General features: G+C 36.9%; 1 protein-coding gene across 2 annotated transcripts; it reads right to left on the bottom strand.

Annotated features, from left to right (window-relative positions):
* Positions 1–51,643: 51,643 nt before the first annotated feature.
* Positions 51,644–110,588, bottom strand: TMEM144 (transmembrane protein 144). 2 transcript variants are annotated; one of them, XM_043971809.1, is made up of 12 exons: positions 110,525–110,588; positions 105,835–106,026; positions 96,829–96,951; positions 92,476–92,575; positions 89,487–89,567; positions 75,387–75,468; positions 70,160–70,236; positions 67,652–67,770; positions 65,813–65,932; positions 62,104–62,201; positions 58,564–58,617; positions 51,644–52,086 (listed from the first exon to the last, which is right to left on the bottom strand). In XM_043971809.1, exons 2-12 carry the CDS (start codon positions 105,947–105,949, stop codon positions 52,003–52,005), a joined length of 1,053 nt encoding a protein of 350 aa, XP_043827744.1. In that variant the 5' UTR covers positions 105,950–106,026; positions 110,525–110,588; the 3' UTR covers positions 51,644–52,002. The 2 variants fall into 2 exon arrangements, with proteins under 2 accessions (XP_043827744.1, XP_043827745.1); XM_043971810.1 differs by lacking the exon at positions 110,525–110,588 and adding an exon at positions 110,386–110,524.
* Between the last annotated feature and the right edge of the window lie 33,591 nt (positions 110,589–144,179).

Genomic DNA, 144,179 nt, shown 5'->3' with positions numbered 1-144,179 from the left:
GAACAATTGGTAAGCTATTGCAATAGTCCAGGTAAGAGATCATAAGGCCCTGAACTAGGGTATTGGCTATGAATGGAAAGAAGAGGGAAGATACAAAGAATGACCATGTCACATGGCTAGGAAGTGCTAGAGCGGAAATTTGAATACTAGGTTTCAGATCCTTAATTTGGTCTTTTTGATACTATGTCAAACCATCAAATTCTACTTAAACTTTTACTGAGTTCTTGCTATTTGCAAAGGAATGTTTTAGGTGCTGGAGATAAAAATTCAAAATTAGAAGTCTTTACCTTCAAGGAGCATGCAAACTTACCTGGGGATAGAGGGAGAATAGAACATGTACATGGATACGTTTAATGATACAAAGTAGGTAACAAAGGGAGGAAATGAAAATAGTCAAAATATTATAGAAACATTTGAAAAGATAGAAATAGCAACTTGAGAAAATGGGCAGGTGTGGGGCAGGGGGAGAGATCAAAGGAGGCTGAAAGGCAGATAATCATAAAAGGCAGATGTAAAGAGGAATGTAGTGTCTGTGAGTACAAGGTGAGATTTGGAATGGCATATTTGGGAAACTTTTAGATTGGCTGAAAGACAGAGGATATGAAGGAAAATAGTGTGAAATTAGGATGGATATATAGACTACAAATGGTCTTAAATGCAAGCTAAGGAGTTTGCATTTGATATTGAAGGCAATAATAGGATGGCACTGAAGATCTTTGGACAAAGGGGTAACATAATCAAATTTGTTCCTTATTTTGGCAGTTAGGTGAAGGATAGATTGAAGAGGATTAGAAGGAAGCCAGTTAGGAAGCTATTTATATAGTGTAGGTGAGAGGTGATGAGGACCTAAGAAAATGTAGTATTCACATGAGTGAAGAAAAAAAATAGAGATGTGAGAAATGATGCAATAGGATTTGGCACCTGATTGGATATGGAAAGTGACTAGAATCATTTGCATGACTAGGAGGATGCTGGTGCCATCAACATAAAGTAGGAAACAAAAACCATATGCTTTCCATTTTGAATGTTTATTTTCTATAATAATAACAATAACAACTAGCATTTATAGTGTACCTACTATGTGCTGGGCTAAATGCTTTACAAATATCATTTCATCTGATCTTCAGAATACCTCTGGGTAGTAGGGTGCTATTATTATCTCCACTTTTTACAACTGCGGAAACTGAGACAAAGGTTAAGGTGACTTGACCAAGGTCACACAGCTAGTAAGTGTCTAAGGTTGGATTTTAACTCAGATCGTCCCAACTCTAGATCTAGCACTCTATCCACTGTGCCACCTATATGCCTTAAATACAAGATATATAAATATAACACTTTATTAAAATAATGTTATGACTATAGTTAAGTGGAAAGAGTACAGTATCTTGGGGTCAAAATAACTGGTTTGGGGTTGTGGTTGAAGTAATCATGAGGAAGCCAGTCACCCTTCTTTTGTTTTTGTTCAGTTGTTTCAGCTGTGTCCGACCTTCCATGATCCCATTTGGAGTTTATTTGGCCAAGATGCTGGAGTGGCTCGCCATCTCCTTCTCCAACTCATTTTGCCTTTCTGGCCCTATCTATTTAATGGGAACAATAATATTTGCCCTACCCATCCCATTGAATAATTGTGAGTATCAAATGAGATAATATATAAAACCTCAAAGTTGTATGAATGAAATCTATTATTATACAATATTAGATTATCTTTTGAATGACTGCATTAAATATTAATTGCCTCAATTTACGTATAGTCTGGAGAAAATATCCTTTCAAGACCTGATGACCAGTTTAAAGTGCTATTTAACTAAACATCTGGCAACCTTCCAGACATTTGATTTTAAACCATATTGGCTTAAAGTTTAAAAAATCCTTAATTATGTATCCCCTTAGGTAACCACTAATGATTTATTATCTCTTCCCCTCCCACTCCATCTAACCATTATTTATTTATCCCTCTTAGTACTGCCACATATGATGCATTATAAAGAGGCCTAGTCTTAGAACACTAGAATTACAGTGTTACATTTTAATACTTGTATTATCTACCTTACTGGGTTATTGTGAAGATTCAAGGAGAGAAAATCTTTGAAGCAAAGGCAATGAGTGCTATGTCAATATCAGTGCTTATAATGATCTACTTACCCTCATCAGAGCTAACCTTAGACCTGTACCTAGATCTGCTGACTCTGAGACTAGATCTGGCACTTACCACCATGGGGACTTGGTTGCAGGATGATCTGATTGGTCATAATGGGCTCACGATTGCTGCTGCTTCCTTGGACCCAGTTCTTCTGGGCAATGATGACTACTTTTTGCATTTATGCCATATGATCCACCTCTGAGAGAACCATGGCATTTTTGCTTTTTGCCCTTGGGGTCCTTGAAAGGATTTTGAAATGTAATATACATAAAGGTCTCCCTTCTGTTACTCACTAGTGTTTCCATCTTTTCATGTTCTCCAGATGGCTTAAATTTTGGGGGGGGGGCAGGCAATGGGGGTTAAGCGACTTGCCCAAGGTCACACAGCTAGTAAGTGTCAAGTGTCTGAGGCCAGATTTGAACTCAGGTACTCCTGAATCCAGGGCCGGTGCTTTAACCACTGCACCATCTAGCTGCCCCAGAATGGGTTAAATTTTAAGTTCTTTATTTCATATCTTTCAATTTATGAACACAATTGAAATATCTTTCATTTAAATTTGAACCTTACTTGTGATTTCATTGATATAGGGAATAACCTGTGAGGAAACTTCTGGGCGGGTACTGAGTGGTTAAATGATTTTTCCTGAGTCCCAAATATATGACATAGACGAAATTCGAGCTCAAGTCTTCTTGCCTCCAAGGGCAAGGGTTATAGGGGAAAATTCTACTTATTTAATTTCTCAGACTTTATTTTTTTCTTTTTGCAGGGCAATGAGTGTTGAGTGACTTGCCCAGGGTCACACAGCTAGTGTGTCAAGTGTCTGAGGCCAGATTTGAACTCAGGTCCTCCTGAATCCAGGACCAGTGCTTTATCCACTGTGCTACCTAGCTGCCCCAAATCTCTCAAACTTTAAATTTAATTTCATGAATTTGAAAAAAAGGAATTGCAAAATAGAAGGGATCTAAAATGCATCTCATTTTACAGATGAGGTGATTGAAGTTCAGAGAGTTAGTGACCTGACCAATATTGCAGTTTATTAAGTAACACAGGCAATAAACACCATATGTCATCCCAAGAGAAAATAGGAAATAGTACTAAGTAGTTGTAGCCTAATGATTTAATAAATTTTGTATGGAGGTTAAAAGGAGTCATTTATTAAGTATCTACTAGGTGTCGGGCACTGTAGTAAGTGATGGACATTCAAATATAAGGACTGAAACAGTGCCTACTTTCAAAGAGGTTATATTGTTTCATTTATATCTATATCTATTATCTATTATCTATATCTATACCTATACCTATATCTAATCTCTGTCTCTGTCTCTATCTCTATCTTTATCTCTATCTCTATTCAATGTTTAGAAAGTCCATCCCTTACAACCAACTCTCAGATTATAGATTTAGAGTTGGAAGGGTCTTTAAAGACTGTTGACCATAACCCTTTCATTTTACAGATGAGAAAATAGGCTGACAGAAATCACATACCTTGCTCTGGGTCATATACCTGGTAATGTCTGGGCCAGTATTTGAACTTGGGTCTTAAACCCAAGACTGGCACTCAATCCACTGCATCACCCAAGATGTTAGTTACTGAAAAAATATGGAAGTCAAGAAAATATTGTCGAAATTATTTTAAAATGGGGAAATCATTATTATACAATGTTATATTGAGAAAACTGATAGATACTAAGCCATTACAAAAATGATTTAAGGTACTTGTTCTGGGTATATTGACAATATTTTAGGCAAAATGGGATACTATGCTTCAATAGTTAGAAACAGAAGAAATTAAAATGGTGATTTTTGACAATGTTAAGGGGAAAGTATAGGTTTACTTCTGAGTTTTTTCTTATAAAATAATAATCAGTGTGTACACATCTCTGAGTTGAGGTACCAAATTTTCTACCTAGAGGATAATCCTTTAATGTCAAACTTCACTTCTGGCAATAGCCCATGCAGCAACCTAATCATTACTAAGTAGAAATAGAAAGTCTGCTCCCTATCCATTTTGTGCTCCATTACAGTAAAGCACAATTGCATTTGGTATTGATGACTCCCTGGGCCTAAGTAAATGTGCATGCACAACTTGTTTTCGCCCAATTTGCTGAGAATCAAATGAAAAATACATGGCTGTTTCTCCCACAATGACCTCTCTACAAACATTAGAACTACTTCTTCCTTGCAGCCTTTAGCATTTGTCTTCCATTATATTTTTGGAGAAGAAAATATGAGTGGGTTGGTTGTAGCCATGGAAATTTTGTTGCAAAAGGAATTGTCAATATCAGACTCAAAGAAAGCACAGTAACTTTTTTTCCTTTGTCAAAATATTCACTGCCCAGGGCAGCTAGGTGGCTCAGTGGATAGAGCACCGGCCCTGGAGTCAGGAGTACCTGAGTTAAAATCCGGCCTCAGACACTTAACACTTACTAGCTGTGTGACCCTGGGCAAGTCACTTGACCCCAATTGCCTCACTTAAAAAAAATATTCACTGCCCACAGGAATGAGTAAAAGATTAAAAAGACACATTTAATTTAATTGAACTAGAAAAATAATAACAAAATTAATTTGGAAGAATATCAAAGGAATTAATGAAAAAAATGTAAAGGAAAGAGGTCTAGATGTACCAGATCTTAAACTGTATTATATTGTAGCAATTTTCAAAACTATTGGGTGCTGGCTAAGAAATAGAATGGTGGATCAGTGGAATAGAATAGATACACAATATGCAGTAATAAATGATTATATTAACATTATGTTTCATAAATATGAAGATGTAATCTTTTTTATAAGAATTCACTATTTGCTAAAAATCCAGAAAACTGGAAAGCAGTATAGCAGGAACTAGGTATAGAACATTATTTTATACTCCTTACCAAGACAAGGTCAAAATGAAGCCATGTCCCAGAAAAAAGAGAAGATATAAGTAAATTAGAGGAACATTTTACTTATCAGATTTATGGTTGAGAAGAATTTATGGAGAAATAAGAGATAGAAAGCATTGTGAGATATAAAATGGGTAAATTTGATATATTAAAAAGCTTTTGTACAAATAAAACTATTGTAGCTGATATTAGAAGGAAATCAGAAAATCAGCAGGGGGAAGGCAGGGGAATTTATTAAGACAATTTCTCAAATAAAGGTTTCATATCTCAAATATATAGAAAGAACCTAGTCAAATTTACAAGAATATGAGTCATTCCCCAATTGATAAATGAATGAAAAAATAGGAACAGGCAGTTTTTGGAAGAAGAAATCAAAGCTATGTAAAGTCATGAAAAAAATGCTCTAAATTAGTCTTTTTTCAATCTTAATGGTATTTTATTAAAGATAGTTTTCAGCATTTGTTTTTATAAGATTTTGAGTTTCAGTTTTTTCTCCCTCCCTTCATCCCTCCTCCCCAAGATGGAAAGCAATCTGATATAGGTTATATATGTACAATCACATTAAACATATTTCCACATCTAAATTATTCTTGAGAGAGAAATGCAAGTTAATAATACTTTGAGGTACTGTCTCATGCCTATCACATTGGTTAACATGATAGAATGGGAAAATCACAATTGTTAGAGGGGATATCAAAGAATTGATACACTAAAACACTGTTGGTGGAATTGTGAACTAATCAGCCATTTTGGAGAACACTTTGGAATTATGCCCAAAGAGTTATAAAACTGTATATACCCTTTGACCCAGCAGTACCACTCTTTGGTCTGTTTCCTGAGGTGATAAGGGCAAAAGGAAAATAACCTATATGTTCTAAAATATTTATATTAGCTCTCTTTGTGGTGGCAAACAAACAAACAAACAAAAAACAAAACCTGGGAAGTGAGGGGAATTCCATCATTTGGAGAATGGCTGAACAAGTTGTGGTGTATTATTATGATAGAACACTATTGTATTATAAGAAACAATGAGCAGGTTTGTTTTATTTTTTCCAATTACATGTAAAGATAGTTTTTAACATTCATTTTTGTAAGATTTTGAGTTCCAAATTTTTTCCCTCCCTCCCTTCCTTTCCCCCAACACCAAGCAACATAAAATAGGTTATACATGTACAGTCACGTTAAACATATTTTCAAATTAGTCATATTGTAAAAGAAGAATCAGAAAAAAGGGGAAAGCTATGAGAAAGAAAAAGCAAAAAACAAAAAAAAGTGGAAAAAAGTATGCTTCTATATGCATTCAGACTCCATGATTCTTTCTCTGGATATGGATAGCATTTTCCATCATGAGTCTTGGAATTCTCTTAGATCATTGTATGAGCAGGTTGATATTAGTAAAACATGGAAAGAATTGTGTGAAATAATGCAGAGTAAAATGAGCAGAACAAGAGAACATTGTATACAGTAGCAGCAATTTTTTTCAAAGAGTAACTATGATTGACTAAAACTATTCTGAGTATATGAAGATTCAAATCAACCACTCTCCCACTCCAGAGAAAGAACTGATATATGGAACTATGTACTGTGTGGTTCCACACATATGAAATGTTGGCCTTCTCTAATGTGGAGCTGGGATGGAGGAAAACAACTAGAAACTCAAAAGGTAACAAAAATTAAAAAGGAAATGTAGATTTGCATTGAACTACATGGAAAGATGTAGTATGACACAATAATGGATAATAAATTTCAGGTCATAATATCTAAATCCCTAAATGGTAGTTAATTAGAAATTAACATTTTGTGAACACCAAAAGCACACAGAATCTATGATTCACTTGACAAACCCTTAATTTTAACAGATAAGAGTCCTATGGTTCTATGATGAGATAACTTCTACAAACTGACAACAACCATCTATAGATGTGCTCAGAATTTCTAATAACCAGATAAATGTCAATTAAAATAACTCTGAGGTATAAACTTATACTTACCAAATTGGTAAAGATGGAATAAGCTAGACAAATTGTAATGTGTGGAGGAGTATCAGAAAACTATGCCCAGTGCATAGCCTGGCCCCTAGAATACAATAGGCACTTAATGCTTGTTGATTGGTTGATGCTTTGTCCCATATTTCCTTAATAGTATTTTAGATACACAATATTTGAAGAAGATATTTTTACATGGTAAAATATAAATATCATTTTTAATGAAGTGTGAACTTCAACCATTTATATGATCTTCATTTCAGTCTTGCCCTGATGCTCTGGATTATCTGTAAAGTTCCTCAATAATGGATGCTTACATCTGTAGTGGCATTCGAACTCCTTCCACTTTATCTGTGTTGGTGGAGATGTGAATTGGTAGGATCATTTCAGAAAATACTTTCAAATATACAGGAAAAATAGCAAAATTTTTCATACCCATCAGTTTCACTATTAAGTTTATAGCAGAAGGAGGTTATTGACAACAAGAAAAGACCATCCTGCATTAAAATATTCATAGAAGACCTATTTGTAATAGGAAAAAGTTGGAAATAAGTCATGTGCCTAAAATGGAGAATTGGTTAAACAAATTATGCTGTATGAATGTAATGGGACATTGCCTAACCATAAGGAATGGCAGATAATAGAAATTCAAGGAAATAGGGGAAAACTTGTTAAAGGATGCAGAGAGAACAAAGTAGGAACAAAAGAATAAGACAGACAATTGCTCCAACTCCATAATTGAAGACAACTTTAAGTGGCAACAAAATTCAGATAAAGAAATTGCACAGTGTTGGTATGAACTTTTAAGGTATATCATCAGTCTTTTCTTTTTAGCAAATGGAAAATAACTCAGGTGAAGACGTCTATGTATTATCAATCATAGCCATTCTTCTATGTTGTTTTTTCTTAACTGCTTGGAGTGAGAGGGAGATTATACATTAGTGGGATTCGGTTGTCAGTGTCAGTTGGAGTTTTATATGATGTGCTGAAACAAAATTTATCAATTACAAAGATTAAGTTCACCATATTTTAGGTTATAGCACTCATCCTCCTCTTCCCTGGCACAGTGGGAGAGATGAGCCTGTAGTGTACCCTCTGCAGGATGGAACAGATAAGTGGTAGAGTTGGGATTTGAACCCAGGAATTCTGGCTCTACAACTAGATTGTACAGTTGATAAAGTGCTGGGCCTGGAGTCAGGAAGACTCGAATTTGCTCTAAGGCACTTACAAGCTGTGTGACCCTGGATAAGTCACTTAACTATTTTCCTCAGTTTCCTCACCTGTAAAATGATCTGGAGGAGGAAATGGAAAAACCACTCATATATTTGCCAAGAAAACCCCACATTTGATCACAAAGAATTGGATAGAACTAAAAATGCCTTAACAAAAACAATTTTGACATGGTAAACCCCAAGAATCATAGATCTATAGTAGGAAGGCTCCTTCAGAGAACATCTTAACAATCACCTCCATTTTACAGATGAAGAAACTAAGGCCTAAAGAGTAGAAATAACTCCATGTCACATAAGTAATAAATGGTGGAAACAGTATCTAAATCCAAGTCTTCTTATTACAAATTTACCACTATTTCCTTGTACTAAAATTCTGTGCCTATATATTTACTTATGTTAATGTCCATGTCTAGTAACCTGAGAGTTAATGCACTATCTTAGTTACAACATTTTTCAAGGGAATAGTGCACCTGATTCAAGTTGTGAAAATGGTTATATTTGTGATATTTTCTATAGGAGCCTTTGATAACTCATTTGAACATGTAGAATTTGATTTATTCCTAAATAAATACCTATTCATCATGGAGAGTGAAATTTTCTGGATTTAAAAGTGTGTACAGGGGCAGCTAGGTAGCACAGTGGATAGAGCACAAGCCCTGGAGTCAGGAGGACCTGAGTTCAAATCCGGCCTCAGACACTTGACACTTACTAGCTGGGTGACCCTGGGCAAGTCACTTAACCACAATTGCCTCACCAAAAAACAAAACAAAAAACAACAACAACAAAAACTAAAAGTGCGTCCATTTATAAAAGCAACATTAAAAGTTTTCCTCATTGTGCTCTTGTATGTTGTACTTAGGGAGTTGCTTGCTGACCTATGATGTAATGTATGTTCTTTAAGAGCACAGATTATTTAATTTTTTGACTTTTATACCCAGTGAATAGCCTGGTACCTCAAACAGAGTAGGCAATTAATGCTTGTTGATTGGTTTATGCTTTGTCTCAAATCTCCTTTGGAAAGCCTTAGAATTTTTCCTCTTTCTTTGATGCTCTGGATTATTTCTAAAGTTGTTCAATGTTGCATATTTGTATATATGGTAATTTTGGGACTTTCTCCACTTTGTAGATAACATCCTGTCTATAACTTAATGTCTTATCAAATTGCCTGAGTCCCAGAGAAGTTAAGTGATGAATCACACAGCTAGTAGGTTTCAGAGGCAAATTTTGAATGCATATATTCTTAATTCTAAGTCTGGGACTCTACCATTCCACTAAATAAGGACACTTAATAGGGCACAGAAAGTCTCAAAAGAAAATTCTTTATTGCTAAGGAATGAAATTCTTTCAAGAAGAGAATCTCTTTTCCCCTAGGTGGCACAGTTCTAGGTCTGGGGTCAGGAAGACCTAGTTCAAATCCAGAGTCAGACACTTACTAGCTATCTGATACTGGGCAAATGAATTAACTTCAGTTTGAATTAGTTTCTTCAACTGAAAAATGAGGATCATAATAGCACCTACCTCTCAGGATTCTTGGAAGGATCAAATGAAATAATATTTGTAGAGCACTTAGTATATGCTTAATAAATCCTTCCTTCTGGTTAAAGCACCGGCCCTGGATTCAGGAGTACCTGAGTTCAAATCCGGCCTCAGACGCTTGACAATTATGAGCTATGTGACCCTGGGCAAGTCACTTAACCCCCGTTGCCTGCAAAAACAAAAAAAAATACAAAACAAAACAAAAAAATAAATCCTTCCTTCTTTCCTTTCCTCTTTTTTTACAAAAAAGTAGACTTGTTATGGAATTTATATTCTTCTTAGGCATGACCAAGAAGGGATGAGACTAAAGATGGAATATGACCAGAGTATTTATAATGTTTGAGATTCTATTTTCTCTCTAGTTGGTCAGCCAAATAATACTTTTCTAGGAAGAGTTTTCTCTTTGTTCCCTTGTATTTCAGTAGAATAGTACTTCTCTCCCAAATGTTTTTGTTTTGTTTATTTATTTATTTATGGTATATTTTGAAGTCCAAGTTGTCTCCACCCCTCTCATAGTCCTCCATTACAGAACGCCAACATTTTATTATCATCCATCCATCATCTATCTAATCTATCTATCTATCTTTATATCAGTAGATGTATATTATAATTACATATATTGACCCTTTCTCTGGAGGTGGATAGCAGTTTCCTTCCTAAGTCCTTTGTAGTTAATTTGAATGCATTATTTAACTCAAGTCGTTCCATGATTTTCTAAAATCAACCTGCTTGTTATTTTTTTACAACGCAGTAGTATTCTATCACAATCATATATATAATCATATAACTTGTTCAGTTATTCCCCAATTGGTGGGCATCTACTCACTTTCTAATTCTTTGCTCCATAAAGAGAGTTAATATAAATATTTTAGAACATATAGGTTCTTTTCCTTTTTCCTTGACCACCTTGGGAAACAGACCAAATAGTTAGTATTGCTGGGTCAAAAGTGTATTCGCAATTTTAGAACTCTTTGGGCATAATTCCAAATTGCTCTCCAAAATGGTTGGATTACTTCAGAATTCCACCAACAGTGCATTAGTGTACCAGTTTTTCCACATTTTTTCCAACATTTGCTATTTTCCCCTTCTATAATTTTAGCCAGTCTGAGAGATGTGAAATGGTACCTCAAAGTTGCTTTAATTTGCATTTCTCTAATCAAAAATAATTTAGAACATAAAATTCCCCCTGTCATTTTCTGCTTTCCTTCTCATCTTGCCTACCTTAATTTTATTTGTACAAGACTTTTTAAATTTAATGTAATCAAAATTATTCATTTTATATCCTGTAATACTCTCTATCTCTTATTCATACATTCTTCTCTTTTCTATAAATCTGATAGGCAATGTTTCACTTAAATTATTAAATTCATTGGCATTTAATTGGGCAAAATAATTCCTAATAATTGCTTTAATTTCATCTTCATTAGTGAAGTATTTTCCCTCCTCATTTTTATACTAAGTAATTTTATGTTCTTTTCTACAAAACAATATTAACCCATGGTTTATCTACTTTATTGGGTTTTTCTTAAAATGAACTCCTAGTTTTTAATCTATTAATTCAATAGCCTTCTTATATTCAATACAGGAAGCCTTTACCAATTCCTCTTAATTCTAGTGCCTTCCCTCTGTTAATTATTTTCAATTCATCTTGTATATAGGTTGTTTGTACATAGTTGTTTTTATATTTCCTCACCATTAGATTGTGAGCTCCTTAATAGCAAAGACTATAGTTTGCTTTTCTTTGTATTCCCTGTGCTTAGTGTAGTGTCTGGCAACCAGTAGGTGCTGATAAGTGTTTATTGACTGACTTAGAGAAAGATGCCCTTGTGGTTTGGGCACATAAAAACCAGCAAAAGAAGCTGGAAATCACAGAGAGAGATCTGGCCATTCACTGAAATCATCAGCCTCAGGACTATCTTTCTTGAAGCTTCAAAGAAAAACTGAGTCTGCACCTCTATTTCTAGAGGTGTTAATTTGGAGTGGCTTGGGTTCTAAACTGCTTTGATTGGGTGGAGTTAAAAAATGGACCCTACAATTAAGGAATGTGTGCATACTGTTTTTTGTTACTTTAATAGTTGTTTCTGTCCTGATTAGGTGTTGACTGTTTCAATGCTATGCTTTGTTAACATTGTGAGCAACCTGAAAACCAAGGCCCCAGTTAGCTGAAGAAGTTATTGGTTTGGGGCTAGGTAGAGGCAAATGAGTCATTATAAGTAAACGTAACCAGATCTCCAAAGTCCATTTTTATGGGATTAGTGGAGATGAGTAAATCAATGTCCTACTGGTGTAAGGGGTGGGCAGAGTTGGTAAAAGGTGAGAGAAGAAAGATACTGTGTTGTCAGTCTCTTAAGTTTCTTCTGGGTTCTACCTTTGAAAGAGAAGTTGGGTGATGCCAGCTTCTTTACAAGTCACTGAAAGGAGAGAAAAGCTCTGGGAAGAAGCTAAAGTGAGAGGAGCTAGCAGTGACTATCATATCCTTATTCATAGCTTGCTACACTAGCATCTTTGGGAAACTTTTCCTTAGTGAGATATGAGACCCTCTTTTGGTTGAACTGAGCTAACTCACTTCCAAAGGAAGCATTCAAATGCATACATGTATGCATGTATATACACATGTGAATGTATAAATGGATATATGATGAAATATAATGTATTACACACATATATGATCATATATAATATGATTATATATGCATGTGTATATATACATTATATGTGTGTGTATATACACACAAATATATATTTTCTCAGATTTCTGTTTTATTGACTTGGATAAATGGATCTTCTTGCTATTTGCTATGTATATTCATTGTGATAAGGGAGTCAAGTCTTGGATAAAGCTTGAGGTTGCCTTTCCTCATTAAAGAATAGTGACCAAGAATTTGGCTTGAACCTTAAAGTTCCATTCCCTAGATCAATAACATTTAAGGGATCCAATAGATATTATTCTTGCCCATGACCCTCTATCACTGAGGAAAGCAGAGTGGCCAACCCTTGGGCTCACCCTTCAGCTTCCCTTTTAAAAGGGTGGGAAGGGGCAGCTAGGTGGCACAGTAGATAAAGTACTGGTCCTGGATTCAGGAGGACCTGAGTTCAAATCTGGCCTCATACACTTAACAGTTACTAGCTGTGTGACCCTGGGCAAGTCAATTAACCCTCATTGCCCCACAACATTTTTTTTAATTTAAAAAATAAAATAAAAAGGGTGGGAGAAGAGATGCAAGAAATATCTCTTCTTGGCTGTTTGGGAGCCATACATGGTACTCCTTATTACATAAATTGCTATGAAAATTCCTTGTGTTCTCAGAGGCAGCATGGCATAGTGGATAGATAACTGTCTTAGGAGTTAGAAACTTCCTTTAACATGTACTAGCTGTGTGATCTTGGGGAAATTACTTAACATATTAGTGCAACTCTTCATTGTCTAGTATGTACCAGACCCTGAACTAAGTTCTGGGAATATGAAGAAAGACAAAAGACAATCCCTGCCTCAAGAAGTTCATGATCTAATGAAGGAGGCTACATGGAAGTAAATCTGTACAAATAAGCAATATGTAGGACAAGTTTGAAATAATTCATAAGAGGAAGGCATTGGAATTATGAGGGAATTAGAACAGGGGGAATGTTAGCAGGGACATGAAGGAAGCCAGTGAAGCCAGGAGGTGGAGATGAGCATGGGAAGTATTCTCTCAATGGTGGAAAGCTGGTGGAAGGGCAAGGCTTCAGGAGATGGAATGTCTTATTTGAGGAACAGCAAGGAGGCCACTGTCACTGGATCAAGAACAAGGCAGGGTACATGGAAAGTATAAGAAACCTGGAAAGTTAGGGGTGGGAGAACAGGTTATACAGGACTTTTAAATGGAAAATAGAATCATATATTTGATATTGGAAATGATGGAAAGCCACTGGAGTTTACTGAATAAGGTGGTAGATCACTTTGATAGGGTGAACTGAAATGGGGAGAGACTTGTGGCACACAGACTGAGCATTAGGCTACTGTAATAGTCCAAGTGTGAGATATTAAGGGCCTGTATCAAGGTAATAGCAGTGTCAGAAGAGAGAAGGAACATATTCAGGGGATGATTTGAAGGTAAAATTGACAAGCCTTGGCAACAGAGTGGATATTGGGATGAAAGAGGAGTAAGAATAAAGGAAAACATCCGGATTGCAAGCCTGTGGGACTGGGAAAATGGTGGTGCACTAAACAGTAATGTGGAAGTTTAGAAGGGGAAAGTTTGGAGAGGAAAGATAATAACTTCAGATTTGGACATCTTGGATTTCAGATATCTATAGGGCATTAATTTTGAAATGTCTAATAGACTGTTGGTTAAATGAGACTGAAGGTTAACAAAGAGGTTAAGGCAAGATAAGTAGAGTTGAGATTCATCCAAATAGATGATAATTGAATCCATGGAAGCTAATGAAATTACAAAGTGAAATAATATAGCAGGAGAAAAGGGCTCATGATAGAGTCCTGGGTTAGGGGGAAAGATCTGGTTGAGGATTCAGAAAAGTACAGTGAGAAGGAGTAGGAAGAGAGGTAATGAGGAAAACCAGGAAAAAAAAGTAGTATCATGAAAACCTAAAGAGAAGAGAGCAATAAAGAGAAAAGGGTGGTTTACAATGTCGAAGGATACAGAGAGGTCAAGTAGGATAAGGATTGAGAAAAGGCTACTAGATTTGGCAATTAAGAGATAGTATGTTTGGAGAGAGTGTGGTTGAATTATGAGTTTGGAAGCTAGATTAAGAGGAGAGTGAAAGGAAATGAAGTGCAAGTCCTTATTGGAGACAACCTTCTTAGGGACTTCTGCCACAAAAGGCAAGAGAGATGTGGGACAATAGTTAGTAGGGATGGAGGGACATGAACATATAAAATCTTAAGTTGCAGAGACAGTTGCTTGAGGGAGTTTCCTTACCAGAAGTTCCTTGCATAAATGAAATCAAAGGTCTGAATAAAACAAGCAAATAAAAACTAGGTCCCCATGATTCCAACCCAAGTCTCCTCACATACTGGACTACATCGGGTTTATTTTTGCTGTTCTACCGACCACATTTAAAGAAGGACATTGATAAACCAGAAGCTATTAATCATCCTTTCCCCTTGATGCTCACTTCTCTCTAGTTTTCAAGATACTACCTTCTCCTGGTTCTCCTATCTCTTTGACTACTCTTCAGTCTACTTTGCTAGCTCCTTATCCGAGTCTCTCCTCTTTACCATCCTGGGCCTTCTTGTCCATATATACTATTTCACTTGGTGTTCAGATGGGTAACTTGAATGTTGAAGGACCTTGAATTTATACCATATGAAGATCAGTTGAAGGAATTAAAACTGTTTAGCCTGAAGGAAAGAGAACTTGGGGGGATATATTAGTTTTCTTCAAGTATTTGAAAGTTTTTATGTGGAAGAAGTATCAGACTTATTTTACTCCAGAGAATAAAACCAAGAGTAGTAGGTAAAAATAGCAAAGAGGCAAATTTAAGGCTGATTAGGGATAATTTCCTTATAATTCTATACATACATACACATATACATACATACATATATGTGAGTGTATATATATATAATATATATATTCCAAATTTTGTGCATCTCACCTCCAGTTGATGGACACTTTTTATAGTTCTTTGCTATTAATATTTTTTGATATATAGGTTAATACCCTTTGTCTTTGACCTCATTGGCTCTAGTACTGATCAGTCAAAGGTTATATGCAATGTAGTGACTTTTGTGACTGTAGTTCCAAATTGCTTTCCAGAATCATGGGACCAACTTAGAATATACATTTCAAAATTAATGTCCTATGGACATTTAAAACCCAAGATGTTCTAAACTGAACTCATTAATTTTGCTCTCAAATCCTTCCTCCTTCCAAATATCTATGATGCTATTGAGGATACCATTGTCCTCTCATTCCCCCAGATTTGCAGCCTGGCTATTATCCTTGACACCTAACTCTTTTCCACCCCGCCCCCTCCATTTCCAACTTGTTGTCAAGGTCTGTCAATTTTATTTCTAAAGTATATAGTAGTATGGTCATGCAACAGCACATTACTCTGTTTGTTCTCCCATAGCCCCTCCAATAATTGCCATTTTCTCTGTTTCTTTCTACATCTTTGTCAGTCTTATACATGTGAGATGTTATCCCAGAATTGCCTTTATTCACATTTTTCTTCTTATTAGTAATTTGAAGCATTCTTTTACGTGATTAGGGGTGGCTTACCTTCTTCTTTTGAGAACTGCCTGATCATGATTTTGACCAATTATGTATTGAAGCCCAATTTATTTTCCTTAGGTACAAGAGATCACCTTTGTCAGTCAGGTGAGAAGAACAAATCATACTTGACTCCCTGCCCCCACCCCTACCTTCCATTCCTAGTGAAACTGACTTCTCAGTACCTGTTGAAAGTATGTATGTTTTAAGGGACATGTTTCTCGGAAAGGGGAGGGAATTCCATTTAGGTTTTGGATTCCTTAATCTAGTTGATCAGGGCTACATGATATATTAGCTATTACCCAACAGTGCATTCAAATATTTTTGTTCTAGCATAAGCTTAAGGACAATAAACACACTGTTTTTCTTGGATATAATCAATCAGTGTGACTAGTTTACAATACTCACCATAAAATATTTTGACCTTTTATTGTTTGTTTCATTTCAAAGTGAAAGAAAGCAGAAAGGAATTTATATAGGGGGACCAAAAGGAATGAGAACTTTTCCACTTTAGCACTGATCAGTTTCAGGTTAACCATGTGTAAGAGCTGTGAATGAAAACACAGTTGAGGTTTCTAACTTGCCTTGGAGTTCTATAGTAAATGTTTCCCAGACTTAGCCAAATGGAAAACAATAAAACCTTCTTTCCTCCTTTCCTCTTCCCTCCTCTTTTCCTTTCTTCTCTTCTAGATCTGTCTTTTCACATTCATAAAGAAGGTTTTTGAACTGACTGACATTGAAATGCTTCCTTCATAAAGTCATCCCTGATTTCTTCAGATGGAGTTGATTTCTCTGAATTCCCTTAAGACCTTGTACCTCTCCTGCACACTTAACATATTCTATTTTGTGTAATAGTTCTTTGTGTTATTGATACATATGTAAATGATAGATGTCTTTTTTTTCTAATATACTCTGGGCTACTTAAAGGAAGGGAAAACATTGGTCAGGATTGCTTGCTATCCATGCTCTGAATCCTCTTTGATGACCACACTTGTATAGCCATAATTTTTCAGGTAGTTGTGATAAGTACTGACCAACTTCATATTTGCTTAAATTCCATCTTTAACATAACTCTAACTAGATAATAGCCTGAATGATGAGATGGTTCTTGCTAATATCATCCATCTATCTTATATGAGTTTTTTTTAAGGGTAACTAAGACTAATTCAGAGATTAGAAAACACTTAGCCCCAGAGTCTTCCAGGAACATTAAAACTCCTTTTAGTAAATTGAACACATAAGGAAACTATTATAATTTTTCCATGTAATTAAGGGGTAGAGGATGGTATTACTATTTTAGCAAATTATCAATTCAGTGTTCTAAAATTGTCCCAGTATCACTTCTACTCTTTTTATTATTATTATTATTATTATTATTATTATTATTATTATTATTATTATTATTATTATTATTATTAGTGAGGCAATTGGGGTTTTGTTACTTGCCCAGGGTCATACAGCTAGTAAGTGTTAAGTGTCTGAGGCCGGATTTGAACTCAGGTCCTCCTGACTCCAGGGCCAGTGCTTATCCACTGCGCCATCTAGCCGCCCCACTTCTATCAATTATTTCTCATGACTTTTGAATATCCTTACAGAGCAGACATCAAGTTTTGTTTTTATAGTTTCTCTTGGAACAGTTCATAGGATCATTGATTATGGCTGGAATGTACCTGCAAGGTAACTGCTACAGAGGAAGTAAGTGTCTGGGCTAGGACTTGAACCCAGGTCTTCTGAATTTAAATCCATTGCTACTTCCAGAATGCCAAAACCACTTTCATATCCAAAACATTCTGTTTACCAAGAGCAGATTATAATAATGTTAACATACAATTCATATTTGTATTGTATTTTAAGGCTTACTTACAGTGTGAGTCCCTCACAATTGTGTAGGACCAAATAAACGCAATTGAATGTTGTACTTGTTTAGGATTGAAGCCACATCTATGACTTTATATGTATAGTGAACAGTCAATGTGTAAATTCTTTCCATTGATGTAAAGAAATTACTCATCTCTCATGGCTCCGTATAACTTTTACCCTTGAATCCATTATCCTCATTGGTAACTGCTTTAGGTGATTCAGTACTTCAAGCAGAGCCCAGCCATATTTCATTTCACTTCTTATTTCTTGTTCATACTTTTACCATTTGTCTTGTCACTATAAGTACTCTGGGAAGGGGTATCTCAGTCCATATCCCTAAACTCCTACTGACCATTGCTGTAATTTTTGAGAACAAATACCCTTCCCTGGCCATCAACCTCCAATATGCTCATTTCCTGTTGAATCTAAGCTTCAGGGCCAGGGACTGGATTTTTTGTTTGTTTCCCCAGTGCTTGGCACAAAGTAAATGGTTAATAAGTGCTTTTTCAGTCAGTCAGTCAAAGAACATTTATTAAGTGACTAAGCTGTGTCAGACACTTTGCTAAGTGCTGAAGCCAGAAAAAGAGATAAAAGACAATCCTCCCCCCCATCAAGGAGCTTATAACCTAATAGAAAAAACAATAAACAAAAATTATATATATACACAGACAAGTTATATAGAAGGAAAATAAAAATAATTAAAATAGGGAAAACATTAGAATCAAGAGGAATTGGGAAAGGTACAAGGTAGAAGATGTGATTTTAGTTAGAACTTGAAGCAAGCCAGGGAAATCAGTAGGTGAAGATGTGGGGTGGGGAACATTCCAGGTATGGGGAATGTATAGCTAGAAAAAAATGCCCAGATCCAAGAGATGGAGTGTCTTGTTTGAAGAACAGTAAGGAGGCCAATGTCACTGGCTTGAAGAGTATGTGTGGAGGAGTAAGGTATAAGAAAACTAGATAGAGGAGAGGTAGGTTATAATGTGTTTTGAATTTCAAACTGAATATTTTATATTTAAGTCTGGAGGTGATAGGAAGCAACTAGAGTTTTTTGAGGTAATGGGGTAGGGGGAGGGATGGCTGGACTTGTGTGTTAGGAAAATGACATTAGGGGTGAATAGAGGATGGTTTGCAGTGGGGAGAGATTTGAGGCAGGCAGACCCATTGAAAGGCTATTTCAACAGTCTAAGGGTGAGTTGGTGAGGGTCTGCACCAGGGTGATCTGAGGAGAGATGGGAAATATTTGAGAGATGCTACAAAGGTAAAATCAATAGGTCTTGAAAACAGGGAGGTGAAAAATGGTGTGGAGTCAAGAATGACACCCAGATTGTGAGCCTGAGGGACTAGGAGAATGGTGGTGCCCTCAATAGTAATTGGGAAAATAGGAGGAGATGAGGGTTTGGGGGAAAGATAATAAGTTTAGTTTTGGACATGATGAGTTAAGATGTCTGCTTGACATTCGGTTTGAGATGTCTGACAAGCAGTTGGAAATACAAGATTCAAAGTCTATAAGAGAGGTTAGGGCAAGATGGGTAGTTTTGAGAATCATCAATATAGAGATAATAATGAGTGGTAGTTAATGAGATTGTCAAGAAAAGTGGTATAGAGGGAGAAGAAAAAAGAACCTAGGATAGAACCCTGTGCGAAACCTATGGTTGGACAGCATGAGTGTCCAGCAAAGAAAAACTGAGAAGGAACAGTCTGATGGTTAAGAGGCGAATGTGGAGACAGTGGTATTCTGAAAACCTAGAGAGAGAAGAGTACCAAAGAGAAGAGGGTGATCAACAATGTCCAAGGTAATGGAGAGGTCAAGAAGAATGAGGACTGAGAAAAGACCATTGAATGTAGCAATGAGATCATTAGTAACTTTGGAGAGAGCAGTTTTGGTGGAATGATGAGGTCAGAAGCTAGGTTACAAGGGGTTAAGAAATGAGTAAGAGGAGGGAGCAAGTGGAGGCACCTATTGTAGACAGCCTTTCAAGGAGTTTAGCTACAAAGGGCAGAAGAGATATAGAACTATAGTTAGCAGAGATGGAAGGATGATATGAGGATTTTTTTGGTGGACAGGAGAAACAAAAGCATGTTTATAGGCAGTGGGAAAGGAGCCACTAAATTTGGAGAGATTAGAAATAAGTGTGAGGACGACATAGGCAGCAATTTGTGAGAGAAGATGGGATGGAATGAGATCGATTTTGCTGGAGGAGGGGTACACCTTGACAGGGCCCACCCCTTTGTAAGTAAGACTGTGTCTTTGTGTGAAACAAGGGTGAAGGAGGAGATAGTGGTGGAAGGCATTTGAGTAATATGAGATGAGGAAGTGTGGAGAAGAGGGAGCTCATAGTGAATGGCCTTGTTTTTCCCACTGTAAAAAATGAAGAAAGGTTCTCAGCCAAAAGGGTGGCAGGAGAGGGAATGGTGGGGAATTGAAAATGAACCTACCCAGCAGGAGAGTCTGTCTTTCTTCCCAGATTTCCTTCTTCTTTTCCCTCAGGGGGCAGTTGCATCAGGAGATGGAAAATAGATGGTAGAAGATGAAGATGGAAGGCCCAAGGGGAAAGGGAAGTGTGCTCTTCTCTGCACTCCATGGAGGCTCTCCATCCTGGGGACAGGAGATAAGACTGGAAACAGAAAGGGGAAGCTGTCTTGAAGTGGCACAGATGGAAGTCAGGCCACCGGCCTTTAGTAACTTTCCCTTGAGAGATCCCTCCAGTTGGAGCCAAACGCCACTTGGTTAGTGGAAGGTCTGACTCCTCTTCTTACCAGAGGCTGAGATTAGGTTGGTGCAGCAGGACAGAAAAGTCTCCTACTTGGGGCCTTGGGGCAGATAGAGGCCTAATGGTCCCTGGTCTCTGTCCCTTGGAGGACATACACAGTAGGAGATGAAAGGTATATGGTCAGAGGAAGTTTTTGCTCCTCTTCTTACCTGAGGCTGGAGATACTTGATTCATTCATTCATCACTTAAAGGTTTGGGGCGGGAGTGATCACTAGGAGATAAGTGACATGCCCAAGGTCAAATGGCCAGTATTTGTCAGAGGTAGGCTTGAAGCTCGGTCTTCCTGGCTTCAACACCAAATCTTGAATTACTGCCATATTAATTTTTGTCCTTAGTTAAGGCTATGCCAGGTAAAAGGAGTAAGCCATTGGTCTCCAAATGTATGGTTGACACACACAGTGATATCTTGTTTAAAGAATCTCCTGAGAATGAAGAGAATTAAGCTCCCTTAACCCAAAATCTTTTATATTTTAGCAAACTATGCCAAGTGACGGTGTGTTTATTTGAAACTAAATGACAGAAGAAACCTTAGTGAGCAGATTCTATTTGTGCCACTTCAGTTGAAGGTAAGTAGAATTCATAGGTAACATCACTCTAAAGTCTGAGAAGTTTTTCTTGCCATCTCTTGTTATTTTTCTAAATTTTCCCTCCCTAGTTTTCCCAGCCCAACCCTTTTAAAAGTAGCAATCCCAAGGATTCTCCCATCACCCCCTTTCATTTCTTGTCAGAAGTTACTGCATTTATTATTTCATTTTGTAGACACAAAATCTCCACTAAAGGCAAAATGTTAGGAAATATGATGCCTCAATATAGTGTACCCTTGACCCTGGGTTCTTGAAGGTTAATCTTTTTTTCCATAACATAGTACAACAAAAAGATGACAGTACATGAAACTGCAAATCTACTATCCACAACTTGCTATTCCTTTCAAATATACAACAAAATTATCATGGAATTTCTTTCCTTCCCTCACCTTCCTACCTATTTATTTTTAAAAGGAGCACACTAAACAGTCTTATATAAAAAATCAGATCGATGAAATATTTTTCTTTTTAAAAGAAATATCTAATTGATACTTTTTAATATTTTTCTCATTGCCTACTGACTCCCTCTTCCCATCCTGGCTCCAAAAGAGACATTTTGCGTAATGAAGAAGTATGTTTAAACAAAACAAACCAATTTGTTGACCATGGCTGTCAATTGCAGGCCTTTTTCTTCACCTATAATCTATCATCTCTCTGCCAAGAAGAGATATGTTTATTATGATTTTCTCTTTCTTTCAAAATAATAATGAATACTCTTCTTCACCTCTTGACCCTATACCTCCTCTCCCCCATAATTCCCAGCTACTGGCCTGAGAGGAAAAATGATAGATTAGTCCAGTGTTCCCATAATCAAAACATCAAAGAGGAAGGATTGGAGATATTATTTAAACCTGGCAAAATGGAAGCAATTTATTAGAACATTTCTGGAGTAGGGTGAACTAGAGTCTCAGTTCCCATTATCTCTCCTGTCATGGTGGTCTTAAGACCACTAGGCCTTATCTTACTAAAGGTACAATTCCTTTCACTTTTGTTTTGAATTCAAGTCAGTGTAGATGGCAGTTTATGCTCATGCACTTTCTTCCTAGGGCTTAAGAAGACTGTGCAAAAAATATGAAATAATGACAGGCAACCCAGATGCCAAACACTTTGGAAGAGCAGGACCATTTTGCCCCTGGTGGGTTAGATGGAATCTCTTTTGTAAATGCTTATTTAAGTCCATCACGAATGAAGCAGCTTGTGCCATCGATCCTAGGGACACAACACAAAAGCTGAAGGAAAATTGGCTGCATTTTCTTTCTTTTGATTTATGATTTTGAGATATCTTTTCAGAAAGCTGAATGTACCTTATGTAATATTTCAATAAGCTTTTTTCTCCAGTCAGGAAAATGAGAGTGAAGTGTATATAAGATCACTTTGCAGATAAAAAGCCAGGTGGGTGGTGTGGGTGTGATAGGAGATCATAAATATCACCACATTGTATTAGAGTGACAAAAAAGTCAAAATAACTTTGTTGGGCAGAATATTTTGACCAAGGCTTATATATTTTCTTTGGTCAAGTTAAAAAAATGTGTGAATCTCACTAACTTTGTTGGCTGATTATATTACCTGTTTCACATGAAATGCAATTTTGAATTTTGTCCTTGATATTCTTCTAGACACATGAACATTAAGAAGCTGGCAGGAGGCAGGGCACCTAAATTGCATCAGTGCATATATGAGGATAAATAATGAGCAAGGTTTTGTCTTGTTTTGTCTGTACCTTCAGTGCCTACCACATGGTATGGTCGTTAGTAAATGTGGCATTGAAGATAGTCACTGACTTGTGGTTTACTGATTATCCTTCTGGAAAATATGTGAGTGTGTGTGTCTATTATTATTTGTGCCTTTTAGATGTGAACAGCTAAGGTTGATGTTCACCTTTTTTTTCTAGTGATATTCTGTTTGTACCATTGTAGACTTTCTTTGTGTATGTTAAAGGTACACTTGGAGGGGCAGCTCGATAGAGCACTGGCCCTGGAGTCAGGAGTACCTGAGTTCAAATCTGGCCTCACACACTTAACACTTACTAGCTGTGTGACCCTGGGCAAGTCACTTAACCCCAATTGCCTCACTAAAAAAGAGAGAGAGAGAAAGGTACACTTGGAGAGGCAAACTTTAAGACTGGGTGGTTGCCAAATAGTTAATAATACATATTGGTAGTAGTGGTCCTCAGCAGGAGTTCTCAATACCAGTGAAATCATATGTAGAGAAAAAAGCAACAGACAGAAGCGTAAAGAAAGAAGAAAATAGGGTCTATGAAATAATCAATGGTTTCTTTATAGTCATATATTTGATTTGGGTTCTCTTGTATGATCAATAAGGAGAAAGGACCAAATGATTTCTAAGGTCTTTTCCAGATAAGAATCTCTGGTGCTAAAATATTAAAAACTATACATATTCAGCAACTTTTTACTGATATGAATTTAGTGTAAGTTCTTTGTAATTCACTGCATTAGGTTTCCTATCTGAAATCCAGGGGGAAAAGAATATAAGAAATGTGTTGGTGTTGTTTGGTCATTTCCAACTCTTCATGAAGCCATTTGGAGTTTTCTTGGCAAAGATAATGGAGTGGTTTGCCATTTTCTTCTCCAGCTCCTTTTACAGATGAGGAAATGGAGGCCAACAGAGTTAAGTGACTTGCCTAGGGTCACACAGCTAGTAAGTGTCTGAGGCCAAATTTTAACTAACGTGAAGATGACGTCTTCCTGACTCTAGGCCTAGCACTCTGTCCACTGTGTTATCTAGCTGTCATGAGAAAACTTCTTTATCATTCAGTTTCTCCTAGGAGTAGAATATGAAATATGAAATCACCTAGAAAAAATATTTAGAGGAAGTTCTTTTTTTACTTTAAATGATGTAATGACTTATCAAAAACCAAATCTTGAGTACAATACGGCTTTTAAAAGTGATAGGGCTGGGGCAGCTAGGTGGCTCAGTGGATAGAGCACTGGCCCTGGAGTCAGGAGTACCTGAGTTCAAATCCGGTCTCAGACACTTAACACTTACTAGCTGTGTGACCTTAGGCAAGTCACTTAACCCCAATTGCCTCACTTAAAAAAAAAAAGTGATAGGGCAAAAAACTCCAGGTCTTTGTGATACAAAGATTTTGGAAAAGTAGAATTATTGAAGTATATATGATGGCTGCTAACCTGTTACTTATTTTTTCTTCTTTTTAAAAAAGAAATTTTCTCAGCATTTTTTATTTTATATCACTTATATTTCCCTGTACTCCTCCTTTCTTCTTTATCTTATTTTTTCCAGTGATCTAACATTCATTTCCACCCCCCTCCTTCTCCTACCAACTGAAAGAGAAAAAAGAGTCTTTGTATCACATAAGCAAAGTCAAGCAAAACAAATTATGATAATGGTCAGATCCAAAAATGCATTTCCAGGGGAAGCTAGGTGGCACAATGGATAGAGTAGTGACCATGGAGTCAAAAGGACCCGAGTTAAAATCTGACCTCATACACTTAACACTTACTAGCTGTGTGACCCTGGGCAAGTCACTTAACCCCAATTGCCTCACCAAAAAACCAACCAAACAAACAAAAATGCATTTCCTATTCTGTGTATTAGTCCACCATCTGTCACTTATAACCAAGAATAAAATCGAGCTGGGGGGGAACACATTAGTAAAACCTATACATTGGAAATGTCTGATGTTCTCTCCTGTGAGTGATCTATCCTATAGTCTCCTACCATTCTTAGTAAGAGAGGGAGATACCTTATATCTTTTATTTGAGGCTAAACTTGGCCATTATAATTTCACAACATTTAGTTTAAATTGTTGTACTTCCACTTATGTTGCTAAAGTCATTGTGTGGATTATTTTCCTGGTTCTGCTTGCTTCATATTGCATCAATTCACCTTTCTTTCCATGCTTTTCTATCTTCCTTATAACTGATTAAAACTCCATTATGTTCATGTACAATAGACTTTTTTTAACCATTCCCATAAGCTCTGGGCATCTATTTACTTTGTTCACAACTCCTGGCTTCTACAAAATCTTCTATAAATATCTTGGAGTATATAACGCTTTTCTTTCGATCATTGACCCCAGCAGTGGAATCTCTGGGGTAAGTGTCAGGGACATTTTAGTAGTTGCTCTCACCTTTAATGGTTAATAGGCTTAGTAAGCCAGTCTTTTCTATTGATTTAGGGAACAATAACACTTTTTCCTTTGGAGATTTCTGATTTTCTTACTGCCACTAACTTCACTGAATTGCTGAAGGTGATGAGGGTCTTTGCCCTTCTAGAAACCAACCATACAGTGGCAGCTTCATACTGTTTTTCTTTCTCATAGGATCAAGTCAAAGATGCTAGATCATTGTTCAGTCATTTTTTAATTGTATCCAACTCTTTGTGACCCCATTTGGGATTTTTTTGGCCAAGATAATGAAGTGGTTTGCCATTTCCTTCTCCAGCTCATTTTACAGATGAGAAAACTGAGACAAACAGGGTTAAGTGACTTGCCCAGGGTCACATAGGTAGCAAATTGTCTGAGGCCAGATTTGAATTCAGGAAGATGTATCTTCCTAGCTCCAGGCCCAGGTGCTCTATCCACTGCACCAACTAGCTGCCCAAGATGCTAGATAGTTTATCTTTGGTACATTTATAAAGAAAATGAAAGGACTTTACTAAATGGTAAAACCCAAAGAACCAAGTTTCATGAGAGGAAGGATTCTTAACCTGGGGTCTGTGACCTTTATTAGAAAAATATAGTTTTGATAACTATATTCACAGATGATAGAGCATTTCTATTAATTATACGTAGTCCTCTGTACTTTATCATATGTAGTTTTAAACATTATTCTGATAAGGGATCCATAGGCTTCACCAGCCTGGCAAATGACAAAAGAAAAATATTGAAAACTCTGGTATAGATGATGGAATAAACTATCTAAAAAGTAAAAACAAACAAAACTTGGGAAAAGAAATTGTAAATATAAGAAAGTTAGAAACCCGACTTTTTTTTGTCTCACAATTCTTTAGATGAAATTTGCAAATGTAGTGATTTTGGAAGAGGAAAAACTAAAAAAAGAAAGGGATCCACTAAGTTAAACATGTGTTAAAAAAAGGGGGGGGAATTGTGGTGAACAAACCTTTACTGCACTCTAGTGGTCAAACTTGGGAATTTTAAAATGTCAATACATACCTATAGCTACACATACATTTTACACACATTCATATATGATATAATAACATAATACCAACTGACAAGAGTCAGAACAACTTGGATAGATCTGCAGTCTAAGTTCCATCCTATGCGTGTACTGGCTTTATGTGACCCTGGGCAGGAACTTTCAATGCCCTGGGGGCAATTAAAATTCTAGATTGATAGGGAGTTCACTCATCTGTACTGATGGAAGAAATTCATCACTTTGATTTTGTCACACCTATAAAATCACAGGTCTGCATTTAAAAAGTTTGTTAAGTGTTTTACGTAGGATCATAGATGTAGAGCTAAAAGGGACTCCTGTTTAGTCCAACTCCATCTTTTCACAGTCTAACTCCATAATTTTATTCATTTTATATGAATTCAAATCCAGATGCTTACTATGTGAGCAAGTCACATGACCTCTGTTTATTTCAGTTTCCTCATCTGTAAAATAGAAAATTATATAGCACCTACTTCTCAGGGTTGTTGTGAAGATTAAATGAGATATTTGAAAAACACTTAGTCCATTGCCTGGCACATAGTAGGTGCTATATAAATATTAGCTATTCTATTAATATTACAGTTGAGGAAAATGAGGTTCCGAGGTTAAATTATTTGAAATGGGGTTTAAACTTGAGTCTTCCTTCTAAAATCTGGAAGTCTCACATTCTATTCACTATGCTATTCAGTCCCTTCTACGACCTACTTCTTTCTTATTGCTTCACTTGCTCAAACATTAAGGACATAGTTAAATTAATAGTAAAGTGTGGGAGAATTAAGAAACATCAGCTACTTGTTTCATAAAATGAAATCTTATAAATGCTTCCAAGTTCTGATAGTTGGAGTTGTGTGGAGTGAATCAGAATGAGAAGTCAAGGATGCCACCAAAGTTGAAAACATGGGTGAGTGGAAAGAAAATGGAGTACTTGATAATAATGAGGAAGTTCACAAGAAGGGTGGATTTGTGAGGGAAGATAATGAGTTTATTCTGGACATATTGAGTTAAAATGTATATGAGACACCTGGTTCTAAAAGGCTGATAAACAATGATTATTACAGGACTGAACATCTGGAGAGAGTCTAGGGATTTATATATAGGTCTGATAGTATAAAGCATAGCAGAAAGATGGTGGTTGAATACATGGAAGTTAATAAGGTCAGCAAATGAGAGAATATATAGAGAAAAGAGAAGAGGGGATAGGGCAGAAAATTGGGTTACGTGCAAAAAAAGATGAATGCCAAAGCATGATGTAGTCATTTAAAAATAGCATCAGGAGTACTAAAGCTCAGAATGGACTGAGGTTGGCTCTTTCTATATTGGAAAAAAGAGGAGAATCAAAGAAGCAGTAAAATTGATGGTGGATTGGGGTAAATGGGATGATGGCAGCAGAAGACAGAGGGAAGGCAAAACTATACAACTTTTATTTTACTTCTCTTTTCTTTTGCAAGGAGAACAGCATTTGGACTGGAAAAGCACAGAACAGAAAAGCTAATATAGAGTTAAAACCCAAAATAAGTAGTTATAAGACAGCTTCTAGCTTTCCTTGATGAGGTCAAATCAACAAGCATAGAGGAAGTACATCCTGGGGTAACAAGAGAACTGTAAGGGTAAGGTAATGGAGAATGGGATGGGTAGTGAAGTATTGGAAGAAGGAATCTGTTGGTCTAATTTTCAAGAGAGGGAAGAGAATCTTTAAACCATAGGCCAGTGAGCTTCATTCCAATTCCTGGCAGAATTCTAGAGCATACATAAGTGGCTGGTTAGTGACCATTTAGAAATGAAAGTGGTGGTGACTTAGAGCTAGCATAGCTTTATCAAGGATAGCTCATATCACTTAACCTCAATTCTTTTTTTATTTTTGACTCACTTGCTAGACCATTATCCTAATCAAGGCAATGTTGTGGATTTGACTTACCTAGATTTTTACAATCCCTTATGATCTTCTTGTCAATAATATAGACAGATGTGGGCTAGACAACAAGACAGATCAGTGGATTTTGAACAGGAAAAATGGCTGGATCTAAAGAAGGGTTATTAATGATCTGGCAAGATATCAGAAGGAGGTATATATCGTTGTGTAGCTTTGGATTATTTTAACATTTTATATGGACTTGGATAAGAGCATAGATATCATGCTTATCAAATATGTAGATAACAAAAAGCTAAGGATAGGGGGCAGTTAGGTGGCGAGGTGGATAGAGCATTGTTCCTGGAATCAGGAGTACCTGAGTTCAAATCTGACCTCAGAACATTGACACTTACTAGCTGTGTGACCCTGGGCAAGTCACTTAACCCTAATTGCTTCACCAAAAAAAAAAAAAAAAAAAAAAAAAAAAGCTAAGAATAGCCGAATGGCAGAGACAAGATCTAGAAGAGATAGAAAGGGTAGAATATTGGGCCAAATAGAATAAGATGAAATTTAGTAGGGAGAGAATAGTCATATACTTGGATTCCAAAAGTCATCTTCAGAAGTAAAAGATAGGAAGGTTCATGAACAACAGTTCATCTGAAGAATACTGCCATCCCATTATGGGTCAACAGTATGTTATGACAGCCCAGAAGATTTATGTGAAATTTCATTATGAGAAGTGAATTGTGTAGGGTTAGGGAAGTGACAGTTCTGTTGTGGTCTGTATGGGTTAAACCTCATCTAAAACATTGTGTTCCATTATGGGTGCCACATTTTTGTAAGAACATTGATTAGCTACAGATTAGTACAGAGGAGGGTGGCCAAGATGATGAAAGTCCTCAAATCATGTGAAATGAGTATTAGTTGAAGGTATGTTAACTTGGAAGAGAGAAATGTTAGGGAGAAGATGGGAAATGTGAAGGATTTGAAAGACATATCTAAGAAGGCCTCAGAAGGCAGAATGATGGGTGGAAGTTGGACTGAGGGGGATTTAATCTTTAGTTAGAATTTTGTAATGTGTAATGGAATTTCCTTGAGAAGTTCCTCTTCACTAGAGGTCTTCAAACAAAGGCTAAATACTTATATTAAATACTTATTCAGGTATATATCAAACCAAATGGTCCCTGAAGTCCCTTCCTACTCAGATTCTGATTATGTGACACAGAACATGGTCATCCAATTAATTTTTTTCCATTAAAAAGCATTTAGCTGATCTCCCTCCTTCCCCTACCAAAAAGAGGAGAAAAGCAAAATGCTTGCAACAAATATGCATAATGAAGAAAAACAAATCCATGGAACTCCCAGATCATGCACTTATAGCATCATCATCATCATCATCATCATCATCATCATCATCGTGTTCGCTGTGTTCTAAGCACTAAACTAGACTCTCAATTATTGTTTCATTTGGTACTCAGTACAATCCCCAAAGGTAGGTACATTTTACAGATGAGGAAACTGAAGGAAACAGAGTTTAAGACATAGAGCTATAACATATTGAAGAGGTCACTGATTCCAATCCCCACATTTTACAGAGGAGGAAATCAAAGATGAAGGAAGTTAGATGGATTGCCCAAGGTCACAAAGGTATAATTGTCAGAAGTAAAATTTGAACCTAAGTCCTCAGACTCTAGAGTTAATGCTCTTTCCAGTGTACTAGTCTGTCTCCAAGATCATTTTAGCCCCTTGGGAAAACTCTCAATTATACATTCCCTCCCAATATGAGCCCAGAAACAGAAAAGCAGTACAATCCAGTGAAGGGAACTTAGTAGATCCTTGCACCACGTTGGCACCATTCTGAATGGCATCCATGAGTTCCCTGAATCAGGTGTAGGGAATCCTTATATTCTAGTCCCTTCAGTACCTTTGATGAAATTGGAGATCTGATTGGATGGGTGAAGATCTTCCTGAGTGCCATGGTACTTATCCTTCATTCTCCTGGCTATCCTGGCTGTTCAGTGGGAGTTTAATTCAATTCAACAAAGATTTATTAAATATTCACTCTGAGCCAAGCAAGGATTGTGCAAGGTGCTACAGAAGATACAAAGAGTAGCTATGGCATGGGAAGAAGAATGTTTTCTCAGAATTTCACTGAAGCTTGATGAATACTACAAATTGGAAAAAAATGATGGAATCATCTCAGAAACATGGACTAATTTAACCTTAAGTGGATGATGGATGCTTAATCATAAAGCCATAAAATAATTTTAAAATATATTTTTCTACCAATCATGTCACTTTGACATGAAATAAGGACAAAGTGTTTTGCTCACATGTCTTAGCCAATGCTAAAAGTGAGGAATACAGATTAGCCTTTCTCTGCTCTAAAGGATACACTTGATATGCATTGCATTTCTGTGAGCCTGCAGTTTAATGATTTTCTTTCAGTCAATTGTCTTCCTCAAATTGAAGGCCTTTTTTTGGTTGTTGTTGCCTAGGGACTTTCCACTAGGGACTTCATCTGGATGAAACAGAATTTCGGTAAGGGTGTGTAAGAGGGGATTTGTGCTATTTCAAAAAGCCAGCCTGTAAGTAATAATGCAGCCTGAGGATATGGAGAAATTTTTCACGATTACTCCAACCACAAACTTTAGATGAGATATTCTTTATTTAGCTCAAAAGCTCAAATTTTAATGTGTCCTACTCTTCGTGACCCAGTTCTAACACCCCAAATTACTTTCCATGACAATTACTGAAAAGAAGAGAAAAACACTGTTTAATTGTTCCTAAAATTGCCCATTAAAGAAAAAGTAAGGAAAAACACCTCATCTTAATTTAGCAAAGGCAAAACAAATAGTATTATTATATAACCTTTCTTGCACTCATTTTCTTGATCTGTAATTAAGGAAATTAGACTAGATGATCTTTGTGATAGGACCAGTGTTTCCCTGATGCATTGTCGTTTTTCATACCCCAATAGGGTGCATATAAATGTTAAATTTAACTTAATGTTTTTTAATGAAAAAATATTTATTTTTCTTCCTCCTACCTTTTCCCCTCCCCCAAATGAAAAAGAGAAAAGGGAAAATAAAACCCTTCTAGCAAATATGCCTTATCAAACCATACAAATCCCTTCATTGTGTGGGGACCAATTTTTAATTGGGGAGTGTTAGCTAAGCAGCTTGCCGCAATATTGGGGCAAGGAAGGAGACTGGCAGCCACCCTCGAAACAGAACAGGATTTATTTTAACAAGAACGAACTTAAAAAAAAAAACCACAAACAGAATCAGTAGGATCAAGGGAAAGGAAATAAAATGGGGAAAGGGAAATTATACAACCTGAAAAGATACCACTGTCCAAGAATCAGCTGAGAATACGTAGCAGAACTCCTGTCACCTTCCAGGGTCCAGCTAGAATGCCCAATTCTCCTCCCCCAATCCCAGAAAAACCCCACACAGCCCTAGCCAATGGGATGACCGCTCTGACAGTCACATGACTGCCCTCACTAGGCTTCCAAACATTATAATTTTTCCAGGTCCATGTTGGCATTGGCAAGTGGTGATGATGTGAGGTGCCAGTGTCATGACAACGGCTACAACCAATGGGTGGAGCACCTTGCTGTTTTTGGAGCCCCAGGCCAGTGTGCACTGAGGCATAAAAACCTCAAATAACAATTCTTTACAAATGGTAATGTCCAAAAAATGTCTCAAGCTATTATCTTTAAAAAATTCTGCCTTCCACTATCACTGTTTTTTTTTTTTTGGTGGGACAATGAGGGTTAAGTGACTTGCCCATGGTCACACAGCTAGTAAGTGTCAAGTGTCTGAGGCCAGATTTGAACTCAGGTCCTCCTGAATCTAGGACTGGTACTTTATCCACCACACCACCTAGCTGCCCGCCCCCCCCCATCACTGTTCTTTTCCTCAGACAACTATCTATTCCTAGAACACAGTTTATACTATTCACTGAAATATGCTTTACTTAAAAGAAGACAAAGTTTCCCCTGAGACCTGATTAACCTTACCTTGCCTAATATTAGCTTCCTGGTAATTGAAAGGCATAAAAAGTCTGAGCTATGTGGAGTCCAGGCCTCTTGGACTTGACAATTTTCTGAAGACTACTTGAGTCACCATTTTCCTTCACCATGTCCTTCCCTGGTGATCAGAAGAGTTTCAATACTAAGGGATGGGGAAGGAGGAAGGGACTTGTCCAGAGGAGCTAAATAACAATGTATTATTGGGTATCCTTGATTTATTAGGGCTAATCAAACCTCCTTTTGTTTAACTGTTAGCTTATAAATGAACCTGAATTAACAGGGTACTCGTCTGAGGTTGGCTCCTGATAGGAAGAGTCATATGTCTCTACCATAATGCTAAGGGAGTCCATGACAAAAAAAAAAGGGCAAGAATCCTTGATATTAAGGTTCTGCCAAAGTCCTATCCTGATGGTGAATCATGATAGGTCTGTAATCCTGGATCCCTGAAAGGAAAACCAATAAAGCCAACCAACCTGGAAAGACCTTGAGTATAACCTGACAGATGTTATCTGAAGACCAGTCTAAATAAAGAGCAGCTCATCACAAGAAAGTTGGCTTCCAAGTGATTTTTTAAAATTATCTTCTCTTTCATTATATTAACTCATGAAAACCATCAACTAAATGATGAAGGGACTATGATGAATAAATGGAAAAATATTTATTAAGTGTTAATATATAGAAATCCCTAATAGGCATCAAAGAGCTCACATTCTAACTGGGGGAGACATTGTGATTTGCATTGGTGGGGGGGATTTATCCTCTGATTAAATCATTCAATCATTCACTTACCAAATTTCATTAAGTCTATTTTGTAAAAAGCAAAATAGATGGCAGACTTGGAGATGGCGGACTTTGTGCTCAGGGGAAAATATATATACAAATAACTGTGAGAAAGGGACAGCAATGCAGAGTAGAGAGAATTGACAGATTTGGAGCCAGGAAGATTTGGGCACAAATGCTATCTCTGACACATATGGACTATAGGACCCTTAACCTTTCACTAAAAGTGGAAGGAAAGATACAGAATATAGCTAATATATGGGAAGAAAAATATTTTCCAACAATTTCACTGAAGCCTTGTGGGACCTACCAATTGGAAAAATATAATAGAATCATTTCAGAAACATGGAGCAATTTAATACCAAGCAGATAATGAATGCTTAACTACAAAGCAGTAAAATAATTGTTTTATATATATATATATATACGTATATATATATATATTTTTTTTCTACCAGATGTGTCACTTTGACATGAAACAAAGGCAAAGTATTTTGGATACATGCCAACTAACTTCTTGTAGCTTTCTAGACAACTCTCTAAGGCTGGACGTGGCAGAGAAGTTGCTAACCTTCTTTGATAGAAGGCATTTTCTATGTGTAAAGAATTAATTGTTATTTGAGGTTTTTATGCCTCTGCGGGCACTGGCCTGGGGCTCCACAAACCGCATGGTGCTCCACCCACTGGTTGTAGCCATTGCCAGGGCTCTGGCACCTCACGTCATCAACACTTGTCAATGCCTACATGGGCCTGTCAAAATTATAATGATTGGAAGCCTACTGAGGGCAGTCATGTGACTGTCAGAGCGGCCATCCCATTGACTGGGGCTGTTGTGGGGTGTTTCTAGGTTTGGGGGAGGAGAATCTGGCATTCTAGGTGGAAGCTGGAAAGCAACAGGCGTTCTGCTGTGTATTTTCAGCTGATTCCTGGGTGGTGATATTTTTTTCAGGTATTATAATTTCCCTTTCCCCATTTTATTTCCTTTCCCTTGATCCTACTGATCCTGTTTGTGTTGGTTTTTTTTAAGTTCATTCTTGTTAAAATAAATCCTGCTCTGTTTTGAGGGAGGCTGCCAGTCTCCTTCCTTGCCCCCCAATATTGCGGCGAGCTGCTTAGCTAGCACTCCCCAATTAAAAATTGGTCCCCACAGGGGGCGGGTAGGTGGTGCAGTGGATAAAGCACCGGCCCTGGATTCAGGAGGACCTGAGTTCAAATCCGACCTCAGACACTTGACACTTGCTAGCTGTGTGACCCTGGGCAAGTCACTTGACCACCATTGCCTCACCAAAAAAAAAAAAAAAGTTCAAAAATTGGTTCCCACATATGCCAAAGAAATAATAGGTCTAATATCTTTCTCTTATAAAGGTGAATTAGATTACTACAAAGAATAGGTCCAGGCAAAGTGGGAAAGAAGGTTTGAAGACTGGTTTCCCCTTGGTGGTGGTGGTGGATGCTCAAGGGAGGATTCATGGAGGAAGAAAGCTTCATACTGGAAGGGAGGGCCTTGATCAGACAACATTTCAGTGAGTAGTATAGAATGAGTCCTAGGTAGTCTAAGGAAAGAATAGAGATAGAAGGAGGCAGAATTTTTAAAGGATATACATAATAGCTTGAGACAATTTTTATTTTACATGACCAATGAAGGTATGTGCATGGCTTGACTAGGCATATTTGCTATGAGTTTACTTTTCCCTTTTCTCTTTTTTCAGTTGGGGGAAAAGTAAAGATGTCAGGAAGAAAAACAAATATTTGTTATTTTTTTTACTCTTAAAAATAATCTTTTATTGGGGGGGGCAACTAGGTGGCACAGTGGATAAAGCACTGGCCCTGGATTCAGGAGGACCTGAGTTCAAATTCAGCCTCAGACATTTGACATTTACTAGCTGTGTGACCCTCGGCAAGTTACTTAACCCTCATTGCCCCCTCCCAAATTAAAATGAAATAAAATAAAACAAATATTTTATTTTCCCCTCAATTATGTTAAAACAATTTTTACATTATTTTGTTTTAGGTTTTGAGTTCCAAATTCTATCCCTTCTTCTCTCCCCTCCCTCCTCCCTGAGATGGCAAGCAATCCAATACAGGTTATACATGTGCAATCATGTAAAACATTTCCATATTAGTCATTTTGTACAATGATATTCAAACAAACAAAAAGGAAGAAAGAAAGAAAGAAGTGAAAAAGAGTATGCTTCAATCTGTATTCAGACAATATCAGCTCTTTCTTTGAAGGCACAAAGTATGTTTCATCATGAGTCCTTTGAAATTGTATTGGGTCATTGTACTGCTACGAAGAGCTAAGTCATTCACAGATCTTCATTGTACAATACTGTTGTTACTTTGTGCAATGTTCTCATGGTTCTGCTCATTTCACTTTGTATCAATCCATGTAAGTCTTTACAGGTTTTTTATGATAAATTTTTTTTTTAAAGTTTTGACTTCCAAATTTTATCCTTCTTTCTCTCCCTTCCATCCCCCTCCCTGAGGCAGTAAGCAGTCAGATATAGGTTATACATGTGCAATTATGTATAAAATTACCATATTTGTCATTTTGTACAAGAAAACTCAAAAGAAAAAAATGAAAGAAATAAAGTGAAAAATAGCATGCTTTAGTCTGTGTTCAATCAATATCACTTCTTTCTCTGGAGGTGGATGGTATACTTCATCATTAGTACTTTGGATTTTCTCGGATCATTTTATTGCTGAGAATAGCTAAGTCATTCATAGTTCTTCATCAAACCATATTACTGTCACTGTGCACAATTTCTCCTGGTTCTTCTCACTTCAATATATATCAGTTCACATAAGTCTTTTCAGGCCTTTGTGAAATCAACCTGCTTGTTATTTCTTATAGCACAATAATATTTCATCACCATTATATACCACAGCTTGTTTAGCCATTTCCCAATTGATGGGTATCCCTCAGATTTCCAGTTCTTAGCCACCACAAAAAGAGCTGCTATAAACAAATATTTGTTAACTGAAAAACATTAGATTACATTTTACAAACATAGACACTGGGGCACCTAGGTGACGCAGTGGATAGAGCACCGGCCCTGGAGTCAGGAGTACCTGAGTTCAAATCTGGCCTCAGACACTTAACACTTACTAGCTGTGTGACCCTGGGCAAGTCACTTAACCCCAATTGCCTCACTAAAACAAAACAACAGAAAAAACAAAACATACACATATCCATATAGATATATAACATAAGGTTAGGAATGGATTTATTTCATTGGTAGAGTGAACTCTTATTGTATGAAGAAACCAAAGAAGATTGGTACCTGCTTTGCAACTTTGAGTTGTCTAGAAAACTGGGCCACGTGGACAATTGGGAGAAGCAAGACCTGAGATCAATCAGGTCTGCCTGTTTTTAGGCTAATTCTTTATTTACTATGCCAGGCTACCTCATAAATCATACACATATTCATAAATATATGTATGTACAGAGTAACAGAGGCTAACAAAAAAAATCATTCCGTCACTCCCTCTCCCTTGATCAATATACTCTTTTTTTAACAGACAAAAAAAATTTAGAAAGAGGAACCAACAAAAACCAAGAAAAAAAATTATAATTCAATCTGCATTCAAATACCATCAGCTTTTTCTCTATAGATGGATTGCATTTTTCATAAGTCCTTTCGATAGCATCCTGCTCCTCATTTCTTCCAACACAATAGTGTTCCATCCTAATCTCTGCTTCAAATATTTTTCAGTTATTATTGCTAACTGTATTTCCCTCCATCCTATTCCCTCACCTTGATATTTATTCTATTTTCTATCTTCTTTCACCCCATCCCTCCTCAAAATATTTTACTTCTGACTGCCTCCTCTCCCAATCTACCTCCCTTCCTTCACTCCTCTCCCCCCCAACCCTTATCCCCTTCCCCTCCCACTTTCCTGCAGGGCAAGATATATTACTATATCCAATTGAGTGTGTATGTTATTCCCTCTTTAGTATACTCTTTAATCGGTGTTTTCCAATCATAGATTCAAGAGGTTGAATATCAACATATAAATTGATTTTGTGTGATATCTTCTATTCTTAACCCCAACCTAAAATGGGTGAAAAATGAAATTACAAGATCTATTTCTATGTATTGCTGCTTATAACTAGCTTTTAAAAATGGAATTGGCATTTATTATTTAACAAGAATTTTCTTTAACAAGAGTGTTCAGAGAGCTGGCAAACGGTATGGAGTATAAAAATTAGATGAGTTTAACAAAATGGTTACTTCTGGGGGGGATGGGAGTTAAAGAGAATTGTGTGCAGGATTACAGGGTAACCCAGAATTTTCATTATCCATTGTTTTCCTGCCTACTCCACCCCATCCCTCAATTCTAAGTAGTGTGATTGACAACATAGAACTTTGTCTTGTTCTTTACTGTTTTTTTAATTACAAGCCATTATTATTGTTATTGTTGTTGTTTTTGCAGGGCAATGAGGGTTAAGTGACTTGCCCAGGGTCACACAGCTAGTAAGTGTCAAGTGTCTGAGGCAAGATTTGAACTCAGGTCCTCTTGAATCCAGGGCTGGTGCTTTATCCACTGTACCACCTAGCTGCCCCCACAAGCCATTATTGTTAAAATATTTTTTGCCACTTTACAACGTACATATATTTACTTCTTTATAAATTGTATCTTTGTACTATTATGTAGCAAGTATGCTTTAATCCATTTTCCCAGACTCAGGCTAGATAAATCTCCCTCTCAAGGTTCTAGAAGTATTCTGGGAATTGGGATTTTTCTACTCTTATATAATCAGTTTATACCCCCATAATTTGTACCCCCCCAACATCAGCCACTAGTAAGTGGTCAGCACTCCCAACCCTTCCATTTAACCACTTAATCAATTAGATGTTTTTAGGTCCTATATATGCAATCACATTAAACATATTTCTGCATTAGTCATATTGTGAAAGCAGAATCATAGCACAAGGGAAAAACCTCAAAAAAGAAGGGGAAAAAAGAGCCCAAAAGTAAAAACAGTATGGTTCAATCTGCATTCATAAACCACAGTTCTTTTTTCTGTCTGTTGAGAACATTTTCTATCATGAAGTTCTTGGAAATTGTTTTGGACCATTGCATTGCTAAAAAGAGCCAAGTCTATCACCATTGTTCATCACACAATGTTACTGTTACTGTATACAATGTTTTCCTGGTTCTGTTCCTCTCGGGTTAGCATCAGTTCATGTAAGTCCTTCCAGGTTTCTCTGAACTCCTCCTGCTCATCTTTCCTTTTCACATTGATTTTTTAAAAAATGACAACAACTTTGTGTTCTAAGTTTTCTTCCTCCCTCCCTCCTCATCCCTCCCTATGAAATCTAGCAATAAGTCATACATGTACAGTTATGCAAGACATCTTCTCATTGGTCAGGTTGTGAAAGAAAATAGACAAAATACCTTTAGAAAGAGGAGCTAACAAAATTATAATTCAATCTGTATTCAGATATGATCAGTTCTTCCTCTGTTGATGGTTTGCATTTTTTCATACATCCTTCTGGAATCATCTTGCTCATCATTTATTTCACAGTTACTATTGCTAACCGTATTACCCTCCATCTTATTCCCTCTCCTTGATATTTACTCTATTTTCTATCTTCCTTTACCTTATCCCTCCTCAAAAATGTTTTGCTTTTTACTGCCCCCTCCCCCAATCTGTCCTTCCTTCCTTTCTTTGCCTCTCCCCACCCCCCACCTTCTTCCCCTCCCACTTTCCCTCAGGGCATAATATATATATATATATACATATATATATATATATATATAATATATATACTTGAGTGTATATGTAATTCCCTCTTTGAGCCAGTTCTGATAAGAATAAGGTTCATGGGGCAGCTAGGTGGTGCAGTGGATAGAGCACCAGCCCTGGAGTCAGGAGTACCCGAGTTCAAATCCAGCCTCAGACACTTGACACTTCCTAACTGTGTGACCCTGGGCAAGTCACTTAACCCCACTTGCCTCACTAAAAAAAAAAAAAAAAAGAAGAAGGTTCATTCACTCGCCTGCTTCTTCCCCATCTTCCACTCTACTCCATAAGCTTTTTCTTGTTTATTTTATGTAAGCTACTTTTCCCCAGTCCACCTCTCCTTTTCCCTTTCTTCCAGTGCATTCCTCTTACCCTTTAACTGTTTTATGAAGATGTCATCATGGATCAGCTAGGTGACACAGTGGACAAAGCACCAGCCCTGAACCCAGGAGGCCCTGAGCCCAAATTCAGCCCCAGACCTAAGCCACCCCAACCTGCCTGCCCCACAATAAACAAGGATAAACAAAAAATAAATGCCTTATAGATATCATCCCTTCATATTAAATTCACACCTGTGCCCTCTAAGTATATTCCTTTCAGCTGACCTAAGACTGAGAAAGATCTTATGAGTTAGAAGTATTATCTTCCCATGTAGGAATTTGTGTATTTTAAAATTCTAAATGTGGGTTCTAATCTTTCCCCCCAGTTTTGCGGGGAAACTGGCTAAAATCACTGATAAATGTGTTTAGGTTTTTTAAGGGTTTATTAAAACATATAAGGTAGTAAAGAAAGAGAAAGATCAAGAACAGATTTCTTATACCATGGAAATCCTAGCCTTCCTAAACCTCCCACTTGAAGTCCTGCCACCAAACTGATGCCTTGAACCAAGAGTCAGAAATTCCCTGCCAGTATCCACTTTCTCCTTCATGTTCTCCTCCCAGAAATGGAAGGTTCTTCAAGCTGATTGGCTAGCATCATTCAAATTCATTGGTTTAGTGGACCCGAACGTGGTCTTGAGTTAAGTTCAAAGTTTTTAAGCTTCTGAGAACAATACCCTTTTAAGGGCCAGCCAGATATGCTTACAATCTAGTTAACAGGAAGTAGGCTAATCAGCAGTCAATCACTCTCCCTTAATACAATCAGTTTAGATTAATCTCCAGGTGGGCCTTTGAGTATCTGCTAAATCCCCTTATCTACCACATTCCATTATCTTGACACAAATATAAACAGTTTAATCTTTTAGTATCTCTAATTATTTCTTTTTCCTGTTTACCTTTTTATGCTTTTCTAAGGTCTTGTATTTGAAAGTCAAATTTTCTATTCAGTTCAGGTCTTTTCATCACGAATGCCTAAAAGTCTTCTTTTTCATTGAAGTACCATTATTTCCTCTGAAAGATTATAATCAGTTTTTCTGGGTAGGTGATTCTTGGCTGTAGTACCAGTTCCTTCACCCTCTCAAATATCATAGTCCATGCTCTCTGGTCCTTTAATGTAGATCTTGTGTAGATCTGCTAGATCTTGTGTTATCTTACTGTAGCACCACAGTATTTGAATTCCTTTTTTCTAGCTGCTTGCAGTGTTTTCTCCTTGACCTGGGATCTCTGGAATTTGGCAATACTATTCCTAGAAGTTTTCCTTTTGAGATCTCTTTCAGGAGGTGATCAGGGGATTCTTTCAATTTCTATTTTACCTTCTGCTTCTAGAATATCAGGGCAGTTTTCCCTGACAGTTTTTTGAAAGATGGTAGCTTAACTCTTATTTTGATCATGGTCCATTTGGCTTTTCAAGCTGTTGACTTTTTTCTCATGACTCTCCTGCATGGCTCTCATTTCTCTTTCCATTCTTTCCTCCACATCTCTTTATCTTCCTTCTATCTCTCCTACTTTCTCTTTGAAGTCCCTTTTGAGTGCTTCCATGGCTTGAGACCAATTCATATTTCTCTTGGAAGCTTTGGATGTTGGAGCTTTGACTTTGTTATTATCTTCTTCTGAGGGTGTATTCTGGTCTACTTCATCCCTAAAAAAACTTTCTATAGTCCACTGGTTTCTCTGCTTACACATCTCAACCCAGAAGCAGATGTCCGATTGAAATCTGATTCTCTGTGTTTGGAAGCTTGGCATGTCTATGCCCCTCTCCCACTGGTTCAGAACCAGGGCACTTCACCCCAACTCCAGCAGAGACTTCATTCACTTCACCCAGGCCAACCGCCGAACCCCTTCATTGGTCCTTGAGCCAAGCCTCAGAAGAAGCCCCTGGCACTGAAGATTCTGAGTAGCTGGAAGTGCTGTTTGTTCCTGGCTGTGTCAGGACCACGCCCTGAGCTCCTCTCTCAGCCCGATCAGCCGGTGATCCCAGTTGCTGTCTTTGACTGGAAAATAGTCTCACTCTGTTCTTATGTGAGTTAGGCTGCTCTGGGGCTTGTTTTATGGCCTTATTTTGGGGTGAGTGGATGGGTTTATTGGGAGCTTGTGGGAGTCACAGCCTCTCCTCTACCATCTTGGCTCCACCCCTATAAATTAGCTTTTGAAAAGGGATTATTTACTTAAAGATATAGCAAGAACAAAAATGCAAGTATATCCCTCCAGTACCTTGGAGGCATATTCTTCCTTATGTTACCCTGCCTTTTAGGGAGAGTAGGTTAAATTTAACAGTTTTGTATAGCATTAATGCTTACCAAGTTCATTCCCAGATGTAATAATACTGTCAGATGAGTGAGTCATTATCTCAGCTATTGCTGAAATGCGTCCTGAGGTCACTCCTTAATCCTCCAAGAACTGATGCTGATCTGGCTGCAAAACCCATCATGGTCTCAACTCCTAGAGATTTGTTCTCTGAATCTTTTGAAGGTCACAAGATCAGAACCTCCAGATTAATCTCATTGACCTAAAATGAAAGAACAGACATTGAGACAAAAGACCAAAGGACTTTTTTTATGGGGGGGTGCATGTCAACTTTATAAAGAGAGGGTCCAGAGTCTCCCCCTAACAGTATATTCTCTCAACAGGTGATAGTGGTGAAGGAGTCAGACTAAGAGCAGTGATGTGTGAAGGGAGAACAGCCAAAGCACTTCCATTTCTGGCTATGAAGTCAATCAAAGAGGTTAGTAGAATGAAACCAGTTACGGAATGTCTATATATAATACAAGTCACTCCATGGTAGCTTAAAAGAAATCTTTCTGCAGGCTTCACCCTGATTTAATAAGGTAACTCAAGAAGGAAAGTTAGAAGGATTATATTCAGCAGTCAAGGCAGTAAGTATTGGGTAGACCAGCTGTGAGTCAAACCACCCTGATTGTTGTAGACAAGAGTAAACAATTCTCCTATAATGAATCTTGATTCATTCAATGAGGAGATGGGGTTAGTGCCACCTTAGCTACTTCTTAAGTATTTTTATTGGTACACTTTCAATGAGAAGATAGGGTAAGCCATCTCATGCAGGCTAGCTGTTAGGTATTCATTAGGAGGAGATGGGATTGGAGGTACCATTAGTGGGCTGCCCACTTCTGCAGGCTGGCTCCATGTAGCCAAACTCAAGCAAGGTTAAAACATGGGGTCATTTCAGAATGACTGCATTAGGGACTGATTTTACCCATTACATATTACTGAGACTCTCCTGGAAACAGTCTTCTAGTCTTTCCCACTGGAGAGGTACTCTGTACATATGCCACTCCATCGTTATAATTGTATTCCTAATTATGCACATTGTAAATCTTATACAAAAGAGACATTTTTAAAAGGTAGAGATAAGGATGAAATATTAGAGTCACTAGGGAGCTGCTGGAGTTTATTGGGGAGGGCACTGACATATTCAGACTTATTTTGTATGTAACACTAAGAAAGTCTTACGCATCAGAGGTATCAGAATTCACCCACAAAGCTCCCAAGTGCCATCTGAAATAGATGAAAAGTAATTGGGAAATGTTTAACAAAACAAAAAAATACAATATAACATGGATAATGCTAATGTGTTCCCTTCTGTCAATATGCTTCCAATTCAGGGATATGTCTCTATAGAGTTTGACACCACTGCATTGGATGATGCACAAAGCTGTATTGAGTTCTTACCTAGAAAGTACACCAAGAGCTAGGCAATGATTACTGTTTTACAATACAAATGCATCAAAAGTGTTAACACTATTTGTTTCCTTTCCTATTTTCTTGGAGAAAGAGGGTGAAGATGTATTGTGGAAATGATCTGCTAGAGAAGAGTGGGGAAAGAGAGAGACTGGGATCAGGGGTGTACGTAGAGGGCTTGGCATTGGAAAAGACAAGGGCTGCCTCTATTTAAAACCAGAGTGAAGAATGACATGATGGGGGGGGGGGTGATGTCAGGGTGATGTCCTTTAAGGAAGAGGGAAGAGCAGGAAACTCTCAGAGAATGTATTTTCAGTGGAGCGTTTAGGTGAATGGGATAGATAACCATTTATTGGAAGTATAGAGGATTTTTCTTGGTGATTTCATGGCCCAATTAAGATTGGGTAAGATAAATTTGTAATGAGAACAATCAGCAGAGTTTTATGGATTTCTCCAGCTTTGTTCAACAGGACATGCATAGGAATGAAGGACGTGGATGGTGGGAAAAAATTGGGTAAAGCCAAAACAAAAACCTGGGTGGACCCATTGGGTAACCCCAAACAAGATTACTTTAGGTGGATCCAGGAGCTGGGGGAACATAAAATACCTTATAGCCTTCTCCACAATTCCCAGAGAGTAACTGTGTTGGGTGACATTCTGGACGCAGATAACTTTTACTCACATAGGGTTGGATTTAAACAGAATGAAAATTTTTCCTCAACAGGAGAATAAATAAGTTTTCTTATACATGTTAAGGTCATAGACAGGTAGGGTGGATCTGGGACTGAGGACTAGGTATTCTGTTAGTAAATTCAGTAATTTCTCTTTCCCCTATAACATACTGCTATATAAGAATACAGTAATTTAAAAAAAAAATTCTCAGTACAACCAAATAATGTTAATGCCCTCGTGGAGTTCTAATATTGGAATTTTAGAAGGAAGGATGGTTTAGTGGAAAGATCCCTGGGTTCCAGTTCTGTAGACCCAGATTTGAATCCTAACAGAAATTTACTAGATGTGTGACTTTGTCTCCGAACTTCAATTTCCTCATCTGGAAATTGAGGGCATTAGAGTAGAGGACCTCTGGGGTCTTCTAGCTCTAAATCTATGCTTCTCTGATTTATTTTTTTTAATCAACAGCAGTAATGCATTGGAAGTCAACAGTAGCTATATTTAGAAAGACAGAACAAGGAAGGTATGCTGAATGAAGTGAAAGCAAAATTGGCTTCTTAAAAATTCAAACAGTATTTGTGCTTGTTAAAGCTCTAGACAGTATTATTTCTCTTACTTTGCCAACATTAAAGAGCATGTAAGTGCTGTGTTTTAGAACTCACTCATCTATTGAATATCTATTTTTAAAAATCTGCTTTATACTCAATAAATTCAGATCAAAACACCTTTATTTTTTTTATTTTATTTTTTTAGTGAGGCAATTGGGGTTAAGCGACTTGTCCGGGGTCACACAGCTAGTAAGTGTTAAGTGTCTGAAGCCGGATTTGAACTCAGGTCCCCCTGAATCCAGGGCCGGTGCTGTATCCACTGTGCCATCTAGCTGCCCCATCAAAACACCTTTAAAACCTAGAGATGCTTCAAAGGTCAATTTTTAAAATGTTCCATGGTAAGAATGGCTTTCTTATAGTGATAGCTTACATACAGATGCACACACACACATACACATATACATTCCACAGTTTGCAAACACTCTCTACATACACACATGCTCCACCCTATGAGATAGGTGATACAAGTATTGTGATCTCCATTTTATAAATAAGTAAAATTAGGTTTAGTGAAGATTACATGGGAAAGAAGTGGCAGATACAGAGTGGGCAAATGGTTGTCCTCACTCCAAGGCCCCCATGGTCTTTCTACTCTGTGGCATTGCTGTCTATATGTATCATTACAGCTCTCATTATTAAAAGTTTAAAGAAATGTAAGATTAAATATTTGACTGAATTGTTTAATAAAGTTACTGTTCAAGAGTTGTTCTATACTATAGCCTAAAAGTACAATTTAGTGAAAATAAAATATATGCATAGCAAACTTGTGGATTGTTTCTATGTCCTTTGGAACTCCAATCTGAATGATATTTTGTTTGATATTAAGTTGGACTTCATTGAATCCTGTTGATTTCAAATGGGCAACAATTAAGTCACAGAAGAAAACAAAAACATTCTAGGAATTATATGAAACCTTCCAATAAATTACTGTGTAATAAAAAAAAGATGAGAGTATTTTTAGAGAAGTATCGTATCTCAGGCTCTTCACTCTAAGATAGGATGCAGAGTAAATTAAGAAGAAACATTTGAATCAAAACCAGGGTGAAATTGATTTGTTAACACTGAAGGGGAAATTATAACAGTCAATGGAAAACGGGATAAAAGAGGAGCATATTTTGAGTAAAGTTCTAGTCATCATACGTAATATCGTGTTGATTCTTGTGAGAGAAAGGACTGAACCCTGGAACCAAGTGTAGTCAGCATTCGAGACTTGTTTTCCCCTACCTAACTTCTTTAACTGTAGCCAGGAGAGCTGGGTTTAAAGCCAGACTCTGATACCTATTACCTATGTGACCTTGGGCCTTCAGTCGCTTGGTCTTCTTGGGCCTCAGTTTCCACATCTGTGGGCTCTAAGTATTGAATTGGATAGCCTCTGAGGTCTCTTCCTAGTCTCAAGCTAGACTCTATCCTATTGACAATTAATGGCCACACCTTTGTGTCTAGTGTGGCTTTCATTCAATTTTTTTGTTTGTTTGTTTTGGTTTTTTGCGGGGCAATGGAGGTTAAGTGACTTGCCCAGGGTCACACAGCTGGTAAGTATCAAGTGTCTGAGGCTGGATTTGAACTCAGGTCCTCCTGAATCCAGGGCCAGTGCTTTATCCACTGCGCCACCTAGCTGCCCCTCATTCAATTTTTTAAATCCATAAATCATCTAAAGAAAATCTTTTATAATTCATTGGTTTCATCCCCAAACTAGTTTTTTGGACATATTTCAGATAGAGGAGGCTATAAACAAAACATATTCCCATTTTCCAAATTAGATTTACAATCTATTCCTGCCCATGGTTATCAGGGCCAGAATCATGAGATTTAAAACATAGAGGTATCTTAGATCTTCTCTATGTCCTTGATTTTGCATATAAGGAAACTGAGATCCAGAGAAGTGATGACATTTGCTTAGGATTATGGAGTCAAACTGCAGTAAACAGTTGAGTCAACATTTTAACAGTCCTCTGACTTCAGATTGCCTTTTAATTCCAATATTCTAATTCTGCTTCTAAAATTTCCCCAATCAACCTCATTTCTCCCTCATCACCTTAAGCAATTCAGTGAAGTTAGTTGTAGTAAGAAAATCAGAAATTTCCAAAAGGAAAAAGTGTTGTTATTCCCTAAATCAATAGAAAAAAACAGGCTGACTAAGCCTATTAGCTATTAACGTTAATGTTAACCTCTACCAAAAAATAATAAGACTCCCAAGGACATTGTCCTTCCTTCTTCGATGAGCTCAGTGACTAGTTCACAGCCTTTATCTATATCCCAACTTTGTCCACATAGTAGGAAGCTTCAACATTTATATCTCTGCATCCTCTAAGATCCTAACTTCCTAGGTACTTAGTCTACTCATTTCTCATAGTCTTTTTTTCTTCTACCTCAGCAAGAGAGAGAGGTGGTCACACCCTTGATCACTCACAAGTGTTCTACTTCCATGTTCATAAATTCTAAATGTCTTTATCTGATCATAATTTCCTATAAAAGGGTATCTAGATAAATTTAAGGGACTCCATGAAATTGGATGGGAAAAAATTATCTTTATTTTTTTCTAACTCCTGATTGAAATGTAATGTTTCTTTCAATTATTTATTAAACCCCACCCCCCAACAAACACTTTATTCTAAGAAGGGGTTCATAGGCTTGACTGGAATACCAGAGGGGTTCATGATACAATAGAATTATCAGTATCATTGATCATAGATCTATAATACATTCTATATTGAGAGCTGAAAGAAATCTTAGAAGTCAAATAGTCCAATCTGCTCATTTTACAGGTAAGTAAATAGAGGTCTAGGTAGATTAAGTGATTTTCCTAAGGTTACACAAGTAGTAAATAGGAAGAAGAGTTGAACCCAGGTCTTTTGATTCTAATTCCAGTGTCCCCCATCCCCGGAACCACCCATTTATCATTTCTTGTGGCCAGATCAACAAAACACTTTCTATATTTCTATATCATCTCACACATAGACATGGTTTTGTTATAAGCAATGGTAATTTGTTGTCATAGTATTTTATCTTTGAATGTTGCCTTAAAACTTCCTTAGATGCTATCTAATTTGAATTTAATGGTGAGAAGATTCTGAGTTACTGTGTTCCTGAATTTGCTGTTTATGATGTCTTTCCCTATGGATTCTGAAAGTTCTTGTTGCAGACACTAGTTTACTCACTCTCTAGGCGCACCTGGTTGCAATTCCTTGTGATGATCTGGTTTGTTTTTATTGTGAAGGCTTGATTTGGATATGATTTATCATTCATCTTGGAATGTGCCTTGAATGCAATTATGCCATTTCTTGGAACTCAGCTTGAAGGGTCCATGCCCTTTTCTTTAGCAAGAGTGGGCTAAATATCTCTCATAGATTATATCCTATAAAATAATCTGGCATAGAAAAGGAAAATGAAGTCAGTTAGGTAATCCAGTTTTGTTACCTTAATTATGAACCATGAGATGCAGAGTCCTATCCTGTTTTGAAGAAATCCGCAAAGTGAATAGACTTCAGAAATATTCTATGGTATAACAGCTAATGTCGTCATCATTATCGCCATAGATAAAATACTTATCATATGCCAGTTACTGTGCTAAATACTGGACATACAAGTAAAGGGAAAATATGGTCTTTTCTCTGAAGGATCTCACATTTTTATAGGGGAAATAGCATGTAAACTAGTATGTGCATAATAAGAAATAAAATACATATATATGTATACAGACAGTATATATAATTCTTCAGAGATTATATACATATGTATATATGTATGTACATATCTACATACATATAAACACATGTGTACATCTATATGTATGTATGTATGTATGTATGTATGTATCTATCTATCTATCTATCTATCTATCTATCTATCTATCTATCTATCTATCTATCTATCTATCTAAAATCTCAGAAGGAAGGCCCCAGCAGTTGGGAGGGGTAGAAGAAGGGAAGACCTTTTGGATTTTTAGCTCCTCCAGATGGGATGTAAATTGAGTCTTAAAGGGAGCCAGGAAGTAGAGGTGAACAGATAGAGCATTCCAAGCATGGTTGACAGGCAGAGAAAAGGTTTGAAGTTGGGAGATACAGTGTCAAGTGGGAAGAATAGGAAGATTAATGTTGCAACATGATAGATTACATGGAAGAAAGTAAATAGTTAAAGGATTGGAAAGGTTGGAAGAAATGTGATTACAAAGGGCTTTAAAAGCCAAACAGGATTATGGATCTTATACTGGAGATGGAGACTTACTGGAGTTTACTGAGCAAGGGGGTCTGACATGGATAGATCTATACTTTAGGGAGATCACTCTTGCAGTAGAGTGATGGATAAATGGAAGTGGGGAGGAAATAGAGGTGGGAAGACCAACCGGTAGGCTATTGAAATAGGTCAGGCATGAGGTAATTATTGAGAGCCTATATCAGGGTGGTGGATATGAAAGGGACATATGGAAGAAATGTTGTGAAGATATAAATGATGACACATGGTGAAAGATTGGAATATGGTTTTCTATTTATGGTAGAATCACATTTGATGTATTCAGGAGCCATTTTGTAGAATGGAATTTCATTTTATTTTTCAAAAGAACTTGAGGGGCAGCTAGGTGGCTCAGTGGATAAAGCACTGACCCTGGATTCAGGAGGACCTGAGTTCAAATCTGGCCACAGACACTTGACTCTAGCTGTGTAACCTTAGGCAAGTCACTTAACCCTCATTGCCCCACAAAATAAATAAACAAAAGGACTTGGGTATTTTAGAAATAGTTCTGGAAATATTTAGATAATTATCTTATTTCTGAAAAATCATACTTTCAAATTTTTGTTGACTCAATCATCTTTATTTAAATTCAATTAAACTATTTCAATACTTTTTTTGCATTTAACAAAGAATTGGATTAGAAAACTTTAAAATCAAAACATTTAAATAACTCTTCTAAACTAGTGAAGATATGAACCACAAATATTTGAGTTTATAGAGAAAATAACATTGACCATGTAGGATAGTGATATTCATTAGTCTGTCAAGTTATATTTTCTTTCTCCACCAGAGGGAGCATTGAAGAGCAGAGCAAGAAAAAAATAGTAGTAAAATATATAATTCTCATTCTTATTCCCCAACCAGGTTCTGAAGCTTCAGATTATTTCTAAAATGACATTCAACCCTCAATTTAGAATTTTGGGGAAGAGCAATTTTTAAATAACTAAAATCAACTTTTAAAGTCGTTTGTCCCATTAACTTTTGTGGTCACGTACTATTTTAAACTAATTTCATCAAAACTGATTAAAATGGATTAGGAGTCTAGGGGAAGAAGCTCATTTTTTAATAGAGGAATGTAGCTATGTGGGGCCACAAGTACAGTTGTAATTAGGCTGGCTTGATTGGGACTTTGTGTTATGGTATTAGTTAGTGACCATTGATATTACCAGTAGTCTTTCTACAGTGTAGAAACAACAGAGGTTAATACCTGGTTAACAACAATTAGTTTAAATAGGAAGCCACCACGGATGTCAGATCAAGGGTATGTTGGGACCAGCTTGAGCTGTTTTGTGAGAGCTGATTATTAAATTTTCAGTATGAATAAATTTATATTCAAAAATAGGCAAACACTGTAAACCAGGCTTGACTTAATTGATCTGCTCAGTCTACACTTAAGAAAGTGATGAAGAAAATGTTAATGATGCATATTAATCTAAAAAGTATGTCATGCATACTCCCCCCCCCACTTCACATGAGCTAGTTGATAAACACTTATCACAGATGTCATCCTGGGGTAAACTCCTTCCCCATTCTGTATGTGCAAATGAATGAACAAAAGTTCATTTTGTGCCACTTTCCCCCCAAAATTCCTAGTTATAGCTGGGTCACGAGGAAGAGAAATTTTACACTGGTAGGTTATGAGAGTTAGACTACATTGTTTGGTGCCTGAATAAGTCTCTTTAAGAAACAAAGTATAGATTTTGCAATTGCACGGTTAATTTGATCACTGTAGATAGACAGCTGCTTAGCCTTTAAAAAGGCATGGATATATTTGCATCAGCAGCATACTCTCCATTCATTGTCTGAGTGACAGCAGTGGAAGGATTGTGGTCATACAAGAATCCTGGATAAGCAACAGCAAAGATAAACAATGTGACCATTTACAGAGTCTGCAAGAATGGGCCATTTATTGTACCACCACGCCTGTCAAATAGGCAGCTCTGAATAATTTCAAATAAGAAATGTTCTAAATAAAAAGAGTTCACCTTGAATAAGCTGACACAACAGAAAAAAAAGATATTTTTGATCATTTTAATGGCATTTTAAGTTAAAACATTGGCTTCACAGAAAACTATCAACATATTTAATTTAAACTGGCAAGTCCACAAAGGAATTCATTATCACAGTTCTAATTTACATCAAGACATGAATTTAAATTACTTGACTATAGATATGCAAACATAACTTTTTGTTTACTATTTTAAGCTTGTAAATGTGTTAAGATAATATGTGCCCATCACATTTTTCTGTAATAGAAAGCTTAAGAAGTCTGATTCTTACATAAAATGAACATTCTAAGAAACCCACTAGGATTTATACATTTCAATGACTATCTTTCCTTTAATGGAAATCATGTTGAGAGGCTGAATTATTTCAATGGTGCTTGAAAATTTTTGAGAAGACCTCTTTTAGAATTTTCTTAGGAGTCTATGGTACATTCTTTTAAATATCTTCAATGATGGCAAATTCTTCATCTTCTGAGGCTCTTGAATATCAGAAACATTCATTTGGAATTATATCTGATGAATGAAGTAGTTGATTAGGTTGGACAATATTCATTTTGATTAAAAATGAGTTGTGATTATAATGTAATGGGAAGTCTTTCTTGTATGGGTACATCAACTGTCTTTGAAGGCAATTCTAAAACAAGAGTTCCAAAAATGTTTTAAGTACTTGCAGCCTTATAAGAATAAATGTACGGATGTTGAAACACAATATTCACTCAGAAGTATGTTTTGGTATTTCTGTTTTTATTGTTAGATAAATTTAAAAATAATAAAATACATTCAGTTACTGACACCAATATTTTATCTAAAAAGAATCTGGACATCTTTGGAATCTCTTTCTAAAAGCAAATTCCAGAGTAACCTTTGACAAATCATTTACCCTCTCTAATCTATTAGTCTTAGTTTAAAAATAATATACTCTGGGGGCAGCTAGATGGCACAGTGGATAAAGCACTGGCCCTGGATTCAGGAGGACCAGAGTTCAAATCTGATCTCAGACACTTAACACTTTCTAGCTGTATGACCCTGGGCAAGTCACTTACCCCTCATTGCCCCACAGCAAAAACAAACAAACATAAAACCACTCTAAGCTACTGAATTGGGATAGTTCCAACTATGAACTCACTGATTATGAACACAGTTGGGGCTAAACAATGTATAGAATCACATTATGGTTCCACACATGTGAATTATCATAGAGATAAGACTAACCCTCCCGCCTCCTCTCCCCCCACCCCATCCCAATCTAAATGAAGATAAGGAAAAGAGAACTTGTATTTGGCCTATCCATCTCTGGGGAAAGTAAATGACTAAAAATCCTGAATATAATCCAGGAAAGACTTGAATCTCTTTTGGACATTCACTAAAGCCCTACAGATGTTCTTTCCATTTGGTGAGCAGATGACCTTTTCTTTGTTCACAAATATTTCACACACAGTGAGTTTCTTCTTTCCCATGTTCTTGAAACAAGTGAAAAAAAAAGTTTTGAAATTACAGGCACAGAGAGCAGTTTATTTCTTCTTGTCTTATGAAAATTAACTTCTGTTTCTTGTTTAAAAATATCAGTTCTCTCCATCACCTCCACATGAAGGGAGTTTGATTAATCACTGCTGCCATCTGCTGGTGATTCATTTAAACTTTAGAAAAAGCAGTGGCTAAGGCTCCAGCCAGTATGATGCAAAATGCAAGTGTTATTAGTAGATAATTTTTAATACCCTGTGTGGCAGAGAAATGAGAATAAAAATATTGATATAAAACCCCCAAAAGGAAGATTTCCTCTTATACAACTCAATATTTCAGATTTGGGTCAATGATTTTGATTCTCAAGATGGATCATCTATTGTGAATAAATTCTATTTTATCCTTCTACTAGACTGTAAACTCCACGAGGGAAGGTATCCTGACTTATGAAGCTAGTATCTACCTTAGAATTTATCACAGAGCTTTGTATATAGTAGCTACTTAATAAATTAGTTTGGCACCAATATTTTCAACCAATAATATCAAGGGTTCTGGTTTGAGATACAAAGATACTGAGTTCAAATGCTACCCCTGACACTTATTTAATTGTTAAACCATAGTCAAATGAGTTACCCTCTCTGAGTCTCAGTTTCCTAATCTGTAATATGATAGGCTTATACTAATGGGCCTTTGAGTTTCCTTCTAATTCTATAATTCTGTGAAATGCTTTTTGAAGCAATAAATGGATTGATTCAACAATTCCTTATATGCAATGACTAGGATTTTGGGAAGATACAAAATAAAAAGGAGATATGGTCCCCTTTGGAGTTTATAATCTGTTGGAGATAGGTGGAGGGAAATAACACCTAGAGAAATATGTAAAACTATACAATAAATATACTATGATTTTGCTGAAGAAAATATGACAAGAAAAACATATAAGGTGTACAAAGCTCTACACAAGTTTGGATTAAGGAAAGATCCTTCCTGATTGAAGGGGTGAGGGAAGGTTCCCTGGAAGAGATGATCTGTGAATTAGGCCTTCAGGGATATATAGGATTTCAGAGGAGAATGACAGGATGGATGGATATTTAAGGTCTAGGGAATATTTACAAACCTAAAGATAAAACAAAGTACTAGACTGATGGAAAAGACTATGAGTTGGTCCTCTTTGGTTTTTTTTGGCATGACACAGTGACAACTAGCATGAGATAAATCTGAAAAGGGAGAATACTGCCAGTTTATAGAAAATCCTGAATGTAGGGCATATGGCAAGTGACCACTGAGTTGGGAAGACCCGAGTTCAAACTCTACCTCAGATTCTTCCTAGCTGTGTGATTTTGGACAAGATCTTAAATCCTCTGTGCCTCAGTTTCTTATCTGTGCTTTGATGGTCCCTAAAGTCCTTTCCAGCTCTAAAGCTATGACCCTCCGAATGCCAAGCTAATGAGTTTGAAATTTATTTGATGGGTAATAGGGAACTGATAAAAGATTTTTTATTTAAAAAGTTAAATTATGTTATGTATCTATAAATTATGTTATATATATATATTATGTTGTATATATAAATTATGTTTATATATATGTATACACACACACACACACACACACACACACACATCAGATTTAGGAAACAGCTACCTGGAGCATAGCAGCTCACCTTAATCTACCTCCCAAAGCTCCTAATTTCCCACAAATAGCTTTTTGGTAGCAAATTACAATAGGCTCTGTTTCAGTAATTTTTTTTTGGTCCATCTCTGCCCCTGAGGGTTTTTGCTGCCTGAGAACTGAGTACCTCTCCATACACAGACTGGCAAGTTAAAATGGGGTTGGAGACATTACCGCCAGCAGCACTTTAGAAACTAGAAGTCACTCTACCCTAAAACAACTTGGTTAAAAAGTTTTCTCAAAAAAAAAAAACCCAATTTATATCTGGCTTAAAAGTTGTCAAATGCTAAACCCCACCCCCCACCACCACAACAACAAAAAACCATAAGATTCCAAAACAAACTTCTCAGAGTAAAAGGAGATACAACAATGTGGTGTTAAGATTGGAATGACGCCACCTGCTGGAAACTTACTGTAAAAAAGTTCCGCCATGAAAAGAAGGTCTTTGAGGGCAAGAACATGCGTCTTTTCTTTGGTGTCAGGAAGTGACGTTTGCTAGTGGGAGGAAGAAGGAAGAGACTGGCGCTCAGTCTCGCGCTCTTTTCCTGGGGACTCTGGTGGAGAGGGGAGCTAGAAATGTGCTCTCCCTTTAATAGATAAATGAATGTAGGCCTTTTTCTCTCTTTACCAAATTCTTATTCTCCTTAATAAATGCTTAAAGGCCTAACTCTTGCTGAAGCTTATAGTTTATTGGTGACCACTCATTAGATATTTTAGACAGAATAGCTAGAAGTTTAGCCCTTAACAGCAGTAAAACCATACTTACTAAATGAATCCATTTTCTGGGTACTAATGTCTACCGTCAAATACACAAGAAAACCAGAGCAGTTAGGTGTCAGCCTGGAGTCAGGACAACCTGAGTTCAAATCTCATTTCAGACACTAGCTCTGTGACCCTGGGCAAGTCACTTGACCCCAATTGCCTTAAACATCCAGTGCCATCTCCAGTTGTCTTGATCTATATCTCTTCACTGGACCCAGATGGCTCTGGAGGAGAGAGTAAAGTCAGTGACCTTGCACAGCCCTCCCTCACTTAAATCCAATTCACTGCAAGTCATGTTATCACCCCAATCGTCCTCTTAGGGAATGAAGGACAAACGACAACACAAGAAAATCTATTCAGCTTTTTCATGTACGCTGTCTAATTGTATATGTAAGCTCCTTTGTCTCTTTTAACAGAGTAGAGAATTATCCAAATCTTCTACTTCCTTAAAGTTTGCTTCGAAGAACACTATTGCAAAATAGCTCAGAGCCCCAGGAACAGTGAGACACAGAGATAGATTTCTCCCGTGAAGTCCATGGGCACAGCTAAAAGTTAAGATTCATGAGTAGTTTTTTGTTTATATTTAGGTCTGTGACTTTATGGGTATAGGAAACTCCTGATGTGGATACTCTTCCCACTGAGGCCGACCAACAACTCTGGGCCTGGGAGGCACAGGGAGGATGATATATGACATTTTCTCTTGGCTGCACAGGTAGTCTGTGTCAGAGGAAGGACCCTGGTCTTCCTGATGCCCAGGCAACATCCCCTTCACTAAGTCACACCAGCTTTCACTAAACATGCAGCATTTGTTGACAACGATAAATACCCTTTGAAGCCCTGCTGGATTTGATGGTTTATCTATCTGTGCTTGACTCGGCTGGCATGCAGGGTATTTGAAATATTTCTTTCAGTCACCTCTCAAGAGGTCATTAGGCACATTTGGATTAGAATAATGAGTGCTATCTGGAAAGTAGCTTGTTTATCAAATCAGAGGCTTTTAAGGCTTCTTGGGGGCCTTGAGAGATCATTGTGGTATATTCCTGGGCTTTTGGGGGGAAATACTCTTTAGGTTTCTCTGGGTGAGGATAGAGACTGGACCTATAATTTCATTGGCAGACGGAACTCCCAGGTAAGGAATGTCACCTAATGCAGGTTAGTACCTTTTCTGAAACTTAAACTCTTAAAGAGTTGCCTAGAACAGAGCAGAAGGGTCAACAAGCAGCCTGGATTTGCAACCAGATTAAATGTAATTGAGAAAAAATTACCAAAATAAATAAAAGTACAATAGAACATAGATAATGTCCATATGTGGTTTTCTAGGTCAATATATAGCCCCAGGAATATATTCTGACCCAAATGTTTACATAAATTATTTGTGCCCAACCTGTGGTAGAGCATTCCAAGCTCATGTTGGTCTGTTCAGAAACAGACACATAACTTGACTCTAACATAGTGATGTCATTTTAATATATATATTTTTTTTTTGCGCGGCAATGGGGGTTAAGTGACTTGCCCAGGGCCACACAGCAAGTAAGTGTCAAGTGTCTGAGGCTGGATTTGAACTCAGGTACTCCTCAATCCAGGGCTGGTGTTTTATCCACAGTACCACCTAGCTGCCCCGATAGTGATGTCATTTTGATCCTCTTCAAAAATGAAGGACAACCACCAACCAACCAAATAGGGCCCCAGCGATCCTTATCTAGTTTAGTGGCTCTCCTTTCTATTTGAGTTTGACACCCCTAACCTTGAGCTCTGAAAACTTAACTGATTTTCCCCATGTGTGTCATAGGGTAGGATTCAAACTCAGGTCTTCCAGGTTAGATGCCAGCTTTCTATCCACCACACTCTAGTGTCTACCAATGACTCCATGAAAACCTATCTTTTAAAAAAAGGATTATAGGTAACCCATTGTGATGTTTCCCAATGCTCACCCAGGAAATTCCTTTCTTATAGGCAGCTTAAGTCCTTTGTACTAAATAATGAGCAGAGCAGGTATCCCATCCTTGCTCTGGAATCTCCCCATAAATGATTTCAGCTTTTCAGGCCCATAGTATATAGGCAGGAGCTAGATTTCCATGCACCGCTCATTAGGTATAACTTTCAAGCAGCACCTGTTGTCAAGTGATGCCCTTGTGTTCAGGTATAGACATTTTAATTTTCTTTCTTTTGCTTCTACAATAGTAACCAAGCTAATTTTGCAGTGTCTCCTTTGCAACCCTTATTCTTTGACTCTACCTTTGTGGATATTCTTCTTAATTATTTCACTTTCCCATGTCTTCCTAAGGTCTTTAACACTTTCTCAATGGCTATTAGATACCATACACTTTAATAGGAAACATTATTTTGCTGTGAAGTAGATATATCCCTTTCTTAGAGCTTTGCAAGTAATTTGGGGCATGGAGTTACTTTGTGAGGTAAATAATTCTAACTAAGAAATAAGATCCATGTGCAAGAAAGTAGCGCAGGTCTGAAATCCTATTAGCGTATTTCTGTGTACTTAAAAAAATTGGATTGTGCTCCAAATAGCTTTCTTAATAATAGCTTCTTTTGTTTGTTTAAACCCAAGAATCTTGCCCATAATAGCAAAGCATGACTTGTTAACTCTATTCCTTCTAATTTAGCAGGAACGAAATGATTTCTTAAAAAGCCTTGAAGTAATTTATCATGTGGAGGATCTGGCCAGTTATACAAATTCACTTTACAGCTCCCAGAACAAAGAGATAGCATCGGTGTTTATTAAAGCCAGGCCTGGCTTTGTCTTACAGCTGCATATTAAAGAGGAGAATATCAGAGTTGTTGCTTTTTGTACAACATTCTTGCAATTATGTTGCATTCTATAAACCTACTCTGAAATAGAACATAGGATTTTTGAAAGGGCTTTTTCCTATTTTGATTAGAGATTGGGGCAAATGGGGAAGAGTTCCAAAGTCACTCTCTTTTCATTTCTGCAATTTTGGGACATGGCGATATATCAGCTTCAGAAGGACCTGCAATTTTGCCAGTGTGGGAAACTCCTTTCACCAACAAAGATGGCAACTTGCCTATTAAGTAAGTTCTGGTCTTAGAGAGAGCTTCTTAAGGCTCAGCAAGATTGTGACTTTGTGGTCACATAGCTAGTGTCAGAGGTGGGATATGACCGGGTCTTCCTGACTCATTCTACCCATTCTGCCAAACTGTTTTGCAGGTAAAAACAAGATTAAAAAGTAGTGTTTGGGGGCAGCTAGATGGTGCAGTGGATAGAGCACCAGCTCTGGAGTCAGGAGTACCTGAGTTCAAATCCGGTCTCAGACACTTAATACTTACTAGCTGTGTGACCCTGGGCAAGTCACTTAACCCCAATTGCCTCACAAAAAAGAAAAAAAGTAGTGTTTGGACCACTATATTATTTGGTAGAGAATTCCACTCCTTCTTACCCCCTCCACTTGTCCTTCCAGGGATATTAGTCACCTATTACTGAGACTTTACTTTTATAAACCTACTATATTAAGTTCTCAAATATGTTAATTTACACTCAGTCATCAGCTTTTTCCATGGAGTTTTCTTTTCCTGGGAGGCCGATTTCCTAGTCCTACCATAATATACCCTGCTAAAGAATTTTTTTCCTTTTTAAAAAAATATGTGGTATGTAGCCACTAAAGACACTTCAAACAAAAAGGAAGTTCACCAGTGATACCCCCCTGAAAAATATAAGATTCATATGCACAAACTCCATTCAAATCTCCCCATTTACAGGGGATAAGATTTTGAATATATAATTTGAATATCATCTCTCCTCACCATTCATTGCTATATGTTAGTCTTTAGAAAGCAATAGTAAATAATAGCTCTAGTAATAATAATAATAATAGCTCACATTTATATAGCAGTTACTTAGATATTTGGGGGGGCAATAAGGGTTAAGTGACTTGGCTAGGGTGGCACAGCTAGTAAGTGTCAAATATCTGAGGTCAAATTTGAACTCAGGTCCTCCTGAATCCAGGGCTGGTGCTCTATCCACTGCACCACCTATCTGCCCCTATATAGCAGTTACTATGTGCCATGCATGGTGCTAGGCACTTTATAATTATTATCTCTTTTAATCCTTATAACAAACCTGGTAGGAAGGTGCTGTTGTTATCTCCATTTTACAAATAAGGAAACTGAGGCAAACAAAGGTTAAATTGGCTTGCTTAAGGTCACACAGCTTGTAAGTCTCTGAGGTAAGATTTGAACTAGGTTTTCCTGACTCTAGGCCTGGTACCCTGTCCATGGTACCTACTACCCAGATGCCCCATAATAACTCCTCTCTTTTCTTCCACTTACCTTTATTTCCTTAAATACAAAGATACCCCACATTGCAGCTATAAGTCCTGGACCCTGAAAGAATGGCAAATAAATATTGGCATTAGGTAATTTCTTAAGGCTGGGCTGATAGGTTACAGAGACAACTGATGTGATGAATTAAATAGTTGGATAATTCAAATGAAAAATTATTTCCCCTTTTAAATATTCAGACAATTAAAGGAAGTATCCATTCCTTTGTTTAAGCTGTCACTGGGACAAGTGACCCTTCTCTGCATTTCACTTTGCAGGTATGATGAAATTGATCTTTGGAATTGCTTCAGTTCAAATTAATAAACATTTATTTGGGCAGCTAGGTGGCGCCATAGTGCATAGAGTGCTGGGCCTGAAGTCTTCCTGAGTTCAGATCTGTCCTCAGATGCTTACTAGCTATGTGACCCTGGGCAAGTCACTGAACACTATTTGCCTCAGTTTCCTAATCTGTAAAATGAGCTGCAGAAGGAAATAGCAAACCACTCCAGTATCTTTACCACCGCTGCCACCACCACCACCACCACCAACAACAACAACAATATTGCTAAGCACTGTATTAAGTGCTGACAGGTGAGTTATTAAGTTATTAAGCAAATTATAGATAGGTCTCCATATGCTAGGAGAGAAAATTAGAGATGAAAATAAAGGAGGAAAAAATGAAGATGTCAAGGAGGGAATGAAGAAAGACTATTGGACAAAGAATGAAATGAGGAACAGAAAGGGATGACCCCATGATATGAAACCTACCAGATAAAGGCATGGACCAGACCTGTGATTTCCCTGGCAAATAAGACACTCCTAGGTGAGGAAACTCCCACCTACCAATGCAGGTCCAGGCTGGCACCTTCTCTGCAGGTTACTATCCTAGAGAGTCACTTGGAGGCACCAAAAAATGAAGTGACTTGCTCAGGGTCAGTTAGTGCTGTTAGCAATGGAACCTAAATTCACATCTTCCCATAACTTTATAGGCCTGTAACCTGGGTAGAGGTTGAGTTTCTGAATTTTTGTTTAAGTTGCTTTATTAATGCACACTGTGATTTCTCTCATACTTATTATCACTTTCTGTGTGGAAATAAAATTTGTCTGTCCTATATCTGATTCATCATCATAGCTGCGATTGCTATAGCACTTTAAACACTTTTTTTTGGTTGAGGCAATGGGTCTTAAGTGACTTGCCCAAGGTCACACAGCTAGTAAGTGTCAAGTGTCTGAGGCTGGATTTGAACTCAGGTACTTCTGAATCCAGGGCTGGTGCTTTATCCACTGCGCCACCTAGCTGCCCCACTATAGCACTTTAAAATATGATCTCACAACAACCTAGTTAGGTAAAATATATTATTTTCCTGATGAGGAAACTGGAGTTGAAAAAGGTTAAATGACTTGTCCAGGGTCACAGCTACTAAGTGGCTGCATTAAAATTTGCTCTTAGTTCTTCCTGACTCCAATTCAGGGTCTCTAGCCAAGGAAACACTTTGCTGCTGACTCTATTTGTATGATATACTGGGTAATTCATATGATGTAACTGGGTAATATTTTGTGCTTCTCCCTCTTTCCTTTCCTCTCCCCCCTTCCATTTGTACAGAGAAGAGGGGTATGGTTAATGAAAGAAAGGCCTTAGGCATTAACTAGCCTTGGGTAGGAACTGGCATTCTCTGAACCAGAGCAACCTGCTTGATGACCAAAGAGGCAGAAGGAAGAGAAGGGGTACAAGCACAGATGTCACAAAAGAGCCTAAGGCTTAATGGTCTCCAGGCCATGAGAGGAGCTGGTGTGGTCTTGTAACAGGTTACTCTCAGGCCTTGGGGCATCTTTAGACCAAACTCTTGCCCATTTGATGGGAAGGACTCTCGGGTTTGCCTTAACTCCACACAACAGAGAAGCATTAACTCTAGATCAGAGCCAAATGTAGACCCGCCTCTAGAGTAGCGGGGGATGAGGGATGATGAGCCAATGAATGTGAGAATTAGGGAAGCTACTTTTCCTATTGAAAAATCAAGCTTCCTCCAGAGCTGAATCCTTGTAAGTCATGATGGCAGATAAGGACAGGGGCAGGCTGGCCTCTGTGGCCTTGATCAAATGGTACCTAGCTGGCCATTGTACTAAATATAAGAATTCGGGAAGATCAGAAGGAATGCAGGTCATGATGGAATTTAAGTGCCTAGCAGAGGAGTTTATATTTGATTCCAAAGCTAATACAGAGCCATTGGAGTTTGTTGAGTAGGATAATGGTGACATAGTGAGTCCTGAACTTAAGGCATACTTTGGCAGCTGGATAGAGGGTAGATTGGAGAAGGGAGATCAATTACAAGACTATTATAATAATCCAGTCAAAAGGTGATGAGGACCTGAACTAGGGTGTTGGTTGTGTTACTGGAAAAGAAGGGATCTCTCTCTCTCTCTCTCTCTCTCTCTCTCTCTCTCTCTCTCTCTCTCTCTCTCCCCACCCCTCTATTTCTAGCTCTCCATCTCTAAGTCTATCTCTATCATCTCTCTATCTCTAGTTATAGATATATAGATATTTCTCTTTCTTTCTTTCTTTCTTTCTTTCTTTCTTTCTTTCTTTCTTTCTTTCTTTCTATCCATCCACCCATCCTAGAGTTGCTATAGGGATAGGGATCATAAAATCTGTCAATTGATTGCATGTCTAGGGTGAGCAAGACTGAAGGGTTGAGGTTGCAAACCTGGGTGACTGGAAAAATGGTCATGCTTGTGACAGGAATACAGAAGTTTGGAAGAGGGATAAATTGAGGGAGGAAGATGATGAGTTTCTGATACATGAGTTTGTTCTTTAGCTGAGCCTTGTAGGAAACTATGGATGCTAAGAGGCAGAGATGAGGAAAACAATTCCAGGAAGGAGGATTAGCTTGTGAAAAAACACAGAGATGAGGCAGGGAGGAAGGTTAGAATGTTGTGTATGAGGAGCACCAAGTGGGTTAGTTTATCCAAAATGTTGAATGTATGAGAGGGAAGCAGTGTGAAAAAGAAGTCTTAAGAGGTAGGCTGGAGCTAGACTGTGAAATGCTTTGTACACTAAGGAAAGGAGTTTGCATTTCATTCTACAGGCAATAAAGTCTCACTGGAGCTTATTGAGCTGGTAGTGATATGGTCCAGCCTGTGCTTTAAGATTATTTTGTTAGCTGTGGGGAGGATGAATTTGGAGACGAGAAAGACAAGAAACAGGGAGGCTGATTAGGAGACTACTGTCATAATTTAGGAGGGAGGTGATGGGGGCTTAAATTATGGTGCTGTCACATGTGAGTGGAAATAAGGTTATGAATATGAGAGTTGTTTTAGAGGGAGAATCAGGAAGATTTGTCTTTGAAGAGAGACAGAATAAACAGACCTACTCAGATGAAATTAGGTATATTCAGAGGAAGGCAAAGGGAATTTATAAGCCTGATTAGGGTGATATTTACTAGACTAGTAAACCTTAATGACATCACCACAACTTATTTGAATATCTGTTTGCAGCAAAAATTAGACCGAATTTTAAAATAAAAATTCAGGAGGAAAAATGCATTTACTTACTGCAGTGATTATTGGAAAACTGATCACAGCACTTAGAGAGTGATTAGCTATGAACCAGCAGCAACTAGCTATTGCCCAAAGTACTCCAGAAAAAAACCCTGAAATGTAACAAGACAACAGAAATCATTATACTCTACCTCTGCCCCGATATCTATCACTTTAACTTGCTGTCAGTACCACTAGGCTGTTTTTTGAGCTAGAATTGATAGTTCTTTGGGAATGCAAATGATCCTGCTTCCCTCCACTTTTACCAGCTGACTGAGGGTATAATTCTCAGCTCTTTTAAATGGGCATCAGATAGAGGCCCTGGGTTTTAAGAGGAAGGAAAATTATTGGGCCATACATTTAATCACCTATGAAATCTTGTTCACTTTAATTGAAACCATGAATATTATCAAGAAAGAAGGGATCTAGGTAATCTCTTAAGAAGCATGCTAAAGCCAAGTGAAGGCTGGTACCATACTGTTCGTTTGTTTGTTTGCTCTGGACCTTCAATTTCAGTGATATGGGGAGCTCCTGGTTTGGAATCCCAGCATCTCACTAGTGGAGATCACCAGCTCATTGGTGACAGAGCAGTGGTGTCAAAGTCAACTAGAAAGAGGGCCACTAACTTATATGTACCTCAGGCTCCCTGCAGGCTTCATATCATTGCTGTTTGTCCTTCATTCTTGAAGAGGATCGTGACATCAGGGTGATATAATGTTTTGCGATAAATTAGATCTAAGTGAGACAGAACTGTGCAGAGTCACCAGTCTCATTCTCTCCTCCAGAGCCATCTGGGTCCAGTGGCAAGATATACATCAAGATGACTGGAGATAGTCCCAGATGTTTGAGGCAATTGGGGTCAAATAACTTGCCCAGGGTCACACAGCTAGTGTCAAGTGTCTGAGGCTGGATTTGAACTCATGTCCTCCTGACTCCAGTGGTCAGTGCTCTATCCACTGTACCCTATCCTGGCTTCATATTAATTTTACAATGTATTGTAATCTATATTATATTCTATTTTTATGTATTTTGTTAAACATTTCCCAATTATATTTCAATCTGATTCACACTCAGGGCTGTTGTGGGTTTGCCACTTCTGACTTCGAGAATCAGATTCTCAGAGAATTGCCTGGGGGCACTGAGAGGTCTTATAGACAGTTTTCCAAACCTTGAATCAGTTTGCTATCCTCTGGCACCATACTGCTTCTCACCCATGGTATTCACATGATAAAAACCCAACGTTTCCTGGCTGAAAGGATTCATGTATCCATGTAAACTGGGCAATATCCATTTAGGTAAAGAGCTTTTGCTAAAATGAATGGAACACTTACTTGGCAATTTTATCTCTATGTATTCTTCCTTCCTACTCTTCATACTGGTTTCTAAAATGAAGCAGCATTGTACAGAGAAAATAGTAAGGATCTGGGTTCTAATCCTGACTCGGTCACTTCCTGCATATGGGACTTTAAATAAGTCACAACTGCTCCGGGCCTCACTTTCCTCCTTTGTAGCAGGCAGGGATTGGACTAGATGATACCTAAAGTCCTTTCTGACACTAAATCTGAAATAAATAATGCTGTTTTTCCAAGCATATGACTAAGAAAATGAACATTTTCATTATCCCATACTTTTTTTCTACTCCAATGCATTTCAACATATTCTAGATTTTATATTTTTAAAGGAAATTAAGCAAAATTGTGGAACTTTAGAACTTTCCTGCTATTCAACATGTTCTTGAGTTTGTTTTTTAAATCATATTAAGTAAATACAATTATAGAATCTTAGCACTAGAAAGGACCTTAGAAAATAAAATAGATATGCTTTAACCTAAACTTTAGCAAAGGGTTTGATACATTTTCTCATGATGTTCATATTGACAAAATGAAGAATTGAGAAATACAATTTAGAAACTATGTTAAATGAACATAATCAGATTTTATTTTTAGCTAAGGCCTGCTATGAATTATTAAATTTAAATTATCTTTTAGTAGTAAGTTGTTAGAGTTTAATTTCCCCACTCTTGTGAGCCCAAGTTTTTTGTTTTGTAAGATGTACCCTTCTCTGTTTGAGTTTAAATCCCCTCTTTTATGTGTACATTAATCTCTTATTAAGATTCATGAAAATTTACAAAGTACTCCATGATGTTTTCATATCAGTGAGTTGCTTCATTAATCATAGATACCTGAGCCAATGAGAAAGTGAACTTTAATTTAAGTCACATGGAATTGGGAATGCCTATAGCCCTAACATTACAAAGTGACCTACTTCCTTCTCCTGTTATACTTCCTTATTCCTGTAAATACTATGAATATGCATTATTATCATGAATATGTATTCATCTAACAAATACGTATTGTGATTAGTTCCTCTTTGTTGAATATAAAAATGCTCTCTGTAAACACCTCAGTTTGTTATTGGCTACTGAGGAGCCTTGGATTCCTTTTATTGACAATTATTAGCTTTCCTAATAAATTAATCATGCTCAGAAATCTGTGCCTTAGTTTCTCTTAGTCACAGTTTTTTTTTAATTGTGACAGAGTATTGGGCTAGACATCATTAAATAAAATTAAATTAAATAAAATTAAACAAATTAAATTAAATTAATTAAATAAAATTAAAATGCAGATGATTATGCTTATTACTGAACTTATGGATAAAACAAAGCTGAAAGGGATGACTAACAGAGTTGGGTTGTAAAAAGATATTTACAGACCAGCATATGGTATATGTAGAGGACCATGACCAGGATGGTCAGTGAAGACTGAGGAACATTCCATATAAAGATAGCTTGAGGGGGGCAGCTAGATGGCACAGTGGTTAAAGCACCAGCCCTGGATTCAGGAGTACCTGAGTTCAAATCCGGCCTCAGACACTTGACACTAGCTGTGTGACCCTGGGCAAGTCACTTAACCCCCATTGCCTAAAAAAAAAAAAAAAAAGATAGCTTGAAGCAACTAGGGGTATCTTGTTTAGAGAAGATTTAGGGGTGCTATCTTCTCAAAGGCTCCTTGCATGGAAGAGTGATTATAGTTATGCTTCCTGGGTCCCAGAGGATAGAATTAGTAGCAATAGATGGCTTGATACAGTGAAAAATTTCCTAATAATTAGGGCTAACCATAAGTAGAATGAGATGCCAAGGGAAGTAACATCAGAAGGACTGAATGGTTGCTTTGGGGATATGTTGTGGTGGGGATTCTTATTCAGTTGTAGGTTAGACTAGATAGTCTCTAAAGTTCTAGCTCAGGGATTCTGTATTAAGCAGGAACATTTGTTTTCTTAAAACCAATTCTCTAGATACTCATGGGTGTGATAAAGAAAATTTCTTGTTCTTATGAACCTCACTTATAAAAAAAAAAAAACCCAGCAACCAAAGGTAATAATGGAGAGTTCAATGTTAAGAATCACAGGAGTCTAATAAAGTGTTCTGTTCTCAGTGCCATCAGGGACTAGAACTTCCTGTTAAATTTATAAATAGGACCTGCATTTCATATCATTGAATGCTAGCTTTCAAAGTTCCCAAACACATTATATAAAATTTTAGATATAATTTTAGGTAAAATTTTAGAAAAGAAGCATATTTTCAAAAGGAAAGCAAAGGATGTTTTTGTTTGAAGCAAAAGGCATCTAAGCGAAAATGTTTAGATAAAGCTTATGCATACACACATGCACTCACATATATGTATCATACATGCATAATTGAAACTTTGGGACTAAATATTCATACCTGGTAGTATTGCTTGAGGATAAACTTTGGGATTATTTTTCATGATCATGCAGTAGGCCAGGAAGTAGACAGTACTTGTAACAAAGATACCACTGAAGTGTGCAAAGACGTAGTCCAAATCTGAGAAATACAAATGTTAAAGGCAGAAAAATATTACGTTTAAATCACTGGGGTGTGTTAATTGAATGTAAAATATGGTAAAAGTTCTCATAATAGAGACATAAAGAAAGATGGAGAGAGCTAGAGGAGGAGAGAGAAAAATTAATTGTCTTATCCTGGACTTTAACATCCTCTTTTAAATGTGTAGATAATCATGTAAAGGTTTTTTTTTTATAATTATACATTTTATTTTGAAACACAAATCATTTTCCAACAAATAATTCACAATAGGACTATATAAAAAAGCAAATATTAAAAAACCTGTTAAGGAAAACTGTTGGAAATTTTGCTAACTTATGGTCTATGGAACCTTCTATTTTTGTAGTTTACAAGTTTTAACAGAAAGGAAGAATGAATGTTCATTTCATTTGAGTCTTGCTGCCCTGTAGTGCCATCTTCATTTATAAGATTGTAGTGCTTATGTAAATATTGTTCTTTTGGTTCTACTTTCTTAGCTTTATATCAGATGTTTCTCTGAATTCTTCATATTCTTCATTTCTTATGGTTCCAATGATATCACATTACTTTCACATTCTACAGTTTGTTCATTTGTTCCCTAATAACTAGGCACATAAATTATTTATAGCTTTTGCTGTTAGACATACCATTAATATGAATATTTTATCTTTTTTCCTTTTATTGAACTCTTTGGGGGGGCATAAGCAGGTAAAGTTGTGGTAAAGACAAAGGAGAAAAAAAAGATTTAATTACTTCATGCTGTCACATTATTGGGTCCATTTGGTGACTGGCACCTGATGGCAAATGACCACCAGATAATTCCTGGATGCCTGTCAAACAGATATTTCAGTATACACCTTAAGTTGTGAGTGAATTGGATTTAAGTGAGGCAGAGTTTCAGAATCATCAGTTTCACTCTCTCTTCCATAGTCATTGAAGTCCAGTGGCAAGACAAAAGTAAGCATGACTGGATATGGCTTGGAATGCAGTGAGTGACCTTGGTATTTTTGATGTCTGCCCAAGCTTTAAGCATTCTACATCTGCTTTAGCCACTTTCATGGCGAAGGCAATAAATTGTTCTCATCCACCCATTCTCCTGGAAGAAGTCTTCACATGCTTGGGGTAGACATTTCCCTAACTTATCAATAAATTTGAGACCTGTCAGTTATACTCAACCTTATTTAGCCTGTCTGCCAAGATGGTTTTACTGGGGTGTATCAACTACACATGGTACAACTTCTTGGAGCCACATGGGAGAGTTGGGGGATACCCAAGGTGAATGAGCCACCCTAAAAAAGGCTCAGCAAATCCTCTTTCCAGAAGTACTAGTCCTCCTTGAACAACCTCACATGTGTCTAGTCATATAGATATAATAGTGGAGGCAGAATTTAGAATCAAGGTCTTTCATGACTCAAAGTCCAAGTATTCAACTGACTCCTGGAATCCTTTATTGCCTTCAAAGTAGTGACACCTTTTCTATAACTTGAGACCACTACTGAGAGAGAGAGACAGAGAGAGGCATAGACAGATACACAGACTCACACACATATAGCTAGAGAGAGAGAGAGAGAGAGAGAGAGAGAGAGAGATTAAGAAGCAAGATCAAATTTAAGTGTTGTTTTATATACTCTTACAATTAGCTATTTAAGTTTATTATCATTGATTGCAAAACCCCAGTTAGTTCATTCAAAAGACGAAATAAGAGAGTTCACATGATCTTACCATATTGACTTGACCCTGCATATATGCTGTCATTCCTTTTACCGTGGTCCTTGATATAAATTATTGGCACAAAACTGCATCCATAGAGTATTCCAGATACAACTGCCAGAACACAGCCTCTTGAAAAAACAACACCACAAATCCCTATTATGTAATGGCATTTTTTTAAATGCACAGATGTGAAATAGTAAGTTGGATTTGCTGCAATATACAAGTCACAAGTAAATCAATAGAAATTATAACCTATGTATCAAACCCTATGATTGGCAACAGAGCAAAATCCTCCTGTGTCAAAGTGCACCAAGATATTGAAAGATACAACTATCATTCTTCTTTGGTTATGAAGACCAGCCAGGGAAATGAAAGATTTTTCAGGAAGTTAGACAATCTCTTTGAAGTTTAAAAGGTGCTCCTTAAGTATTCAAGGGTAGTTTTATTACTGTACTTTATAGTCTTTGTCATTTTCTTAGAGTAGACACATCCTCTCCCTTCACAGATCCCAATCCCTCTAGAATTTTGTCAGTGGTTTTTAAGAAATGCTGTGGCTGAAAAATTAATTACCTAGCAGTCAGTCAGATGATTGGTCAACTAGTTAAGTAAAGAAACTCTTTCCCATAACTAGATTATAAGATCCTTGTAGTCAGAAACTATTTCCTCTGACACAGTGATTTTCTATAGCAGTTGGAATTCAGACTCTTTTCTGTAAGTAATTCAGAGAGGGGCTAGAGAAAATGTTTCTCCATTTAGAGTAGAACATTAGGACTATCAAGCAGTTATCACACAACCGATCAAAGAGGGACTGTCATGAAGCAATGATTTCTTAAGTGGAGACTTGGTAGGAGTCAAACTGTCTTTCTCCCTGATTCCTTGTGTGGCTCTCTATCAGATACCATCAATAAATCTCATCTATTTTGTGATTGCCCTTTCTCAGCCTCCTTTTCCATCCCCTCATTTATTTCATGATTTTGGTCCAACACTTTGGATTTCTTGACATGGTAGATTCTTTGTCTGGAATATGAAATGGCATTTAAATATTCCCTCTGGACTATGGCAAAGGCCATACCCTTACTGTCTTCCACCAAAAATATCTCAAAAAATCCCAGTTAATTGTCAGTAATCACTAAAGTTAATTGGTCTCTTTTTAGGGACTGGGATAGCTTGGAATACAAATTATGGTTTGTTAATGTATTCATTAAGTTCAACCCTGTAATTATAGATTAAAGAATGTAGTTAAATAAGAGTGCCAAGATCAAAGGCTGATAGTTGGTGAAGTAGCCAGAGCACTGAACCTGGACTCAGGAAGATCTGAGTTCAAATTTGGCCTCAGAGGGCAGCTAGGTGGCACAGTGGATAGAGCACTGGCCCTGGATTCAGGAGGACCTGCGTTCAAATCCAGCCTCAGACACTTAACAATTACTAGCTGTGTGACCCTAGGCAAGTCACTTAACCCCAATTGCCTCACCAAACAAACAAAAACAAATTTGGCCTCAGATACATTTTAATTGTGTGTTCCCGACAAGTACTAAACCCATCTGCCTCAGTTTCCTCATGGGCAAAATTAAAAAAAAAATAGCACCATTGTTGTGAGGAAAAAAAAGAGTCATATGTATAAAGTACTTTGCAAACCCCATAGTATCACATGAATGCTAGCATTCGAGTTATAAAAGCTTTAATATAAAAATCAGTTGGGTGGTGCAGTGGTCAGAGTGAATGACCTAGAGTTTAGAAGACCTGAATTAAAATCACTTAACAGTTATGTGACCCTGTGAAAATCACAGTTTCTCAGCCTCATTTTACTCATCTGTAAAAGAAGAACATTTTACTTCCCAGGGTTGTTGTGAGAATCTCATGGGATAATTTTTGTAAAGTGTTTATCATAGTGCCTGGCACATAGTAGGCACTAGGTAAATGTTAGCTATTATTATCCACATCCTCTTGATTTAAAATGCAGCAATCATTCTACTGCAACTTGTGGGCCCAAAAAGACTTTAGATCCAATTCTTGTTTTGTCACCAACAAACTGTGTGACTTTGGACAATTCACTTATCTTTTGGGGATGTGTTTCTTCTTCTGGAGTGTGAAAAGGGTCATGTCTGATCAATGTTAAGGCCATTCCCAGTGCTGAGATCCTGTGATTTTATGAAGCATTAGAGAGCAGAAGATTGGTTAGCAGCCCAAGATCTCAAGGGACCCTTTGGTTGAACCCATTGATTCCAAAATATAAAAGAAAATCATTTCAACCCTATTATTTTGTGGGTGAGGAACTAAGACCAAGAGAGGTTAGGTAACCTTGTTCAAAGTCAAATAGGGAATAAGTGGCAACGAAATTTAAAACCAGGACCTTGGCTATCAAATCCATCACTCCTTTCACTCTGTTGTTCCATCTCAGTTGCTCTTTTTTTTTTTCTTCCAATGAGATTTAATGTTTATCAGTTGCTCTTAAATGTACTCTGGGGCACCATGCAAAAAATGTGACATAACACTGAAGAAAAAAAAATAGTTACTTACATTATTCTGTTTTGTAATTGAGAAAGATTTTTGGTCCATAAATAATCTAGGCCATTAGTCTGAGTCCAGTTAATTGCCTATCAAAAAGAGAAGCAAAGAAAGCATTTTTGATGGTTATCTGTTTGAAATTCATATTTGAGAAGTCATGGGGGTGGGGGACATAAAAAGGTGGAAGGGAGGAGATGGGGAGGCAGTATGGTAGAGTGGGAACAAACCCAGGATCTTGAGCCAGAGGATGCAAGCTCAAATTGGCTAGGTACTACCTGCATGACAGTAGGCAAGTCAATTGACCTCTCTGTCCTCAGTTTCCTCATCTGAAAAATGAAGAGGTTTGGCTAGATTATCTCTGCCATCCCTTCTTCCAGCTCAGAAACTATGAAACCTTATGCATGCTTCTTTCCTTTTTTATTTATCTCTCACACACTTATATGACAATTCTAGTTCTATGACCTATTTAAGTTGTATGGATATAGTATCATATGTTAGAGCTGATATCATAGGTAATTGTATCCAACCCCTCATCTGACATTGAAGCAACTAAAACTCAGTGTGATTAAATGACTCGCCTACTATCTCTTGGTATCCTTCCTCTCCCAGATAAGCTCCTGACCTCCAGACCTTTCCATAATGCTTTTCCAACCTTTTAGCTCCACTGCAGTGCTATCTTCCCTCATCAGAGTGTAAGAGCCCTGAAAGCAGGGAATGTCTTTTTATTTTTTATAACTGTATTTATATTCCCACCTATGCCTAATATCTGGGACAAAGTAGGCATTTAATAAATGCTTGTTGACTTGACTTGATTGCATGAATTATTCATGATCTGTGATCTTTCATTTTTTTTCTCATTGGTCACATTGTATTTGTGGTGTGCTATTGGTTTGCAAATGATCCACAGGCTTGGCAAACCAAGTTTCCTTGATATAATTCAGCTTTAACTGAGATGTCAGTATCAATTAAACTGAGTTGTTTAATCATTTGTTCAATGATAATAAGTAATACTTTGAGAAATCTAAGATCAAGGGGGCAGCTAGGTGGCGCAGTGGATAGAGCACCGGACCTGGATTCAGAAGGACCTGAGTTCAAATCTGGCCTCAGACACTTGACACTTACTACCTGTGTGACCCTAGGCAAGTCACTTAACCCCCACTGGCCTGCAAAAAAATAAAATAAAATAAAATAAAAACAACAACAAAGAAATAGAAATATAGGACCAATAGGAAATTCTAACTACTCGTGGGGGGGCATGTGCACTAACATATTTATTATGTAAGTTAATTAAATATAATCAGATAAATCAGGAAAAAACTCTTAGCAGATTTAATTGTTAGGATTATGTTTACATTTCTACTGTTAACTCTAATCACATATCTTTTTTTTTTTCTTTTCTTTTAGTGTGGCAATTAGGGTTAAGTGACTTGCCCAGGGTCACACAGCTAGTAAGTGTTAAGTGTCTGAGGCTGGATTTGAACTCAGGTCCTCCTGACTCCAGGGCCAGTGCTCTATCCACTGCGCCACCTAGCTGCCCCCTAATCACATATCTTTTAGACAAAGTCTTTCTAGTTTTGCAGGTTTGATAAATGGTAGGAAACTTTAATTTGAAATCACTGTATAAGATATCCTCACTGGAAAAAAAAAAGAGATACAAAAGCTCAATGAAGAAAAGAGTTCCTTAAAAATTAAAATTGTGTAAGTAGAAGCTAATGACTCTATGAGACATCAAGAAACAATAAAAAAATGAAAAAATGAAAAAAATAGAAGAAAATGTGAAATATCTCATTGGGAAATTAAAAAAAATAAGCTGCTAAATAGATTAAGGAGACACAATTTAAGAATTATTGGAATACCTGAAGGGCATGCTAAGAAAGAGCCTAGATGTTTCAAGAAATTATTAAGAAAAACTGCCTGAATATCTTAGAATCAGAAGGTAAAATAGACATGGAAAGAATATACCGATCATCTCCTGAAAGAGATCCAAAAATAAAAACTCCCAAGAATATTATAGCCAAATTCCAGAGCTACCACATCAAGGGGAAAATATTGCAAACAGCCAGAAAAAAAATTCAAATATCATAGAGTCACAGTCAGGATTATATAAAATTTCACAGCTTCTGCTTTAAAGGAACAGAGGGCTTGGAATACGATAATACAGAAGGTAAAAGAACTAGAATTACAACCAAGAACAACTGGGGGCAGCTAGATGGTGCAGTGGATAAAGCACTCGCCCTGGATTCAGGAGGACCTGAGTTCAAATTTGGCCTCACACACTTGACACTTTCTAGCTGTGTGACCCTGGGCAAGTCACTTAACCCCCATTGCCCTGTCAAAAAAAACCACAACAAAATAAAACAAAACACAAAAGAAAAACAAAACCCAAGAACAACCTAAATATAATCCTTCAAGGGATGTATTGATATTTAATGAAATAGAGGTTTGTTGTTGGGTTTTGTTTTTTTTTTGGTGAGGCACTTGGGGTTAAGTGACTTGCCCAGGGTCACACAGCTAGTGTTAAGTGTCTGAGGCCAGATTTGAAATCAGTTACTCCAGAATCCAGGGCCAGTGCTCCATCCACTGTGCCACCTAGCTTCCCCTGAAATAGAGTATTTTTAAGCATTCCTGATAAAAAGACCAAAACTGAATAGAAAATTTGACTTTCAAATACAAGACTCAAGAGAAAAATAAAAAGGTAAACATGAAAGAGAAATAATAAGAGATTCATTAAGGCTAAACTGTTTATATTTCTATATGGGAAGATGATACTTATAACTTCTAAGAACTTTATCATTATTAGGGTGGTTAGAAGGAGTATATATAGACAGAACTATTTTGCCTAATATGTGGCAATAAATCTGACCATTTAAGTTAAATGGATGAATATTTACAAAAATATAAATTGTTCAGATAGAAGAGGAGTTAGAAGACTTAAATAACCCTGTGTTAGAAAAAGAAATGGAAAAAGCCATCAATGAGCTCCTTAAGAAAAAAAAAATCTTTGGGACCAAATGGATTCACAAATAAATGCTACCAAACATTTAAAGAACAATTAATTTTCATATTATATAAACTATTTGAAAAAATAGGCCAAGGAGTCCTATCAATTTTCTTTTATAACACGAATATAGTTTTGATACCAAAACCAGGAATAACGACAGAGAAAGAAAACTATAGACCAATATTGATGCAAAAAGTTTAAATAAAATGCTAGCAAAGAGAATACAGTAATATATCACAAAGATCAGACATTATTACCAGTCAGGATTCATACTAGGGATGCTGGTTCAATATTAGGAAAACTATGAGCACAATTGACCACATCAGTAATAAAAACCTCAAAAATCATATGATCATCTCAACAAATGCAGAAAAAGCTTTTTGACAAAATACAATGCTCATTACTATTAAAAACACTAAAAAACAGGAATAAATGGAGTTTTCCTTGAAATAATAAGTAGCATATATCTAAAATGAAGAGTAAGCATTATCTGCAATAGGGATAAACTAGAAGCCTTCTCTATAAGATCAGGAGTGAAGCAAGGATACCTATTATCATCTCTATTATTCAGTATTATACTAGAAATATTAGCTATAGCAATGAGAGAAGAAAAATGCATTAAAGTAATTAGAATAGGTGATGAGGAAACAAAACTATTGGTCTTTGCAGTTGATATGATAGTATACTATTAGAATCCCAGAGAACAACTAAGAAACTGTTTGAAGCAACATCTTTAGCAAAGTTGCAGTATATAAAATAAACCCAAGCAAACCACCAGCATTTCTACATATTACCAACAAAGTCCAGTAGATTATATGTGTGTGTGTGTGTGTATACACACAGAGGGAGAGAGAGAGAGAGAGAGAGAGAGAGAGAGAGAGAAATTCCATTTAAAATAATTCGAAACAATATTAAATACTCGAAAGTCTATCTGCCAAGACAAATTCATGAATTATATAAACACCATTATAGAACATTTCACACAAATAAAAACAGATCTAAACAATTGGAGAAATATTAAATTCTCATGGTTTGGCTGAGCCAATATAATAACAATGACAATTCTACTTAAATTGATTTACTTATTTAGAAACATACCAATCAAACTACCAGTTTTTGGAGCTAGAAAAAAACAAAAGCAAAATTCATCTGGGAGAACAAAAGTTGAAGAATATCAAGAGAATCAATAAAAAATGTGAAGGAAGGTGGCTTAGCAGTACTTGATCTCAAACTAACAAAGTGGTAGTCATCACAATAATCTGGTACTGACCAAGAAATTGAGTGGTATATCAGTAAAATAGATTACATACATAATACATACTAGTAAATGACCATAGTAATTGTTTATTCAGTTGTTTTCAATTGTGTCCAACTCTTTGTGACCTGATTTGGCATTTGCTTGGCAAAGATTTTGGAGTGGTTTGCCATTTCCTTCTCCACCTTATTTTACAGATGTGGAAATGAATGCAAACCATATTAAGTGACGTCTTCAGGGTCAAACAGCCAAGAAGTTTCTGAGGCCAGATTTGAACTCAGGAAGATGAATCTTCCTGACTCCAGGCTTGACATGTTATCCACTGTGCCACCTAACTGCCCTAATCCTATCTGTAGCCTCATTTTATTTCTTTCAATAGATCTTTCCCTTCAACTCAGTATCTCTGTAGAAGATCCTTGTCAGATCCCTCTTGGAAGGAGAAAATTTTGGAAGATGGTAGTCTTCTATGAGATTCCTTGCTTGGTTCACCACTTTTCCCCTTTCTTTTTATTACAGGAAATTTCAGATTCACTTGCTTTCCAAGACCTTTAGATCTTAGTTCTCAATGCCAGAAGCTTCCTGTATACAAAGCTCTTTGTAAATCTCAAAGTGTCATATAGATATTAGCTTCTTTGTTATCATTACATGTGTGAGGAAATACAAGTCTTGTATAAAGAGTCTACTCTTAGTTGATATCTTGAGGGAATACCAATTCTCAGAAAAGCATAAATCTAAGAAATGATTATTGTTGATGGTAGAAAAGCTTTCAGTACCCTGAATTAATCAATTTTATTTATCATTGTATAATTTTCTGTATTGGCCTTTGGCCATTAGAAATGTATACTAAAATATTTTCTGTCACTGTGAAACTTAACCCTTCCCCAACAATACATCTGTAAAATTTCAATCTATATTTTTTCTTTTGGGCTAAATTTGGCTTTAGAAATGAAGTCTTCTCTGGCAGTAATATATACCATACTCACACGCTCAGTTAGTAATGGTGTGGTGTCCAAGGAACTTGTTGAACTTGGTACTTCACTTTTTATAAACAAAAATATGACAGCACTGTAAGGAAAACAATCAATTAAATCATATTTATTATACTCCTAATTCACAATCACCATCATAAAAAATTAAGGGGATAATAGAATTCACTCCCTGGTCTTTTAAATAGTACTTTTATGTGGATAAAGATAAAATATACTCCTGGTCCCATCTTTCCTCTTGAGCTCTAGTCTAATGTGGTGCTTCCTGGTCCCCACAAACACAACAAAGACCAAATTGTACTTTTCATCTTTTCCCTAAAACAAATTTTCCTTCCCAACTTTCCTGTTAGTAACTCTGTCATTCTCACTGCTATATATGCTCAAGCCTTTGACTTGTCTGTCATATCTAGTCAGTAAATCCTGTCAATTTTATTGATATTTTTCATATCTCTTCCTTTTTCTCTAGTTTTTCTTGTATATCCTAGTTTTGTTTCTTATTACCCTATGCTGGATCATTTTAATAGCCGTGGAAGGATATTAACCCACCACAAACCCCCCAGTAATTTTTTTTAAGTGAGGCAATTGGGGTTAAGTGACTTGCCCAGGGTCACACAGCCAGTAAGTGTTAAGTGTCTGAGGCCGGATCCGAACTCAGGTACTCCTGACTCCAGGGCCAGTGCTCTATCCACTGCGCCACCTAGCTGCCCCCCAGTAATTTTTTTTACAATTGGAAATATTAAGCATAAATATTTCTCCAACTCTTTCCAGACTTTTTGCCTTAGGAAATGTATAAAAATTTGGGAATGAAAGGTAAGGTCTTAGAAAGATGGATTCATGGCCATAATCAAATTTAGAAAAAAAAAATACATTGTCTAGTCGAGATCATTGCCTTTCCCATCCCTGAAGTGGTTGGTTTCAAAGTCCTCCCATTCAGAAAAGATTAGGTTGTGGATCACTGAGATGTCCCCTTCAGGAGAAATAATTATCGTGCCGGTCATTCTAGAACAATGATTACTAAAACTGTTTTGGAATATGTTTTGACCTTATCTTTGTTCAAGATTCTTATAAATGTTGCCCCAAATTGTGTATGAGGTCAGGGGGAACTTTATTATTTTGGGCATTTCTATCTAAGCTAGTAAAATCAAGGGACATTTCTTAATTACCTGCCTCATATTCCAGGCACTCAGCTAAGACCTAGGAATACCAAAAAAAGGAAAAACAGTTTCCCTACTCTCAAGAATCTCAAACTCTTATGCGGGGAGAAAACATGCAAATAAACATGTACAAACAAGATGGATTTAGGAATAAATAGGGAGTTTATTGACATGGCTATACTTGTACTTTAAGAAGGTCAACTTGACAGCTGAGTCAATCTAATCTTGAAATGCTTGGATTTAGCATGATGTTTAATTAATATAATTTCTGGCAAGCTTGTGCCTAAGATGCAAAGAACAGGATGAATTTTTTTTTTCCCTTGAGAAAGACATCTAGAATTCATGACCCTAATCTCCTGACCCCTGTTTGTATATTGTGCATATGTGACTATCCTTCTCCAAAGCATTCAGTGGCTCCTTATTGCCCACCGAACAAAGCTAAGCTAATTCCTGACCAATTTATGAGATTTCTGTCATCTGTTCATACCAGAATAGCCTTATAATACTTTATTTCCTGCTACTCCCCAGTAAGCACACTCACTTCTAAGCAGGGTATTTTACTTACAGACCCCCATGTTTGTTTCTTTCTACCTACAATACATTTGTTCATATTTCCTGTATGCCTTTCCCTTCCCTCCCCCACCTTTTCAGGTATTCTGAACTTGCTCAGTCCTTATAAGGTTCAGCTTAGTCCCACCTCTTCTCTGACATCTTGATGTATACCTAATGTCAGCTAGATCAGGGCTTCTTAAACTTTTTTTTCACTTGAGATCCCTTTCCTTCCTCCTGAGAAATTTTTATGAGACCCCTGGGTATATAGGTATATTAAAGAGGTATACATAACCTTTTACTGTTGCCAGATTTTTCATGACCCCCACCTTCAGTTACACTACCCACAGTTTAATAACCTAGGAGCTAGAATATGGCAGTGGATAGAGAGCTATACGTGGAGTTAGGAAGGCTCAGTTTAAATTCTACCTCGTTCACAAATTATCTGTGTGATCCTAGATAAGTCATTTAACTTTTCTTGGCCTAAGTTTCCTCCCCTATAAAATGGGGGCAATAATAGAACCCAACTCTTAGTGTTGTTGTAAGGCTCAAATGAGCCTTTACACATGTAAAATGCCATCCTTAAAGCATTCTAAAAATGAAAGATTATTATCATACTTCTGCTTAGTTGAAGCTTCTCTAAATTACAAAAATGCTTCCAAGTCTTTAAAATAGAATTCAGTACTTCAACCCAGTGTTGTTAGATTCAAATAAAAACAGATTTCTGTGGGATGAATAGAGACTTAGAAAACAACAAATTAACATTATCTGTATTTCATTATATTTTTATTTATTTTATTATATATTTCCCAATTACATTTTAATTTGGGACACATGCCATGAGAATGACACATCTGACAGTCAATCTATCCAATAGTAATCCATGACACATTAGTGAGTGGCCTTATATCTTCCTTTAGATTGTAAATCCACCAAAAATGTCTAACACTTCTAGTAGTTAGTATTATACAGAAACAGCATAGCTTACCCCTTGGTGAGACTGGGGTTTGAATGTCATCTCTGACACCTTTTAGCTGAGTAACCATGGACAAATCATTTAATCTTTCTAAACCTCACTCCTCTATAATCAACCAACCCCAGTGGCTCCCTATCATCTCCGAGATTAAATAGAAAACCATCTGTTTGACTTTCAAAGCCTTTTAAAACCTGGCCCCCTCCTACCTTTTCAGTCTTTTTATACCTTATTTCTCCCACCCCCAACACATTCTGTGTAACTTTCTCACATAAGACATTCTATCTCTAGACTCTAGGCGTTTTTATTGTCTGTCCCACAGAATTATGCCCTTCTACTTCTTTGCCTCTTGCCTTCCCTGGCTTCTTTCAAGCCATAGTTAAAATTCCATCTTTCTGAGACTCCTTAATACCACTCTCTTACTTGGGTTGCTTCTTTCCAAGGTATCCTTTTACACATATCTTGTTCATACATAGTTATTTTCATGTTGTCTTCACCATTAGAGTGTGAGCTCCTTGAGAGCATGTACTAACTTTTGCCTTTCTTTGTATCCAAGGACTTAGCACAATATCTGGCACATGGGAGGCAGCAAATGCTTACTGATTCACCTGTAATGTAAAATGGTGATACTTGTGGTGCCTATCTCATGAAAGTTATAAGAATTATATGAAATAATAGAGGTAAAGCACTTTGCTAACCCTAAGGCTCTAGGTAAATGTCAGTTACTATTATTTCAGATTTGGAAAGTCCATCTTGTGGTACCTAAGGTTACTTGGACTTTAGACTCAATCCCTTCCACAGCATTCCTGACAAATGGCCTTCCAGTCTCTATGTGAAGGCTGCCTGTGATCAGGAAGTCACTCCTCATAGCTTTTTCCCCTTTTGGGTGGCTTAAATTGTACATTCTGTCTCCTATAACTTTCATCCATTGCTCTTCTCTAGCCGTTATGTTCAGGTACACAGTAAAAGTTATTTGAGTGTACTTTTATGTTATATTTTTCTGTATTGAATATAAAATATTTTGAGAATAAACCTGTCATTTTTTCAAAGAAATATTCCAGAAGTTTTTAGCCATGAGATTTCTAGTCATCATCTCTTTGTCTTCTCTCTAAATCATCTTTAAAAATACTATGTTAAATTAAAAATAAAATAAATTAAAAATTTAAAGCTATTTTCCAGGGGTGGTGGTGGGAGGTAGACCCAAGATAGCAGAGTAGAGAAAGCACTCAGCAGAGCTCTCCCGACATTCTACTGCAAATAGCTGTAAAATAATGCCTTAAATAAAATTCTGAAATGCCAACAAATACAATTTTGAAGAGCCAACAAAAGGTCAGAGTGAGACATTCTTGCAGCCCAAAACAACTTAGGAAATTAAGAAAGATCTGTGAAATTGGGGTAGAAGATGGACCAAAAATAAATAAAGAAAATAAAGAAAGGGCAGCTAGGTGGTACAGTGGATGAAGCACTGGCCCTGGATTTGGGAGGACCTGGGTTCAAATACAGCCTCAGACACTTGACACTGGCTGTGTGACCCTGGGCAAGTCACTTATTGCCCAGGAAAAAAAAATTTTAAAAAATAAAGAAGATGGACCAAAGCTCACATGGATGAAATGCTAGTAGTGTAACAAAAAAGGAAAATGACAAATATTGAGGAATGTGGAAAAATGGAGACTTGTCCACTATTTGTTCAGTTGTGAACAATTTGGAACTATACCCAAAGGCCTATGAAACTATGCAAGATCCAGCAAGGACACTACTAAGTCTGTATCCCAAAGACATAAAAGAAAAGGCGGGGGGAAAGACCTATTTGTACAAAAATATTTATAACAACTCTTTTTGTTGTGACAAAGAATTAGAAATTGAGGGCATGACTAAAAATTGAGGAATGTCTGAATAAGTTGTATATGATTGTGATGTAATATAATTGTGCTATGAGAAATGACAGTTTCAGAAAAACCTGAGAAGATTCATATGAACTGATGCAAGGTGAAGTGAGTAGAAACAGGAGAACATTGTACGCAGTGATAACAATACTGTAAAGATGATCAATTGTGAAAGACCCAGCAACTTTGATCAAGATAATGATCCAAGATAATTCCAAAGGACCCATGATGAAAAATGCTATCCATCTTCAGAGAGAAATAGCGAAAGTTAAGTTCAGATTAAAGCATACTTTTTTTGTACTTTACTTTTCTTGGTTTATTTTTGTGTTTTCTTTTGCAATATGGCCAATATCAAAATGTTTTGCATGACTTCACGGGCATAATCAATATCATATTGCTTGCATTCTCAGTGTGTGGGGAGAGGTGAAAGGAATCGAATTTGGAACTTGAAATTTTCCTAAATAAATGTTAAAAATTTTACATGTTAAAAAAGAAATTCCTCTATGTGCATTTGCCTGTTTTTTAATTTTCCCTAAATAAGGTTAGTAAAATGGAAGAAAACATATTTTGGTGATCAAGGGTTTTGCTGAGAGAGAGCTCATTACAGAGTAAGGGCTGTACCAGATAGTAATGACCACCAGTATATTCTGATAACACCCACCAATAAACAAATAAACGCACAAACAAACAAATAAATGGATGAATGAATGAATAAATAAGTGTATACACACATTTATTTATTTATTCATTCATCCATTTATTTTTTATTTGTTTATATATTTACATTTATTTTTATATTTGTATATATGTATATATGTGAGTATATATCATATCATACCTAATCTTTATAATCTACATCTATAATCTATATCTATATCTGTATCTACATCTATATATATCATCTACATCTATATCACCTATATCTCTATCTCTCTATCTCTATCTCTATTATCAATTCCCTTTGAAGTCGTAGAACCATAAGACCTTACCATTGCAAGGGGTCTCAGAAATCATATAGTTTCCTAATGCAAAATCAAAGGACTTGGCTTGGAGGGCACCCTCTAGGAAGGGAATGGGTTTCTGGCAGGTAATACCAGAATATTTTGTATTGCATGCAGAACTTCACTAAGCCTGGGAGTGGGTTTTTTGCATTTAATTTCTGACACCATCCTCTTCAAAGGTTATACTACTTAGTCTGCAAATTTCCTTATTCTTCTAAAATAGTAAGCTCCAGTTTAGGAGTGGCTGGGATCATAGAGGTTTATGAACTAATCAAAAATCAGTCAGTCTGGCAAAATACATTCTGCAAAGGGGCTGGTTTGAGTCAGTGATGACTTTTTCCCCCTCCTCCCAACTGACAAGCAGCAAATTTTAATTCAAGGAATCAGCAAACTTTGGGGGTAATAATCTGTTAAATTGGCATCCAGCGCTTGTCTACCATCTGTGAACTCAGCTGTTTCCAATATATTAAGTATTAGCAGAGATGGGGAGCTCTCAACAACTGAAGCTGAGATGACATTAGCAGTGCCTAGTCCCCAAAGTTAGGACTTTAAAAAGAATGGCAGTGTGGTCACGTCACTGAATAAAAAGCAAATTGAGAAGTACAGCTTATGTTATAAAAGCCAAAGGACTTCGTGCTTTAGGGATGAGAACTGGAGAGAGCCCAGTTGGCACATTCATGTGAACAGGGCCAGGTTGGTTCAAATTTCACATATTAATTGCTGCTTGTTCCCTTTCTTAAGCAGGTGTAAACTCTAGGTGGGCTCAAAAGGAAAAAGAACCATGACCTGGACCAAGTTTATGTTCCCAGGAACACCCCCACAAACCACAAGGATAACAGAAAGCCCCCCAAGTTAAACAGCTTTCAGGAAGTCTCCCTCTTCCTCCCCAAGCTTTCCTTATTCATACCAAGAATATGTAACTTAAAATAAAAAGAAAACAATTTCAAAATAATTGCCATCTTATTTTATGCATTTAAAAATATTCTAGGGGGTGGCTAGGTGGCGCAGTGGATAAAGCACCGGCCCTGGATTCAGGAGTACCTGAGTTCAAATCCGGCCTCAGACACTTACTAGTTGTGTGACCCTGGGCAAGTCACTTAACCCCCATTGCCCCGCAAAAAAAAAAAAATTTCTAAGAAAGGATTCATAGGCTTCCCCTGACCACCATTATATGAAAAAGGTTAAGAATATCTGCACTAAGTGTTCTGCTCACCATTAAACTCCTTCATACCACATATTGGCCAGTCTTGTTTAGAATCAAACCACTTGTGGGAACACCAAAAGCTTTTCTATCACTTTTCTCCAAACCTTGTTCTTAAGTGGAAGTTCCCACAGCATCAATTTCCATTTGCTTTTCCCTGCTCCCAGGACGAGTGTTTCTTTTTAATGTCACATCATCACTGAGGGCACAGTGGAGGGACATCCTCTCTATGCTGTGCATCATGGTATATACACTCACTTCTGACTCTAAGCTCCACAGTGCCCTCAGAGTCCTTTTTTTCTACTGACATTTTGGATGATCTCAGACTCATTTGGATAGGATGCTTTGATGCTTGCTTGACTCTTAACCACTGTGATTGTTCTGCACTTTGGTTTGTGGAAGTAGACAAAGCTCCTTGCTCTTCATTTTAGAAACATCAAGAACTGGAATGTAAGGGGGGTGCCCATCAATTGAGGAATGACTGAACAAATTATGGTATATAAATGTAATGGAATACATGTTGTTAGGAAGGATGAAAGGAGCAGTTTCAGAGAAATCTAGGAAGACTCCGGTCAATTGATGCAGAAGAAAGTGAGAATAACTTAGAGAATCATTTAAAAATAACACCAACATTATGAAGACAAATATCTCTGAAAATTTATAAATTCTGATCATTGTAATTATTAAGCATGATTCCAGAGCATTATGACTCATGCTACCCAACTTCTGATAGATTATAAACTCAATGTGCAGGATGAGATCATTTGGGGCAATGTGGGCATTTGTTTGACTTGATAATGCATAACTACTACAAGGGTTGGGTGTTTTCTTGGTGGATGCAGGAGGTAGAGAACATAAGTGTATGTTAATTGAAAAAAATAAAAATAAAGAAATGCATTTAAAATGTATCCTAGACTAAAGTCTTTAGACCAGTCTGGAAGAAAAAGACTTATCACTCTTTAACTATTAATTCCTAAATATTATCTGCTTCCTCTCTTTCTAAAGCATATAAAGTAGGGTAGTGACCAAGTAAAGATAAGTCCAGGGCCTGTGAATGATCTGCCCGAAGAGGTTAGGGTTATGAAGGGAACTATCTAAGTGTAGTATCTTCTTTCCCCTTATCCTGAAGAAGATTGATCAGTATGATGAGGTCTCTATATTCCTTTTGGTTACTTGTGAACTAATGAAAAATCAGCCAGCAACCTTGGCAGGAGAAGACCATAAAGAGCCTACCTGGGATGGCTGCTATAGGGAGGATTGGACACATTTGACTATGATCCTTTATCCAGGGAAATGACATTAGTGAAGGGTCATTGCAGCATTGTAGAACATAGGACTTCTAGAATTTAACTCTGGCATAATACATACTACAGTAAATCCTCTCCTTTCTGGGTGCATCTTTGAGAACCATGAGTCTTATTGAATAGTATGCCAAAGAGACTTTGGCTAAAGTTGACCCAATTGAGACTTGTTGAATATGAAACCAGGACAGTCAGTCATCTCTTTCTCGATTCTTACTGCGCCCTCCCTATCAGACTCCCAGTATTTCTCTTTCCCCTTGGACTTTGCCTACAATCAGATTCAGTCCTAGGAGCTCTTTAGAGAAATGGTCTCTAAACTATTTTGATTATACATCCCTAACAGTAAAATATCACAATGCCTGGAAAAGAGTAGGCACTTAATAAATGTTTGTTAATGATGTTTTTGAGCATGCACCTCAATATCTATATATTTACTTATGCACATGTATTGCTATACTAATAAATATGTGTAATAGAAAACATAAAAATGAAAAAAGATGACATGAAGATAACTTTATACTTCATCCTCAAATGAAATAGGAGCTGTTCTTTAGGAATGCCATTTTGAAAGCTGTATCGAGAATGGATTGGAGAAGGGAAGGGACTTGACACAGGGAGACCAATTGGGAGGCTGTAGCCATCCTCTACAGGTGATGATGATAAACTAGGGTGATATGGTTGGAATGAAGGGTTACAGGTGAAAGAGAAGTAAAGGTAGAAACAACAAAGAGATGTTGATGACATTGAAGTTGGAAGGAGGGTGAAGCCTTTGATATTAGCAGGAAGTTCAGAAAAGGGGTGTTTTGTGGTGGGTGAAAAGGCAATATGGCACCTATGATCTGTTACAACCCAGTCATGCCTGACCACCCTGTGCCACATGTTCCATCTCACCAAAAATACCCCTGTGGGGAGCTCAGAATTTTACTGGTCACTGCCCTGAAGAGCCTGCTTTCTGAGGGATATCAGTTTTAGCTAGTGAGGGGCAGCTGTGGGTATATTTCATGGAGGAGAGGATTTTTTGCAATGCTACCTCTGTAGGAGCTGTGGTGAGTGTCCAGGTAGTGATGATGTTATTTCTGCTCTAAGGGAGAAGAATGTCCTCAATGAAGATGTACATTATTCTCACAGAAATTGTATATAAATGGTAAAGTAGGTATATAGGTCAGTAGTTGCTATTTTCTAAGTTATCTTGCTAATTTATATTCCCATTTAAACATACTCCTCTCTCATCATGAAATTCTATCTTTCTTTTTTTGGGGGGATTATCTTAGAATCCCCATTCACTGACATTCTCTTAAAGTAAAGAAAATGCTTCCCCAAGAATTCTGCCACCAATATATTGGTGCCAATATATCAGAAATATTTCAATTACAAATATTATAAAATACAGTAGTTGGGAAAGAGGAAGTATGGGTTACAGAGTTGATCTAATTTATCTTTTAGAAATGTGACTAAGAAGGACATAGGAAAAATCAATAATAAGGAGGTAATAAAAGAAAAAGAACCCAAAAGCAACTTATAAGAAGACTGATCAAATGAGTTCACCTCTTTCTACTCTGAACTTCCTTACATTATACCTTAAGTTATTCCTCAAAGTATGTAACAATTATTTGTTTTGGGTTTTTTTTGCGGGGGCGGGGGGAAATGAGGGTTAAGTGACTTGGCCAGGGTCACTCAGCTAGTAAGTGTCAAGTGTCTGAGGCCAGATTTGAACTCAGGTCCTCCTGAATTCAGGGCTGGTGCTTTATCCACTGCACCATCTAACTACCCAATGATTTCACATCAACAACAAAAACAACCCTGCTTCATTCAGTTTGAGGCACAAAAATAAACTCCATAAATTTCTAGGGAGATAGAGCTTTAGAAGGATCTACAATGGGTATTTTTAACCTTTTTATTGTGTGTTTCTTGGACCTCTTTGGTAGTATGGTGAAGCCTATGAAAGCCTTCTCAAAATGTTTTTAAATCAATAAAATAAAATACATAAAATTAAAAAGAAAGACTATTAAGGGGGAGCTAGGTGGTGCAGTGGATAAAGCACTGGCCCTGGATTCAGGAGGATCTGAGTTCAAATCCAGCTTCAGACACTTGACACTTACCAGCTGTGTGACCCTGGGCAAGTCACTTAACCCTCATTGCCCCACAAAAAAAGAAAGCCAATTAAATTGAAATAATTATCAAAAATGTTTTTAAAGCACTTGTTCACAAACTCCAGGTTAATAATACCTGACATAAAGGGTATGGGATTTGGACAGCTACTCTTCAGTGAAGCTCTGTAGAGGTCACAGGGGAATCTGGGGGTAACAAAATGAAATAATTGATTTTATGGCCCATCTCTCCTCATGTATGTACTAAGACTCCAAGTCAGGTTTCAATGGTTTTACCCAGAAGAACCACCTGGATAGTAAAGGGGAATCAATCAGTGAATAAGTATTTGTCCAACTGCATGTTATGGGCTAGACAATGAGACTATAAATGTAAAAGTGGAACAATGATTGCTTCATAATGCTTAATCCTAGGCTCTGGTTTTCTGTTGGTGTCCATTCCTGACAACTCCCTTGAGCTCACTCCACAAATCCAATCTGTTGTCAAATTTTAACATTTCTATCTTAGAAACAACTCTCATTTATGTCTCCATCTCTTTACATAACTACCACCCTAATACGGATCCTCATCATCTCATGCCTATACTAATGCCCATGCTTTCTGGTTCACCTCCCTGCCTTGTTATTTCCCTAAATCCAATTCATCCTTGACTCTGGCACAGATGTGATTTTCCTAAAACAAAACTCTGATGCAATTATCACACCTCCCTCCCCACTCAATAAAACCAAGTGGCTATTATGGCCAGGATCAAACATGAAATGTTCCATGTGGTTTTTAAGGCTTTTCACAATATGGCTTCTTTCTGCTTCTCCAAACTTATACTTGACTCTTCTCTACAGATTTTGTATTCCATCCCTGCCGGCCCACTTGCTATTCTTCACACATAACACTCCATCTCCCAGCTCCATGACTTTTCAGATACCATCAGTTCTTTCTCTGTAGATGTCCTAGGTTCTTCAGAGTTATATTGGATCATTGCCTTGCTGAAAATAACCATGTGCTTCCCAGCAGATCATCTTACACTAATGCTGTTATTTTGTATACAGTGGTGCACAGGCTTGTCCATGAATTTTCCCTGGCTGTTCCTCATACTGGAAAAATTTTCCCTCCTTACCTTCTCCTACTGGTTTCCCAGACTTCCTTCAATAAACTCAAGTCCCACCTGCTGCAGGATACTTTTCCTAAAGCTGCTAGTACCTTCCGTTCTGAGATTACATTTTGTCTACCCTGTATATGCCTTGTACATAATTATTTGCATGTTGTTTTCATCATTAGACTGTAAGCTCCTTGAGTATAGGCACCTTGGTGGGTTTTTTTCCTCTTTGTATCCTCTGTGCTTAGCACGATGTTTAGCACATGGTAAGGGTTTAAGAAATGTTTGCTGACTGTCTAGTACTATAACAGCTAGTTTGTAAATATGAACAAAATATTGCCTTGTACAAGCTAGAATTGGCCACCAATGGTAGGCATGAGTACCATGGAAGATTCTGTATTGATTCTACCTATAGCAGGGGCTTCAGAAGAATGGGGATGAGGACTCTTGTGCTTCTGGGCCATCTCAGTCCCTATATGTGCTCCCTCTTAAGGTGAAGAACACCTGAGATGTAAATGGGCCAGTGAGAAACACAAGAAACCTCTATACAAATCTTGTAAGAAGTGGTCTTCTTTTTTTTTCTTTTAAAAAAGGATGGGGGCAGCTAAGTGGCACAGTGGATAGAGCACCGGCCCTGGAGTCAGGAGTACCTGAGTTCAAATCCGGCCTCAGACACTTAACACTTACTAGCTGTGTGACCTTGGGCAAGTCACTTAACCCCAATTGCCTCACTAAAAAAAATAAATAAATAAAAAATAAAAAAAATAAAAAAGGATGAATTATCACAGAACAATGTCTGAGAAATATAGAAATGTGGTTCTGGGCACAAGTTTTAAGTATAAAAAAATCACAGGTGGATGTAGATTTAAGTTTTCATTAAATCAAGACTGAGGCTGACTTGTGGGTAGTGCAGATGACAGAAAGCTGAGTGTTAGACAGAAATGCTACTTAGATTACGCAAAATTTATAGAATTGTTTTAAGACTAAGGCTGCCAGAATCCATTGCCATAGAATAAATTTATATTCATTTGAAATTATATTAATTTATGTTAATACATGCATATTCTACATATACATACATATATTCCCTTTCTTAGGTAGGGTTGCTTTTGTATTTGGAACAGTATCAGACAATGGTTTAAGGGGTTCTCATGCTCCAGTTTCATATCTAAGGCATTCATGCTCAGAAGAGTGGATGGGTAGACATGGGATAGGATTGCAGCTTGGTCTGTGAAAGTCTAGGTAAGTGAACAAGAGGCTGTGGGATTAGATAGGAGAGAAGGACTAGATATAAGAGATAATATATTTTAAAAGGAGAGAGTGTGATAGTCATTGACTAGATTACTCCATATCATTATTTGTAACTATACTGATGCAAAGGTGGTGAGATCTCAAAAATAAACAAATAAAGAAATGAATAAATAAATGAGCAAATACATAAATGGCCAAACAAACAAATAAATGGATGGATAGATGAATGAATGAATGAATGAATGAATAGATGAATGAATAAACAAATAAATAAGTGAATGAATGAATAGGTGAATAAATTAAGTGAATAAATAAGTAAATAAATGGATTGCATTTTGTTGTTGTTGTTGTTGTTCTATCCCTGGGACTTCATTGTCATGCAAGACTTCTAATGAGGAAAAGTTCTCTATCCAAGCAGATCCACACTAACTCTGTAACTTAAAATTTTAGGGAGAGATTAAGTAATTTGATTTGGGAGTGGTGGTCACATAACCTATATGCATCAGAGACAAGAAATCCAGATGTTCCTGACTCCAAGATTAACTTTCAATGCACCTCTCATGCAGATTTTTGCAAAACTCTGGCATACAAACTTGATTTTTCTTTACCAGGAAGTTCATCATCCTTTTCCTCCTCTTCCTCTCATCATAACACTTTAATATTTGTACAGAGATTTGCACACAGGTTTTCTAATTTGATCCTGACAACAATCCAGTGAGGTAGGTGATATTATTATTAATATAATTATAATTTTTTGACTTTCTAAAAATCAAACCTTACTTTTTCCATTAAGAAAAATCAATTTTTCTCCTCACTCTCCATCAAACCATTAGAAAAAGTAACAGAAGGGCAGATAGGTGGCGCAGTGGATAGAGCCCTGGCCCTGGAGTCAGAAGGACCTGAGTTCAAATCCGACCTCAGACACTTGAAAATTACTAGTTGTGTGACCCTGATCAAGCCACTTGACCCCAATTGCCCCCCCCACAAAGATACATAGAAAAAGTAACAGAACTCTTGAAATAAATATGTTTAAGTCAAGGAAAACAAAATCTACTTTGCTCATGTTGAAGAAATATGTCTCATTCTATATCCTGAGTGCATCGTATCTCTGTTTGGAGGTAGAAGCATGGTACAACTACAGCCCTTTGGCACTGGTTAGTCATCACATAAATTAGAGTTTATTAAGTCTCACAAAGTTCCTTGTCTTTAGAATTTTGTTGTTATTGTATAAATTGTTCTCCTGGTTCTGCTTACCGCATTCTGCATCAGTTCATATAAGACTCCACGTGTTTTACTGAAACTCTATTTTTCATGATTTATTACAATACAGTAGTATTCCATTGTGTTCATATGGAAGAGCAAATTCAATCAGGTGATATGATCATGCCCATTTTACCAAGGAAGAACAAAGGGATAGAGGAGGTTAAGTGACTTTCCTGGTGCTATACGTCTAGTAAATGTTTGAGGCAAGATTTGATAGCGGGTCGTCCTGACTCCATGTCCAGAACTTGAACCATTGTCCCCATCTTATTTGCTTTGAAACACTTGACAGCCTAAAATGAAGGGAACAGAAAAGATTGGGTACCTTATCACTGAAAGTCCAGCTCCAATGTAATTTAGCAGGGGCCTTGATATTTCTTCTGGATCCATTCCAAACCATCCAAACCTGAAAATTAAAAAAAAAATCAATATAGCTGCATTTTGAAAAGTTGGAGTTTTGAACTTTGTCATGTTTACAAGATTCTATGATCAGTTTGGTTGGCAGATAAGAGATCTGAAAAGGAACTTTGTTTTGGGCCTCAGACAAAGAGTCAATGGCATGGCTAATTTCAACAGAAAATCCCTCCAATAAATTATGGGCAATGCTTGAAGAGGAATAAGGAATTTTAAAATGGGATTTGTGGCAATATAGCTAAATATCTCTATCCTGTCAAGCGACCTTGATTTCCTCACTTCATGGCCCTTGGTTTTGGCCTGAAACCACCTTAAACTTTCCCTACCACCAATAGTGATACTATAATGGATGATCTTTGTGGGCAGGGAATATTTTGTTCATTGTATTTGTACCCTTCAATGTCTAGTAGTAGGAATCACTTCATATTCCTTGCTGATTGAGGATGAGGAGAAGCTGGGCATACTTTGAGGTTTATATTAAAAATGAGTGATAGCATGGTCTTCTAATTCATAAGAATCTTTGAATTGACTGAGGCTGGTCTTCAGATAACAGTCATCTAGTTGTTTCCTAGACCTATGCTCATTTTACCAGCTTGCTAGGACCCTTTAAAAATTTTATTTTACTGGTATAGGCTTGAGGATCCAGGTTCGTTTTCAAGCCACCATTGGAAAATGGAGGAAGACTTCAGTGTCGAAGATATACCTGGCCTCCTCTCACCAATTGAGGCTCTGGTTTTAGGAAGTAATTCTTCAGTTAAATATTAGAGGAAGACTTCAAAGGGGGAAGTATATCCTACCTCCTGTCTTTAACTAAGGCTTTGATCTTAGGTATGGTTGCCTTTGTATTTGGAACAGTATCAGAGAATGGTTCTTATGCTCCAGTTTCAGATCTAAGGCATTCATGTATTCATTGAAGTAATACTGACTGATCAGATCATTCTTTTCCATGGGTTGACCAAATCTCAAATAAATTACCTTACAGTGAATTTCCTTTTAAAATCTAATAAAATTAATTAAAATGTTTTCTCTTAAGGTTTATTAACTTATTCTTTTTACTTCTCATTTGACATTTGTCCTGGTACCATGTAGTATCATTAACCTGGTTATATATAGGTCACACATACAAATGTGCATATATAGACATGTTTAGATGTATGTATGTAAAAGTTTTCTTTATAGGTATATAAAATATACACATGGGCATATGCATATACATATAAGTATAGGATTGTAGGAGTATATATATGTATGTGTAAACATATAAATGTATATGTGTATATATACACATACATAAATATGTGCATATATACCTTCCTTTGCCAAAGTTCTGTTGTCATGTCTCATTGCGGTACAGAGGTGTCTCTGGGTGCTCTGAGAGAAGGCCAATAGAGTACATGCTTTGACAAGTACTTGAAATATGACATGTTTTTGAGAATAGACGTGGTAATGTGTGATGTGGCTACTGTCAGAGGCCAGTACCTATAGTGACAAATGACAGAATCATAGAAGTAATGGAGTTTGAAACATTTTGAAAAAGTGTGAAAAGTTTGAAAAAGTTTGAAAATTTTTGTTTAATGAAAATTGTTATTTCATCACTGTGTGGAGATTCTGATACTAAAAAATCTCACAAATAATACAGACCCGAAATTTGTCTGCAATTTAAAGTTGTCTCACTCTTTTTTTTTTTTTGAGAAGGGGGAATTTATTTCTCCCCACCCCCCAATATATGGAAAGGTTATATCCAAAACCAATAGTATAGCTTGACTAGATGCTGTGAAGATGTCTGGTTCTCCATTTCCACAGCTTTCTGTTCCTTCTCTTTCTGGAGGCACTAATTCCTGAATTGGGGGAGGAAGGGGAGAAACAGTCATGGGGTAGGGTTAGCATTCTCCAGAAAAACCTGGTTAAGGGACAGGCTACAAATTGAAATCTTAAGAGGTTTGCCTGACACTGAGAAGATCCTAGGATTAGATTTGAAGCTGGAACAGACCTTTAGAGGTGATCTAGTCGAATATTCTCTATTTACAGATGGTGAAACTGAGGCCTAAAAGCTGAGACATGAACCCAGGACATGTGGTATCAGAATGAGTACTCTTTCCACTTGCTCACAGTTATAAGTATATTACTGGGGAAGAAAAACAAGGGAAAAAAAGAAAGAAAAAACGATATTTACATAATAACTCTGTTGTATATTTAAAAGGAATAGCAAGTTGTACATAGTAGATTTGCAGCTTCATGTGCAATCATCTTTTTATTATATTATGTTATGGAAATATGTGTTTTATTCCTTACATTAAAATAAAAATAAAATAAATTTATTTTAAAAATAAAGTTAACATATAATATTTTATGGCTTGAAAAGCACTTTACAAGTATTATTTTTGATTCCTCCCCTACCCAGTGGGCATATTACTTATAACAAAAAAACTTAAAAGGCAGGGGGGAAGCGGTTAAGCAAAACTAACCAATATGTCAATTGAGCCCACTGAGCCAATGGAGTCATTTGAACAGGACATGTAGTGTTACATACACCCATTGTCTCTCACTTCCACAAAGAAAGGAGGGAGGTGCATTTTCATTTTTTTTGTTTGTTTTTTTTGTTTGTTTGTTTTTTTGTTTTGTTTTTTTAATTTTGGTAAGGCAATTGGAGTTAAGTGACTTGCCCAGGGTCACACAGCTAGTAAGTGTTAAGTGTCTGAGGCCAGATTTGAACTCAAGTCCTCCTGAATCCAGGGCTGGTGCTCTATCCACTGCGCCACCTAGCTGCCCAGGGAGGTGCATTTTCAAAGTATGTTTCATAAACTTCTTTTATATCCCTAGTGGCTAATATAGAGTCTTGCACAGAGGAGGAGCTCAATGAGGATTCGTTGCTGCTGACGATTCCATCTGAATTGGGTTACCTTGAGCTTGCCCAGCCTGTTAATGAGTTGAGTGATCCCCAAATTAGAAGTCCAAGGCCTAAACCAATGGTTTTCACAATTGGGACGACAGTGATGTTACCTTCAAGATGAAAATCAGAGGAAAAAAAAGGTCTTTACTATCATAAAAAGTACAGAAAATATTTTAGAAGTAAAACTCAATTTAAAATAAACAGAAACTGAATGCCTACTGTTAAGGGCTAAAATTCTAGCTAGTCTGTCTAAAATATCTAATGAGTGGTCGCCAATAAATTATAAGCTTTAGCAAGAGTTAGGCTTTTAAGCATTTATTAAGGAGAATAAGAATTTGGTAAAGAGAGAGAGAAAGGCCTAGATTTCTATCTATTAAAGGGAGAGCACATTTTTAGCTCCCTTCTCCGCCAGCGTCCCCAGGAAAGAGCCCCAGAGTCAGCGCCAGTCTCTTCCTTCCTCCTCCCACTAGTCCGCGTCACTTCCTGACTCCTGGTCTTGCCCTCAAAGACCTTCCCTTCATGGGCAGAACTCTTCTACAGTAAGTATCCAGCAGGTGGCGTTATTCCAATCGTTACACTACATTATACCCAGTACTTTGGTATATTTCTCCCATTTTTAAACAACAGTATATTTCTTTTGTATAGATTTTAAAGTTGTAAAGTCCAAAAGCAAAACTCCCAAAGCGAGATATTTTGCAGAAAAATGTTGGGGAAAGCTACCCTCTAAGTTTCAGAAATACTCTTCAGCCTTGGCACATGCTGTTTTTAGAAAGCACTACTGATGCTGAAAACGGCAGTGGTTTTATGCTGGGTATGCTGTTACATGGAGGTAAAGTGGGCTGTAGGGCTGGATTTGTATTAGAAAAATGCCCCTGAATCGATATGTCATTCAATCTTTCTGAAGGTCATGCAATGCTCTAAGACTGTTAGTTATAAAACTGTCGTGATCTGGACTGTGGATAGGAGTTTCCAACCACATAAAATTATTGTCTAGCAGATTGATGTAGATTTAGATCTGGAAGGGACCTTGGAGGTCTTTTTTTTTTTTTCAGGGCAATGAGGGTTAAGTGACTTGCCCAGGGTCACACAGCTAGTAAGTGTCAAGTGTCTGAGGCCAGATTTGAACTCAGGTCCTCCTGAATTCAGGGCCGCTGCTTTATCCACTGCGCCACCTAGCTGCCCCCTTGGAGGTCTTAAAGGTCACCCAGTTCAACCCCCTCATAGCACAGATGAGGAAACTGAGGCCCTTTACCTTGAGGCAAGCTATTAGAGATAGGACTAACCCATGGGAAAATCCATACCAAAAATCATATCCAGTTGGATAAAGTTCTTTTTTTCCCTTTTTCTCTCTCCATTTCTCCATTTCAAAACCTATTCTGAGAAAAGAATGTGATGAATTCTCACTCCTGAGTAAATGTTTTAAGATTTGAAGAACTAGGTTTTAATCCTGACATTTAATCTTTCTACTTTTAGTTTTCTCATTTGGAAAATGAGGAGGTTGGACTATATGGTTTGTAGGAAACCTTAGAGTGTGGGATCTTAATCTGAGGTCCATGAACCTTAAAAAATGTATGAGGGAACTTGCCACAAATTATACCACATATACAGTTGGGTAGAGCAAAAGGCTTCAGTTTAAATGATGATCCCAACACTCTGTGACCCTTCACCTAGACAAGTTGCTTAACTTTTAGTCTGTTTCTTCATTAAAATTGGCAAAAACAACTATCATGGCTCTTTTAGGTTCTAAGCTTTTGTAAACCTCAAAGTGTTAGGTAAATGTGAGTTACTATAATTGTTCTCTTCAATCCTTACTGGGACTAATCACACATTTCTACTTCACATCCTTGTTAGTCTTTCAAAGTGGCAGGTGCTCACAGAAAAGGGCAAGGGAACTACCTACTATGTGTGAGGCACTGTGCTAAACACTTTACAAATATTGTTTTCATTTGATCCTAATAACAGCTCTGTGAGTATTGTTGGTGAGGTGGGAATGGGATGCTTTTAATTCAGTCACATACTGATTCCAGCTCTGAGAGGAAGCGTTTTCAGAATGGGAAAGCTAGTTTCCAAAGTGAAGGACTGAAGGGGAATTGGCAGAGGTGGCATTTCCAGGATAGTTATAGTCATTGCCTCCTCTGATTTCTAGACATTTCTACAGGTCTGGGTGGCTCTTTCCTTCATTTCTACCCTTGGGAATCTCTAGCTCAGTTCTAGGCTTAATTCACTTTCCATATGGGGAAGCCAAGTAGTGCAGTGCAGTGCACCTGGCCTACAGTCAAGAAGACAGAAGTTCAAATTTGGGCTCAGACACTTACTAGCTGTGTGACTCTAGGCGGATCACTTTAACTTCTGTTTGCCTCCATTTCCTCATCCGTAGAATGGGAATAAAAATAGCACCTACTTTCCAGGGTTGTTGATAGGATCAAATAAATACTATTTGTAAAGTGCCTGGAACATAGTCAACATTATATAAATGTTAGCTATTGTGATTATTATCTCATCTCCTATTCAAGGTTTTTCCTGCTCCTTGGAGTTGACAGTGCTCTCCCTTCTAAATGTGAAATTCTTTTTTATCTCCTTTGTATATACATTGCATTTACTAATCTGTGTTATTCCAACAATAGAAGGTAAGCTCTTTGTGGGCAGAAATAATGATGGTGGTGACAATGATAGCTCATACTTACATACTGCTTTAAGGTTTGAAAAGCACTTTGTAAATATTATTTCATCTTCCCCTTTGACAACTCTGGGGGATAGGCGATATTATTACCTTCATTTTCCAGATGAGGAAACTGAAGTAGACAGAGGTAGTGACTTATTCATGGCCATGGAACTAGTAGCTGAATTCAAATTTGAACTTAGGTCCACCTGACTCCAAGTCCAACATGGCGCCACCTAACGACTGCTAAGTTTTGTAGACCCAGCACCTAGTGTAGTATCTAGAAGTTAATGATAATAAATGCTAATTGAATTAAATTGGGGTAAATTTTGTTGGAATTCATCTTTTTTGCTATTGGCAAGGGGATTTGCTCTAGTTAAGGGACTAAAAACTCTAAATATGGACAGAATCTTGCAAAACATATTTCCTCCTCATTGCCCCACCAAAAAACCAAAAACAAAAACAACCCCACCAACATTTTTCCATTTTGAATAATGACACTCTTAGAGGCATATATTCATTAAAAAGAGATTGCTAAAATATTGTTAAAATATTGGGCTAATTATTCCTGAGTATATAGAAAAAAAACCCTGACAAATCTGATTGGTATACAAATTGGTTTGTAAATAAAAAAATCTATAATCTCACTGATGTGAGAGCACTTCTGCCTCTTCTAGGAAGGACTGTAACCACTCACACTTTTTCCAACTCTAGTCCAAATCCTTTGGAAATACCTCTCCCCCAATCAATTGTAAACTGTGCAAGTGATTTATTAGTCAATGTAATGATGTGTTCATTGTAAAAAGAAACAGTAAGCATACTTGAAAATACATCATAAATATATCTGTAGGGGGGCAGCTGGGTGGCACAGTAGATAAAGCACTGGCCCTGGATTCAGGAGGACCTGAATTCAAATCTGGTCTCAGACTCTTGACATTTACTAGCTGTGTGACTCTGGGCAAGTCACTTAACCCCCCATTGCCCTGCCAAAAACCAAACAAATAAACAGCTAGCTAGATACATACATACATACATACATACATACATACATACATACATACATCTTTAAACAAAGGAGCCCAATGTTTTTTGGGGGGAATTTGGCTTTCTGCTTTGAAAAATAGCATAAAGTTTTGTGGATCATTAATTCTTTATGAACTTAGCTACAAAATATGTTCAATCAAAAGCCTAGAATTGAGTATGAGTGGATAGAATTCCTGCCTTAAATGCAGAATGGAAAGTCACCTTCAAGGTCATCTAGTCAACTTTATTTGGCAGATGAAGCAACCATGGCACAAAGAGGTTGACTTGCCTAATGATGCTAACACAAGTCCTTTGATTCTAAATCACTGCCTCTTTGATAATGAAGTAGATGGGGCATTGATTCTTGGACTCAGGAAGATCTCGAGTTCAAATTTCACCTCTGACACTAGCTCTGTGACCCAAGGGATGAATAGCTGGAGTCAAAGGACTTCTGTTCAAATTCTTATTCTGTCACATTCTGCCTGTGACCCTGAGTAAGTCTTTTAACCTCTGGGTCCTCATTTTCCTCCTCTGTAAAATTAAGGGATTAGGCTCATTCTCTAAGATCTCTTCAAATTCTAAATCTCTGAGATTACATTTATAAATATACCATTAAAATGTGAACAACATACATTATTTTAGTTATAGTTTTGAAGGAATAAAAGATCATCTATACATTACCTGTGGCCCAAACACAACCCCCAAGCATTGCAAGAGGCCAGAACTTGGGACAATGGAGTAAGAGATTGACCACTAAGGAAACTGTCCATATAGCAGCACAGAGAATCCACTGAAGAAACATTCCTGATAATAAAGTAATAATGTATTATCAATGTTTTATACCTTAATTTTACTAGGTATATGCTTAGAGATCTTTATGGGTATTCTTGTCTCACTGTAATATTCTCTTTCTTCACTGATCATGCAAAGCAAACTGGATTTCTTCACACCAATAACTAGAAGTTAGAGAGTGATTCATTCTACACTTTCATCTTGGTACCCTGCTGGTTACCATTGCCTACTGAAGAAAACTGACATAGAATTACAGTTTCATACAACAGCTTTCTATAGCTCATTTGGGGGGGGGTGATTCTTACTAGGGCAAGGAGAATATAAAGTTGAATTATTATAAGTTCCTCTAGGATGGAACATTACAAAAAATTGGGTGTTAGCTTCCTATAAATGAAAACATTTTAAGTTCTAAGCAGCCTTTTCATGATGTGGGTGGTGGTATGGAGGGGGATGCATGTTCTGAAGCTTTTCTTTTAGTCCTTTGGATTTCACCCACTGTTGGCAAAAAATAATCAAAGTCAAACTTAAAAATGGATAAGAAAGTCCATAATCAAAAGGTTTACTCAAAAGAGAGAAACTAGAGTTGTAGGCAAACAAATTGTAATACAAGTATTTGTCCAGCTGAGAAGAAAGAAGAGAAGAAAAGGAATGAGATAGAAATTGTCTGGAAAACTATCTTAATTATAGTGCCTTTTGGTAGGCTGTTGTATGCACAGGGGATAATTATTAGGAATCTGCTCATACCCTAGAACTAGTTATCAATCAGTTAATGTGGTAGAAAAAAGTAACAAAATTCACTATAAAAGAGACAGAGCCATGTCTCTTTAGAGACATGAAAGTTTGCCCCTAATTTTGCAGAAAGAATGATCAGTAGGAGACATCTAAAATTAAGGATGTTAGTCTCATTAAAATATGAAGAGAAACAGAAAACTGTATCAGATCATCGCCTGTGGAAGGAACAGAAATAGCCCAGTTACAAACTATGTGTTTATTGGGTACAGATTGAATTTCCTGTTATATGAAGTGAAAGGGTTAGAAGAATGCCTCTTTCCTTACTATCTTATCAGGGAAAATGAAGTCATCTTCCCTGGTAGGATATAAGAAATATTCCAGGCTGGGAAACAAAGAACAGAAAGGGCACTATAAAACCTGAAAAGACATATACTTTGATCTTCAAAAATAGTAATAGAATGAAATTTATCAACTCTAAATCAGTGAGTTTGATTTCAATTTCTGGGAAAATTTTAGAAAATGTTATTATTAATAATTTTTAATTAGACTTCTAATTTTATCAGTGTAGAGCGCAGGTCTTAGTGATGAATTTTTACTTTTAAATGCAGGTAGGAAAATAGCTCCAAACTTACAATGTTACTGATTGGCCTGCATCACTGAGAGGACAAATGGCTTGCCCAGGATCACGTAGCCAGTATGTGTCAGAGGAAAGGATTGGTCCCAGGTCTAATTCCAAAGCCAGCTTGTTTCCTCTGTAACTATAGCCTCTGGAGTATATTATTTTTTTCTTTTCTTTTTTTTTTTTGTGGGGCAGTTAGGGTTAAGTGACTTGCCCAGGGTCACACAGCTAATATATGTCAAGTGTCTGAAGCTGGATTTGAACTCAGGTCCTCCTGAATCCAGGGCCGGTGCTTTATCCAGTGCACCACCTAGCTTCCCCTGGAGTATATTATTAAATAGAGGGCTAGTAACAATATTAAATAGAGGGTTAGTAACTATATTGAAAAGATACCAGAGTAGTTTAATCAAGAGCAGGTCATGTCAGTGTAACCTCATTAAAAAAACCAAAAAAAACTCCAACCTAGTAATGTTAGATTGATTGACAGATTAGAAAAATACAGTAAAGTATATATGTTTGTATGTGTGTGTGTATAAATATATATATTAGAAATGGCTTTGATGATAGTATTTTATGATCTTTTTGCAGCTGATGTCATGGTGGCTAGAATGCTGGCTGGGTTTGGAGTCAGGAAGATTTGAATTCAAATCCAGCCTTCAGACACATACTAGCTATGTGATCCTGGGCAAGTCACAACTTCAATGTCTTCAACTATAAAATGGAGATGTTAAAAGCAACCACCTAGACGCATTGTTCTGATTTTAAATGAGATAACATTTGTAAAAAAGCATTTAGCACAGTGCCTGGCACATTATAGGTACCATCTAAATGTTTATTTTCTTCCCTCTTTTGTAGAGTATATCAAGGGTCTGAGCTTGGCCCAGTGCTGTTTAATATTTTTAACAATGACATGTCTAAAGTCACACATAGCATTCTTATTAAATCTGCAGAAGATGCAAAGGCAAAAGGGATACTGCTACATTGTATGTGACAAGATACAGAAGGAGCTTGCGTGGGTTGGCTTTTGTGAAATGAGACTTAATAGGAATACATATACATCATATATTTGACTTCAAGAAGAATTCCTGCTTCCAAGATGAGAAAGAAAGGGTTAGATAGCAGTTTGTCCGAAGAGGAATTGGGGGCTTTAAAAGTGACTTGAAAGCTCAATATGAGTCAGCACTGAGAAATAGTGGCTAAAAAAAGCCAGGTCAATATTAACTTGCATCAAGAGAAGCCGAGTTTCAGGAATGAGGAGGCAGCAATTCTGCGACCTTGGTCAGATCATATTTGGAATATTGCATTCAGGTCTGTGTACCGTATCTTAGGAAGGACATTGCTAAGCTATAGAATGTCCAGAGGAGAGGGGCCAGGATGGTGAAGGCACTTGAGTTCATTCCACAGGAGGGAGAATAGAAGGAAGTAGGGGTGGTTAGACTAGGGAAGAGAAGACTCCAGGGAAACATGAAAGAAGTCTTCGAGTATTTGAAAGTTTTTCACATGAAAGAAGTAGCAGATTTGTTCTGATTGGTCTCCAAGGGCAGAGCTAGGAACTGTGGGAGGAAGTTGCAGAGGCAAATTCACGCTTGATGTCAGGAAAAGATTTCCTAATTATTATAGCTATCTAAAAATGGAATGAGCTGTCATGAAAGGTAGAAGGTTCCCCATGATTGAATGTCTTTAAGCAAAGGTTGGCTAACTTTATTTGGTGGAAATGTTTCGGTGGGGATTCTTATTTTGGGGACGGGGGGAAAGGGTCAGGAAAACAGCAGCTGAGATTATTACTTCCACTCTGAAATTCTGTGGGAAAGACTGGGAGGAGGAAAAAAGGAATCAAAATCTATCTTAAAATTGAAGGGTGGAAAAAAGTAATACTATCTGATATTAATATAATGTTCTATGCTTTAGACATTGTTTAAGCATTAGGAGCTTAAAACCACACTAAGACTTTTTGCGACACCCTATATGTTGTTCTCATATGACCCAAATGGCACCCTTGTCTGGTAGCTATTAAAAGTAGTACTATTCCTCCCCTCACCACATTTTTTTTACAAATGGGGTAACTGAGGTTCAGAGAGATGAATTCACTTGTCCTGAACCACACATATTGTACATGTCACAGAAGGGCTCTGAACACAGGTCTTTCCTGAACTCATCAGTCCATCACTTGTTCCACTAAATAATACAGTTTCTCTAAAAATGAGACAGAGGAGGAAGGAGAAGAAGGGATCTTTGTGGTATACTTGGAGTTACATATGAGATAGTTGGTTCTCTCCAGCCTTCCTCCCTACCCCATCCCTATGGTTGATATCCTGAGAAAGAAGCAGCTTTCATGTTCATGAAATGAAAAGGAGGAGCCACAAAAGCCACCAGGAATGAGATCATCTATTACTCATTACAGCGAGAAGAGATATTTGTCTTCGGGGCCTTGCTTAGAGATGCTGAGTTAGCCATATGTTGACCTCCCATGGCTAACACCAGAAGTTAGGATTTACTCATACCCCAGGAATCTGGCACATCATGAACTATCTTCTGAGACTTGTTCATACTTTCTGAACAATACTCACTTCTGATGATTCAAATGGAATAAATAATATCAATACTAAGACCTAGAAAAGTCTTCAGGGGAAATAAAACCCTGGATAATAAAGTGAAGAATTTGGAGACATGGACAGCATTTTTACTTTATTTTAGATTGGTGGTAGGGATTTAAGAGAAGAAAGCATAATATTGAAACTGAATCATTTATTAAGAAGATGGGATCAGAGGATGCTATTTGGCTTAAGATCCATGGCTCAAGATAGAGGAATTTAAGATTCTTGGCCAATGTTAAGAGTACATCTCATGAGGCCTGGGGAAAATGTATTTGCTTAGCGATTTGCTGGTCTGAAAAAGGACATTTTATATCCAGCCTGAAGGGAGTGGTAGAACACTACCTAGCTATAACTGTGAAATCAGATACCATTAAAAACAGCAGGCAGAATAGGACGACTAGTAGAGGTATTTAGGCATCAAAGATACTTTATCATTGAGCTAAAGAGATACATGAATAGGTCATCTAGTAAACAAATTTCCTCCCATTCTGTTAAAGTCTGCATTAAAAAAAAACTTTTTAAAAAATCTGGGCATTTTTGTAAGTGGGTTATTAAGAAATGGATGCAAAAAAAAGAAATGAAGTTCAAAGTGGGGCAATTCTTGTGGTTAGAGGAATGATTCAAAGGTGCTTCAGAGGCATAATATAGGAAGGTGAATTTCCGCTGAGGAATTTTGCAGGCTGAAAGGGGCAGAAATGATGGTATGATCTAAGATATGTATAGCCAAATATATTGAGAATGAATGGGAAAATGAACTAAAAGTCTTAAAATATATAGTCTCATTGGTAATTTCATTGCCTCTCTGTTAATCATTTCCCATTTATCCTAGATATAGCTTGCTTTGTATATATTTGCATGTTGCCTCCCCCTTTAGATTGTAAGCTCCTTGAGGGCAATGCCAGTCTTTTGCCTCTTTTTGTCTCCCTAGTGCTTAGCAAAGTGCCTGGCGCATAGTAGATGCTTAATAAGTTTTTATTGATTTATTAATTGACTGATATCACTGAGACTTATCTAGGATGCGACTCTATTGGGATATAGCAATGAAAGGATATACCTTGGTCAGTAGTAAGGATCGAATGTGAGGGAAATGGAATAACAATGTACATAAAAATATACATCTGTGTGGAAATCTACCTAAAATAAAGTAGAAAGCATTTGGGTGAGTAGCAAAGAAGGGAAAAAACAACAACAACAAAGGGATTTTATGTTCAGAATATCCTGGCACCAATATTTAGTAGCTGTGAGACCAAGAGGAAGATACTTAAACTGAGTCTGTTTCCTTATCTGTTAATCACAGGATGACCCCTAATACAGATGATAATGATAATAATACTAAAATGCTGATATTTATATGGTGCTTTAAGTCTTAACAAAGTAATTTAAATACTGTATCTCATTTGATCTTCACAAATCTGTGAAATTAATCATTACAAGTATTATTATCTACCATTTTAACGATACAAACTTGCTTATACAGTGCTTTATATTTCATCTTCAATGCTTCTGTGAATCTCTGCTCTTAAGGACATGAGGACTTCCTTCCACTAGATGAGACAGTGGATAGAATGCTAGGCCTAAAATCAGGAAGACTCATCTTCCCGAGTTCAAATATGGCCTCAATCGCTTACTGGCTGTGTGACCCTGGACATGTCACTTAACCCTGTTTACCTCAGTTTCCTTATCTGTAAAATGAGCTGGTGAAGGAAATGGTAAACCACTCCAATATCTTTGCTAAGAAAACCCCAACTAGAGTCATGGAGTGTCAGACATGACTGAAACAACCGAAAAATTACAGCACTGCTTTCACAGGTAGAGTTCACAACTCACCCATGCCCTTCTTATTCTATATTAATTGCCATCTGTGCCTTATATACCCAGAACAGTATATACCCTACATGCTGAAGGCCTTTGTCTGGGTCTCTTAACATTCTGTGAACACAAGAGCATCACCTGGGCTATTAGTTTGTTATCTCTTGTTCTCCACATGTCACTAGTCAGCCTACTTTTCTAGTCATACAATGTCCTTAATGATACCTCATAGTTCCTGGAGCATAAATCATTGCTGGCAATAAGTGGCAGCCTATTTATATCTTTTTCTTTATAATGCCCTTTAAAATTTCCACTTGCCTTTCAGAATCTGAGAAAGAACTGGTTGTCAAAACAGACAGGATGATATTCCTGGAGCTGAGATAAGGGAGTAAATGCCAAGGATAATGAGATATGTACCCTAGATTTAGGGAAGTACATCTCAAAGAGTTCAGAAATAATAAAGGTGGAATTCTATGGTCTAATTTTTTAAGAAGGTTGTTGTCTTTGGGTTTAGGGATTTTCAAGAATAAAATACTTAAGTTATAGTTGTAATTGATTCCAGTCAATTGGATCTCATTGTTACATTTTCAGTGTGAGCATTTACACCTTGGAAATGGGTAAACACTACAAATCAGGACATGGTTTACTGTATTGTTGAATTCTAAAATTAAGAAAGTGATGGAGGAAATACTAATAATGCAGATTAAAACACCACCACCACCACCACCTAAACACCCCTACTCCCAAGCTAGTTGTTAAATAGTTACCAGCTCATCAATGATTCCAATGAGGAAGAAAAAAGGCATGTTTCCAAAGAGACCAATGTGGCTGCAAAGGGGGCTCCCAGATGATGAGTTTACATTTTTAAAGACATGTGATATATGTAGGCAAGACCCAAGAGAACATTGTATATAGTAACAGCAATATTATTTTAAGAACAACTTTGAGCAAATTAGTTATTTTGACTATTATAAATTCCCAAATTAACTATAAAGGACAAATGAAGACACTATTTGCATCCAGAGAAAGAACTGATAAATAGTAAGTATATATAGAACAATTTTACAAATATATATATATGTGTGTGTGTATATGTATGTATGTATGTATACACACATGCCTATTTGGGTTTATGGTATCCATTTCTAGGGCAGGGTTGGGGAGAAAAGACAAAAAGGAAAAGAAATTTACATGATTTTTTTTGTATATTTGAAAGAAATAGCAAGTTGTGCATAGTATATTTTAAATTTCATGTAAAATAATCTTTTTATTGTATTGTTTGGAAATTATTGTTTTATCCAATAAATTAAAAATAAAAAAGTAACTTAGAATGTATACAAAAGAGTAATATGTTTCTATAAGAAACAACTTCAAAAAAGCTAAAGTCAAATATGAACTGGTGATACATACTGAGAAAACAGTAGAAGTTTTTTGTTTGTTTCTTTGTTTTTTAAGCTGTGTTGGAAGTCATGAAAAAAAACCAAAAAGGGGCAGATCTGCTGCTTATAGTGGGCAGAGAAGGATTATGATGGGATATGGGTAGGAGGTAGAGCTATTCAACTCAACTCCTATTCACTTTTTTCTCCTCAAATAATGAGTATGGGCTTCAAACTGAAAATGATAGAATAAAAATGGTTAATGGGGAAGAGAAATTGAAGGTAAATAAGGAGATGGTAGGAGAACATCTAACTATCCTCCATGAGTTCAAATCATTATCACCTCTCCCCTAGGAGTTAACTCCTGGCATGCAGAATTGCTGAACTTTAAGTGACTTTGAAAATTAGTTGTGAATATTCAGGAAAGATTCCAGTGCCCTAGAAATGGAAAAATGTTAATTCATTTTTTTTAAAGAGCAAAGAGGGTAGATTAGTGAATTTCTGGAAAAATACTACAAGCTATTGTTGAAGGAATAGTTTAAAAAGGAAAAAAAAAGACCATAAGGCAGCACATGGAAAATTAAAAATAAATCATGCTTAGCTAATCATAACTTTATTTTTAAGAAAGGTTTCTAGACTGTTTAATTGATGAGACCCCCATAGACAGTCTATCTGCATTTTGGTAGGCATCAGACAATTGTTTTGTGATATCATTTGTAATATAATGAGGATTATATGATAACATTGTTAGGTAAATTCAGAACCTGTTGGACTTCTGAACCCCAAATATCCACTAACTAATTATTGCTCTTGATAGAGGTTCCTAGCAGTATTCTATGGGGCTCTGCCCTTGATTGTGTTCTGTTCAACCTTTTTCTTAAAAAAAAAAATCTGTTATCGGGTTGAAGACATAATGAAGATGAAGATATGAAGATATAGATGACATACCTATTAAATCTATAGATAACAAACCAATGGAAAGGATGGCTGGTATTGTTGGATGAAAAAGCCAAGATGTAATAAAATCTTAGGCTGGTGTGATGAGGTAGAATCTAGTCAAATGAAACAGTAAGAAGACATTTGGATTTTGAAAAAATCAACTGGAAAAGCATAGGATTGGGGACAGAGTAAGTATGACTAGAAACCAGGTAAAGTGAAGAAGACCAAGGGGTTTTAGTGGACTGAAAGCTCAAAATGATTTCACAGTATGATGCAGTTAGTAAAACTAATATGATTTTAGGCTGCATTAGCAAAAGTATCACGAATGAGGGCTGTGATCATTTTTCTCTTCTCCGCCCTGGTAAGACCACACCTGGAGTTTTAGGTTCAGTTTTAGGTGCTAGATTTTAGGAAAAATACTGAGAAGTATCAATTCACCAGTCCAGATCAAGGTGATCAGAATGGTAAGCAGACATTAAAAATGTGCCCTTTGAAGATTACATGAAGGAAGAAAGTAGCAATTTTTAGATCTGTCATTTTAAAATTTATAAATATATCCCTTATTAAGAATAATCATTGGGGGCAGCTAGGTGGCACAGTAGATAAAGCACCAGGTCTGTATTCAGGAGGACCTGAGTTCAAATCCAGCCTCAGACACTTGACATTTGCTAGCTATGTGACCCTGGGCAAGTCACTTAACCCTTATTGCCCCACCAAAAAAAAAAAAAAAGAATAATCATAATGTTCCTTGTCAAAGGGGTGTGTGTGTGTATGTGTGTGTGTGTGTGTGTGTGTGTGTGTGTGTGTGTGTGTGTGTGTGTATTACCATCGCCAGTATCAAATTTTTTAACCGGAACAAAGTTAGACCCAAATAAGATGACAGCTACAGCTGAGGCGAGGAAGCCAGAAGTGAGATCTGTTCCATTGTTGTTGTGTTCCATGGTGATGGGGCTGCTGCCTGGGAGTCAGTTGAAGATATTGTGGTTTGATACAGTTTCAGCTTGGTGTAGTTTCTCTTCTGAAAGAAGAAAATGAAGAAATGAAAGTTGTGAGAATAAGCATTCTCTGATCTTGAATGTAACCAAGTAAAATTGAGTGTTTCACATTGTCCCATAGTCATGTATCCCCAAACTAGAAGTGAATGGGTGAACTTCAACAGACAGGTCAAAATTAATTCAATGGTTCTCCCTGAAGTCTGAGATTGGGTTAGTGTTTATAAGATTTGGGAATATTGCTCAACGATGGATGCTTAGGAATTGACAATAATAATCCATGTGATTATCCAAACAGATTATATTATTATTATGCTTTAAAATGTCCACAGTTGCTTAATTTCCCTGAAAATTAAGGAAGGAAACAAATATTTATTAAGGATCTACTTTGTGCCAAGCACTAAGTTGTTTACAAATATCTCATTTGATCCTAAGAACCATCCTTAGAAATAGTTGCTCTTATTATCCTCATTTTACAGATGAAGAAACTGAGGCAGACAGCAGTTAAGTGGCTTGCCTGGCATCATATAGCTAGTGTAGAAGGATGGATTTGAACCTAGGTCCAGTTCTTTTTCTACCACCTAATTCCTTTTCTACTAAAGCAAAAGGAGGGCAACCTCATTTTACAGATCAGGAAACTGACTACAGGATCACTGCTCTCAGTTTCCACAACTGTAAAATAAAAAGGTAAAATTAGATCACCTATAAATTTCTTGTGGATTTCTATTTTTTATCTAATAAAAATCATATTTATATTATGCTTTAAAAGTACAGAAAACACTTTCCTTATAACAACTCAGCAAGAAGTAGAAAAATAAGCAGGTAGGTGGTCCGGGTGGAAAAATGGACTTGGAATCAGGAAGACCTGAATTCAAAACCTGCTTCAACTACTCACTGGTTGTATAGTCCTAAACAAGTAATTTCATCTTTCTCAGCCTGATTTTTTTCCTCTGTAAATTGGGGATAATCATAGCCCCTACTTCATAGGGTTCTTGAACTTTACAAACTTTAAACCAAACAAATATATACATTTACATATTTGATACATATATATTTTGCTATATAAATATTCGCTACTCTCATTGTATTTTAAAGATAAGGAAGCTTAAAGTCAGAGCCAGTGTGTGTCTTGTTTATGGTCACACAGTTAATAGCAGCTAAACATCCCCCAATCCCTTCAACTAATTCTCATATAACATGAACTTGCAGTCCTTCACCATCTAGATTGTCTTTCTCTGGACACTGTCCCTCTATCTTTTTCTTTTCTTTTTAGTCAAATCTGTGATTTTATTATAGTGGGCAATTCCTGTTTTTTCTCCATTGATACAATTCAGAAGCCCATTTGCAATTGGTAGTCTCAGAGTGAGACAGAGAGAGAGAGAGAGAGAGAGAGAGAGAGAGAGAGAGAGAGAGAGAGAGAGAGAGAGAGAGAGAGAGCGAGAGAGCTTGTGATGCTAACATTCAGGAAAAAGATTAGGATCTCAATATATATTGATTTGGGAACTATCTGCCTAGAGCAGGTGAGATCATTAAGGGAGAGAGTATAGAGAGGGAAGAGGACCCAGGACAAAGCCTTAGGGGAAATCCTCCTTTAGAAAATAGAAGCTATTTGATGATCCAGCAGAGAATACTGGAAAGGAGCTGTATTTTCTTACAGCTTACTTGTCTGTAGGTGGAGGCTGAGGAAACATCAGTGTCATGGAAGCGCAGGTACAGGAATATCCAGAAGGAAGTGGTTAAGTCTATAGCAAAAGTTCAAAGAAGACTCAGAAAATAAATTGTTGGCAAACTGAGAGAGAGAGAGAGAGAGAGAGAGAGAGAGAGAGAGAGAGAGAGCAGTTTAAATAGACTGTCAATTCCAAAAGATGCATAGCAAGTGACTGAAATGAAAGGAGTAATGATGAGGATGACAAGTCATCCTAGGAGATTGATAATGAAAGGAAGATGGGAGTTAGGACAATGGCTTAAGAAAATGTCAGTTCCACGTAAAAGTTTTTGAGGATGGAGACCTGAGCAAGTTAGTTGACCCTGGAGGTGGAGATGATAGATAAGAGTAGTAGTTGTTTGAGGGAACGTGATTGAGAAAGGAGGAATAAAAGGATTATTACTGGGTAGTGGTGAGGGCCCATTTGAGATAAGGGATCCTGAATGACAGCAGGTTTATCTTAAAAAAAACCAAAAAACACAACCCCCCCTTCAAAAAAAAGCCCAGGGGCAGCTAGGTGGCCTAGTGGATAAAGCACTGGCCCTGGATTCAGGAGGACCTGAGTTCAAATCTGGCATCAGACACTTGACACTTACTAGCTGTGTGACCCTGGGCAAGTCACTTAACCCCCATTGCCCCGTGCAAAGAAAAAAAAAAGTCCCAAACCACCAAATCATGATAGATCTACATATTGAAGAAATAGAACACATATCTAAACACTCAACATAGTTTTCCTTTAGATCTGGGAAAAGTTTTGGCCCTAAAATCGGTTCTATATCTAAATGTTGCTTGTGTTTCTTTCAGATTTACCCAGACTCACTGAGGGAGACTCCTGGTAGAAACTTGTGGTAAGACTTTGGACGTTACAGGAAATTATCTGGAAATGAGAGTTATGACACAATCATGGGACTAACAAGATACATAATAAACTCTTTCTATTTCTCTGCTTCTAGGGCATACATTTTACCTCTCCATCTTATATGATGTTTTTATAAAAGATCAATAAGAAATGGAGGCAATATGTCATGGAAGATAAAGAGATGGTTTTGGAGTCAGGAATACATGGTTTTAAGTCCTGCCTTTGACACATACTGGCTGTGTGACCCTGGGAAAAGTCAGTTAACCTCTCTTATTGGGGCAGCTAGGTCGTGAAGTGGATAAAGCACTGGACCTGAGTTCAAATCTGGCCTCAAACACTTAACACTTACTGATTGTGTGACCCTAGGCAAGTCACTTAAAACTCATTGCCCTGCAAAAACAAACAAAAAACCAAACAAAAACAAAACAACCTCTCTTATCTACCTCTTGGCAGCTCTCTAACACTGAAAATTCCAGAGCAGGTGCCCAAATCCATTGGTAGAGGGAGTTTTCTTACTGTGAATTCCCTACACCAATGAAATCATGGGTCTGCAATCCCTGCCCCCCTCTCCACAAAATGGGTAATATTAAGACAGAAAGTGAGAGATCATTTGGTTAGAGTGCAAATTCAAAGGCTTCCTATAAGTATAATGTTTCAAGTAGAGCTGTAAATAATAATTCAAAATAACTTGACATTCACCTCTGCATTACAGAAACTGATTTAAAGTGTGGAATAGAGCTCCTGGGCTCAATTCTGACTGCTTAGTGCCCATTAGCCAAGGTTAAGTATCACATTTTTGTTGGAATTAGCATCTGAGGGTATTTCAAAGCCTATTAGCCAACAGTTCAGGGACATTACAAAAATGATTATGATATAAACACATTTCTGTATGGAACATCACTAGCTATTTCAATGAGGTACATTGACAGTGGATAATTTTTTACTTTTTAAAAGAAAGCTAAAACTCTGATCATGCAGGGAATACCTCTGTAATTCAAGGAAATTATTATTTTTTTAAAAAAAGAACTGAATGTAGTAGATTACTTTTTGGAGGAAAATTTTTAAAAATTGGTGTGATTATTAATAATGTATAAAATCACAAGAAACACATTTTGTCATTGTTTTGAATTTGATTCATAACTATCTCTTTTGACTATATCTTGCTGAGCCTCAGTTTCTTCCTCTGTAAAGTGGGAACAATACTTGTTACCCCCTACACCTCCATGTTGTGAAGTGTGCCATAAAATACTTTGAAAATTCTATAATGCTATATAAATATCTATTATTAAAATAATTAATATAGGAAAGGTCCATTCCACAATTATCATCATTCAACTAGTTTCTTTCATTTTCCTGAATTCAATTCAACAGCATACGTGTTACCGGTGCAGAATGCTTAGGATTTAAACTGAAACAACCCCCACCACCAAAACCAAAACCAAAACCCAATCCCATCAATCCAATAGTTTATGTTCTATTGAATAATTCACTCAGTGACATCTATCACCAGTGATTTAGTTCTCAGTCTCTTTTCATAGCATTGAAGGGAATGTCTGAAATCATTTAGTCCAACTTATCTTATTTTACATACTTAGAAACTAGAGAGGGTAAGAGACTGCTCACTCTCCTGTGGGCTGAGAAAATCAGAGACAGGATCCAAAGTCAGGTCCAGCAGCCTCCAGATACAGTGTTCCCTACCCCTGCCTGTCCCATGCTGCTTTACCCTTACTAGTTTAACATTCCAATCAGGTGCTGCAGCAGAGGGAATTTGGGCAACTCTACACAGCTGATTTCCTTAATCTCTACTAAAGATTCACTCACTGTTCACAGTACAGCCTCTTTTGTCAGTGCTTGGCTTGTTTTTCTGTTCCTCCTCTCCCAAACCCAGACATTCTTCAGTCATGCCATCACCTCTTCCATTCTCCAGTAAAGTTCCCCATCAAGTTACTACTGTACTTACAGCAAGATTTTTCTCTCTCTCTTGCCCCAGGGCAGTTTCCTCTGATTCCTTCCTGCTTAAACACTAACACTGCCTAGTAGCTCCACCTTCTCTTCTCATGTGATCATTCTCTTTCTGGCCTTCATCCCTGTATTTCATTTCTAGCCTTGGTTTTCTGACCTTCCCCTTTCTTCCTGCACGTTCCCTTATTTAGTGAATCAAAGGTCAGACTCTTTCACCAACAAGGTTCTAAGTTAAGACCAGAGGTGTAAGGTTCTCTTCTTCTTCTCTGAGGGTAAATTGCTGTTGTTTGCTTCAGTATTTGTCTTGTGGATGAAGTTGATCAGGAAGTCAGGCTGTTGCCCCAAGCCCAGTCTGGGTGGGAGAGGCTCCTCCAATTACATCTGCAAACCTTGCAGGCTTGAGGTCTTGCTTCCCAGATAAGCTCGTGCAGTAGTTTCCAACCTTACACGCTCTCCTATGGTTACACTGTTGGGCATAAACCGTAGCCCCTATAAACAAGCACAACCCTGTGCAGGCACAGAGCTGTAGGAGATATCTAAGCCAGGCCTTTTCCCTTCACTACTACACCCCTTTCTGCACCATCCTCTTCTGCTGGTAGACTTTTGTGTGTCACTCAACAGACCTTTCTTATGACATCACAGTTCATTATCCTGCCATGACTAAGCCTTTCTTTATAGATCATGGATCGGGCCATACAGGGGCTGTTAAGACCTAGCAGATGTGCAGGGAATGAAGCCCAGACAAGACCACAAATCAACAAGCATTTATTAATCACTTATTATGTTCCAGGGCCTGTCCTAAGTACAGGGATACAAAGAAAAGCAAAAACAAGGTCTCTGTTCTCAAGGAGCTCATTGAATTCTCACGGGGAAGTAATAAGCAAACCATCATGTACACAATCCATGCATCCATCCATGTATGTATGTATGTATGTACCTCTCTCTATCATCTATCCACATGTATGCATATATATGTATATATTTGCACTTATGTCTGTTTCACTTGCAATTTATATCTCTATATAAAATTGTAAGCAACTATATTTATATGTATATATAAGTTGCTCATAGTTATATACACAATATATATACATACATATGTATATACACACACTCAAACACTGTCTGCCTTCCCTCTGAGATTACTCTTTGTGTATGTATACATATGTGTGTATAGTATGTATATATGTGTGTACATTGTGTGTGTGTGTATATATATGTTTACATATACCATATAAGTGGTATATATGGTATGTGTATATATATCTCACATATATGATTTATATATACATACAAGATATAACTCTCTATGAAACTCTAAGCAATTGTATATATACATATAGATATACATATATACATATAAATATACAGTTATATCTTATATATATCTATACACATTATATATGGCATATATATCCCTACATATACCACATATGGCATATATACGATGCATGCATACACATGATATACAGATGTATACATTATATACACATATGGTATGTATATATACATATTATACACACATATACACACAAACAGAGTAATCTCTGAGGGAAGTGAGTAACAGTGTGTGAGTGTGTGTGTGGAGGGATTAGGGGACTGGAAAACATAATTCTCAGAATCATGGATATCTTGATTCTATCCCTATGTTCAAAAATTGTCATCTAAAATGACTGGGGAAATTGTGTTTCACTTAAGTAGCTAAAAGAATGAAGGAAAAGCCTTCTGATATGAAGTGGGAAGAGTCAGCAATGTGAGAGGGAAGGGAATATTAGAAGAAATTGACCCTCCCTACCACCTTCTGTTGCCCTGCCCTCGACCCTCCCCTGCCATTTGACTCAGAACATATGGCCAAGGTTTGGGGAAGTTAACACCCATTTATTAAATGCTCACTATGTTCTAAGAACTGAAGGATAAGAGGAACTAGCAGTTACACGTCTCCCTTTTATTCATCTTCACTGGTAGACAATCCCCACAGTCATTATTCCAAATGTTCTTCTCTTTCCTTAAGCCTCCAATAACAACCAAAGAACTTGTTTCTCAAGCAGAGAAACTTACCTCCTACTTTAGGTAGAAAATATAAGGCCATTTTTCCTTAAAGTCCTCATTTCCCTTCTCCATTCCTGTCTGGATTTTGCCCCATTCTCTACTCCTTTGTTCTATTCTCAGAGAATAACACTCATACTAATAAAGATGATGGTATTATTGATAAGAAAGAGCCTAAAGAAAGAAAGTTTGTATTCCAATATTTTATTTGATTACAGAAAGCAGTTATCTTATTCACCCAGGCAAGAATTCCCAGAACATTAACAAGAAAAGAATAATAGCAGGATAACATCTGCATTTCTATCTAGACTCTGTTGGGGAAAAAAATGAGATTAAAATAAAAACAAACTCATTGAACATTGACAGAGCATTTTGAGATTTGCAAAGTGCTAATCATCTTACATGACCCTCACAACAAGCCTCTGAAGTAGGTAGATGCTCTTATTATTATGAATGTCTCCATTTTATGGAGGAGGAAATTTAGGTTGAGATAGAGTGGTGCAGTTCTTTTCCATGACAAGCTATAAACCCCATTCATTCATATTCACCTTGTGCTTCCAGAGTTAGCCTTAATGAACATTCTCTCCTCATGACGTTGCTCTCTCTAGGTTGTTGTCCTATCTGTCTGACAATTCCTTCTCAGTCTCCTTTACTGCTTCCTCATATTTTTCTTGCCCTTCCTAAACACAAGCATGGGTGTCCCCCAAGGATTAACCTAGGGATTTCTTTTCTTCATCCTCTACACTTGGTTAACTCAGTCGCTTCTATTATTTCAAAGATGACTTGTAGGCAAGTAATTCCCAAATCTAAATATCCAGCCCTAACCATTCCCCTAATTTCTAATCCTGTATTGCCACCTGCCTGCTGGACATCTATCTGTGTTCAGCATCCTGTTGACACTTCAAATTCAATAGGTCCAACAAGGTTTAGTGGAAATAGTTCTGGATTTGGAGTTAGGAGAGCTAACCCCACATACTCCCACTTCTGACCTTCCTAAACTGTGTGATGAGCTTCAGGTCCCAAGTCCATAAAATGAGGATAATTATACTCACACTATCTAGCTCCAGGTTTGTTTTAAGGATCAAGTTACAAATGCATGTGCATCCCTTTGTGAATTTGAAAGTGCTGTGCAAATTATCTGTTTATTGTTTTTCCCCCCACTATTTTATCAACCCCACCCCACAATCTTCTCCTCCAAACTTCCCTGTTCTTATTAATAGCACCATCTTCTTCACAGCTGCCCACAATGAAAACATCAGTGACCTGTTTAATTCTTTCTTTTCTTTCACCTTACAATTTGTCAAGTCCTGTTGATTATATCTCCTTGTCATCTTTTTAGGTCTGTTCCCTTTGGCCTCTGCTCATAATGTCATTAAACCATGAGATCTTATTATTATTACTAAACTGAGTTGAAAAATAATGATAACTTTGTTGCTGTGGTTCAGTTGTTTCTGTCATGTCAAACTCTTCATGACCCCATTTGGAGCTTTCTTGACAATGATACTGGAGTGGTTTGCCATTTCTTTCTCCAGCTCATTTGACAGAGGAGGAAACTGAGGCAAAGAGACTTTCCAAGTTTCATGTAGCTAGTAAGTGTCTGAAACTAGATTTGAACTTAGTTCTTCTTGACTCCAGGCCTCTTCTTTCTGCCTCCTTCACTGATTTGCTTTGTCATCTCATATCTTTGTGTAGTTAGTAGAAAAGACATTGGAATTTTAGCCAGAAAATTTGCTTTTAAGTTCTATCTTACTAGTGATGTGATCTTGAGTAAAAAAAAATAACCTTTCCAAGTCTCATTTTCCTCATCTGTGAAATGAGAACAATAATATCCTACTGTACCTGTCCATAAAGTGCTTTGTAGCCATGTAATATCATGTGAGCTTCTACAGTTTTATTAGTAAAACTGGCTAGAATTATCTTTAGAAGGTATGAAAATGAACTTTTCTTTAGACACTGCTGACCCACCAACACTTTTTTTACACATTTAGACAATTAGGCAACAAATTAAAAGTGAACTCCTAAATAGCATTATTTCACATTTGCTATCAAACTTCTTGAAATTAATTTATGGCACCATATTAATAAGTACTTAACAAATCCTCTCTTTGTTCACTTATGCCAATCTTGAACCATTTCATTGAAGTAAACTAGATGGACAACACCAATCAATTTTGATCAATCTCCTCAGATTTCAGTCTCTCCTCCTCTTTGTTATCTTCCCTCCTTAAACTTCCCATGACTCTCTCTTTTCCTTCTCCTCTTAGTGGACACTTTGCCTCTTATTTCACTGAAAAAGCCGAAGTCATCCACTATTCCTTTTTTCTCCTCCTCCTTATCTTATATCATTTAGATACCTTCTGCCATTATCTCCTTTACCCCTCTCTCAACTGAACATGGCCCTTTTCCTTGTCTAGGCTTACCCTTCTAATATATACAAGTGATCCCATTCCATCCCATCTTCTTTAGCAGATTTTTCTCTCCATCATTCATACTTTCTTACTAATCTTCAAAACCTCCCTATTGGCTCTGTCCCTATTGCCTACAAATATTCTCATTTGTCCTCATTTTCAAAAAAACCTACCTTGATCTAACTATCCCCTTTATTGACTATCTTTTTCTTTCTTTTTCTTTTTTTTTCCCCCTGTGGGGTAATGAGGGTTAAGTGATTTGCCCAGGGTCACACAGCTAGTAAGTGTCAAATGTCTGAGGCCAGATTTGAACTCAGGTCCTCCTGAATCTATGGCCAGTGCTTTATCCACTGTGCCACCTAGCTGCCCTCTTTTATTGATTTTCCTTAACCTTTGTGGCTAGACTCCTTCAGAAAATCATCTAGAATAGCTGCCTCCACTTCCTTTCCTCTTACTCTGTTAATTCTTTGCAGTCTGGATTACAACCTCATCATTCAACCAAAATTATTCTCTCCAAAGTAGCTAATAGTCTTTTAGTTGTCAAATTTTGTGACATTTCCAAAGTCCTCATCCTTCTTTACAGTCTTTTAGCCTGTCAAGGGTATTTCTTTCTTTATAGGCTTTTGTGTCACTATTCTCTCCTGGTTGTTCCCCTGCCTGCTGGAATGCCCCTTTTCTATTTCCTTTGCTGTGTCTTCATCTATGCCATGCCTGGTAACTGTAGGGATCCTCTAAGCCTATGTTCTTGGTTCTCTTCTCTTCTCCTTTTATACTATTTTGCTTGCTGAACTCAATAGTTCTAATGATATCAATTATCATTTCTATGAAGAGTATTTTCAGCTTGACTTGACTAGCCTAAACTCTCCCCTGATCACCAGTCTTGCATCTCTGACTGCCTATTAGATATCTCAAATTACATAAACTCAAAATGTCCCAAACTGAAGTTGTTTTCTTCCCTCCCCCAAGTCCTCCCTTCCTTCAAATTTCTACATTACTGTTGAGAGTACTTTCTCATCTTCTACCTTCTCTCACTTCCATCAAGTCTGAGTAAATTTCCATTTTTATAAGAAGCTATTCACAGGGCAGCTAGATGGCACAGTGGATAGAGCACTGGCCTTGGAGTCAGGAGTACCTGAGTTCAAATCTGGCCTCAGACACTTAACACTTACTAGCTTTGTGACCCTGGGCAAGTCACTTAACCCCAATTGCCTCACTAAAACAAACAAACAAAAAGAAGCTATTCACTGTGCTCTTTCATCTTTCATGCCTTCTCTCTGAGACTGTTCCCCCACCCCCAATCAGCAAAGACTATTAAAACATAAAAATATCTGAAAATATATTCACTGTTCTACATCTTTAGACTTCCCATATCCTCAAAATCATGAAAGGAACTATCTTCTCATATCTCTTCTTTGTATTTAATTTTAATTTTTTTTTTTTGCAGGGCAATGAGGGTTAAGTGACTTGCCCAGGGTAACACAGCTAAAAAGTGTCAAGTGTGTGAGGCTGGATTTGAACTGAGGTCCTCCTGAATCCAGGGCTGGTGCTTTATCCACTGCACCACCTAGTTGCTCCTCTTCTTTTTATTTTGCAACATTTAAAAAATTTGTTTTGTGGTTGTTCTTTCCACTTACATTATTGTATACACTATTTTCTTGGCTATGCTTACTTTGTTTTTTATCAGTTTATGTCTTTCCATAATTCTCTATATTGATTATATTTGTCATTTCTTATAGTAAAAATATATATATAATGTATGTTATATTATATATAAATATATTCAAATATATCATTATATTCATGTACCATAAATAGTTTAGGCATTCCCTAATTGAGGGGACCTGTACTTTGTTTCTACTTTGTTATGATTGTTGTCCACATGAAAAACTTGAAAGCATTTTTTTTCTTTAAAAAGCTGTAATTAATTAAGTTCAACAAATATTTTCTTCTGAACCAAAGGGAGTTTCATGACTTCTTCTGCTTTCAATGATCCCAAGCTATTAGTTCCCCAAACTCAAATTCTCCCAGTGATACTTTATAGTTTTGAATCATGGCAAGCCAAAATCTCTGAAGAACCAAAATGTGAGTCATAGGGCAATGGAGAGATTCATGATGGACATAAGAAGCCTCCATCTTATTTCTTGAAATGATTTACATATAGAAACTAGACTAAAACATTTCATACACTCAATTGGCAAATACTTATTAAGTGCCTACTACATGTCAGTCACTGTGCCAGGCCCTGGAATGCAAATAAAAAGAATGAAACAGTTCCTACTTGTAAGGACCTTGCATTCTAATTGAGACAATGAGTCCACATATAAGTATATATAGAACAAACTTACAAAGAATAAACAAAAATAACAGTAATTAAATGCATAAGAATTTGAGAGCAAGGATACTAGCAATAGTTGCAAGTGATCATGGTTTTCATGGATAAGATGATGCTTCAGATGAAAGGAAGAGAGAGAATCTGTTGGGGGGTGGGGTGGGGAGGGAGGTGCCAGTGGTGGTTAAGAAAGGCGTGCATTCCAGAGATGGAGGACAGCCTAGAAAAAGATGCAGAGCCAGCATATTGAATGTTGTGTGTGAGGAATGGAGGTGGTTTGATTGGAAGTAAAAGATAAGCCAGTGATGTAATGAAAGAAGACAACAGGCGGGCTGTCCATGTGCCTCCCTGGTATCCAAGAAATGTTAAAAGAACTAAAGGAAAGCTTCTGGCATTCTGTATTTTTCTATAAAGGATTTAGGGGAGAAATTGGATGGATACAGAAGAAGGGGAAACGTGGGTTGTCATATTCACTGTTCAAGAGAGTAACTACCTTCTGTTATTAATGAGATCACAGTTATAACAATCAATCTAATGAGTGTTTATTATTAACTGCCTACTATATTTTAGGAACTTGGGCTACAAATACAAAGAAAGAGACAATATCTACCGTTAAGGAGCTTATGGTCTAATTTGTTGTTATTATTCAGTCATGTTGGTTGCATCCGACTCTTTTGACCCCATTTGGGGTTTTCTTGACAAAGACACTGGAGTGGTTTGCCATTTCCTTCTTCAGCTCACTTTACAGATGAGGGACTGAGGCAAACAGGATTAAGTGACTTTCCTAGGGTCAGCTAGCTAGTAAGTGTCTGAGGCCAGATTTGAACTCAGGAGATGAGTCTTCATGCCTCTAGGCCTGGCACTCTATCTACTTGACCACCTAGATGCCATTATGGTTCAATAGGGAAGACAAATACATATAAAGGGATATGCAGAATAAGGATGAGGACATTAAATCAAGGTGGTGATATACTGTATAAGTTGGGAAGCTTTCCTTCCCAACCAGCAGTTGAGCCAATCAGGAAAACTTTACATAGGAGGTGGAGCTGTAGTGGCAACCTTAAGGAAAAGAAGGACTCTGTGAGCCAGAGGATTAGGGTTAGAAGGAATGCATTCCAATTATGGGGAACAGCCAGTAGTGGGGGTTGAGTGCTCTGTGTGTGGAACAGAAAGAAGGTTAGAATTGAAGAAATAGGGGGTGGCTAGGTGGCGCAGTGGATAAAGCACCGGCCCTGGATTTAGGAGGACCTGAGTTCAAATCTGGCCTCAGACACTTGACACTTACTAGCTGTGTGATCCTGGGCAAGTCACTTAACCCCCATTGCCCTGTAAAATAAAATTAAAAAAAAAAAAGAATTGAAGAAATACCTGAATTAAATATGGTGATATTAAAACATCTTCTTGTAGATGTCTCCTTTTTTGACACTTTGATGTAGGCTGTGTTCATTAGTTCTCTCTTGTCCCGAAGCAAAATTTTATTGCCAGTCAGTCATCAGTCAACAAGCCTTTATTAAAACTTTGCTATATGCCGTATATGGTGGGAAGTGCTAGAGATTCAAAGAAAGTCAAAACCACAGCACCTGCCCTCAAAGAATTAGAATTCTAGCTTTTTCCTACTGTGTTGCTCAAGCACAACTCACCTGGCACCCTAAAGAATGATTACTTTTCCAAACATCTGAAGCTCAGATTTCCTATTATTATCACATGGGTGAATATTGCTTGGCTTCGGTATCAAGCAAAAAACCTCATAGGGTTTAGCCTTTATATTATTTTTTTTCTATTTTAAATATACTTATTTATTAATTTTTGTATCTTTAACTTCTTCAGTTTCAGGAAGATTCTATTATTTGGTATCCCTCTTGCTGTGACTATTCCTGAACTTGTAATTAATCTAGCTTCTAGAATGGGAAAAGTATATAAAAATATTTTAATTTGCTTAGAAGAGAGGTTTTGTTTATTAGATATCATCTTCACAGCATATATTATAATTATGAGAGCAGCTAAAACTGTTTTATGATTTTATGCACAAGACTTGGAGTCAAGAAGACCCAAGTTTGAATCTTATTTTAGACATTAGTTGTGTGACCCCGGGCAAATCACTTAACCACTCTGTGCCTCAGTTACTCCTTCCACAAAATGGGGATAATAATAGTAATAATAGCACCCAATTTATAGGGTTATTGTAAGGATCAAATGAACTCATTTGAAGAGATTAGCTGCTATCATATAATAATTTAAATGAGTTGATAAACTTTGACTCATTGACTACAAGGCTAGAGAGACTTCAGATATGGACTGGGCAATGGATTATATTTTTTTCTGAGAACCACACTAAAAGCTACTTGCATGGTAATAGGGTGATGGAATTTTTGTCCATAATTCTGGAAATTCATCTAATGTGTCTTAGAAGAAGTACACCTGCCCATGAAATCATGCCTCCTTTAAGTATGTTAGCATTTCAGTTAAGTTTGAGTCCTTCAGGGATTGGGAGAGCAACTTATATAGTAGAAAGAGAATCTATCTTGAGATAGAAGATGCAGGTTCAAGTTCCAGCTCAAGACAATTACTGACTGTGTCATCTTGGGCAAGTTACTTCACCCCTCTGGGCTTTGCTTCCTTCATCCATTAAATAGTAAGTGGGTTAGAGAGAAAACTTGCATTATGTACCTTACCTTGTTAGGAAAGTGCTTTATAAATCTTACAGCCCTGTATAAATTTGTCCTTTTGACCTAGGGATGAATTATTTCCAAATGACTGTGTGTCACAAGCCAGAAAAGGAAAGTACAAAATATAGTAGGAGTCAGGAGACTTACTTTCTAATACCAGCTCTTTCAAAATGCTAGGAGTCAAGAGATGTGATTTCTAATTTCAGATCTACAATTAAATTGGTATATAACATTGGACAAAATACTTTAGATCTCTGGGCCTCAGTTTATTCATCTGTAAAATACAAAAATTGGATTAGCTGATCTCCAAGATACTGTCCATTTATTTAATTCAGTGATACTTCTCTGTGATAAGATTATCTTATCATACCTGGCATAAGAATGAGATTAAACTTCCTTTCTTTTTTGCTAACTATATGGAAGTTGCTAAGAAAAGAGAAGAGAGGAGAGAAAGGAGTAGGAGAGGAGGGAAAGAACAGAAGAGGTGCAATGAATAAAGGAGAGATGAGAAGAAGGGAAATGTGGGGAGAGAAGATGGAGGAGAAGAATTATATGAAAGAGAGGAGGGGAGAGATGGAAAGAGGAGAGAAGGAAAGGAGGAAAAGAAGCATCAGAACAGAAAGGAGAGAAGGGGAGAAAAAGAAAAAGAGAGGGGTAGAGAGAAAGGAGAGGAGAGGAGAGGGGAAGGGAAGCACAAGTAAAGAGCAAGAAGTAAAAGAAAGTTTAAGCATAATACTAGATACTAGATAAAAATAATACTGGCCCTGAAGTAATTTGTGATGAAACTCAGTCCCCTGGGCAGCCTCTAGCAGGTACTTCCTTGGCTGGATTCTCCCATAATTATTTGCTTGGGTAATTTAAAACTACTATCAAGAGAGAAGCCTTTTCCTTTCCTCTCTTGGCACCATTGAAGTTAGTTATTTTGTAAAGTTAGTCATTAAAATATATACATCACCACATTATTTTACTGCATCCTTGGGAATATCACTATACCAATCATATACAGAATAGGTGAGCTATATATGGTCTCATGTTACTTCTACTTGATTCAGCTCATTGTAATGTTCAGTATTTTTAGGCACTCTGTCTCATCCCTCTTCAAGTCAGTTAAGTGTAAGAAATAGTGTGTGAGGAACAGAGAAGTCTGGGATTGAAGAAACACTATTTCTAGCCTCTACTCTTGGGTTTACTCTGTCTTTCATTGCTAATTCACCCTTAATTCTGATGTGAGTGGTGGGTTTAATTGATTAAATTAATCATGATGCATCCCAAAGAATTACAAGGCTCAGTGACTCAGTTTCCCAAGTTTTATTGAAATACTATGCTGACTACAGGGAGAATCACCTAAGGAGAGAGGTGTCTCAAATAGGGGGAGGGAAAATGGTTATATTTACAGTTACTAAAAGTAGGTTATCTCCTCATTATCTTACTGTCCTCCTTAAGGAGGTACATGGGAGGTCTTATCCTAATTTGGACTTCCTGAGGTCCTAAGACAATCTCCTTGGAGGTGTGTTTTGGGGGTTTACACATCATAAGATGAACCTAAGGACACATTTGGTCTTTTCTGTGCATGTTCCTAAAGACATGCTTAAACTTGTCAAACTCAGAGGGTCTCTGTGTTTTTGGTATGTCTTTACTTTAAGATCTGGTTTCTAGATTTCCTGTCATCTAGTAATATTAATGGCTATTAATGGTTAATGGTCCCTAGTTACTATCTCTGTTGATGGTATTGTTTGGTAGGGATTGAACCCTCTTGGTTACTGTAAGAACACAAACCTTAATTTCTCTATTAACCCTTTTAAGTACTATTAACCTTAGGTTATCTGTTAACCCCTTTGAGCCTCCTCTATCAATTCTATCTCTAGTTCAAAGTTGAATGATTTCTTTCAGCTCATTTGATCCATAAGGAACAAAACCCCCCCAAGTCTATGTGCTTATCCCTGGTTTTAAGTTAAAACTGGCAGCCCCACAGTCATCTGTCCCCTAGTTTAAATATATCTCTAGATACTGCCAACAGAATTTAGGAGGCAATCTGGTAGAGCTGAAAACAGTGGCCACTAGTTTGAGTCAGAGGGCTTGGGTTGAAATCCCACCTTGGTCTTTTATTTCCTGTGTGACTTTGCACAAGTCATATAGCTATTGGGTCTTGATTTATCATCTGTATATAATCAAAGCCCCAAAGCCCATTGGTTTGGCACTCTCTTCATTGGTGGAGATCAATGCCTGGCTGAGGGGCAGGAGAATTAGTGAGAGCAGGACAGGTCTGGTCTTTTCAGTATTTTTGGTCTCTTGGGTTCTTCTGGCTTTCTTCTTCAAGACAGATGATCAGTAATGGCAACTTCACTTAAGGCTGTTGAAGGGAAGGGAAAAAAAAAAACTACGGGAAGAAGCTAACATGAGAGGAGTTGGAAATCTTCATCATGTCCCTACCCCCAACTTACTATGCTAGAGACTGGGAAAAGTTCCCCTTCGGGTGAGATCTGGGCCTCTCTCTTGGTTGAGCTGCATTACCTCACTTATAATGGGAGAGCTATTTCAACCTGTATTATCCATATATATTCTCAGATGCATACTTTATCTGTTTTGCTTTAGATTTGGATAAATTGTGTTCTTTGATATTTGCCATGTATGGTCATTGTGGAACCCATATTTAGTGGGAAGAGGGGCAAGCCTTGGATTTTAAGTTTGGGGTCCTTTGTCCATTAAGAAAGAACAACCAGAGGACAGTTAGGTGGCCCAGTGGGTAAAGCTCTGGTCCTGGATTCAGGATTACCTGAGTTCAAATTCGGCCTCAGACACTTGACTCTTACTAGCTGTGTGACCTTGGGCAAGTCACTTAACCCTCATTGCCCCACCAAAAAAAAAAAAAAAAAGAACAACCAGAAATTTATCTTGAACCTTAAAATTACATCATTTAGACTAACAATATGTCAGGGAGAAGATAGATATAATTCTAGCATAGCACCCTGTGAGAAAATAATTATTAAAAATAAGTTTCTTGGGGGACACAGAGATCAGTTTTAGCCCTTTCTTCCTTGGCTCCCTTGCCCTCCCCCCAACACACAATTCAGAAAGTCCAGTTCTTGAGGAACTTCAGCAAATCTTCTCTGGGATAAACCCAAGGGAATACAAGAAATAGAGATTGATTCTTTTGTTTAGCTAAGTGAAGAACCACACCTAGATACTGGAATTTACCCTTTTGCATACTCTTTCTTGAGTTCATTTTTAATTTAGACCACCCTCAAGTCTTGTCAATCAATGGAACTGAATGATGCTATAACCAATTAGCTGAGATCAATGTATAATGACCTTCTTCTATCTAAAGAGGATAAAGCACTTGGCCAGGCCAGGGTCATGCTCTCTTGGTCCTCCCTTTTACCCCACTCCCTTGGCTTGGAATGCTTTCTCTTGGTCCTTGCTCCTCCTTTTAGGATTATGTAGGTCTGAAGAACTAAGACTATGAGAAGTTAGGGAGACACACAGTCAATATTTTATTGATATATAATATTAATTAATAATAAATGCTCACTGCCAAAATTGATATAATAGCCATTAATATGTAAATAGCAATTGATTAATGTATAAAGTACAGTAATAGTGATAATTTTTGAAAACACAACTCCTCCTTTCTGAGGAGAACAGAGTGGCTTTCTCCAAACTCCTGCTTCCCCTTCTGGCAAGAGTCAAAGTCTTCCTTGGATAAAGATGGGGAGATAAGATGCTAGAGAGGTATCTATGTCTCCCAACAATGGCACATTGAGACAGCCGTGCTACATGTAAAATGAAAGGGTTGGTCTAGCTGGCTTTGGACATCCTTTCCATCTTCAGCTCTATTATCATATGGGGGGGAAAGGTATCCTTCATTAACTTCCCTTTCCCAAGAAAGGTCTCAGGGGTCATCTCACAGCTATTCTTCCTTCCCATACTTCCCTCATATATCATTTTTTCCTCCCTCAAGCCCATTTTTTACTTATGTACTCTAAAAGCACTTCCAGGTCCTCTACATCATTGCTGCCCTGCCCTTCTACCTGTGCACCGTGAGCTGGATGCCTCATTGGATATTAACATTTTAAAATTCTTTATTCATGGGGCAGCTAGGTGGCGCAGTGGATAGAGCACCAGCCCTGGAGTCAGGAGTACCGGAGTTCAAATCTGGCCTCAGACACTTAACACTTACTAGCTGTGTGACTCTGGGCAAGTCACTTAACCCCAATTGCCTCACTAAAAATAAAAAAAAAATTCTTTATTCAGTCAACATAATCTTCCCTAGCCAGCACTGTCCTAATAGCCTGAGCCTGCTCAATCTCCAGAATTCTCAATGTATTACTGCTATCTTGGTCTGTCTGGACTTGTCCTTGATTCCACAAATATATTTTGGAGAATAGGTTTTATCCCATATGGTACTTTGGGAAATGTTGCTGTTCTTATATCATTGTGCCCTATCATGGGTCCCAAATAAATCACTTCCTTCAACCCCATAAAATAAAATCCCCCTCGTGACTTGGCATTTTTTGTCAATTTAAGTAGTAAAACATTTTCCCAGGTCTGTTCAGGGCATGATTTCCAGATCATGGCTCTGATCCATCTACTGAGACAAGCTGTCAAATCCATACTTCATCAAGCCAATCTGTCAAGGCCTGTAATGACTTATAGCTTTTCTAAGTAATGGATCTTGAGACCCATAAAGCTCAGGTAGGAGGCAATGTATTAGTCCTCATCACATTGTATTTATGTGATATAGTAACAAAGAGGCACTGAATGCTATTTCCATGGCAACAATTTCCCAGCTACACTTCACTTGAGAAGGACAGAGAGGCAACTGAGCTGCTGATGGCATCCCTAAAAATGCCAGTGATGTGTTAAATCAAGTGAACACTCTAGAAAGCCCTAGGTAAAAAGTGTAATTGTGGATTGTGGAATTGAAAAATAAGTTATCAAAATGCTATCATTACACATGATATCCCATTTGAAGAAAGAGGGGTTGGTAGGTGGTTTAAATACATTCTCCATAGGAATCATTCATTGAACCAAGCATTTGAAATCACTTCCTCAGAAAATGGTGCCTGGACCATAACAGGCCATTCAAGACAAACGTCCTTTGCATCTCTTTAAGCCTCTTGATAAATGAATATCACAGGCCCCAGAGTTATGATATAGCAGGGAAGAGGGACAATGATAAGATGGGAGCATTGCCACTTGCAAACCAGATAAACATGCCATCTGGGCCTTTATCCAGCTAACTGGTACCCAGTCTGTTACTCCAGACATTGTTACAACCTCTGACTCTTCAGCCTAGATACTCTCTGAGATGGAGTTGACTGAGAATCTGAAAGATTTGGTGACACTTAGACAGTATATAATCAAGTCAGAACTTGAACCAAGGCCTTCCTGAGCCTAGAAAGGTCCCCTACACACTCTCCTAAATGAACTGAATAATCACCATATAATAAAAGGAGTTTGGAGAGTTTTGTGATTTTTTAATAACACATTGTTAAATATAATGCTTTGAGTCATATTTATCTAGCTTGCAAACAAAAAGGATGGAAGATAAGTCTGAAGGCTTTTGATAAAGCACTGAATTAGTGGGAGTTGAGGGCTCCTTTATCTATCGAATGACCATGCTTGTCTTGATTTGGTCTTTCTTCCTCCTTCTTTGCCCATCCATTATTTAACCTTTACAACTTCCAGAATTATTAGAGTGTTTTAGCGCAGGAACGAAGTAGAGTGGGTCGGAGAGTGAAAAATGCAGCAGGAAAAGGGGAGAGCTAGATGACAACTATCTACTACAGATTCCTAGTTTCTGAAGTTAGAGGACCTGAGTAAATCCTACCTCTGATTCTTACTTTGGGACTTTGGGCAAGTCACTTAACTTATCTGGGCCTGAGTTCCCTCATTCTCATAGATAGGGGCAGTTGGGTTAACTGAACTCTGAGGTCTCTTCTAACCCTTGATTTGCGATTCTCTGATACTAGAATCTCTGTCCACAAAAGTAAACATGAGGCTAAGGTAGGCTCAAGAATGTACTTCTGCCCTTCATTAGGGTATAAGAGACCCCTGATGTTATCATCAATGATTATGTGTGACTTTTTTTCCTCCTATCTATCTATCTTGCTATAAGTCAGGTCAATAGCTTCCTCAGGGAATTATTCTACGGCTGGAGAGGAAAGAATCATATTTCAACTCAGAGGACCTGGGATCAGATTCTGGCCCTTCTATTTATTTACTTTCTGTGTGACTTTGGACAAGTTAATGATACTATCTGGGCCTCAGTTTTCATTAGATTTTTTTTTTTAATCTCTAAATGAGGGGGTTGGATTAAATGACCTCAAAGATCCCATTTAATTCTAAATCTACCTAAATTCCTAAGTCTACATCCAAAATGTGGGACAAACACTGCTGAAGCAGAACACCATTGGAATTTAACAAAGTCTCTGTTGATAAGTCTGCCAATCAATGTTGTGAAACACGTTTGATAAAATATGCCAGGCTTTCAGATATCTCTTCCATGCTTTTCTTCCCTAAGCTGGATAAATATGACTCAATACAGCATATTTAGCAATTTATTATTAAAAAGTCATAAAGCCACAACATGACTAATGTGGAAATATATTTTATGTGATTGTACACATATAACCTAGCCTTCTTGGGGAGGGGGAAGGGAGGTTAGGAGAAAGATTTGGAACTCAAAATCTCATAAAAAATGAATGTTGAAATTATCTTTACATGTAACTGGAAAAAATAAAATACTATTAAGGTTGAAGAAAAGATGCATACACAATATGAATAGATATATAGATAAATACATTTATACATACAATGCACATGTATGTATATGTATGTATATATGCATATAACATTTGGCTAGATATGTATATGGGACAGCCAAGTGGCACAGAAGATAAAATGCCAGGTCTGGAGCCTTGAAGACCTGAATTAAAATCTGGCCTCAGATGCTTACTAGATTTGCAATCCTGGGCAAGTCAATTAACCCTGGTTACCTCAGTTTCCTTGTATGTAAAATGAGCTAGAGAAGGAAATGACAAACCACTCTGGTACCTTTGTCAAGAAAATCCTAAATGGGGTCACAAAGAGTTGGACTGAAAAGACTGAACAAGAGAAGATATGTGTATACATGCATGTATCCATCCACATATACATTTATGTGTATACACATACATACATGAGTGTCTGTTTATTATATATATGCATGCACACATATATGCGTACATGTTATAAACACACATCCATCCATATATCCATATATACTCATTTGTTGGTTCCACAGACTGAACTGGGAGGGGAGATACCTTCTGACCCATTCCCATCTCTTTTACTTCAGCAGCAAGAAATGGCCTGGAGGTGTTTATTTCCTTTCTGTCCATTTGTCTTCATTTTACTTGCCAGTTGTCATCCTCATCAGACCTGGGATTTTGAGTCATGATTCCATGAAGTCAAGATTCCATGAGGGATGCTGGAGACAGCCAGCCTGGCAGAAAAACTGGGAAAAAACAGGGTATTTGTTATTTGAGTTTAAAGGGGATATTAGACTTAGAACATGGAACTGGGACTGTGTCCTGTAGATATGGAACTAAATTGTGAACTTCATTCCTTGCCCAATCCCCAGAGCCTAAAGTGGTATGGGGGAAGGATTAACCCCATGTGTAGGGAGTGGAAGGTTGTAAACTTTTGTGTATACTTTTCGAAGTAAATATTTCTTTGTAAAAGTAAAAAAAAAGTCACAAAGCCTTCTGAACTCATTTTATTATGTGATCATTATATGGTTCATTTAGGAGAAGCAGAGTAAAGTGTAGTGGGCAGGGGACCTTTCTTAGACTCAGGAAGACCCTGGTTCAAATCCTGTCTCTGACACATACTGACTAAATGCCAGCAAACCTCTCCCAAGCCAACTCCCTCCTAGAGAGCATCTCAGTTGATGAGCCAGAGGTTGTAGCAATGTCTAGAGTAACAGTCTGGGGATCAGTTAGATAAAGACCCAGATGTCATGTTTATCTAGTTTACAGATGACAATGCTAGTAAGGATAGTTAATATATTGGATGACAGAATTAGAATACAGAAATACATGTCAAAGGTCTGAACAATCAGATGAAAATAAGGAAACATTGTACAGTGATAAAAAAAAAAAACAACTTGTACTTGAGTTAAAAAAATCAAGCACTTGGGGGTAGCTAGGTGGCACAGTGGATAGAGCACTGGCCCTGGATTCAGGAGGACCTGAGTTCAAATCCGGGCTCAGACACTTTACACTTACTAGCTGTGTGACCCTAGGCAAGTCACTTAACCCCAATTGCCTCACACACACACACACACACACACACACACAAAATTTTTTTTTTAATTAAGCACTTTAAAATAAAATGAGGAAACCTCGGCTACAGAGTAGTATGTCTGAAAAAGACTGGGGGTTTTAGGGGACTTTAATCTCAACTCTGTGTATAGTAACAAAAAGAAAACTAGTGACATCTTAGAGAAACACAGTGATGCATTAAAAGGCACCCAAGAGGGGCAGCTAGATGGCGCAGTGGATAGAGTACCGGCTCTGGAGTCAAGAGTACCTGAGTTCAAATCCGGCCTCAGACACTTAACACTTACTAGCTGTGTGACCCTGGGCAAGTCACTTAACCCCAATTGCCTCACTTAAAAAAAAAAGGCACCCAAGACTAGGGAGGTGATAGTCCTGCTGTACTGTGTCCTCATTATACCACATTTGGAGAATTTCACTCAGTCATGGTCACTGTCCTTAAGAAGGAGATTGCTAAGCCAGAGAGTGTCTAGAAACAACACAGAGAGAGAAGGACCTTGAACTCATGCCTGTTGAAAGAAACTGGGGACATTTATACTGAAGAAGACCTAGTGGTTGCAACTTAAAGGATTTGAATAGATGCCCATTATGTGGGTAGAGGATTAGATTTGGTCTAACTGGCATCAAAGGTCCGTGAAGATAGAAGATGTAAAGAGACTGTGTTAAGGAGTTCAGACAGCTAACATAAGTCCAGGCATTGGGACAGTGCAAATAACTGACTCAGCACAAGTGTAAATACATATGTATATATCCACATGTATGAAAATATGCAAAAATATAACCTTACATATCATACATGTAGGCATATATGTAAGATAGAAATATATGTGTATATATACATACATATAGATATACAGATGATATAGAATATGGATATATAGCCTTTTATATATAATGTAGATAGAATGTATACATATAATATAGATATCTATATGTGATATAGATATTTATATATATATGTGTGTTTTATTTAACTGATAAGGATACAGTTGTTGCCAAGTGCAAGACATGATACAAAATAAGATACAATAACAGTTGTAGTCAGTGGACAGACTACCCCTGCCTCCCTTTGCATTCCCACAGTGAGGTCAGAGCTCATATCAGGCCTTGCAAAATGAAGGTCTTGACTGGTCAGAGGAAAAATGACCCTTCTTTCTGTGATTAAATTTATCTCCAAATGTTAGGTGCTGTGTCAGCCTGGCACTTGCTTGGGCAATAGTTGTGGATTTTACAACCTTGTATTTCTGAATCCTTCCTCACCCTGTCCTCTCTGTTTTATAATCTTGTTTACCTTCTCCCACCTGGCTAAATTTTTACTATGCACACTGTATCTCAGTGAGGATTATAGCAAGACTTTGTCAAAGACAAAAAGAATGGCCAATTTAGGCTTGAATTATGTCCCCCCCCCTAATAAATAGAGCTATTAAAAAAAGCATTAAACTGTCTTGAGAAATTGTATGTTCCTCTTCATTAAACATCTTAATTCAAAGGCTTGATGGCCATTTGTTGGGTGTTCTTTTTCTGTTATGGGTTGGACTAGATATTCATTGATGTTGCTTCTTACAGTAGTAGACAAGCCTCACTTTTCCCTTTTCTTATTTCTCAAATTACAGATTATTATTATTGTTGTTGTTGCTGCTGCTGTTGTTAATAGCAGTGCAATAAAATAGATTCAATAATGAGATAAGCTTTATGAGATAGTGGAATGAACATTGGACTAGGAGTCCAGTAAAACAACAGTATTTTTTGGCTGTGATTCAGCCTCTGTGGCAAAACTCTTGACCTCTCTAATGAGTTTCCGTGTTAATAAAATATGAGAATTTGGACCATATGATCTACAAGTTACCTTTTGTTTTTAACCTTGGTTGTTAGTTCATAATGAATGACTGATTTTTTTCTATGTAAACAGACTTTATTTCGAGGCAATAGATAGACTTTTGTTTGCAGAGGATCTGTCTAGCTTTAACTACTTCACCTCTATCAAATTCAATTTCTCCCTCTATAGATTGATGGAGTTGAACTAGATGACCTCAAAGGTCCCTTCCAGCTCTAAATCCTATGGTCTTAAAAGCAATACAAAAAAGATAAATGTAAGTCCATTCTCGAGTGAAACAATACATTGGATATACAAGTTCTGGGGATGGAGAGAAGCCAGGAAGTTGCCTGAGCTCTCCCAAGTTTTCCTCAGAAACAATGTTAAATTAAACCTCTAAACAGATTCTGGAGTTACAAAAAGATGGAGTGAAACAATCTTTACAAAAAAATGGAGTGAAATAATCTTTAGGCTTAAGATAACCTAGAAGAACTTCAGGAAAGGTCTGTCTCAGTTGGGCAAAAGGGGAGCACAGAGCAATGCAGATGGTATCTATCTGAGCAGGCTAATGGAAGGCTCATAGTTTCACAGCACAGATCAACAGCTGAGGGCCTTCAGTCTTGGTGTAGGAGGCTAGTGGTACAGCAGGCCAGTTGTGAGGCTCCCAAACCCAACACAGAAGGCAAACTGCCATCTGGGGTATCCACTACACAACAGTTGCAACTAGACTGGGCCATCCCAGTACAGTGAACAAGCCTCAAGCTGCTGAGGCTTCAGAGCAGAAAGCCAGTGATCAGGCCCCTGAATCCCAGCAAAAGATGCTTGGAGTAGTGCCCCCTGTACCCCAGGAGCAGAGCTCAACTTTAAAAGGCATGAAATAGGCTAAAATATGGGTAAGAAGTGGAAAAGAACCCTCACCATAGAAAGCTGCTTTGGCAGCAGGAAAGACAAAAATGCAAACTCAGAAGAGGACAACAATGTCAAAATGCCTACATGCAAAGCCTCAAAGGGGAAAATTAATTTGTCTCAAGACCAAAAAGCCCTCTTGGAAGAGCTCAAAAAAAGATTTAATTAATCAAATAAAAAAGGTCAAAGAAAATTTGGGAAAAGAGATGAGAGTTGTGCAAGAGAGAGTCAGTAGCTTAGAAAATGAAAACAACTCCTTAAAAATACAATTGGCCAAATGGAAAAGGAGGTGCAAAAGCTGACTGGGGAAAATAATTTCTTAAGAATCAGAATTGGACAGATGGAAGCTAATGACTCAATGAGACACCAGGAAGCAGAAAAGCAGAATCAAAATAATATAAAAGTAAAAGAAAACATAAAATACCTTTTCTTAAAAACAAAAACAAACAAAAAACACAACAGACCTAGAAAATAGATCCAGGAGGGACAATTTAAGAATTTTTGGACTACCCAAGGGTCATGATAAAAGAGAGAGAGAGAGAGAGAGAGAGAGAGAGAGAGAGAGAGAGAGAGAGAGAGAGAGAGAGAAACTGGATAGCATATTTTAGGAAAATATCAAGGAGAACTGCCCCCAGTGTCTTAGAACCAGAGGAAATAATAGTCATTGAAAGAATCCACTGATCACCTCCTGAAAGAGACCCCAAAAGAAAACTCCAAGGAATATTTTAGCCAAATTCCGGAATTATCAAGGGAAGGAGAAAATATTGCAAGCACCCAGGGAAAACAACAACAACAATTATTTAAATATTGAGCTACACTCAGGATTACACAGGACCTGGCAGCATTAACCTTAAAGCATCAGAGGGCTTGGAATATGATATTTCTGAGGACAAATGAGCTTGGATCACAACCAAGAATCTACTACCCAGCAAAATTTTAACATTATCCTTCAGGGGAAAATATGGAATTCAATGAAACAGGGGACTTTAAAAATTTCCTAATGAAAAATTGAGAACTGAACAGAAAATTCAATCTTCAAATGCAAGACTAAAGAGAAGCATAAAAAGGTAAAACAGGAAAAAATTATTCAATAAGATTGAACTATTTACATCCTTACATAGGAAGAACAAACATACTCATAACTCTTGAGAAATGTATCCTTATTAGGAGTATACATAGGCAGAGGGTGTGGGTGTAAGTTGATTTTTATGTGATGATATTTAAAAAAAAAACAATTAATGGGTAATGAGGAGGATTATAGTGGGAGAAGAGGAAAGGACAGATAGAATGGGGTAAATCACATCACATGAAGAGGAACAAAATACCTATAATAATAGAAAGAAGGGAGGGATGAGTATTGTTTAAACCTTACTCTCATTTGATTTGACTCAAAAAGGGAAAACATACACACTCAGTTGGGTATAGAAATCTATCTTACCCTATAAGGAAGTAAGAGGAAAAAGGGGAAAGAAAAGGGTGGGATGCTGATAGAAGGGAGGGCAGATTGAAGGAGGTGATGGCCAGAAGGAAAACACTGGTGATAAGGGGAAAGATGAAAGGAGAGAGAAAAATATAAAGTGGAAAATAAGATGGAGGGGAATACACAGTAATCATAACTGTGAATGAGAATGGGATGAATTCTCCCATAAAACAGAACTATCCCAAATGGATAGCAGAGTGGGTTAAAAGCTGGAATCCAATAATATTTTGTTTGCAAGAAACATATTTGAAACATAGTGATATACACAGAGTAAAGGTAAAAGGCTAGAGTAGAATATATTATGTTTCAACTGAATTAAAAAAGCAAAAATGGATTTAATGAAAAGAGATAAGAAAGGAAACTATGTATTACTGAAAGGTACCATAGAAAATGAAGTAATAGCAATACTAAACATATATGCACTAAGTGGTATAGCATCCAAATTCTTAGAGAAAAAGTTAAGCAATTTACAGGAAGAAATAGGTAGCAAAACTATACTAGTGGGGGACCTCAATCTCCCCCTCTCGAAACCAGATGAATCTAACCACAAAATCAATAAGAAGTTTAGGAGGTGAATAGAATTTTTAAAAATTAAATATGATAAACCTCTGGAGAAAACTGAATGGAGATAGAAAGGAATATACCCTTTTCTTGGCAGCACATGGCACCTACACAAAAATTGACTATTAGGGCATAAAAACCTAACAGTCAAATGTAGAAAGGCAGAAATAGTAAATGCATCTTTTTTCAGATCATGATGCAATAAATGTTATATATAATAAAGAGACATGGAAAGATAGACCAAAAATTAATTGGAAACTAAATAATCTCATCCTAAAAAATAAATGGGTCAAACAACAAATCATAGAAACAATCAATAATTTCACCAAAAAGAATGAGAACAATGAGACAACATACCAAAACTTATGGGATGTAGCCAAAGCAATTCTTAGCGGAAATTTTATACCTCTAAATGCTTACATGAATAAAATAGAGAAAGAGGAGATAAAAGAATTGGGCATGCAACTAAAAAGGCTAGAAAAAGAACAAATTAAAAATCCCCAATTAAATACCAAATTAGAAATTCTGAAAATCAGAGAGATTAATAAAATTTAAATTAAGAAAACTATAGAATTAATAAATAAAATGGAGAGCTGATTATATGGAAAACCAATAAAAAGATAAACATTTGGTTAATTTGATTTATAAAAAAGAAAGAAGAAAACCAAATTACCAGTATCAAAAATGAAAAGGAAATTAAAGTAATAATTAGGAGCTATTTTTCTCAACTATATGCCAATAAATTGGACAAAAAAATTTAGAAATATTTGCAAAAATATAAATTACTCAGATTAACATACAAAGAAATAAAATACTTATATAAGTCAATTTTAGAAAAAGAAAATGAAACTATCAAGGAACTCCCTAAGAAAAAATCTCCAGGGCCATATGGGTTTACAAGTAAATACACCAAACATTTAAAGAACAATTAATTCCAACACTATATAAACTATTTAGAAAAATAGGTGTAGTCCTACCAAATTCCTTTCATGAGACAAATTTGGTACTGATACCTAAAACAGGAAGAACAAAAACAGAGAAAGAAAATTATAGATCAATTTCCTTAATGAAGATTGATACAAAAATTCTAAATAAAATATTAGCAAAGAGATTGCAGCAATTTATCACCAGGATGATACACTATGACCAGGTGGGATTTATACTGGGAATTCAGTGCTGTTTCAATATTAGGAAAACTATCAACCTAATTGTACACGTTAACAATGATACTAACCAAAATCATATGATTATCTCAAAAGATTCAGAGAAAACTTTTGATAAAATACAGCACCAATTCCTATTAAAAACACTAGAGAGGATAGGAATAAAGGGAGCTTTCCTTAAAATGTTTCCTTACAACCATCATCAAGCATTATTTATAATGGGGATAAATTAGAAGCATTCCCAACAAGATCAGGGGTGAAACAAGGATGTCCATTATCACTGCTATTATTCAATATTGTACTTGAAATGTTAGCTTTAGCAATGAGAGATGAAAAAGAAATTGGAGGAATCAGAATAGGCAAGTAGGAAACAAAACTATCACTTTTTAGATATGATATGATGGTATACTTAGAGAATCCTGGAGAATCAACTAAAAAAATCTACTTGAAACAACAACTTTAGCAAAGTGGCAGGATATAAAGTAAATCCACATAAATCATCAGCATTTCTATACATAACCAACAAAGCTCAGCAGCAAGAGCTAAAAAAAGAAATTCCATTTAAAGTAACTGTAGACAACGTAAAACATTTGGGAGTCTACCTGCCAAGGCAAACCCAGGAATTATACTAACAAAGTTACAAAATTCTTTTCACACAAATAAAGTCAGCTCTAAACAAATGGAAAAGTATCAATTACTCATGCGTAGGCTTCACAAAATGACATTTCTACCTATATTACTTTACTTATTCAATGCCATAGCAATTTAACTACCAAACTTTTTACATTATAGAACAAGAAAAAATAATAAAATTCATCTGGAAGAACAAGAGGGCAAGAATATCAAGGGAATTAATGAAAAAATGCAAATGAAGGTGGTATAGCTGTGCCAGACCTAAAAATATATTATAAAGTGGCAACCAACAAAACTATTTGGCACTGGCTAAGAAATAGAATGGTGGATCAGTGGAATAGGTTAGGCACACAAAACACAGCAGTAAATGAATGTAGCAATCTCTTGTTTGATAACCCAAAGACTCTAGTCTCTGCTATAAGAACTCACTATTTGAAAAAATAAAATTGTTGGGAAAACTGGAAAATAATATGGCAGAAACTGGACATTGTGACATTTAAATTAAATGTGTGGTTGTCTTATTCCTGTCTAAGTGTAGGGAAAGCTATCTAGAGTTTACTTATAAATTAGAAGCTTTAGCACCAATTTTTGAGTATTAAGTATTTATTAGGAAAAAAAAAAAAGGAAGACCTGGGTCAGAAAGTTAAGAAAAGGTCTATCTAGCTTAGCATTCCAGCCCTACCTGGTTCTTCCTCAATTTCTCCACCACCAGCCTGTTTGAAAGATGAACTGAGTGTGGAAGCTTTTTCTGTGTTCCAAGGAGAGGCGGTCCTTCCACACTGCTTCAAGCTAATTGGCTACCATCACCCAAAATCATTGGTTCACTGAACTTGAGGGTGGTCCTGTGTTGAAATCAGAGTCCACAGTTTCTGAGAACACACCCTCCTGAGGGCCAGGTGGGTGTGGTTTCAATTGAATTAACTTTAAGTTTGTTTTGAGTTAATCAGTGAAATCAGTCAATCTCAGTTAATCCAGTCGGTCCAAATCAATCCTCTTGAGCAGGGGCCTTTAGGTGTTAGCAAAGCCCATTATTTTCTTACAACATAGACCAATATCTTATACTGTATACCAAAGTAAAGTCAAAACAGGTATGTGATTTAGACATAAAGAGTGATGCCATAGGCAAATTAGAAGAGAATGCAATAGTTTCTTGTCAGATCTATGGACAGGGGAGGAATTTATAACCAAAGATGAGATAGAGAACATTATGAAATGCAAAATGGATCATTTTGATTAAATTAAATTAAAAAGGTTTTGTACAAACAAAACCAATGCAATCAAGATTAGAAGAAAAACAAATCTGGGAAACAATTTTTAAAATCAGTGTTTCTAATAAAGGCCTCATTTCTCAAATATATAGAGAACTGAATCAAATTTATATGTATACAAGTCATTTTCCTATTGAGAAATGGTTAGATGACATGAATAGGCAGATTTTAGATGAAATTACTATTGATTAGAGAAATATAAATTAAAATTACTCTGAGGTATCACCTCTTACTGATCATATTGGGTAATATGACAAAAAAGGGAAGTGATAAATGTTAGAGAAGATGTAGGAAAATTGGAACACTTGTTGGTGGAGTTGTGAACTGATCCAACCATTCTGGAAAGCAATTTGGAACTATGCCCAAAAGGCTATAAAACTGTGCATACCCTTTGACCCAGAAATACCACTATTATCCCAAAGAGATCAGAAAAAAAGGGAAAAAGACCCACATTTACAAAAATATTGATAGCTACTCTTTGTGTGGTGTCAAAGAATTAGAAATGGAGGGTACGCCCATCAATTGGAGAATGGCTGAACAAATTGTGGTATATGAATGTAATGGAATACTATTGTGCTGTAAGAAATGATGAGCAGGTCAATTTCAGAAAAAAAAACTGGAAAGACTTACATGAACTGATGCTGAGTGAAGTGGGCAGAATCAAGAGAACTTTGTACACAGTAACAGCAATGTTGTATGATGATCAGCAATACAATGATCCAAGACAATGCCAAAAGACTCATTATGAAAAAAAAACTATGGCATCTGAATGCGGATTGAAACATACTATTTTCATACTATTTTGTTGTTGTTGTTTTTGGTTTGTTTCTCATTCTTGTTCTTATTGTTCTCATTCTTGTGTTTTTTACTATTTGTTTTGATTCTTCTCTCACAACATGATTAATATGGAAATATTTAACATGATTGTAATGTATAACATTATGTATAATGTAACATTATGTATATGTACAACATTCTCTCAATGTTGGCTTATGAAGGGGGTAGGGAAATGAGGGAAGGAGAAAAATTTGAAACTCAAAATCTTATCAAAATGAATATTATATTTATCTTGACATGTAATAAGGAAAATAAAATAAAATACTATTAAAAAGAAACAACACATTGAATTAAAATCTTGATTTAATAGATTTGACTCAAGTCAAAATTAGAAACACAAAGTTAGTACAAAGAAAAAGTATTTTCTTAGCAGTTAGGAATTTTTAAATTAATTGAATGAGGAAAAGGGCCCAATAAATTTTTTTAATTTATAAATTTGAATCTTCAAACTTAACTTTAGAAAATTCTATATATTTGGATATATTTTAGAATCATCAATTGTCTTACATTAAACAATAGTGAATGTGCTAAAACCCTATACCCATTTTGCCAAATTCTTTTTATATTTACTTTTTTAAAAAACTGTATATTTTAGGGGCAAAACCACTCATCTGTTTCTGATTTGATCATTTCCTAACTCAAATGTTGTTATGCAAGTGAATCTTGAAAGCCAAGTAATTTTTTTCCCCACTTTTGACTTTCTTTCCAAAGAAAAAATATCTTTCCCCATGTGTCAATAAATGAAAACTTTGATAGATTTGAATTCAGCTGGGACCATATTCTTCATTGCCAGGGCTGGCCACAATCCTCTTACTGCTCTTTTTTTAGTACAGTTTTTGGCTGTCACTATCCAACCTCTCATGTCTGGCTCATTGATACTCAGGTTTGCCTTCATCCCAAGTCCTGACTTCTTCCTCAGATTAACTCACAGTAATTTCTTTTTAATTAAAAATAATCTATTTTTAATCACTCTCATTTGGAAAAACAAAAGAACACAAACAAAACAAAGTCCTTGTAATAAATATGAATAGCCACACAAAATTAATTCCTGCATTGGGCATGTCCAAAACTATGTCTCATTCTGAACCCTGGGTTCATAACCTTTCTATTATAAGGTATGTACTATATTTCATCATCATCTGGAATCTTTAATGATCATCATATTGATCAGAGTTCTTAGATCTTTTGAAGCTGTTTGTTATCACAATGTTCTTCTATAAATTGTTCTTCAGGTTTCATTCACTTTGTTTTGTTTCAGTTCATGCAAGTCTTTTCAGATTTCTCTTAAACCATTCCTTTCATTATTTCATAGAGTACAATAGTATTTGATCACATCTATATGCCGTAATTTGTTTAGCCATTCCTAATTGAAAGGTACTGCATTTGTTTCTAGTTCTTTATTACCACAAAAAAAAAATCCGTTATAAATAGATTTTCCCATAAATCTTTTTGCTCTTTCTTGGTTCTCTTTGGGGTATGCACAATTTGGGGGTCAGTCACAAATTGCTTTTCAGAATGGCTTGACCCATTCAAACTTCATTAACAGTGTATCAGTGTACTTGTTTTCTCACAGCCCCTCTAACTTATGTCATCATCCTTGCCAATGTGATAGATATGATAGTTAGAATGCCTTTAGTGGGCAGCTAGGTGGTGCAGTGGATAAAGCACTGGCCCTGGATTTGGGAGGACCTGAGTTCCAATCCAGCTTCAGACACTTGACACCTACTAGCTGTGTGACCCTGGGCAAGTCACTTAATCCTCATTGGCCCACAAAAAAAAGAGAATGACTTTAATTGACAGGACATTTCTCTAATTATTAGTGATTTAGAACATTTTCCCCTATGGCTATAGATTGCCTGGGTTTCTTCCTTTATGAACTACCTATTTATTAATTGAGGAAATGGTTCTTTTTCTAATAATTTGAATCAGTTTCTTATATGTTTGATGTATGTAGGGGCCCTGAGGTTATTATCCTCTTCTGAAGGTGCACCTTGATCCTCCTTGTCACTGAAGAAACTTTCTATAATTCTAAACTTTCTTTACTTGCTCATCTTTCCATCTATCTATCTATCTATCTATCTATCTATCTATCTATCTATCTATCTATCTATCTATCTATCTATCTATCTAATCTATCTATCTATCTAATCTATCTATCTATCTATCTATCTATCTATCATGCCCATGGGCCTGTTTTTGAGGACACTACCATCTTTTCGGTCAGCCTGACTAGCAACTTTGGTGTCATCCTTAAGTTTTCACTTTTACTCATTCTAGTTAACCAGTCAATGGCCAAATCTTATTTTTACTTTCATGACATCTCTTCATATCTGTCCTCTTCACTCATACTCACTACTCTAGTTCAGACCTTTGTCACTTCTTCCTTTGACTATTGCAATAGCCTCATAATAGGTCTCCTACCTTCCAGTCTCTTTCCTTTTTAGTGCATCCTCCATACAGCTGCCAAAATGATTTTCCTAAAGCAAAATTCTAACCATATTACTCCTCTAATCAATAAATTTCAGTGACTCATATATAAACTCCTTTGTTTGGGATTGAAACAATCAAAGAATAATAATGACTAATATTTAAATATCACTTTAAAGTTTGCAAAGCACTGTATGTATGTTATCTTATTTGATCATCACAACAACCCTGTGAGGTAGGTGTTATTATTATTCTCATTTTTAAATTTTATTTTACAGATTAGAAAAATAAGGCTTAATGAAATTAAGTGACTAGATAGGGTCACACAACTATTATGTGTCTAAGGTGGGATTTGAGCTGAGGTCTTTCTTTCTCCAAACCCAACATTATTTAGCTCTTCACCAACTAATCTCTCCAACCATCCTATGTGTTATATATTCTTTGATACAGACAAATTGGTCTTCTTCTACTTTTCATATGACAGACACTCCATCTCTGTCTCCACAGGCAAACAAGTAGTGGATTTGAAGTCTGAGTGTAATTATATGTCACATCAATTATCTGAACTTCTCTGCCTCACTAGAACTGAATGGATTAAAAAGACATTTCTCTGTCCTGTTGAGGACTCATTAATATCCATTGATATGTGTACAGTATGAAATACTGCTGTGCTTTGGCCTATAGAATGTAAACTTTTCCAGTAAAATGTAAGCTTTTTGAGGGCAGGGGAGGGGGCGATGGCTATGTTTCTTTCTGTCTTTGTATCCCATGAACCTAGCACAATACCTGGAACATAGAGTTTAACAAATGCTTGTTCAATTGGATTATTTGGTGGAATTGAACTTACTTGGTACATAAGAGTTAGTGTTTGGAGTGTTCCCAGAAAGCAGTACTTAGTTTCTACCCATTTTATCCCAAGCCAGATCACACTGGCAGTAGGATAGAGCCTTAGAATCAGACTGTAGAGCTGGCAGGAACCACTAGCCCAATGCCTTTACTTTACCAATGAGGAAACTAAGACTTAGTGGCAGATCTGACTTGAGTCTCCTGGTTCTAAATCCTGTACATCTTTTTCCTATACAAACAGAAATAATAACACACAAATACATGAATGATTGAATAAGTAACATTTATATGGTTTTCACTATGTGTTAGACACTATACCAAGCGCTATGTGATTATTATCTCATTTGATCCTCACCCTGGGAGGTAGGTGCTACTTTTATCCTCATTTTGAAGTTGAAGACACTGAGGCAAAAAGAGGTTGTGTGACTAGTCAAAGTTCTGCAGAAGTGGTAATGAGAAACTTCCTCTGTGGACTCAGATACTAGAATGAAAAGAAAGACTAATCCCTTCTTCCTGAGGAAAGACATATCAAAGGTTGATCGAAAGCTCTAGTTCTGAGACTAGAGAAGCTAGCTTCCTTCTCCTTTGTCCAACAGGATAATGGTTTTTTCCTACTTCTTTTAAGAATAATTTAAATTTTCCTTTGTTGTCAATACATGTAATCAAAACTCATTTCTTTGTTTCAGGATGGTAAACATAGTACTAATAAGATTTTATTTTTAAAGATGAAAGACTAGAAATGGGAAGAAGAGTGGGAAGAGGGGCTGAAAATAATGAAAAAGAGAGCTGTTCTTGGGTCTCACTCACCTAGGTAAGGCTTGCCCTGAGATAGGGAAGATAAAAGGCAAATTAGTGACAATCTATGGGGAACATAAAAGCTGTTTTCCCTAGTGTATCCTTTCCTCCAAGTTAATTTTGCTTATATGGATAACTAGGATAAGAGTCCATATTTTGTAAAACATATTTGTATCTCTACTGTTTAGCACAGTGCCTGGAATATATCAGGAAATACATATTGATTAATATATAAGTATGTAAGCACTAATTGTACTGAGTCATCATATTGAAAGGTTTTGTTAGAACAAATAAGGCCCAAATTTATTAAAGGAATGTCAATATTTTAGTGAGAAAGATTCTGAGTTGCATAGATGAGAGTAGCAACTACATTTGTGGGGCAAGTCTCAGCATTGAAAAGAATTGTAGCAGCTATTTGAAGGACAGAAGATGACTAGTGGAACAGAAAGGTAAGGTGAGAGGGACCATCTCATGGAATAACTACTGAGATTTACTTGAAACATGAATAACTGTTTAATGCTTTTGCTGTAGCCCACAGATTTTGATATGTTATCTCATTGTCATTCTTTTTAATGAAATTGTCGATTATGTCTATGATTTGTTCTTTAACCCACTTGTTCTTTAAGATTAGGTTGTTTAACATGACTAATTCAGAAATGTGTGATGTGAATGTACGTACATAACTTATATCAGTTTATTTTCTATATTGAGGAGGGGGGCGGGAAGGGAGGGAGGGAGAAAAATTTAGAACTAACATATTACAAAAACAAATGTTGAAAACTACCTTTATATGTAACTGGAAAATAGTAAAATAATTTTATGATTAAAAAAAGATTAGGCTGTTTAATCTCCAATTAGCTTTTAATCTATGTTTCCATGATCCCTTATTAAATGTTATTTTTATTGCTTGTGCTCTGAAAAAGGATACATTTAATATTTCTCCTTTTCTGCTTTTAACTATAAAATTTTTATTCCTAATATATGATCAATATTTGTAAAGGTATTTTGAACCACTGAGACAAAGGTATATCCCTTTCTATTTCCGTTCTTCAGATAATTAACATATTTAGCTGATCTAAAATTCTATTCAATTCCATGACTTTCTTCCTGTTCTTTTTGTTCTTGTTGTTCTTCTGCTTCTTCTTCCTCCTCACCCTCCTTCTCCTCCTCCTCCTCCTCTTCCTCCTCTTCTTCTTCTTTATTAGATCTATTCAGTTCTGAGAGGGAAATATTAAAGTCCTACACTGTTATAGTATTATTCTCTCTCTTCATCTATAATTCATTTAATTTTTTTTTTAATTTAGAGGCTATAATATTTAGTGCATATGGGTTCATTATTGATATTACTTAATTGCCTATGGTGCCTTTTATAAAAAATGTAGTTACCCTGTTTATCTCTTTTAATTAAATCTATTTTACCCACAACTTTGTCTGAGACCATAATTGCTCCCCCTGACTTTTTTGCATTAGCTGAAGCATAATAAATTCTACTCAAACCCTTCATTTTATCTCTGTTTCTCATTCTTAAAGGTGTTTCTTATAAATAACATATTATTGGATTCTGATTTTTAATCATTTCTGTTATCCATTTCCCTTTTATGAGTCCATCCCATTCATATCCAAGTTATAATTTTATTTGTGAATTTCTCTCTTATTTTTACTCAATATTTTTCTTCTCAGCCTCTCTTTTTACCCTATCCCTGTTACCTTATCTTCTCTTCTTATCCTATTTTTTATTCCACCTAGAACTCTAAAAGTCCCATCCTCATCCTCTCCCCCACACTCCAAAATCTTAATCTACATACACTTTTTAAAGTCCCTCTGCCACCCTGTCCTCCAGTCCTCTCACCTTTCTACAAGTCCAGAACACTTCTACACCCCTTCAAATGTACATGTTATTTCTTCTTTAACCCAGATTCAGTGAGAATATGGTTCCAATATAACCAGTCCTTTCCCCACACCTGCTTCCTTTCTATAAGTTCTTCCCTTCATGCCCCATTTTATGAAATAATTGCTCTTTTTTACCTTATCCTACCCAGTTATTTTTTTAGAATCACCTCATCATAATGACTCAGCCCCAACCTTTCTTTCAAATGACCCTAGTAATAATGACTCTTAAGAATACTAATAACACTTTCATATATAAGAAGTAAACAGTTTGATCTTAGTAAGACAGTCATAATTAGTCTTATATTTCTTTTGAATCTTTTATATTCAATTTTCCATTGAGTTCTGGTCTTCAAAAGTACCTGAAAGTCTTTCATTTTATCAGATTTCCATTTATTTTCCCATTCAAGATTAAGCTCAACTTTTCTGGGTAAGTTATTCTTGGTCACAACCCCAGATCTTTTGCTTTATGATGTATAATGTGCCAAGACTTACGGTCTTTTAGTGTAGAAGCTGCTAGATCTTGTGAAATCCCTTGTAAATCCCTGTTAAATATTGTATCTCCACAGTGTTTAATGTATTTTTTCTTGTTGCTTGAGATATTTTCTTATTAACCTGGGAATTTTAAAGCTTGGTTATGACATTTATATAAGTTTTCCTCCTGGGTTTCTCTTTCAGGTGGTGAATATCAGATTTCCGCCCCCCCCCCCATTTTTACTTTACCCTCTTGTTCTAGAACTTCAGGGCAATTTTCCTTAATTCTTGTAATATTGTATCAATATTCTCTTTTTAAATAATATTTTTCAGACAGTCCAGCAATTCTTATATGGTCTCTCCTCAATCTGTTCTCCAGATTAGTTGTTCTTTTCTAATGAGATGTTTCAGATTCTCTTCTACTTTTTCTAGCTTTATTATTTCTTGGTGTCTTAAAATGTCATTCCATTGGCCTTCCTCAGTTCTAATTTTCAAGGAGTTATTTTCTTCCTTAAGATTTTGGATTACTTTTACCAATTGGTTAACTTTCTTTTCATAATTTTTTATTGCCTTTATTTTTTTTTCCTAATTTTTCCCTCTATCTCTCTTATTTGATTTTTAAATTCCCTTTTATGTTCTTCCAACAGCTCTTTTTGGGCTTGTGACCATTTGCCACTACTCTCTGGGATAGGAGTGGCTGTTTTTAACCTCACTATCTTCCTTTGAATATGAACCCAGATCTTCTACCTATGGTCAGGTTCTTTTTCCTTTGATTACTCATTTTTATTTTATT

The sequence above is a fragment of the Dromiciops gliroides genome, chromosome 6, assembly GCF_019393635.1.
Source record: "Dromiciops gliroides isolate mDroGli1 chromosome 6, mDroGli1.pri, whole genome shotgun sequence".
Classification (NCBI taxonomy): Eukaryota; Metazoa; Chordata; class Mammalia; order Microbiotheria; family Microbiotheriidae; genus Dromiciops; species Dromiciops gliroides.
The sequence above is the reverse complement of the archived record's forward strand: the minus strand, read 5'-3'. Positions and strand labels throughout refer to the sequence as shown.

What these genes read in the sequence shown, in the direction of transcription:
- TMEM144 (XM_043971809.1), bottom strand. Translation starts at nt 105,949, where the DNA reads ATGGAACACAACAACAATGGAACAGATCTCACTTCTGGCTTCCTCGCC. An exon ending in GCTGGACTTTCAGTGATAAG is followed by an intron (nt 75,469 to 89,486) that starts GTACCCAATCTT and finishes TTTTCCTTACAG; the next exon opens with TGCTGTCATATTTTTGTTTA. An exon ending in GTTTTCCAATAATCACTGCA is followed by an intron (nt 58,618 to 62,103) that starts GTAAGTAAATGC and finishes CCATTCTTTCAG; the next exon opens with GGTCCAGGACTTATAGCTGC.